Below are 127,433 nucleotides of genomic sequence, written 5' to 3'. Positions count from 1 at the left end.
CCTTGTAGGTTAATGTGGCTGAGATGTGCTGGCTGTTATGTAGAGAGCAACTCAAGGTCCGTTAGTTCAACATGAGCCTACTGAAAACTACTCAGGCCTGGTCTACACTCGGGGGGAGAGGGGTGAGCTAAGTTAGTCTAAGTTACACAACTTCAGCAATGAAAATAGTGTAGCTGAAGTCGACGTACTTAGAGCTACTTACCGCGGTGTCTTCACTGCGGAAGGTTGACTGCTGACTCTCCCACATCGACTCTACCTATGCTTCTTGCTCCGGTGGAGTACCGGAGTCAATGGGACAGCGCTCGGTGGTCGATTTATTGCGTCTTCACTAGACACAATAAATCAACCCCTGCTGGATCGATCGCTCCGGAGGTAAGTGTAGACATGCCCTCAGTAGCTCATGAAAAATACGTCTCACCATTAGAGACAGCTGCTCAGCCATTTCACCCCAGTATGTATGCTCCTTTCAGACTCAAGATAAGCATTCTAGACTTGGCCTTTACTCAGGGGAAACTCCCATAGACCTGAATGGGAGATTTGATGAAGGACTTAAGGAGTGGGCATCTTACTAGTAACTGAAGCTTCTGACCACTTAAGGCATCTTATTTGCTTCATTTAGCCATTACTTGGTTAAATATTGGCAAGCCAACAATGGTGTAGCATACCTGGCTACATCCCCTAATGACAAAGATTGTAGCCCTTGTCAGAGGGAGAGGTGTTCTAATGGAATGAGGTAGCTTGTGGCTGTAGCACTCCTGTAAGGGAGTGAACACCTTTCCTAGAGAGTGGGGGCCAGTATAGGAGGCATGACCTTTGCTTCCCTCATATCTCCATTTCTCCCCACTGCTCTTCAACCAAATCTGCTCCCCCTGTGTTCCACAGGAGCATGGTGTAAGTCAAGGGGGGATCAGTGCTCTGACTCTACCCTTCTCCCTCTCTGATAATGGCTGCCTTCTCTGTCTTAGCCCTACAGTCCGGGAGGCATGCTTCCTTTCCCAAACAGCAGTGCCAGTCTACCAAGCCTGGTGCCCTCCCAACCGTGAACTTCAGGTTGTTCTCTGACAGAGGAAGCTGTTAGAGAAGAACTAATACACAGGAAGAATAAATATTAACTTACTGTTCCTCGGAAAGAAATCTTCTCTAACATCTTTTCTCAAAGACTGAATGCCAAATCCGTGATCCACACGTGGGACCCAGGGGAAAAGGGATTTACATAGGAGAGTTGTGCAGGGGTCATGCAGGATGATGTCCTCCCCTTCAGCTAGGAAAGAGATTGTGAGGTATCTGTATATCTTGTCCACAGGTACAGCTATTGCCTATGAGCAGTGATAGTTTTAGTGCCCCTTTATGTGGGGTTTTGGCTTATGGAGCCTTTGAGGGATAACATTAGAGATCAAAACAGTGCTACCCAGGAGTGGCAGCCATGAAGCGGCTACAAGTGCAGGGAAACCTACCTCATTTCAGAGCACTATTTTGGGCCAAGTGCCTCCATTGCTGTGAAAGCAGAGCAACTGCAGCACTTCACCAAATAGCTGCTGCTCCACCTACTCTAGGTGATCCCCATTTAGAAAAGCACTTAATGTCCCATTAGCTTCAGTGAGACTTAAGCAATGCTTAAGTGCTTTGCTAAATTAGGTCATTTGCTTTCAGTTGTCTCATCATCATCACTGATCTGATATTAGATAGCAGTGGCCGGTTTAGACATGCTAAGTCTCATGACTGTGTGCAACGCACAGATCGATTTAAGTAATGCTTACGTTAACAGTAGATTTCGTGTTTCTGTGGGGCAAGGTATTAACCGTACTACTGTTATTCCCCATTCAAATTATAGGGAATACTTGCTCACAGTTCAAATACCTACTTAATGCTAAAAGGAAACTTTTCTGAGCTGTTCACTCTATGTGAACTGTATATAAATATTATGACCTAAAATTTGTACATATTTTAGCCAGGTAGAATAAAGCTACAGTAATAAGTGGTGGACTTGTTAGTTTTAGGGTGCTATCCACATCTTTAAGCACTAGATGTCTCTCTTACTTTATTTGTAATAGAGACAGACCATGGAGAGCTCTTCATTATAAGTGACTGTTTAGTGAAAAGGACAACATGCATGAATATACATACCCAAACAAATACAGGCATAATTAGATAATTTTTTGAGAAAGGAACGGTTAGAATGCAGACAAGTAAAACAAATTTTATGTGGCCTAGAAAAAGTTAGCCAAAGACAAAATGGTGGTACCAGAACAAATGCTCCTACAAAAGAGGTGAAGACTAACAAGAGACAATATATAACATTGTGTTTGCATTAACACACATGTAGGCACTGATCCTGCAGATAGTTATGCGTGTACTTTGCACACTGTGAGTAGTCCCAGCTAAGTGTATGATGTGTTGCATCCATGCAGTCCGTGACTAACACCACACAGTGAAGTTAAGCATGAGCATACATCTTTGCAGGACTGAGGCCTCAAAGACGTACTGGCACGTTACTATTTAAGTGATGCATAAAAGTAGTTATATAAACTTTTCTCTTGGTGGTGTATGGTTATCATTCACCTTCAGAATCAAACATACAGATATAACAACTTCAGATATGTAATTTCGTTTTTTTCCCCCTCTATATGTTAAATTTATATGGCTTTTCTTACATAGAAGTGATTTCATCTTTTATAGCCAGTTAGGGCTTAAAAATTTGGCTATCAAACCCTTTCTCTTTTCCTTCAGGGCCTCTGTTAGCATTATATAATCCAGAATTTATATGGTGCTTAAGGCCAGACTTGTTCAAGGTATTTTAGACACCTAAGGATCACTTAGTGCTTTTGAAATCTGACTTGAAGAAGTTCAATGCCGTGGTGTAGCTGTGATGGTCCAAAGATATTAGAGAGATAGGTGGGTGAGGTAATATCTGTTATTGGACCAATGTCTGGTGGTGAGAAAGACAAGCTTTTGAGCTTACTTAGAGTTCTTCTTCAAGTCTAGGAAACTTAAACCAGGTCTACACTATAGACTTCTATTTGTATAACTACATTGCTCAGGGGTGTGACAAATCCACAACGCTGAGATATGTAGTTAAAGTGACCTAACCCCCGTGTACACAGCGCTATGTCAGTGGGCGAGCTTCTCCTGTCAACATAGCTACCGCCTCTCGCGACGGTGGATTAACTGTGCTGAGTTCTCCCATCAGCGTAGAAGCGTTTTTACCGGGGTGAAAGTAAAATGAAGATCTTACCAGTACAGGGCCACTCTGCCTCCTGCCCCCAAAAGGGGCGTGGCCTCAGGCGGAAGGGGTGGGACTGGGGGTCAGCATCCCCCAGCCAGTCTGTCTGTGCTCCCTGAGCCGTGCCGCCCCATGGCTCCAGCGGCGATTTAAAGGGCCCAGGGCTCCGGTCGGCGCAGCCGCGGTAGCAGCAGAGGTGGCTGGAGCCCCAGGCCCTTTTAAACCGTGGCCCCGAGGCAGCTACTTCTTTTGCCCCTTCCCCCCTGTCAGCGGCTGGGAGGGTGGGGGGACAAAAGGGGCAGTGATATTAAAGCGCTGCTGCAGTAGCTTTTTAACATCGCTGCCCTTTTTTGTGCCCCCCAGCAAGGTCGTCGTTGCCCCTTTTGCGCCCCCCCCCCCCATGGCAACCCTGCAGGTAGAGACGCGGCAGGTGCGCAAAAGGGGCAGCGACGTTAAAGCGCTGCTGCAGCAGTGCTCTAAGCAGTGTTTTAAAGTCAGCGGTACGGCCAGTCCTGGCGGCTACCTTTTACCGGTACGCCGTACCAGCCCGTGCCCCCTTACTTTCACCCCTGGCTTTTCCTAAAGTGCTACAGCGGCGCATCTGCATCAGTGCAGACGCACGGATGCAGAGTTTTAAGTGTAGATCTGCCCTTAGTGTCACAGCTAAAGACAAGGTGGAACAGATTGCTTTGCATAAGTAGTTAATATATATTTCAAGGGACCATTCAAGGTGAAGTCCTCCAGTCAGAGGGAGAAAAGGAATGTGGGGGGAGAGAAGGCAGCTGAGGGTGGTTGTTAGTGGGTTATAAATTGTTGTAATAAGCCATAAATCCAGTGCCTCTCTTCAGTCCATGACTTTTAGTATATAGCAAAGTTATGAATTTCAGCTTTCAGGGCTCATCTTTTGAAAGTGTTGTGCAGGTTTTCTTCGAGGATGAGGTCAAACAGAGTGATCACTTTGTGAAAAAAAATTGTTCACCCAGAGGTGACGTGGTGTTTTTTGTCTTCTATCATTTTCCTGTATGAGTTCATTCGAGAGCGCAGAGATTTTTCCGGTTTCACCCAAATAGTTGCTATTGGGACATATCTGGATGAGATAGGCATGTGTAGGACCTCTGGATCTTGAAAAGTGTGTTATGGGGGTGTTGCTCATTGTAGCAATGGAGATATGTCACTTTGAGTTTGTGTGTTCTGGTGGGGAATTGCTTCTGATGAGCTTGGAGGGGTTGCAGGGTTGTTTGAAGACAAGAAGAGGGGATTCAGGAAAGATTTCTTCCAGGATGGGGTTCCCATAGAGTATGGGTTGTAGTTGTTTGATACCCCATATGGGGTGGTAGGTGACAACTAGGGGTTTTATTTCTAAATTGAAGCAGGTTTTGTTGGGGTATTAAGAGTGGCCCATTCCATGGTGCAATCTACTTCTCTAGTGGAAGTTTGGTGAAGGTGGCTTTGAGTGCGTTAAGGGTGTGTATCCCAGACTTTCTCCTTGGAGTATATTCTGTGGTATCTGAGTGCATGGCTATAGGTAACAGATTTCTTCTGTTTGGGGTGGTTACTGGATCTCTGAAGGAAGGTATGATGAACTGTGGGTTTCTTATATATGCGTGTTTATTGGGTTCCATTGCTGAAGCTGACTGTGGTTTCCAGGAAGTTTTTGCTGGCGTGCGAGTGTTCCAGAGAGAGTTTAATGGATGGGTGGGTGCTTGTTGAAACTGTGGTAGAAATCTGAGGGAGTTTGTCATCTGTCCAGAGGATGAAAATATCACTGATGTATCTCAGGTATATCATTAGTTTCATGGTGCATTTGTCCAGAAATTCTTCTTCAAGGGGACACATGATGAGGTTGGCATATTGGAGTCATCCTATGAGGCCATAGCTGTTCCCAATGGTTTGAACAAAGTGTTTGTTGTTGAATGTAAAATTCTTATGGGTGAGGATGAAATGGATGAGTTTTGGCGATGTGTTTGGTGTGGCTATCTGAGGATTGTCCATCATCTTGTAAATATTTGAAGCAGGCAGCTATGCCATTATTGTGAGGGATGGTGGTTCAAAGGAAACACTTCCAAAAGATGAGCCTGGGAGATTAAATTCTTAACTTTGCTAGACACTAAAAATCATGCACTAAACAGAGACACTGGATTTATGGCTTAATACAACAATCTATAACCCACTAACAACCCCTCAGAAAACACAGATTTCCTTCCTCCCCACCTTCCTTTCCTCCCTGTGACTGGAGGGTTGTTAACTGGACACTTCACCTTGAATGGTGCCTTCAAATATATGTTAACTACGTATGTTTAACAATCTGTTCCATCTTGTATTTAGCAGTGATACTATGAGGCCAGGTCTACACTATAGACCTATATCAGTGTAACTATGTTGCTCAGGGGTGTGAAACATCCATATCTACCTAATCCCTATGTAGACAGCACTAGGTCAACAGGAGTGCTTCTCCAACATAGCTACTGCCTCTTGGGGAGGTGGACTGACTATGCTGATGGGAGAAGCTCTCCTGTTGGCGTAGCAGCATCTTCACTCAAGCACTACAGCAGCACGCTATAGCACTATACATGAAGACAAGCCCTGACTAAGGGCATGTCTACACTGGCAATTTACAGCGCTGCAACTTTCTTGCTCAAGGGTGTGAAAAAACACCCCCCTGAGCGCAGCAAGTTTCAGCGCTGTAGAGCACCACTATAGACAGTGCACCAGCGCTGGGAGCTACGCCCCTCGTGGAGGTAGCTTTTTTTTTAAGAGCGCTGGGAGAGCTCTCTCCCTGTGCTGCGCCGCGACCTCACAAGCCACGTTAAAGTGCTGCCAGTGTAGACGAGACCTAAGTTTCCCAGACCTGAAGAAGAACTCTGTAGTAAGTTCTCTCTCACCAATAGCCCAATAAAACCTATCACCTCATCACCTTGTCTCTTTGTAGAAGTTTAATACATCAAAAGGTGAAGTTGGTTGCAAATATAGAACAGGCAATTTGTTGATCAGCTATGTGTTTGAGTTTGTTTTAACAGTAAGGATGTTAATGAGGCCATGATCTTGTCTTTTTTTAGCGTAGATCACCATGTTAAGTATGAAATGTCTCAGCATAAAATATCTCTATGTAAAATTCTAACAGTTATGAAAGTAATTAAAGAAACATCCCATTTAACAATTGAACACGTTTAACAATACAAAATGAGAAAAAAATAAACAACTAGCAACACGTAAATAAAATGAAGGTCAGCTCAAGAATTAAATTGCGGAGGGAATGTTGGATTTTCAATATAGATACAATCCTTCTGTCTTGGAGACCTTTGTTAGCTCTTGAATAGTTGCAGACCTCTGAACTTCAGTAATACTCAGGTTTCACCACATTCTTTAGTATCAAATGTATATTACATTTTTTTTTTAGGTTTGGATAACTTTAATTTTCATGCATTTCTGTAATTGCTAACTCTGGGTAGAATCAGAAGTGGAGAAATACAGTGAAAGGGGCTATTGCTGTGGCTTTCCTGACACAACCAGAAGTAGGAGTAGGGGTAAGTGTGTGAGAAGTTCAGTCTACGTGAGATTTCCAGCCCAATTTTGCAAAGTCAAGAAATTCATATTGGTCAGGTCAGACCCATAAAGTATGTGGTCATTCTGAATATTTGTCCACACATTTTGACTGTCACAAAATACATAAGTAGTAGGTGGAGGCAGTAGTATTTATATACTAAGATCAGCAAGGATCATTATGAACATATAGTCTGACCTCCTGCATAAGCAAGGCCACAGGTTTTCAAGCCCTACATCAAACCCATAACTTCTGTTTGAGCTATAGCATATTGTTATACCGGGGATTTGATGAAACCACATTGAAATTGGTGTGCAAAACAGCCGCCTTTCCGTCAGAATCAGTGTAATCAAGCTCCTTAATAGAATAGATTGCTGAAAGAATAGGCACCACCACCCAAAACAGAGGCATATACAAGGTCAGTTAGGAATCTGAGCTATTTGGGCAGAAGGGTTTGACTGGAGCTGAGTGCAAATATAGAGGGTTGGGTATTGTTTGAAGGAGCTGTGTGAGAGACAAGCAGCAGAAAACAACATGGAACTAGACAGAGAACGTAGTAAGGAATGAGTGACCCTGAGAAAAAAGCAGAGAGATTTTGAGGAGAGTGCTGGCTGGAAAGAGACTTAGGTGTTGTTCACAGTCCCATGTCCTGCTGTTTGATCCTTCCTGTGTCCTGGGAAACAGGAGTTTATGTACATTCCTTGTAATGAAACAAGATTGCATCAAAGAAACAGCTGCTTCAATCATCAATTTCTCCTCTTAAAGGAAAGAACCTGCAAGACTCCAAGTATTGGGTAACTGCTCCAGTCAAAAGCAGTACTAATAGCTCTTAAAAAGACATCCAGTCTTCATTTATAAACTTTAAATGATGGGAGAATCCACCATATCACTCCGTAAGTTGATTCAATGATTTATTTCTCTCACTATTAAAAAAAATTGTGCTTCATTTTTACTATAAATTTGTCTAGCTTTGGCTTCCAATCTTTGAATCTGTTCCTTTTTGTGTCGGATTACAGGGCCCTCTTCTATCAGAAAACTCTTTCCCATGTAGATACTAAGTTATAGACCAGGGGTCGGCAACCATTGGCATGTGGCCCATCAGGGTAATCTGCTGGCAGGTTGCAAGACATTTTGTTTACGTTGACCGTCCACAGGCACGGCCCCCGCAGCTCCCAGTGGCCGCAGTTTGCCATTCCCGGCCAATGGGACCTGCAGGAATTGTGCCTGCGGATGGTCAACGTAAACAAACTGTCTTGAGGCCTGCCAGCAGATTACCCTGATGGGCCACGTGCTGAAGGTTGCCAATCCCTGTTATAGACCATGATCAGGTTACCTCTTAACCTCCTCTTGGGTAAACTTAATAGATTGAGCATCTTTCATTTCTCACTGGAAGACCAGTGTACAGACCTGAAATCATTCCTATAGCTCTTCTGAATCCTTTCCAATTTTCCAATGTCCTTTTTCAAGTGTGAACACCAGAACCAGTGGCAGCATTTAGGGGAAACTGTTGGTGAGTTAATGTCTCTCCACAAGGTTTTTGCACTTGCTCAAAGTTCCATAGGCTCTGAAGCTGGGGGATGTGGGGAGGCACTGTCCGACCACTTTTAAGCAGTGTTTCCATACTAAGTCAGTGTGGCTGCTGCCAGAGCAGACTGGAGCATTGCTCTAGCTGCAAGGTTTCAATGCCATTGAAATTTGGCCAGGCCAGGACAAATGGATATTACAGACTGGCACACAGGGGGTGGAGCTCAGGGGAGTCTGCCAAAAATTTGACCCTGGTGGCACTGGCTCATGCACTGTGTGGGTAAGAGAAAGGGAAGATTCACCAGCCAAGGGAGATCTGGGATCCCTGGGCGGAGGAGGGGGAAGAATGAATGGGGACTGGAACAGGGTCTTTTATGTGGCCTAAGGTGGCCCAGAATTTGTCTTTCCTCCCCCGCAAGAAATATTTGAATTGGCACCACTGATGAGAACCGGGCACAGTATACTGATGCTGTATACAGAGATAATATTACCTCCCTATTCTTACTTGATCTTCCCTAGCTTATACATCCAAAGATCATGTTAGAGCTTTAGCCACAGCATCTCACAGGGAGCGCATGTTTGGCTGGTTATCCACCATGACTCCTATGTCATTTCCAGGCACTGATTTCTGAAATACTGTCCCCATCTGTCAGTGTGACCTACATTTTTTTGTTCCTATTGCGGTAGCTCTAAAAGGTCCCCGGTATAACTGGGGCCCCCATTATGCACTGTAGGAATAGCATAATTACTCCTGGGGGAATTCTGTGCATCTGCGGATGCGCAGAATTAATTTGTCTTGTCTTGCATAATTTTGTATTTTCCCACATAAAATACGTTTTGCCTAAGTGCTGAAGTTCTGCCTTTTGCCCACCAGAGGCCGCTGTGGTGCCAGAACAGCCAGCTGCATTCATGCCAGCTGTTCTAGTACCACAGCAGCCTCTGGTGGGCAAAAGGCAGAACTGCAGCACTTTCTTGGGCAAAATGTACTTTATGCAGGAAAATCCAAAATTCGATGTCCAGTGGAGCCAGGTTAGGACAGAGTGGGGCACACAGGGCTGCTGAGGGGTCACAGAATAGGGTTCAGAATGGCTAGTGAGGGGAAAGACTGGAGCATGGGCTCAGGAGCTAGTGGGGTGAGGGGACAGGGGCAGACGTGCCTGACTGAATGGAAGAAGCTTGGGGTCAGCCAGGGTCTGCATGGGGGAGGCTTCCAAACATCCTAACAATCCCCCACCCACCCATACTCAACACCCTCCAGGTTCACTCCTAGGCTTCTTCTCTTTCCCTCAGCTCTTCTGTTACCCCCAACTCCCCCAAGCCTTTGCACTGCTTCTGACAAGTGCAGGAAATACAGTTCTGTATTGTAATTTAAATGAATTACACAAAGTTCTGTATTAATATGCTTCATAAGGAATCTATTTGTCAAAAAAAATTACCAGAATCTTTTTTTTTTTTTTGGTCTGTGTTGTTACAGACGTACTTTCTGACAGATATTTTGAAATAAATTACCAAAACTGTAACTGGCATGATTATATTGTGTTATTTTGACAAAATGTGCGGAATTTTCAAAGATTGTGTGCAGAATTTTAAATTTTTGGTGCAGAATTCCCCCAGGAGTATATAATATAGTGGACCAATATGCATTGCAACACTTGTTTTCAATGGGAGACTGCAGAACTGTATGTCATTTTGTTCATTCAAGTGAAAAGCATTTTGTTCATTCAAGTGAAAAGCATGTGCACTCACTGGCTTTTCATCTTTACGCTTACCACTGTGTAAGCTGCACCTGAGAAGCCAACATGACACATAACTTACCCTGTATTAAGAAGCATGCCATGAAATTCTCTCACTTGTCCCCCAAGCTTTCTTTCTGTAGAATTCTCTCAGTGTGGTATTGTGAAACACTTACAAAAAACGATCAATTTTTTTATCTGTCACAGACAGAAAAAAGACTCTGCCTGGATTAGCATAATACATTTGTGGGATTTATGCAGGAGAGTCAAAAATCTAGTGTTCATAGACAGATTTGGATCTTGTCTTTGGATCTTTGGCATGGTGGAAAGATAGCAAAACTCAAAGCCAGACAGCTCCCTCTCGATTATCATGTTGTAGAAGGATTAGGTCTATTTGATAGCCCCCTCCTCTTGTTGGACTAAACTGTGTGTCCTGCTAGGTCAGTTCACACTCTCTGAGGTTAATTTGACTGACTTTCTCAAGGAATCCAGGGAAGCTATTTCTCAGCTGAGGTAGGTTCTTTAATTGAGCCTTCTTAATAAAACATAATCAAACTCTTGCAGATTCTTTCTTCCAACTCTGTGCATGCATAGCAGTCCTTTCCCCCCAAATTAGCTCTCGCACCAATAATTCCACTAACCAGATTTTCTGGCTCTTACCTCAGAGCCTCAGTAATACAGATCTTCCACCAATCTCCCTTTTTGAACATTTGGCATTTCTGAAGCAGTTCCTCTTAGCAATAACTTCAGTAGTGGGTCATCAGGGAACCACTTCTGGCCTCTCAACTTCCTCCAGGATGTTGCAGTTCCTCTCTCCCCACTAAACCCCTTCTTGTTGGCCTCTTTATATGAGGGTCAGCTAATTAAATTCCAATTCTTTCTTAGGTGCAGCAGGCCAGGCTAATTGAACAGTCAGGCCAGCTCTGGGCCACTGACCCAAAGAATGGTATCCTTTATACGTATCAAGTTAGAGACAGAAAAGATTTAGTGGATCTTGTACTTCAGGGATTTTCAACCTTTTTTCATTTGTGGATCCTAAAAAATTTTGAATGGAGGTGGAGACCCCTTTGGAAATCTTAGACATAGTCTGCAGACCCCCAGAGGTCCATGGATCACAGGTTGAAAACCACTGTTCTAGTTCAATTCACTGTCAATACAAGGAAATGTATCTGAGGGGACTCAAGTTATTCCTGCCAAAATCAATGAGACCTTAAACTTACTAAAGTGACGGCAGATAAACCAGTTTCATACGGTAACAGCAATAAATAAAAAGGCAAACAATTAGCTATAGCAGTGGGAATGCATGAATGAGAGAAAGAGAGCCGTGTGCACATTTTTAGGCTCTAGTTAAGTACACGAGCATGTGTTTAAGTGCTATGCTGAATCAAAGCTGTAAATTTTATGTGAAAAATGCAGAAAACATCCATAATTGAAGGTTCAGTTTTTAGAGGATGACAGATTATTGGCAGTATGTAGAGGATGCTGTCAGCGGCTCCAGTGATTAACTTGCTACATCTTTACAGATCCACAGTGCAGGTATGATCATTGAAATTGACCCCATAAACATAGGGTTAGAAGGGACTGCAAGGGTCATCTAGTCTAACCCCAATGATTTTTTGCCCCTTCTGTTTCCCCTTAGAATATCTGATTTATTGGTACTGTATTATACTCTCCTCTTATTTTTAAATGTTGGTAGAGACTGAGATGTTAATATTAATATGTATAAATAATTTATTGAACAATAACATATGCAAATGAATTAGATATGCTTCTCTATATAAAGACATTAATGACATTCTATTTTTTTTCCAATTAACTATACTAACTGTCCATTCCACTAAAATCTAGCTATTGTGATGAGGGGCAGGCAGGATCAGGGGAGAGTTCAGAAAGAATGTAATACAGTGGTCTCACTAATCACACTGTGTAATATTTGGTCTCTGAAAACTTACAGAGCAGTAGTCATGTGATATAATACAGTCATATGCAGTAATAGTTCATATACTATCAATACTAATGTTTTTTAAAAATATAGCTTTAAAATAGATATTTCAAAAGGGTACATCACAATCTTATTAAGTTAAAAATGAAACAAAAAAGCTGAAACGAAATCCTTGCACAACATAATAAAAGAATATTCCATCTTTAACTTCTGGTGGCACACTCAAGCTACACTGTTTAATTCATGTTGTCACCAGCACCACTGGATGGAATTATTTCTAGGTATTATATTGTTCATCTGGTGTTTTAATATAATTTGGTTTTAAAAGCATGATTACTTTCAGCAGTTAATTATAGTAAAGGAACACGGTCAAAGCTGGTGGCCGGTAGGCATTTTTTTTTAAACCTATGCTACTATGGTATATCAATTTCCCCCTGCTGTGGCTGTCTGCTCTGTATTTGATTAGATCTTATACTGAAGTGAAGGGAATCAATGATGTATTTGCAAAGAAAAGATGTAACATGTTTTGGCTTTTTTGTTACAAGGCTGCAACCAGAGCATTGTTTCAGAATAGTTCAGAGTTCCTTGTGTCCCCAAACTCCAAGTGAAATCAACTGGAGTTTTCAGTATGCAAGAATTGCAGAACTTCCCTCTGTTTGACACTGCTTTGCCTCCTTCTTCTCTATATAGCAGATATTTTTAAATGACAATAAATTGGTCAGGATTTGAGGTTTTTTTCACTTCTAAGGTAGATGATATTTTTAGCCTTCCAGCTTTGGCTGTGACTGTTCATTAGTCTTTGGAAAAGTAAATGTAAACTTAAAAAGGTTCTTATATATTTTGCTTTTACATTCCAATTTGACTTGATAAAGTTCTAAACTTTAAGATCAAACTGAGTTACAAGAAAATATGCCAGGAACAATTTACACTTCTCCTCCTAAATATATTAGCAATGAAATACAAAATAAATTTAAAAATACAGAAAAGCTAAGATAGCTGGGTTCTATTTATCACATGAATACGTGCCAAACAAAGCTTGGTCTTTTGCTAACGTTATCTTACTACATTTGTAATTCATGGTAAGCAAAGATCCTATTTCTGTAACAAGTACATTCTGACAATATATATTTTATGGAATAAATATACAGTATATTAAGTTATAGATTTCAGAATAATAGCTATAGTGGATACAAGCAATACCTATATTTAAAAATACGTTCTAGGATTCTCTAGCCTTACTACTAATAAAATTAAAGTAGATCTAAAACTGCCTCACTCTATTGATGCATAATAAAATATATGGAAACATCAAGAGTAAAAAGCCAATTGCTTTTACAACTGAATACTTATAAATATAGTAACTTGCTATTTTCAGGGAAAAAATTGAAAATTATTATAAACTGGAAGTCAGATTAAAACAACTCTACAATATATAGTAAAAAGAGGTTATGGAATGTGATGTGAGAGTTTGTTTTATGTTTGTGGCAAAATTTTGAACAGATGCAGTTTGGTTGATGGACTACAAGTTGTTCATTTCTGGAAATAACTGCAGAGAAAGACTTCACCCTCACTAGCAGCCGATCTTGGCCTCCTTAGATAAAATCCTCACTGACCTCAGTGAACCAATAGGCCAGAGTTTTGTTAGAATAAGGAGTGCAAGATTGGACCTTACAAAGATTTATTCAGAATCCCCAAACTTCTCTACATTTCATAGTGTTTACTTACCATACTGCTCATTAGGAATAAAGTCATAGAAATCTTGTATCTGAGACTGCACTGTACTGAAAAGCCTGATAAAGAAGGTACCAGGTGTGTTGTGGTTCTTACTAATTTATTCTTACACCACTTATTCATAACTTCTTGATAAATTCAGTTATTGTGTTCTCTCTGTTTTCTTGTAACTGTAGGTTGGAATACTGAAGCACAGCTCCAATTGCTTGGTTACTGAATTCTTGATCTAGATTTTATTCTTGAGAATAACCTAGAATTAAACAAACAAAAACATTTCTCAGAGCTAACAAAAAGAATTGTGGGATTGGATCACTCATATTTTCCTTCCTTTCTCCCCAACTAAGAATAACATCAATGAGCACTATAGTACTTTTAAAGATTGAGTTGGGGTGAGATTGTCTAAACTTTATTTAAAACCTTTGAAATTTTGCATTTTAATGTTTAATGGTTCCTGAAACAGTCCAGTTTAAGGTAGAAAAACACAATTTATTACACAAAACATAACCATTTATATCTGTAACATTAAGAGCAGAAAATAGGAATTTTGACTAAGACTCACAGAATAAGGATCCATCAAGCAAAATTCTGATCTCTCATGCAAAACCTCAGCAAAAGACTCTTGTTTAGGGGACCAAAGCAAGATACTAGCCTACAACTTGGAAGAGCTGGGTTCAAGTCCCTGCTTCACCAGATTTCAGAGTAGCAGCTGTGTTAGTCTGTATTCGCAAAAACTTCCTGGATGACATTGGACAAATCACTTAGCTTCTCAGTTCTCCATCTGGAAAGTGGGAGTGATAGAAGGAAGTGCTATCTCACAGGGGTGTTGTGAGGATACATTAAAGATTGTAAGGCACTCAGCTACTACAGTAATTTTGGCCATATAGGTACGCAAGCGGTGAATGGAATATTCCCTACCACAGTGGAGGTAGGATGTGCAGCTAAGCACCTTTCCACCACATTATGCAATGGAACCACAGTGGCTCTTGTGCATTTTGGCTTTTTGTAGCTGTGAAAGGGCTGGGAAAACTTCCCCTCGTATGCGCAGATGCTATTCAGCGTAGTAGTAAGGGATTGTTATATTAAGCTAAAACTGGTAGCAAAAAATTCTTACTTTTTACAAGAACTCTATTTTTTGGCTGATGGGAGTAAAATACAGTATGAGAGGGTGTCCAGAAAGAATACTAACTTACTGCTCAGACTCTTCCTTGTATTCCCTGCCAGACTTGTATGCCAGGCATTGATTTCTAGATTCAGACCTGGAAAAACAGCTCCACATCAAAATGTGGCAAATCCCCTACTTGCAAAGTGCATTTTTCTTGGGGTAGGGCACACTGAAGTCTACCAAGCGGTAAGCACTCTCCGCTCCCGTTGCGGCCAATGCCCAGCAGCTGGTAAGAGATGCTCAACCCTTCACAGGTTCGAGCCAAAAGCATGAGCAATGAATAGTCTCACCTACGACATATGATTTTGCTGTGTATTCTGCTGCTGTTGCTGCTGCTGAATTAGTAGTTGCTGCTGTTGCCGGCGTCGTGCTGTCCTCAGTTTTTCAAAACGAGCCTCCATCTCTTCCAGCACTTTGGGAGTGTAGCGCACGACCAACTTGACACTATCTTTAGCAGCCTTCAGGAGCTCCACGGCTTTTTCATGGTGCTCTCCTTCCACACTCTGCAAGCAAGGAGAACAGAGAGCGTTCTAAAGATGCTGGTTTTATCCAGAGTCCTGCCCTCTTCTAGTACTTGCTGTCACAGGAAGGATGTCAGTGGTTTAAGCTGTTTCCGTATTTTAGACTTTTCAAATGGTCATGGGGGGGGGTAAATGTAAATAGATGTATGCAAGGTTGATGGATTATCTCTCTTTGCATTTTAAATATGACGCTTGAATCATTTTTAGGTTGCATCTGAAATATGAAAATGAGCATAATTTCTGATTCATACAAAAACTGGGGGTGGGGAGAGTTTTGCAAATATACAAGCCAAAATAATGCAAAAACAACTGAATTTAAGAAAAGCATGTCAAACCTTTCCTGTGGCTACCAGATAAGAAAGTGGAATACAGTGAGTGTGAAAGCTTAACATAGGTGAGAACCGAGCAGGTTGGGCCTTTGGGAATGGCTCAATAGCCTTTCATTTGTAAGGCACTGAGACTGCATGGAGCTCAATGCAATATATAAGACCCTACTTAACTTCAAATATGTGAGCAAGCCCACTAACTTCAGAGATTTCTTGTGTTTAGACGTTAATGGGACTGCTCACATGCATAATTGCATCCTTTGCTGAATGGGAGTTAGTATCACAAGTGCAGACCCCTTCCCCTAGTGACTGTTTGGTAGCCTATGCGAAATGAGCTGGTGCTCTCCATCCAGATAGTACAGACAGGCATGTGTACTACAATGGGCACTTACTGCATCTTCAAGAGTAAACCAGGAGGCCAAGGGGTGAGTGATGAACCAGGACCTTACTTTTCATAATCCTCCTCATGCAAGTAGTCACTTTGAACTCTGTAAGTCTTGCTCACGTGAGTACAGAGTGATGCACATATTTAAATGTTTGCAAGATCATAAACTAGCCTACCCAAGAGGTCACATCCTCCCCCATCACAGGGTTTCAGAGCGCAGGCTCCAGTCCCACCCTGAATGTCTGCACTGCAGTTTTATAGCCCTGAAGTTCTAGACCCACAAGCCGAAGTCAGCTGCCCTGGGCTCTGACAGTGGGTACTTCAGGTTTTTTTTTATCAGTGTAGATATACCCTTGTTGCTAAGCCATATTTATGCAGGACTTAACTGTGTCTGAAAACAGAATTTGAATTTAGTTTTAAAAATACTGCAGTTCTAGCTAAACTCTGCAGTACCAGACTGGCTTTGAGCGTGGTGGTTTGTGTGTGCTGATATTGGAAAAAAATAAAAAGGCGTGTGGCCACAGTGGGGAGGAGGTGGCACAAGTGTAGGTGAGACAAGTTCATGGTTTGTGAAATCCAAACATTTAAAATATGGCATGCAAGTGAAAGAGAGCTTTCTGACTTTTTATGATGTATGAAGGTGGCTTTTTGGTTACTATTCAGTTGGGAATTTTACCCTGGTTTCCTGGAAGACCATAAGGGTAAGTGGAGAACTCTGATATCTATGAATTGAAACATAACTGAGAGAAGTGTGGGGCTTTTTGTTTGTTTTTTTTTTGTTATTCAGACTATTTAAAACTATTGTTTTTGTTAACACCCATTTAACTCAAATAGACAACAAACAATTCAGAGGAAAGCTCTTTTTGCTAAAGATTGAAGACCTCCTTCAATTAAGAGCCAAGAAACCACATCTCTGGATTCTGCAGAAAAAACAGGAGATGAGACATTACTTATATTTCTAAGCTTAAAAAAAAGTAGCAATTTTGTTGACGTTTTTTCTATATACAATTACCCACAAAAGGAGACTAACCCAATTTTCATCCCCTGACCCACCTACCACTGAAGTCAACTTTAAAAAGCAGCTTCCAGTGTCTCATTTCCCACTAGCTTCCTTGGAACGTAGGCTTGAGCAGAGTAAATCCTCTTTACTGACTGCTTCTCAACATGTAACTATCTATTCCTTTTCAATTTCCTATAATTCCCTATCTCTCTTTTCCCCAAACACCCCCTTCCTTCTCTTTCTTTCAGTTCTGAATTCTAGATTTCCAATCCTCACAAGAAGTGATATTCAGTCCTTGGAACAAGTGAGTGATAATGCCTATTTGTGAGAGAAAGCAAGGTCTTCTATCAATGAGGTTTGATATAGTCCCTCAAAAGTGGTACTTTATCTAACTTTATTTGTGGTAGAGTACAGAGGAAAAGACAGGAATGAGGGAGAAAACATACTAACAACTGAAAGATCTCAGGGCCCTGATTAAGGGCAAAATTCCCTTGTCCGATCAGTACATACCCTTTCTCACACTGCAAATGCAAGTCATTTTTTGAATCTGCTGTGAAATGAAACATACTCCCAAATGTGCTTAATTTCTGATTTGTATGCTTACATTGTTTTTAAATAGTAGGTCTTCAAAAGCAGAGGTGATTTCTCTGAAAGAGGTTTTTCATTTTTTCCCCACTAAATTGCTTGACTGAAGTACATTTCAGGAGTACAAATTGTTCCACAGATTAGGTGGAATAGTGGAATTCTATAATGACAGATGATTGTCATATACATTCCAACAAACAAAAGTGTCTCAGTGCAAAAACCCTACAACCAAGATCTTCATGTGGATTGTAGACCATTTTTAAATGAATGTTTTTTTTCATAAAAGAAAAGAAATCAAAGCTTTGCCACACAGTATCTTGAAGCAATTGTGTATCATGCTATTTAAAAGGAAACTATGCCCATATGCCACAAATCTCCAAAGAGAAGAAGCAGCACTAATAAAAGTCCAATATTGCAAGAATACATTGGCATCATTTTAGGAATGTCAGAAATTAGAAGAAAATTTTGCTTATTTTTGTCACTTCTAATAGATTGTGAATACTGTGTGAACAGGGCAGAACAAATATGAATTACTTCTGCTGTGGCACACTATGAGAGAGAACTTTCAAGGCAGAAGATGCCAAAAGCAGGCACATGACATGACTTGACTTCAATGAAACGTGTAACACAATCAATACTGTTTGTCCTCTAACCTCTTGCTGGCAGCAAACACAAGAGATACATCAACAACATATTTGGAAAATACTGTCGCAAGCAAGGAATAAACTTTTAGATTAACTGATGGGACATAAATATTTCAGAAATGTGAACATGCTTCAGAAAGCATTACATTTATATTCAAAGTTGGGGGAATGATAATTATCATTTCAGGTGCTAAAATGATGAGGTAGGCCCAGGGGTAAAAGTAACTTAAATGACTTATCGGTATGCAGGGCCCCGATATGGGCCCTGGGGCAGCTACCTCTTTTGCCCTCCCCCCGCCGCACCCATCAGCAGCCCTGCCGGTACAGTCGGCACTTTCTTGCTGGTATGCTATGCTATACCGTACCGTACCGGCTCACTTTCACCTCTGTAGGCCATTCTGTATTTGGCAGCCAGAGTGAGAAGGAACCTTCAACTAACTAACTAACCCCCTTCCATGTAGCTTCAGATGCATGACCATATGGTTTCTGAAGTACAGATTTTCTAAATCTCTTCCATAACCCTCCCACTGCAAGATCTTAAAATAGTATTAAAGTTATGTGACAGAGTACACTTTTTTTTTTTTAGTTGTTGTGATTATGATGATACAAATCTGCTGAACTTCCAGAGCTAAATGAAAGTAATTTGCAGAAAATAGAATTCCACTATAAATACTTGAAAAATTATTAGGTGAGAATATGTCTAATGCACAAAATGATCAGAGCTCAAATGGAAAACAATATATGAATAGGGTATTTTAAAATTTATTTGAAAGATAATTTGCATGTACAAACTAAAAATTTGCTTAGGAGTTTTGTGGTTTGATTTTTTTTCACAATCAATCTATTTTAATAAACCCATAGGATGTACTGAATTCCATCAGAGGAGAATGTACTCAGTGCTTACTGTGCTAGCTATATAATAAATCATTAATATGTGACATGGTCACATTGATCACTTTAAAGTGACTTCTGTTCTTGAAACTAACCACATGCAGCTCTGCATCCTTCTGCATATCACTTTCTTCCTAACGAATTATGGTCAATATGAATCGGCATCAGCGTTGGGCACCCATAGCAATTAACACTGTCTATATTTACTGAGCAGCATATATTTACTTCACTGCTGTTATTTATAATAGGCAGTAAAGCACATGGCAAGTAGCATATCTGAATTTGCATGCAATTATTTAAGTATAAAACATTTATTTTGTTTTTTTAAAGGGGATGGATGGCTACAGACAGTGCTGTACGCAATTGTGGTTGTGCCTGTGTAATGGACTCAACAAGATTGTGTACATCCACTTCTCAAACCACTTAAACGTGATCGCAATTCATAGCTGCTCATTTTTGGGACTTCACCCCGGTCCCCTCCCCATTTGTATAAAGTCCTCCAGCTTAACACCATCTTCTTCTAGTTAGTAATGAAGGGCTTGACCCTGCTCCCATTCAAGTCAATGGAAAAACTCCCATTGACTTGAATGGTGCAGGATAAAGACTTAAGCTTTCAATCAAAACAAGGAAGGTGAAACTACAAAAGGCAAAGTAAACGATTATGCTACTAAATATGGAACTTGATCCCATCACAGACCTGAGTTCAGGTATTATCAACCAAAGCTAATTTAAAGGTGAGTTCGGCTGCATTCAACACCATTACTGCACCTAGTTTTAATGCATCTGTGCCCGCCGTCACTCTTAAATTCATAAGAGTTTGGCCAGAAGAGACCATTAGATCATCTAGTCTGACCTCCTGTATACACAGGCAATTAAATATTACTCAGTGACCCCTGTGTCAAGCCTAATAACCTCTGTTTAACTAAAGCATAACGTGTTTGTATGCTGAGTGTTATCTGGGGGACTGCTCACTAACACCTCCTCTAATAAAGAATACCATATGCCAGTGCTGCTTGCTGAATAAAAGGTTGTGATACTATTTAACACCCAACTTGGCTTTCTCCCTCTTTGTTTAACAACCTAAGAACAGCAAAGAGAAAGATATTCAGAATACACATATAATTTTTTTTTAATCTTGTAGCATTGGCAGGTGCTATCAAGCAGAATAAAAGTAAAATACCTAATGTAGAGATAACAATAGGTAAAGGAATTGCTGATATTATACAGGAAAGCACTGTCATTACTATACCAAGGTGCGTATAATTATAGTCAAAAATCCCCTACTCAGTTGCAGACAAGGAAAAGGAATCTGATTACTGGGCAAGAGGCAAAGTGCGAGTAGTATTGCTATTTGAGGTCTGTAAGTACAGATGTTGGATGAGAATTAGTTCTTGTATATTTATGCCGTATCCCCTGCAATATCTGACTCACAGTAGCTATGCAATAAAAGCATAACCAGTTCCAAATATGGACAGCTACCTTTGTGTCCTGGCTGAGCCATCTGCGGGGCTTACTGCATACAATGTACTTTACTCCCCTGCACACTGATCGGGTATTTCTTTTAAACTTCTGGTGAGACAATTTAAGCGACACCAACCGCTCATGCTAGGATAAGTAATACATGTTCTGAACGCTCAGCCCTAGTTTTATGCTGATAATTATAAAGTTGGATAACCACCAACATATGAGCATAAGCAAGCTGCTGATATTTCATTTTCATCTCATGTACCACTGCTGATCCATCTGTTATACTGCACCTGCTGTATATTATTTGCTTTATCTCAGATGCAGGTGACCTGTTCATAGTGAACAATAGGTTAGCAAAACTTAGCTCTTTTTTTCTTCTAGTCTCAAGTTGTCTGTGAAAAGATCACTACTTCCTTATTTTTTTTTTGTTTTGAAACTATTCTAGAAATGTTTTGTGTGGGTATAATTCGCCTCTGGATGGCTTGTGAATTGTTAACAACAGGTATTGTTTCAAGTTTTCAACATTTATAATTCAAAATAGAGGGGTTTTTTCATTAGACATGGATCACAGATATGTTTGTCTCACCACTCCAGATGAGCATAACTCTTAGATTCATGTTTCTCGTGTGCATACTCGAAATGGTGAATTTGACATCTGTTTTCTGCAATATTAGCTTAATATTTGTTCCAGTGCACATTCCTGAAAGTAAACTTCTGTAGGCTGCTCACAAAGAGGTGAGAATATAGTCAAAGCAAATGAATTTTAAAATCTGACAGTTCACTATTTTTACTGCATTTGTCCAGCTGTAATTGAAATGCTTATAATTTAACTCTGTCATTGCATATTTCTCTTTTTAAGATCTCACTCCGTTCCTTCCAAATTTCAACAGCAACAGCAATAAAACAGCTATTTCCCTGCATTTTGTTCAAGGCGACAGAAATAGGCTTCAGGGTACTCAGCATGTGTTCAACATTTCTCTTAAGCCCAATGTTGAGAACTTTTGCTGTGACAGTGCCAGCTATTTTCTCATGATTTTGTTCACAAATTGTCGTCAGATTAGGCCAGTTCTTGATATAGTGCTCAAAACAGTCCACTACTGAGTTCCATCACATGTCTTGTGGGAGAGCTAGCTTGGTTCCTCCCACTTTTTTCAGAGCAGCTGCTGCAAAGTGGTTGTTCTGGAAGTATTTTGCAATTTCAACAACATTGGCCTTTATTTCTGGAACACTTAAGTCTTTGGCTAGGAGGTGCATCAAATGAGCACTGCAACGGTATGTTATTAGCTTGGGACTCTCTTCACTCTCTCTCCTTAATTTCTTCTCTTCTTGGATAAATTTGCAGCATTGTCTGTGACCGAGCTGCATACTAGACATTTGAATTTTTTTCACAGGCACTTCTTGTAAGTATTCTGCTGTGTGTGTCAATTTCCTGATATATCAATTGTTTCTGTAAGGAAGACATTCCCTTAACAGGATCGTTGTGGACATTGCTCCACCTATCAAGACGCAGGTTAACAATTTTACCCTCTAGACCTTTTGCACACTGCTCAATTTCTCTTTCATACACTTTATCCAGCAATTTGCCTGCTACATCTGCTCTGTTGCGTGGACTGTATCCTGGTCTTAATGACTGAATCATGTTAATGAAGTGTGGGTTCTAAGTCATACGGAAAGGAGACTTTGTTGCATAAACAAACTAGGCAATTTTTTCATCAATTACCTCTTTTTGTAGTTTGCTGGTCTTATCACAAACTTATCTATGGTTGTTTCTGGATTTTTTTTTTCTTTTTGCTACAGGTGATATACTGTGGCTATGTGACATACATGATGTGACTGAAACACTATCATTGGCAGATAACTCTGAAACTATAGAAAATGATGGTGATTTTGAAGGTGGATAGTCTTCAGAATCCTGTAGGTTGAGGATGGATTCTCCTGAACAAAGTAAGTCAATGCAGTTATTTCATTATTACCATACTGTTCATTTAGTATTATTCCATTGCATTCACTGACACTCAGTACCACTTCAAAGGTGAAACTGTAAAAGGAAGATATGCCTATTTATTTTTTTATCACAACTGCATCTAAAATGATTGTACCGTAGAGTAACAACTATATTTTTTTTTTTGCTCAAACATAAGAATTCAAGAATAGTCCAGAAGGAAGACAGGCAGTCCTTAAGAAAGAAGTATGAAATAAAAAAGTTTACCAACCTGAAGATCCTGCATGTTCAGACATGTTCCTTTCATCATCTTCAGAGCAGCTTCCGCCTGATAAGGAACACTTCTCATGATGTTGTTTCATTTGGGCAACCAGGCCTTGCATTTCTTTGTTGCACTGTTTGCATTTTGCACGCATGCCTGTCTTACCCACAGGTAGAGGAACTTCATTAAAATATTCCCAAACTGGGTCTCTTTTATGGCCTGCTGCCATGATAGGTTTTCCCTTCTAGTGAGAGAATGGTATGATAGATCTCAAATCAATGAAGGCTACACTTAGAAAGACCTCAAGACTTCTGGAATATGCTGCTCAAACAGTTTCACTTTTGTTTCTACTGTCGGTTCCTCTCTTCTCACATTTATCTCCAGACTTCTTCTCCTTGTCCAGATCTATTCTGCTGCCAACAATCTTCTATTCATTGAACTTTTTGAAACTTTGCTCTTTTAGAGAGAGGTAAGGGATTGACTCTATGTACACAAATTTGCAGAGGGGCAATAGAGTTGAGGTCTGTTATTTCTCACCTCCTATATATTTATGTATTTAAAAACATTTTTGCTGTTAACAAGCATGTTACCTATGGAGACACAAATCCAGAGTTCGAGAACTTCAAAACTAAACATCTCTGATGGTATCTTCTAGACTGAGCACTGAGACCCATTGGGTAGATAGAAAGACTAACCTAAATAATAGATACAGAAGCCCCTGGGACCCCATAAGATGGGGTCCCTATTCCATGAACTATTGGAACTCATTTACAAAACTTTTGTTAAACATTACATGAATATATTGTCTCCTACTAAAGAATTAGAATTTATAATCCCTATTCCATGATGAGACATTATAGTACAAAGATATATCTTAATTAAAACTATTTCTAGATAGGTTTTTTTTCCTCAAAAAGCATTTTATCAAAAAAATCCGATTTAAATAAAATCCGACTTTTTTAAAATATATTTTTAAAAAAACATTGATTTTTATCCACCCTGGTATTTACTGATATCAGCTTATTTTAGTGACAAAAATAACACACAGAACAACACAAATAAAAGAGAATGAGCTGGATTTTATTCTTCATTGTGAATCATCAACAAAATTGTTTACTTAGTTCCTTTTTAATTATAGTTATACAAAGCCACTGAAGCCCACAAGACTGCACAAATGACACAGAGGGCCTAATCTGGCCTGTAGGACTGTTACTGGCTATGAAATACAAGAAGAAAAAAGCTCAGTTTGACTCTCCAATTGACGCACTGGCAATGACTGAAGATATCTTTTTAACTTGTAAATTGCATGTATTTTATGCAGAAATCAAGACAATAAACAATGGAAATCCATAAGGACATTTTTAGAGTCACTTTTCAGAGCTGAGCCACACTGGAAGATGAAGCTCTAACAACCAATATTGTAACAAAGATATAGTGGCACAAAGTTGTTTAGTTCACCGCAAATGTACTATCTCTGGTCTTTTACTGCAGAGCTAATTTTCTTTATGGTATGCCAGCATTTTAAACCTTCATTTGGAAAAATAAAAACTCACATGAAAAAGGAAATCATTCTAAACTTTTCACATACCACTCCGTTAACAGAAAGCAGCTGGTCTCCTCGCTTGAGTCCTCCATGTCTTTCTGCCACCCCTCCAGGAATGATACGAGAAATATATATAGGAGAGTTTTGTTCCTTTCCTCCCATCACGTTAAAGCCAAGACCTTCATCAGTCTTTGGCAGCTCCACCACTCGAGGGTGTGAATGGCCTTCACTTGCTGCAAAAGCAGCAACTGTTGCCTGGAAGAAAAGACAGTTATTTGGTCATGTAATGAGATCACCGTTAAGCCCTGTTGTTTGTTTTGCAGAAAAAATTCGTTCATATGAAAATATTTTGAAATGCTATCAAAGATTTGAAAGCACTTTACAAACGTTAAGTCTCAAATCACTCCTTTGAAATAGCTGGGGAACCAGGCACTGAGAGAAGTTAAGTGACTTGCCCAATGTCACCCAGAAATAGATCCTAAAAGGCCGGATTGCTAGTCATCTATTCTAACTCTGTAACACATTACTTCTCTTTTTAAAGTTGCTTTGTCACTCACTTCTTTCCTTACTGTTGTGCAACACACCGATATAACCTTTTGCTGTACTTCTAATTTATGTAACTTGGATAAAGTTAATTGTTCCCTTCCCCCCCCGCCCCAATTTGTATGGGACTGATTATTTGGTTTATTCTTTGCCCCAAAAAAATCCTGAAGAAGGATATTTTCATTTCAACTATTTTATTAAATAGCCTCAATAAAATCCTCCTCTTGAAAGAAGCGCTGATAGATTAATAACTTTTATGACAGGGGCATGAGCTTTTATATTGTAACTGCACTTTATATAAACAGGTCTTGAAAAGTAATGCTAAATAATCTTCAGATTATGAAAATATAAAATGAATTAAAAAACTAAATGACTATTCTCACTATAGAAAAATTACAAATATGTAAGGTATTGTACATCTTGTATAAAGAAAAGAAAAACATTCTTTATTCAGTCTTCCACTAGCAATTGTCTCTTTTTTAATTGTAGACCCTGGTAAAGCATTAAGTAAACATTAAAAAATAATTATTTTTACTTTTCAGCATATCCTCAGATTTAAAATTACTGCAGTAATTCTACATTATGTTAATGCTTGTTCAGCATTCTAATAATGTTTATGCTTTAATTGAAGCTAGTAGATAATGTGAATATAATGGATCATTCTCAGTTATATGTACTTGCTCATGCAAACCTTGTCATCATGCGTACATTTAAATGTCAGACATGAATGCACTAGGAAAATGCAATGCAGACAGCCCAGAAATAACCAGGAAGTATTGCGATATTCAAACATTGCTCTGTAACCCTGCTGTTCTATATGAATAAGAAATGAGAATGGCAAACACTATTCAGAATTTTTCACCCTTTATTATACCATGTATCAATCATTTTTGTGTTTGCCTACGGTGTAAAAAAAAATCATAATCTAACATAATTTTCTACATTCAGTAGTAGAACCTTTACAAATCTACATTGTTCATTTGAAGTTTCAAGAAAAAGGTTAACTTGTAAGAAAAAGCCGAACTCAATATAACAAAAATAAAATAAAAAATCAAATGTAGGAAAATATGTTGTTTACTGTATGGTAGGCTAATTATTTTAAACGTACTGGTTACCATAGGGAACATTTCTCTGAGATACTGTAGGTGTCTTTTATACATATTTCTGATTTGTCTGTTTTTACTATTGTCGGTGGGGGGAGGTGTTTGCTTCTTTTCCCCTAGTGTAGATTTACAAGGGTGTAATCACATTAAAGCTAGTGAGATTTTGCCATTGACTTCCCTGGGGGAAGGATTAGGTCTTAATGAATTATTTTCCTGAAAAAATACCATGGCTTTCCTAGAATACACTTACTGCACGATATGTACATAACCTGTTTACCAAGTGGTAGGTAATCTTCTTTTACCATTTGGTGCACAGGGAGCTAATTCCATGATGAAGCCCTGTTGGAAGCAATTATTTTTTGTTCATGCACTGAAAACACAAAGCATATTACACATTGGGTACAATAGGGATTCTTCCATCGATACAGGGGAATTCACACATCGTTACCACTCACTTTTATCAGACTTACATACTTGGGCCCTGTTTTTCAGAAGTGATGGGCACCCACAGCTCCCATTGACTTGAATTGGAGTCTTCTGTGCTCAGCACCTCTGAAAATCCTACATGCATTGATTGGAGGCTAGACCACCTGCTACTTGGGATGAGCCCTATAGGAGAATTTGTCATGAAAATATTGATATTCCAGGTTTAATTCTACAGAATGAACCAGTAGATTTGCTTTTGCAAACTGATTTTTCAATAAACCACCAAATCCCATGATATCATTCTCTTTTCTTAAGCTACAGAAGCAGCACAAAGGTTAAATTTGCCATTAGGATTGTTACCTGGGAAGTAGCACTGGTTCTAGACTCTGGGCTGCCACTGATGTCTAAATTTTCTTACAGAGCACACACGAATACCTGAAACACACACGCACACAGTCAATTACTAGGTCACTTTGGTAACATGTACTTCAATAGTTGCACAGGTCTTACCTTTGCAGTGGCCCTGGCACGGAATTCTGGGCAGCCATTAACAGTTATGGTTTCATGCATATATTGATATACCTAAAATGTTCATGGAAACAAAGAGGAATTAATTATAGGAACAAAACCTTAATTTATTTTACCCTATCCAGGATACTCTTTCCATCATAAGATGGTTTCATTAAAGTTCCATTAGTACAATTAGAGAATCCTGTGTTTGTTGCCCTAGCTGTACATTTAGTTCCCTTGAAGACAATCTTTGCAATCCTCCCTCTAAGCCTCCCAAAACTGCTCTCTCCCCATCTATGGGTCCACAATTTTATAGAGCCAATCCCTATTCCACCAGTGGCCAGCTTCTGGCCATGTCTGCCTTGGACTGTCCCCATTGTCTCTGAAAGAAACTTGTTGAGTTTCTGTGACCTCTGAACCCCCTCAAGAATTGGGAAGTCAGGAGGCGGAAGTAAAACAAACAAACAAAAAAACCCCAATCCACTTTCCTCGTAGGGTCTGCGGAGGGAAGTCCAAATTAAATCTCAGGGAATTTAATTGTACAATGTGGGCATCATCGCTCAGTGCTACAGACCTTTGCTGTCTAAATTGGGGTGGTGTTGAATTTAATCTTCACTGTAACCTACTGGCATTAATCTGTCATGACAAATGGTGCGGAATAAGGGATGGCAATCTGGGCGGTAGGTTAGGAATGGTTAACATTGGGGATGGCCCTTTATGGATTGGGATCCTGTGTTGCCACAGAAGTTGTATAAGATGAAGAATCCCAATAGCTGTAACTTTCTGCACAATGTTCTCTTTCTTGCTCCCCTTTCTCTTGCCCCAACCCTCCCTTTTCATCCTTCCCACTTAAATCTTCTCTCTTAAAGAATAGGGAGATGGCATCTTCTCTCACGGCGTTATCCTGGGTCCCTCGGAATGGGTGCAGAGAGGAGGTGATGGAGTTCTGATACCCTACCCTGGTGATGAACACCCTTTTTATTTTATTTTTTTAAAAAAGCTAGATAGTCGGTGAGTGGCTGTTGGGAGTTGTAGATAAGCAGAGGCAGTAAAGGCTCAGGCAGCAACAGAAGAAACAGAGCCTGGGTGCCAGTTGCACTACCCCCTTCCCTCATGCCCCCGGTAGCTCAAACCACATGCACAACTCATCAGTGTGGGTTAGAGAGGATAGTCTGTTCTACCTAGGTAGCTGCCATCTTTAGGCAACAGATGTTGGGATTCACAGGCAGCCTGGCAGGACAGAACACTGCTAGGAAAAAAGTTGAATTGTGGAACATCCCACGTAATGCTTAACATCTGAAAGGTATGGTTAGAATCCCTGTGCTGGAAATGGCCCAACTTGATTATCATACACATTGTAAGGAGAGTGATCACTTTAGATAAGCTATTACCAGCAGGAGAGTGGGGTGTGGGGAGAGAAAACCTTTTGTAGTGGTAAACACCCATTTTTTCATGGTTTGTATGTATAAGAACATCTTCTGTATTTTCCACAGTATGCATCCGATGAAGTGAGCTGTAGCTCACGAAAGCTTATGCTCAAATAAATTGGTTAGTCTCTAAGGTGCCACAAGTACTCCTTTTCTTTTTTTGATAACCTTCTGTGTAATGTCTACAAGAAAATATTCATTAACCACATGTAACTCCTCTGTTAGCTGTTCTCTTACAAAGCCAGAGGTTTTGCCAGTTCTTGTAATTTGTCTTGAGCAAGAGTAATAAAATTCAAAAGGAGTGTCTTATTTCTGTGGAAACTTGGACAGACAATTAGTATCTCTTGTGGCTTGCCTGTTCTGAAAAAATCAGTTGGCCCCCTAAGTATTTCCAGCTGTACTGGGAAAGATCTACAGAATGCTCTTTCTGTATCTGATGTACAATTCAGTATTTTTCTATAGCATTGTTTATACAGTTTCATATTGCACAGATTAATTTGTATGTACAAATGTGGAGTAAATTTTACATTTAGAGTTACACTGTACCACACAGGTAGCATGTGCAGATGTGGTGGGAGAGAGAGGAAGAAGGATGCAATGGCTAAGTTTTGGGATGGAGCAGGATTCTTTTTGTTTGTTTGTTTTGGTTTTTTTAAATTTTTTTTTTTTTAATATGAGAGTTGAAGCTGCCCCAATGAAGAGGGGAGAATGCAATGTGCAGGTAGGTGGATATCAAGGGAATGGCAAAACAAGGGAAGGGGCTATCCAAAAGATAACTGAAATTTTTTATAGCATCCAAATGTGGTAGGCACTTTCCTACAGAGTGGAGAACTCTGATTATCACCAGCATAGAAATCATACTAGGGCTAAATTCTGAACAGTAGTGTCTAATGACAGATTAAGGGAACAGGATGAAACCTTTTGCCCATTTCTTGTTAGGGTGAAATTCTGACCCTGTTGAAAAGTACAAATGTACATTGACTTCAGTAAGGCCAAGATATCACCCTAAAACTTAAAAATAAATAAATAACAAATAATAACAGAGTACTGAGATCACTGACTCAGTAATCATTTTGAAACTTCCTTTTTTGTTTACATTGGGTGGAACAGGGGTTAAAACTACATAATTAGCATTGCTTTAGGTAGCTCAGTTTAGTGCTTCTAAATATTAAGCTGTAGGAATACAGTAGAACCTTAGAGTTACGAACACCTCGGGAATGGGGGTTGTTCGTAACTCTGAAATGTTCATAACTCTGAACAAAACATTATGGTTGTTCTTTCAAAAGTTTATAACTGAACATTGACTCAATATAGCTTTGAAACTTTATTATGCAAAAGAAAAATGTTGCTTCCCCGCTCCCCCCTTTTAAGTAGTTTACATTTAACACAGTACTGTACTGTATTTGCTTTTTTGTCTCTGCTGCTGCCTGTTCCAGTTCCAAATGAGGCATGTGGTTGACTGGTCAGTTCATAACTCTGAGGTTCTACTGTATAGGATTTACCATATCAGATCAAATTACTACCCCGCTTCAGGCATCCAGCGTCCAGTGTGTACTGTTGCTTCAAAACCAATAATGCACTGAGCCAATTACACAATGCTGTATGTTCTTCATACTCTCATATCTGTTTTATCTAGAAGCATGAGATCTGATTACCCTTACTATCATTGCTTGCACAGCTACAAATGTTGCAGACCACAAATTAACAATATTTGGCTGACTTAAAGATCTATGATGACAGTGAATCGTGTTGAGAATTAACCACAGCATTCTATCAAGCTAAATCCTGAGAAGTTATTTGCGACATTGATTATGTAGCTTGGAGAAGCCAAGGGGTGGTGGGTATTCTTATCAACGTGTATATGGCAGGTTGAGGCAGAGGTACATAGGTAACTTACGTGAATGCTGATGAGAGAACGAGGCTTTTAGAATGCATTGAGCCAATGTAATGTTTGTCTGTCTCTCTGTCTTTCTGCAATCAGTCATGCAAAAGCAAGAACTTCAAATCTTTCCATTCAATGAAAATTTTTTTAAATTAGCAAATTTAAGATGGTGTTCTCTAAAGAATTGTCAGTATCACCATGGTGACCATAACATCTCTAATATAGTTCTATTCGGACAGGAATTTCTCTTGTAATTTAAAACCCTTTCACTACAAGCAATTGATGCTATTACCCTTGAATATCAGCTTGATGCAACAAGCAAATCCAGTTACCCTACGTGATTGTCACATAATGCTTAATATAATTTGAGATTAAGAGAGATAAAATATACATCTAAATTACTTTCACATTATTAAGTTAAACAAAACAATAAAAGGATTAACTATACCTGTTCCAACAAGCCCTTGAGGCTTTTAGTATGTTACAGATTACTTGTTGTAACATCATATACAAAGCATATAGAGCTCCATAAATAACTATCAAATGTCTGTCGCCACAATATCTCTTTTATCTAAATTATCTCAGTATCACTTCAGACATTTAGATTGTATTATGCACAGAGAAATGGACATAAGCAATCCATTCTGTTGCCTATCCTATGTGTACAGATACACTAAAAATGTTCTTTGTTCTCAAGGTAAAGAAGATCATTTTTATTCTCAGAAGGGAACATGGCTTTTTTTTTTTTTTTTTTCAACACACATTATATGTCAAGGACCAGAAATAGTTTTAAAAATCTTATTGCCAATTCCAACATGAGCAATACATCCAATGAAAGATTTCTTAACAAACTGCAATTCTCATAAATACAACAGAATTTTTTAGAAGACTCACCAAAGATTTACTCAGCTAAAACATCACTCATGGCAAATCAAAGATGATGACAAAGGTACAGTACTATAATTACAAGTGTCTGAATTAATCTTTAGGGATATTTATTAAAGAGGTCTTTGAAAATGATGTCCTATGGTGCCCATGAAACACCAATCATCTCGAAAGACCATGTGGGATCCAGTTTAATGTGCCATGTCTTTTTTCTCATTTCAGTGGAAAAGCAAACAGACTATAATTGCTTTCATTTTAATCTTTTTTTCTCCAACAAAAATAATGTGAATATACAAACCAAGAAGAAGTCAAACGTTCAATTTAATTTAAAGATGTTTGCCAATCTAACTATCCATATAAAAAGAAAAATCCCTACGTTTTCCAAATAATATTGCAGGGTTATAGCCAAGAGGTTTTCCTTGCCACCAAAGTGAACTTTAAACTATAATAAAATATCATCAATAAGATGAAGCCCTGAGACATGAGGAAGTAGCATGAACATTACTAGATTGCAAAGTACTTGTGTGTATGGTTGGTGTAATGGTGGCCTGTTCCTTAAAGGGCCTGGGTCCTGGTCAGTTTTCAGACCTACTGGAAAGTGAGTGAGTGATTATAAAAGCCAGCAAGTGGCTCATTTGAGGGGGAAGGGCAGGGAGATGCTGCAGGAAGGGGCAGGGTCCTTCAGCAGCCCCTGTAGAAGGAAGGCAGGCTCCATGTGGTAAGTCCTGGGACTTGCGGCTGGCTAGTAAGCCCCAACTGACAGTCTCCGTTTTCCTTTTATGAGTTTGTGGACATTCAGACAATAAATGGAGCCCAAAGCCAAGGCCTACAGACTAATTTGGTATGGCTGATAATTCCCCAGGCTGGTGATGAAGCAAGTATCTTACAGCTAGTTTTTAAAAGTTTAAAGTGCCTAAAATTCTAGATGGATACTGGTAAATAAATAACTACTGAAGACCAGGATGTGTAAGAGCTTCACTGACTGGTACTGTCCACTGTAGTAGACGCACTACACGGAAACCTTCATTTTAACATGAAGGAAAGTAAAAATGGTTATTCTTTAACATTCATTGTGCTGTCTGTTTCAAGAAAAGCTTCTAAAGCCAGGTATTTACTGTGCAATATTTAGTTCTTAATCTAAAATACTGAAAATGAATGTCACTGAAGCTGCAAAGGCTGTTTTGGAGGCACAGGGTTGGAACGTTGGTTGGAAGGTCACTAGAGAATACAATTGTAGTAGCAACTGAGAGGATGGGAAAAGACCACAAAAGAAACTGGGGAAGCCATCCCCACAAGCAATTAATAAAGATGGAGCTGCAGGTGAACAACAAAGAGCTGCAATTGTAGGTTAAATGGTGACATTTCACCTTTTATTTGGGGAAAAAAAACGATTTCTAGGAAGAATGTCAACTCCCACATGTGAACGTTCATGAAGCAAAAATGTGATGTATGTAGGTATTTATTTTTTATTCATGCAGCTCTAATTTGTGGTATGGAGCCAGAAATACCCAGCTTTGTGTTCCACTTCCATATGCCACACACAGTACAACACTCTTATCGAGAAGCACTCGAGATAGCATGAATATAGTATTCAGCCACCATTGTACAGTTAGGAGCCTTAGCTATAATAAACTAGGTAGGAGCTTTAGCTATAATAAGCTAAAGCTGCTCCCTCACAGTACTTGGCAGAAACCCTGAGGGAGGGAAGTCCTAGCAATGCATGCTGTTCTTTGCGGTGAATCCCCATTGTGGCGCAGGAGCTTTAGCTGTCACAAAGAGGTGTACATTATAATAATAAGTACCTAGATCTTACATAGTGCTTTGGATCAGTAGATCTCATAGCATTTTACAAAGGAGGTCAGGATCATTATTCCCTGTTTTCAGACAGGGAAACCAAGGCACAGTCAGTAGATGTGACTTTCCCAAGGTCCTCAGCAGGCCAATGGCAGAGCCAGGAATAGAACATAGGTGGCCCCAGTCTCAGTCCAGTGCTCTGTCCACTAGGCCTCACAGCCTTCTGTTACATCACATTCTTTCCTCCTCTGGCCCACAAGCACTAGAGGATAGCTTGGTGACAGAAGCTACTGCACAAAGGCCCAAAACGGTGTAATGTGGACTGAGAATGCAGACTGGCCTACTGAAGTCCTGATGAAGCTGTGGGAAGACCCTTAGGAAGTGTAATGCAGTCAAAGCTCTGTTGCATGAGGGACACTATCAGAACCATTCTGTAATAGCCTGTGTGTGGCAGTGTGTTTACTGCTTGAGTCCTAGAAGTTACAATTTAAATAGAGACTTTGCTCAGTTAACCCCTTTAAAAGGCTTCTTTCTTCCAGTGGTGAAATGTTACTGATATGGGTTCCACCCTATTCATAGCAATAACAGCACATTCAGAGGACTTTAGATTGCTTCAGTCTGAAAAATGAAGGCCAAAAAAAAAAAAAAAAAGGCAAGAAACAGAAACAAAATTTTGGAGGGGAGAAAAAAAGATGTATTTATAGAATTAGAGGACAAACTAGGACAAATTATAAAGAAATTGAGAGTGGCAAACTACAGGCCCAGATGAAGTTCTTAAGGATTCTAAAGAAAGCAGCAAGCTATTTAAAATACATCTGTAAATATAAGAGTACTTGAGGACTACTAATGGATGGTCACTTATTTCTATAGTATCCAAACCATGTTAGGTGCTTTATAAACAGAAACACAAGATCCTTGCTCCATGGAGATCACAAACTAAAGAGAAACATAGAAATGAAGGATGGAGGATAGAATGCAACAAAAGCAAAGTGACTGAGCAGTGAGGTTTAGCACCTGTTTCATTGCTGCCAGGACTTGGTTTAGGTTTTACTAGACTTTGACTTTAATGCTTCAGTGAGGGGAAGTCCAGGGAGTTTTAGACCTTTTGAAAAAAAGTGTGTTTTAATGAGAGCTAGACATGCTAGACAGTGCTGGGGAAGAGTTTCAGATGCAGAGAGCACCAGGAGTTGAATGGGAGGAGGACAGAAATGAGGCACTTAGTTGTGGAGTGTTCACACATTCCTTCATGCCACAAAAACAGATGATGGCAGACCAGTAGGCAGGAGCTGAGCTGTACAGCACTATTTCTGTAGACTTTTCTCTCTTGCGTCCAAAAGAACATAAGAATGGCCATACTGGGTCAGACCAAAGGTCCATCCAGCCCAGTATCCTGTTTACTGACACTGGCCAATGCCAGGTGCCCCAGAGGGAGTGAACTTAACAGGTGATGATCAAGTGAGCTCTCTCCTGACAAGCAGAGGCTAGGGACACCATTCCTTACCCATCCTGGCTAATAGCCATTAATGGACTTAACCTCCATGAATTTATCCTGTTCTCTTTTAAACCCTTTTATAGTCCTAGCCTTCACAACCTCCTCAGGCAAGGAGTTCTGCAGGTTGACTGTGCGCTGCGTGAAGAAGAACTTCCTTCTATTTGTTTTAAACTTGTTACCCATTAATTTCATTTGGTGGCCCCTAGTTCTTATACTATGGGAACAAGTAAATATCTTTTCCTTATTTACTTTCTCCACACCACTCATGATTTTATATATCTATATCATATTCCCCCTTAGTCTCCTCTTTTCCAAGCTGAAAAGTCTTAGCCTCTTTAATCTCCCCTCATATGGGACCCGTTTCAAACCCCTAATCATTTTAGTTGCCCCTTTCTGAACCTTTTCTAATGCCAGTATATCTTTCTTGAGATGAGGGGACCACATCTATACGCAGTATTCAAGATGTGGGCGCACCATGGATTTATATAAGGGCCGTAAGATATTCTCCATCTTATTTGCTATCCCTTTTTTAATGATTCCTAACATCCCGTTTGCTTTTTTGACTGCCACTGCACACTGCGTGGACATCTTCAGAGAACTATCCACGATGACTCCAAGATCTTTCTCCTGATTGGTTGTAGCTAAATTAGCCCCAATCATATTGTATGTATAGTTGGGGTTATTTTTTCCAATGTGCATTACTTTACATTTATCCACATTAAATTTCATTTGTCATTTTGTTGCTCAATCACTTAGTTTTGTGAGATCTTTTTGAACTTCTTCACAGTCTGCTTTGTCCATATATGCTCTAGACACACTTTGAGTTGACTCCACAGCTTAAACTCTTTTATAGTGTTTTTTAATAGATTAGGTAGTTCTCAAGACCAACAATATTTGTGTAACACACAATTCAGTTTTTACCTCTCTGGATTGCGGTGAATGAAAAACATATCTCCAAGAAATGGAACAGGTAGGCCCTCAAGATTAATATGGTGTATACATGTCACTGCTCATATCCTGTGAAAATAATCTTTTCTACAGAGCTACATCAAAACGAACATTAAAACACAACAGCAAAATAGAGTACATATTTAACAACACTAACAGGTGATCTAAGAAAGAAGGTGATCTTGTCTACACTATTGAAATATTGGTCCCAATAAAATTAAATTGATTAGAACAGGATTCATAATACAGACTTTCTTCCTTGTTTGCAATTAAATGACATTCCTGTAGCAACTACAGCAATTGCTTGGATGGAAGAAGAGTAGTCATGTATTTTTACCTGACTAGTATAAGTGTTTTTTTCCCTTTTTGGGAAAAAAGTTAACGGCAACATCTCCTCCTCTTGCTCATCATTTTATCTCCTTGCGCTCTCTCTCTCTACCTGCCCCCCTTCTACCCTAGTCTTTTTTTCTACCATCTGTTCTTTAACCTCTCCACTTTCATATGCTTCCCTGCTGCTTAGTTCCCTATTTCTTTTGCTCCTATGTATGTGCTATTCGGCTATATGATCCTCTAACCCCTGGACATAACTATGATCCTCTAACCCCTGGACATAACAGTCTCTGGGTTGACTCTTGCTTCTCTCCTCTAGCTACTACCTGTGGCACCAGGCTCTTATGAAGGCAGCTAAGCTGCACTCCCTCCCCTTCCCCCATTATTGTTTTTTAGGCCTCTGGTCACCTCTTCATAATAAAGAGCCTTGCACGTCTCTAGGGGCAATTAGAAACAAAGACAGCAGATGCCATGTAACCAGATAGCTCTCCGTGGAAAACGAACAAGTGCTCCAAGGACTGTCATTGGTGGACCATGGACCACAGTATGGGTGCTGCTGAGTTAAGACTGTACATTTTTTTCTTTTATCTACTCTTACAAGTCTCCTGCTTGGGGACATGTTTTATGTTACAGGTTGTCTGACTGTCCTTGTGCCAGGCTTCTCTTCCCCAGGAACGTTTAGCCTATGAACACTCTCTTTTAATTTCTACTTTCAAGTAAGAAAAACAGGAATAGGTTATTGATTACAATTATTTCTGCACTTACACAAGAGTGCCAGTAAATGAGAATATGCAAAAGTAACAGCATCTGTTAAAGAAATGATTCAAGACACAAAAAAAGTCCTTTACAGAAGTCACCAACTCAATGAGCATAAAAGGTTATCTCTGCCAATTATAAATATTTATGTAGATATTTTAGATCATATGGAAAAATTAAGGACTCCATGCCAAAACCAAATCAGAGACTAATCTATAAAGTTAGCAAGTCACAGATAAGTTATTTTTATTTAAAGAAAAAGGAAGGTAGGAAAAGGACAGTTACTTGTTCCGTTACTGGCATTCTTTGAGATGTTGCTCATGTCTATTCCACAGTAGGTGTGCATGCACACCACATGCACCGGTGCTGGAAGTTTTTCCCTTAGGTACCTGTAGGGGGAGCACTGCTGCGACCCCTGGAGTGGAGCCTCTATAGCGCGCTATAAGGGGAGCCGCGTGCTCTCCCCACCCTCGGTTCCTTCTTGCTGGACCAACTCTGACAGAGGGGAAGGAGGGTGGGATGTGGAATAGACAAGAGCAACACATCTCGAAGAACACCAGTTACTGAACAGGTAACTGTCCTTTCTTCTTCAAGTGCTTGCTCATGTGTATTCCACAGTAGGTGATTGCAAGCTATGTCTGATGGAGGTGGGTAGGAGTTCACAGATTCCCTGGCTGAAGCACAGCTCTGCTGAAACCAGTGTCATCCCTGGCGTGGGAGACAATCGCGTAGTGTGAGGTGAACATGTGAACTGAGGACCAGGTAGCGGCTCTACAGATGTCTGGGATAGGGACATGGGCCACAAAGGCAGCTGACAAGGCCTGAGCCCTTGTCGAGTGCGCCCTCATGATAGGTGGTGAGGGAACCCCTGCTAGGTCGTAGCATGTGTAGATGCACTATGTAATCCACCGGGAAAGCCTCTGGGTGGAGGTCGGTTGACCCTTCATGTGCTTGGCTGAAGCAACAAATTGTTATGAAGACCCATGGAATGGCTTAGTCCGATCCAGATAAAAAGCCAGTGCCCTACGCACATCGAGTGTATGGAGGCGGCGTTCCTCATTAGAGGCATGAGGTTTGGGGCAGAGGACAGGCAGGAAGATGTCCTGGCTCATGTGGAAGGTGGAGATCACCTGAGGGAGGAATGCAGAGTGTGGGCAAAGCTGAACCTTGTCCTTGTGAAAGACTGTGGCGGGGGAGGGGGGGGTCGCAAGTCAGGGCCCTGAGTTCTGAAACCCGCCAGGCTGACGTGATAGCCACAAGGAAGGATGCCTTCCACGATAGGTGAGACCAGGAGCATGTGGCCAGGGGCTCGAACGGGGGCCCCGTGAGGCAGGATAACACCAAGTTTAGATCCCACTGAGGAACGGGGGAATCTAGCATATGGAAAGGACTGGTCTAGCCCCTTGAGGAAAGACCCGGTCATGGCATGGAAGAAAACCGAGCAGCCCTGGACCGGCAGATGGAACTCCGATATAGCCACCAGGTGCACCCTGATGGAGGAAGGTACCAGACCCTGAGTTCTAAGGTGAAGGAGGTACTCAAAGATAAGTTGGAGTGGGGCAGACCCTGGGGAAGTACTCCGCTCACCCGCCCACCTGGAGACCCTGGACCACTTCGCCAGGTAGGCTCGGAATGTGGATGGCTTCCTACTTTCTAGGAGGACACGCCTGACCCTTTCTGAACACCTTCTCTCCTCCGCATCTAGCCACTGAGCAGCCATGCTGTCAAATGGAGGGTGGCCAGGTTGGGGTGGAGGAGATGTCCCTGGTCCTGGGAGAGGAGGTCCAGGTGGAGTGGCAACGGCTGCAGAGGGGCCACCAGCAAGCCCAGGTGGGTCCCGTACCAATACTGCTGGGACCAAGCTGGGGCGATCAGGAGGACGCGTGCCTTGTCCATTTTCACTTTCTCCAGGACCTTGCCGAAGAGGGGGAATGGGGGAAAGGCGTAGAGGAGTTGACCCGACCATGACAGGAGGAACGCATCTGATATGGCGTTCCTCCCCACTCCCCCGTGGAACAGAACCAGTGGCAACGCTGGTTCTGTCAGGTTGCAAACAGGTCTACTTGGGGAGTGCCCCACACTCGGAAGAGCTGGTGAGTGACCTCCAAGTGGAGAGACCACTCATGTTGGGAGGAGAAAACCCTGCTCAAGTGATCGGCCTGTGTGTTGTTGACACCTGGCAGGTGGAAAGCCTTCAGGGAGATGTCGTGGGCTATACAAAACTCCCAGAGCCTGAGGGCTTCTTGGCAGAGGGCCAAGGACCTCACCCTGCCTTGCCTGTTGATGTAAAACATTGCGGGCGGTGTTGTCCGTGAGTACTCTGACCACCTTGCCACGCAGTTGTGAGCTGAACGCCACACAGGCTAAGCGTATTGCCCTGAGCTCCCTGACATTTATGTGAAGGGACAACTCCGAGACCGACCACATCCGTTGGGTCTGTGAGTTCCTTATGTGAGCCCCCCGAGCCCAAGTCTGACACATCGGACACTAGGTCTAGCAACGGGGTTGGATCCCGGAAGTGAATCCCCTGGAGCACATTGATTGGGCAGGACCACCATTGTAGCGAGGCGATCACCGGCGCCGGTACCGTGAGGACTTTGTCCAACCTGTCCCGGGCCTGGGAGAACTCTGAGGCCAGCCAGATTTGAAGGGGTCTCATCTGAAGTCTGGCGTGGCGGACCACGTACGTGCACACTGCCATGTGGCCCAGGAGCTGCAGTCATGCCCTGGCCGTGACCGAGGCTATGAGCCCTTAAGGGCTGGAACCTGCCCAGGGGAAGGGAGGCTGTGGCCTTGGAGGCATCTAGGAGAGTGCCTATGAATTCTGTGCGCTGCACCGGAACCAATGTTGAGTTGGCCTCGTTTACTAGGAGGCCTATGTTGGCACATGTAGCCAAGAGCAGCTCCACATGGTCCTGTACCTGAGACCGCGAGCTGCCCTTGAGAAGCCAATCGTTGAGGTAGGGAAATATCCGGACCCCTCGGCATCTGAGGTAGGCCGCCACGATCACTATACACTTTGTGAATACCCTGGGCACGGTGGACAGGCCAAATGGGAGGACCATAAACTGGTAGTGGTCCTGTCCCACCAAGAAACAAAGGAAGCGTCTGTGCCCCTCGAATATATGGACATGGAAGTATGCGTCCTGAAGGTCCAGGGCCGCATACCAATCGCCAGGTTCCAGAGAGGGTATGATACATGCCAGAGAGACTATGCCGAACCGGCATTTGGCCATGAACTGATTGAGGTCTCGCAAATCCAGGATAGGCCTGAGCCCCCGTTTTGCCTTCAGGATAAGGAAGTAACAGGAGTAAAACCCTTTTCCCTGGAACTCCCTTGGAAGTTTTGCCACAGCTCCCAAGCTGAGGAGCCGACGCACTTCCTGCTCTAGCAGGGGTACATGTGATGGGTCTCCCATGCCCATGCCGTCCCAGGGAGGGGGGTGGGAGGGTGGGGGTGAGACAAACTGTAGCATGTAGCCCTGGGAAATGGTGTTGAGGACCCAACGGTCCAATGTTATTCAGGACCATTCCGCAAGGAATGTGCACAAGCGGTTGCTGAAGGCAAACTTTATTGGTAGGAGGGTCCTCTCGGGAGGCACCCGGGTACCCTCCTGCAGTCAAAAACGCCTCTTGCCCTGCTGCTTGCCCCTTGAGGGCCCAGGCTGCGGGGCAGAGCGAGACTGCTTCTGAGGTCGCCTCTTCCGGGTCTTGGACCTCTTATAGGCTGGCTCATATCTTGGCTGGCGAGCCGGGGTGGGAGCCTGCAGCTTAGGCTTGTCCTTGGCAGGCGGGACGTAAAGCCCAAGGGTTTGCAGGGTAGTACGTGAGTCCTTCATGCCATGAAGTTTTACATCTGTTTGTTCCGTGAACAGGTCCTTGCCATAGAAGGGAAGATTCTGCATCACAGACTGTGCCTCCATGGAGAGCCCGGACAGCAGTAGCCCTGACGCCCTGCGCATGGACACTGCCGAGGCCATGGACTGAGCAGCTGTGTCAGCTGCATCCGATGCTGCCTGCAGAGCAGCCTTTGCGGCAGCGGCACCCTCCTCCACAAGCAGCTTAAATTCCTTCCTTTCATGCTCCAGAAGGGAGGGTTCAAATTTGGGCAGTGACCCCCACAAGTTAAACTCATAACGGCTGAGGTGGACTTGGTGGTTGGCCACCAGGAGCTGGAAACTGGACGACGAATAAAGCTTCCTACCAAACGAGTCCAGCCTTCTAGAGTCCTTATTCTTGGGTGTGGGTCCTGGTTGACCCTTTCTCTCCCTATGATTTACAGACTCCACCACTAGGGAGTTGGGGGCCGGGTGGGTATAGAGATACTCATGCCCTTTTGTGGGCACAAAATACTTGCACTCTGCCTTCTTTGATATTGGTGCAAGGGAGGCTGGCATTTGCCAGAGGGCATTGGAAATGTTAGCCACCCCTTCTTGCACTGATTGGGTACCGGTACCGAAGAGGAGAGGACATTGAAGAGCGAGTCTGAGGGTCCCTCCATCTCCTCAGCTTGGAGTTTGAGGCTCTACGCTACTCGCTTCAGTAGCTCCTGGTGAGCCCTGAAGTCCTCCTGCGGTGTGGAGGGGGGTGGGGCTGCAACCTTGTCATCTGGCATGAGGGAGGAGGCCTGTACGGAGCGCTGCACGTTGGCCAGCGCCGTGGGATACACCCCTTGGTCGGACTCCACATGCGGTGCTGGGAGTGGGGGGGTGGGATAGCTCAGTGGTTTGAGCATTGGCCTGCTAAACCTAGGGTTGTGAGTTCAATCCTTGAGGGGGCCATTTAGGGATCTGGGGCAAAAATTGGGGATTGGTCCTGCTTTGAGCAGGGGGTTGGACCAGATGACCTCCTGAGATCCCTTCCAACCCTTATATTCTATGATTTTATGATTCTATGACCAGCCAATCTATCCCTTGGAGGCCTGGATAATGAGGTGGAGGGAGCCTCCAACGCCCCTGCTACCAAACAAGCCCCTGGCTGGGCATGCACGGGGGCGGGGGGGGCAGGGGGTCCACTGGCACCCCTGGCCCTGCCATGGGGGCCCTTGCCACTGACCGTGCTGCAGCACCGGCGGCACCAGCTGTTCAGGTTGGCTGGGCTGGGACGTAGGGGTCCACTTGTGGGTCAAGGTTGTGGTTACCAACGACCTATCGGTACCATGGGAGCGGTACTATTGATGGTGCAGAGAACGACATCTGCCATGGGACCGAGACTCCGACGTTGAGGAACGGTGCTGCCTCAAACTACTACTTCTTGAGATGCTGCGACACCTAGATCTGTGATGACGTGGAGCTGGCGATCCCCACTGGGAGTCATGGGCACGGTGCCTCGAAGAGAGAGAGCTGGCACGCGAACGGCGACGGCACCCGCGTCGAGAGAGGCTACGGTAGCTCTGACAAGAAGGGGAGCGCCTACGATGCCTGTGCCTGTCCCGTTGATACTCTCTGTTCGGCGTGGAGCGGTGCCTGGAACTCCGATCTGACAGCACCTGACCAGACAACCTAGTGGGTGATGAAAGCGGAGGCCGGAGACTGTGCCCTGACAGGATGCTGAGCAGCGAGCGGGCCCGAGAGCAGTCCCCTGACTGGGATCTGGGTTGGGTTGGGGTCGACTGCCTAGAGCCCAGTGGTGGCTTGCCTCTAGAGTGGGGCCCGGGTGCTGGTGGTGCCCCGGGGACCTGCAGAGTCATAATTCTCGGGCCGCTTGCAGGGCTTCTGGCGTCGAAGGCATCCGGACATTCTGAGAGGCCTGAGTCAATGCAACTGGACTGCTCCGCTCGACAAGAGTCGGAGCTCTGGGGTGGGGGGTGGAACTGGGGCTGCCCGACACGGGTATAGCCTCTCCCCTTGCTTTCTCTCGATGCCACTGAGAAGACCGGACCTTTCTCTGTTTCTTAGACAGGGAGCGGTGCCGGCCACTGGAAGATGCCGGGGGATCACTGCGCACCGAAGACGAGGTGCCCGGTGCCGAATCCACTCGGCGCACTGGGGTTGGGACCAGTGCCGACTCCATGAGAAGGGCCCGAAGTCTAATGTCTCTTTCCTTTTTGGTTCTAGGTTTGAAGGACCTGCAGATCTTACAGCGGTCACTAATGTGGGATTGCCCCAAGCAGCGGAGACAGTCAGCGTGCGGGTCACTTCTGGGCATCGAACGCCTGCAAGAGTCGCATGATTTAAACCCTGGGGCATGGGGCATGCCCCGGCCCGAACACTAACTAACTGAACTGAAACTTGTTGAACTAACTGACAGAGGTACCACTAACAACGAATGACGAGTTCTGGGACGAGCTGCAGTGAAGCGAAGCTGGAGCAAGTAGTTCCGACGCACCCTCACTGACAGCAAGAAGGAACTGAGGGTGGGAGGAGAGCGCGGCTCCCCTTATAGCGCACTATAGAGGCGCCACTCCAGGGGTCGCAGCAGCGCTCCCCCTACGGGTACTGCTAAGGGAAAAACTTCCGCACCTGTGCATGTGGCGAGCACGCACACCTACTGTGGAATACCACATCAGCAAGCACTCGAAGAACTTATATGATGCCAAATGCAACTGTGGTTGTATAAATGTGGATTGAGGCAAGGGTGGATCCAGAGTTCTGTAGCTTTCTCCATACCCACTGATGCGATGTTTCCCTCCTCACTGTTCCTTCATCCCTCCCTCGGATTAGTCTAGCCTGGCACTTCCACCCTGCTAGTTAGGTAATGGTGTACTAGGTCAACGCGAGTAAACAGACTTGCCACAGATGGGCTACCTGTTGTGTCCCCCACTCCCACCACATGCAATTTCACATACTTCTGTTTTTCTTGTGTGCTAATTTTAGATGATCTCACGAGGTAAACAGGCTCAGGAGAGCTAAGTACTGGATAATAAAAGAATGATAATATGTTTTCTACCTCAGTTACAAATTATAATTAAGATACTGTAACACATCAGTTGAACACCTACGGTCCATAAACCCGTAGTATGGAGAGTTGTAGGTCATGGGTTCTGGCTCTTCCTCTTCTTCCTTTACAGCTGCCAAATAGAGTTAAAGTACAGCTATACAGATGTTATTTTCCAAATTGCTTTCCCATAGTGATAGTTACCACAGGGATGTTTTGCGGTCAAGAACTGGGATGGGGGATATTTTGCATGACTCAGAATAGGAGAGGGAGTATTGCATGGGGCAGTCTCTCTAAATGGTGGTTCCCACTGTGGAAGACTTTAAGAACCTCTGCTGCTAACAAATCTGTGCCCATCTAAAAACATCATGGCTGTCGCTATGTTGCATATCCTGTCCTCTTGGAACTTCGCTCCTTTTCCACAAGCACAATTCCCTATCATATGAGTAAATGGAGGACTGGTGTTAGGATTGCATGGCATGCAATGCGTGGTCAAATAATTCTGGATAGAACTAGAATTAGGCACTGAGATTTTGTGAGTGTCTGTATACATACAATACATGCACAGATGTACATTCATTGTATAAGATCAAAAGTATTTTCAATTTTGCAGTCTGAAGCACCTGACAAAAGACCTCTTTTTAAAACGGACAAAACAAACACACACCTGTGAGCAAAGTGAAATGAAAACTGCTGAAAAATGAAATTCCTGCGGGGAGACATTTGTGACATTATGAGTTTACAAGAAATAAAAAAAAGTATCTATATTACAGATGTTGTTTCCTGTAGCTACTGAACTTTGACAATTTACAGAAAAGCTGTATTTTTTTATTAGCTGGCACTGTAAGAATTAGCTATTTGTATGAGATCAAATAAATATAAGGTGGTCATTTAGGCTGCAAGCATTTTGAACATTTTGGTATGGTAATCTTTCATTAGTCTGTAAGTAGTTTTGTGTTTGCATCAGGAAATCTGTTAGCAGCTACCCTCAGAGACAAACATCTGCATCATTATCACAGCTGTCAGAACAATCCCCTACAGTGCAGCCACAGTGTGTCATTTTGCCTTATGCAGCACAGAGGATAACTTATTAAAAAGCCCAAACCTGCAAATGAACTAGATCTCATTTAACTTCCTGAGGCGATATGACAGTTTTAATTACAGAATGTATGAAAGAAATATATGAAAATGTAAAAGCTAACATTTGGAATATGAGGATATTTTATTAAAACATTTCTTTCAGGGGGGAAAAAAAGAAACTAGGTCAGTTTTACCAAAGTGAAAAATGCTCTGACTCTTGACACCTTATTAAACTATCCTTAGGCAGTGAAAAAAATCTGCTATGGGGTTGAAATATTCTCCAAAATAATTGAAGTTTAATCAGTGTAAGGGGAAAAGTTTTAATTTAAGATACCACACTTTCTATAGGATCCAGTTAGAGCCTAAAAATTTGTTTTGCTCCAAAAGATCTTTTTATCTTGTTGTTTTCTGTTGCTTTTTAAAAAATACTTGATAGATACTTGGATACCACGCTGACGGGGCCATATAAATACTTAGCTTAGTCTTTGAGTTATCAGATGACCTCTCCCATTAATTTTTATGAATACTATTGGTTGCTAAATTTCAGCTTTCATTTCAATCACCCGTTAGCTGCTAGTGCCCTTTTCCATCTGCCTTCACATCTCTTACTGTAGTTACATATGCTTTGTAAAACTGGAAGCTGTAATAAACAGATAGAATTGGTTGGATTAGCATCTTGCTCTAGTTTTGGGACTAGGTTTTCTGTATGCTGGTATGCGTGGGAAGGACGGGGACAAGGAGAGTCTTACCCCTCTTTCTGGGCTTTTGTGCAATGGCTGGACGCAGTCTTGGTCCTTGAATTTCTGCCATGTGAGGACTGTGACTGTCCTGTGCTGAAAGTCACAGTGAATGACCCCCAGGGCATAGGATGAAGTGGGGCCATGGTCTCACTCCCTTCTGTGTTGGCCACGAGAACATAACAGATGCACGTAGCATGCATGCTGTCATGTATTCCACAGTGTGTGCTCTGATATGTATTGGATGAGTCAGACAGAATGCTCCTGGTACTGCTGCTAGGGCAGGGCATCTCTGCATGCCCTCCCTTCCCTCCTGCAATGTGATTTCTTACTGAAAAAGCCAGATTAGTCAACTGAACTTAATTTACATTCTAATAAGATTAACAGAAATTAGACACTGAAAATACTTATTAGGTCATTTGGCGTATTTCCCTGTTCCCAAGACAGACTTCCAGGAAGCACTGAGCACTCCCCATTCCATTTGAAATAAAGGGGAGGTGTTGCTGTTCAGCACCTCGATAGAAAAGGCTCAAGATGTCTCAAGTTTGGGCACCCAAAATCAGTGGCATTTTTTGAAAATACTGGCCTCGGTGTATCTTTAGCGGCTTTTACGGCAATTTATAGTAGCTGGAAATGAGGAAGGGAGCAACCAGCTCCCAGAAGACTACTTATAATCCACAGACCATAATTTAGTAACCCCATCTCTCAACTCCTTGCCTATTCCGGTTTGGAGAATAACCCACACTTCCTTCACTTTATCAGTGAGTCTCTATGGGCTGCAGACCACAGCAGCTCTACACCAAACATAAAAAGCTTTCTCAGTGCCTCACCAAAAATCAGCAGCTGGCTAAAGCTGAGCACATCATCCTTTTATCTGAGTGCATTCCCAAGTGTTTGTTCTACCTGGCTGGAATGGAAGTGAGAGAGAGAGAATGAGACTATTTGTATCTATTTTTAGACACTTAGGAAGCAAACAGATAACATGGGGTTCCTAGAGGTAGACTTAGAATTAGGCAAGCTTTTTCCCCCTCCGACGGAGTAACCCAGAAGTATAGATTGAAAGACACTTCTCAAGAATTTCCTAAAAGACTTTGGTGGGTGGGAGTAGGGAACCGTTGGGGGCTGTAACAAGGCAGGAATGCAAGTCTGTAGTAAAACTGCACTGGTCCACTCCAGTGGACTGCCAGAATAAATATTTTTCTCATCAGTTCACCTGGCTGCAGATTTCTCCGATAATGAAGAAGCAGGCTTGAGATGAACTGCAGTAAAGGTTATTGTTATCCTCCAGAGTTTTATATAATCAAATATGATACTGTGACACTAAACAAAAATGATAATGTAGGGAAATCAAATAGGTTGCTGATTTGCGTATCCAATGTTGTATTAGAACAATCTTCCATGAAATAAGTAACTGCAGCAAACTCTGTACAGAATTAGCTAAATCAAATTAGGACAGTTTATTAGAATTCTAACAATTATGCAGCAGTAACCTAGCCAAACATTGACATGAGAGAAATACAGTATTATTTTACTATTGGGTGTTTGCAGGCTTTTTTGGAATATTGATTTTTTTTTTCTGGGGCACAGCTAAGCAAGCCAAGCACAAATGCAAGTAGTTATATAGCCAGCAGCCATCCTCAACAATTGATCTTTAATCAGTACTTCTCATTGGTTTCAATCAGAACTCTCCATTGAAGCCAAAGGGGAATACTCAGTAAAGATCAATGGTATGATATGGCCCCAGATTCTAGAGACACTGTATTTAGCTCTAAGCTGCTTTTTAAAAAGTGACAACAGCAGCTGTTTTAAATCTCCTCTAGTGAAGTCATGGGGATCTTGTAATTGCACAGAGGCTTAATAATGTCTCCTCTCAGATACTGCTTGTTCTGCTTGGTATATTCATATATAATTGCCATTAATGAGGGCCATCTGCCTAGTGACAAGGTAATCATTCCAAAAGTTCATTCAGGCAATACAGTGCTTTCAGGAAACAAAGTAAGGATACTTCACCTATGTTTGTAAGATGGTGACATGAAAGTACTCTTTCCTTCACAGCAGTACATTATTTGTCATTTGGTGTAATTTTGGGTTAAAGTTCCTGATAACTACAGGAAATGGAATGCATCTAACAAGGTGAACTTATACAAGAAACACGATCTCTGCTTATTTAAACCCCAAGTTATTCCAGTTTCTGAACTTTCTAAATACCTTATACATTATGGTGGGAATGGGGAAAGAGGCAGGTTGTTTAGTGAGATTTGACCAGTCATTCCCTGTCCTAATTTCTAAACATGCCCCTGACAAATACTCAAAATTCCTCATCACAGACACAACCCTTTTAACCAAAGGCGGGAGGATAAAACTCACAGTAGAGCCTCATAACACTAATCCTTAATCATTCAGAAGTCACTGCTAAACAAAATTAAATAATGCCCTTTCCCCGGAGGGACAAATACGATGTCTTGGTAGAATTATTACTTTTTTATCACTTATTTCCATATAGTATTTCATTGAAAATCTTAACACCAAACATCTCATGTCTACAAAGTATCATGCCCCCCACAGAACTATATACATTAATAAGGTCAGACAACTCTGAGTTTCACCCTTTGTAGCTCTTATCATTATGAGATACAACCATAAAAGGCTAGAGAGGTTAAAAGAGGCAAAATTCTGCTCTCGCTAGAGGCCTGATCCTGAACCTCTGGAAGTCCAGGGGGTTGTTATCATGGACTCCAATGGAAACAGGATCATACCTTTTTACATCGGTGCAACTTCACAGAAATCAGGAGAATTGTACAAGTTTAACTGAGAATATGGCCAGGATCTGACTCAATATTTCAAAACCAAATGTTGAAACTGCAGATTTAACATCCAATAAAAGCAATTTTAACACAAAGGTGCAAATGTAGCTCTAGTGTAAGCATGACAAAAAATCTCACTGAACTTGGCCCAAAGTCAAGCTTTAAACTGTTTCCAAGATCTGTTAGTTTGGAATGAAAACTACATTACCAGTTTTAAACTATCACATTTGCCCTCTCTTTACCTGTTAAACATATGAATTGAAATTACAATATGAACTGCCAAGAACACAACTTCACAAAGAATTTTGCAAGCATAGAGATTTCTTTAAGAGATTTAAAACCTTGTTTATACAAGATTTAAAAGTCAATTATATTCTGGGGGACAAGGTGGGTGAGTTAATATCTTTTATTGGACCAATTTATTCTGGTGAGAGAGACAAGCTTCTGCACTTACAAAGAGCTCTTCTTCAGTAAGAGCTCTGTGTAAGCTCGAAGTTTGTCTCTCACCAGCAAAAGTTGGTCCAATAATAGATGTTACCTCACCTCATCTTGTCTCTCTGATATCCTGGGACCAACACGGCTACAACACTGCATACGATTATGTTCTGCACAGCTGCATACTATATCTGGGACAATTCCATATTCAGTGCTGTAAGACTGTTCCTGCTAAATTAACAAGAATGTGTTCTGAGACTATTTTTAATCTACAGTTTTACTTGGTATATTTTATATAACCTGTAATTTAAATGATAAATTTTGTTTGCCTTATTCAGATGGGTAGCCTCCTTGGCCACCAGCTGACGTACTAAAGGGCCAATTCTTCCACTTTTACTCATGTTGAGTAGTGTAGTCCCTTAATTTCAAAGGGTAAAAAGAGCAGAACTGGACCTTAAATTTGGGGTTTCATACTGAAGTTAAAGGACAGTTCTATCCTGAAAATTCTATCATCTTCATCCATGGATCTTCTCCCTGTGTGTATTCAAAGTAATATTTTAGTGGCTTTATTTGAATACATTTGTACACACGTTGGCTCTGTAGGGTTACATAGAGAGAACAGGATTCTATTTCTGCTCATCCACCAGCTACAAAAATAACTAAAATTTTGCCTTTAGTGATTACGGGACAAAAAAGCAGTTACACCGGTGCAATGGAGAGCAGAATTTGAACACTGGGGTTGCTCAGCTGTTAGACCGTAGAATCTGGCCTGCAGAATCCTTTTTTTTTTTTTTTTTTAAAGGTGGGGTAAGCAATTCAGCAGGCAGAAAGCGTGCAACTGAACTTTCAGAATCTAGGGCTGGCAGTGAGAGAGAAATAATAGAGTCCTTGTAAACTGAGCAAAAGTTGATCTTGGAACCCTTCAAACACAGAAAAACCTGGGACGGTCTGATGATTTCTGGAACCACACTTTAAATTTCTAAATAAAGATCTTTCTTATAAGGAAGTTAAGGTGGAGGAAGTGTGAGTTGAGTCTAACAAACACCCCAAAAACATTGCACTGAGTATAGCTTTTTAAGAAGAAATCCCAAATATTAGAATGATAAACCCTGAATGCTAGAACTAAGGTGAATAGTTGAAGGAATCTAGCCAGATCCCTGCTGTCAGGCAATTCTTCGTTGCTCAGTATCACTGCACCTAACTTATACTACCCACCCAACCTTAGCGTTTCTCCCTGATGTTTGCGAAAACATGTGAAGTGTGAAAGTAACATTTTATTAAGGCACTGTAAGCCAGCTGGAGAAAATAATATATCCGCATGTAGGGCCGTGTGGGATTCTAGTGCTTAAATCACCAAGGCATGGAAATTATCATCCATTATTAATGAAGCACAATCACTCATACGTACCATATCCAGGAATAGTGACAGAATATGGGCTTGTAAGAAACCTTTTAAAGGTGGGGATAAACGTTTCTCACTGAATTATAACCTAACGTCCTGGTAATGAACCCCAGTTTCGATTATAATATAATATAACCAAAAATATTTCAAAAGCACCAGGGGCGAAATCCTGGCCCCATTAAGGTCAATGGGAGTTTTGCCACTGACTTCAACTTAGCCAGGATCTCACTTTACTAGTTTTATTAAGTTTTCTCCAGAAAGTACTCTAATACACAGATAAAAAGCGTATTTTAAATCAATGAAGTCTTTATATTGATCCTTCCTCAAAACAAATACTGTTCCACCAGATAATCCCATACAAAGTACTCAGCTATAGAGTCACCTTTCTTAAACCATGTCTGCTTCTCTCTTTTAAAAACTGTTGACAATCTTGCAAAAATAGCACCAGATGATGACCAGATATTTGGGTAGAAATGTTAATATAATAAAGCAATAAGACAAGCATATTTTAGATTTTCTGGTTTATAACTAGACAGACTTTTATTTAGTGTTCCCAATCCTATTGTACACGAGATTAATTTATGTAATAAATTGAACCATATCACTGATATAGGACATTACCAATCAAATTTTATTTTAAATAACATTCACAGAGAAAACTGGTCCCAGTGGTGCTGAATTTTATTATCATATATTTAGTTATTTGGTATGGTGGTCGTGAGGCACTGATATCTTAATAAATATAGTTGTTTAACCTACAGGTGAACAAAAATCTTCATTTCCAGAACCTTTTAATATGCAACTTCTTAAAGGACAACCTCATACTCCAGGAAAAATAAGGCTCTGTTGATATGTATTACCTTCCACTACTGAATACCAAAAGGCAATGGCAATGTATGTGCATTTTATTTATTAAGTTGTGCCACATCTTTTGCTGATGATTTGTTATTCTTTTGGTTCAGCAGTGTATTCTATCACTTTCTGTATATAGCTGTCTAAAATGTATTGATAATAAAGCTTTGCAAAGTGCTGATTTTTTTGGTTCACTAGCCATTCCAAAAAATTTCCCCCCCTCCTCCCCCAAAATAGCTTCAGTGAGAAAATTTCAGTTTCTGGTCAACTGAAGCAGAAAAAAAATTTCATGTGAAACTAAATATTATTTTGTCTCACCCAAAACAAAACACTTCATTTTGTTTCTGAGCTTTCTTAAACATTTTATTTTTTCATTAAATTGAAATAAATTTCAAAAGAAAACATTACTTTGAATCAAAATTGAAATGATGTGTTTAAAAATGTCAAAACAAAACTTTGATTTTTTTCAGGTTTTTTTTTACTGAAACAATTTGGCAAATTTGACACAACATCATAAAATGTTTCAGTTGACCCAAACCCACATTTTCCAATGGGAAAGAAATGTCAGCTGAAATATTTTGCCTTGCTCTAATAGCCAGACTAGGCGTTAATTTCATTTACAATTCTACATAATTTCATTTCTTTTTTTGCCTTGCCCCAATTATAATCAAACCATAAATGTACATTATCTTATATTTTCATATCTAAGTTCTTTTCAGCAGATGAACTGTCTCATTCTGCCTTGCAGTCTAACACCTCACCTTTTTGCTTGTTCCTCAGCAACCAGGAGAGTAGAGCATAATGACAGTTTTGATCTAAAGTAATAATAGAAAAGGTGCGTGCCTTAAGAATTGGGTTGTTGTATGATGGGCAGGACTGGAGAAGAACCTAGCTTTTTCCAGGCAACAAGGTAGTAACCGTATACCTTTCTCTGTATCTAGAGAACTTGAACTGTGTTAACCAAATAAATCTTACACAGAATTTTTAATATGATTAGTCCAAAATGAGTTTGTCTGGCCATTATAAAAAATTATGGACTAGACTTCATGGTAGGCCTAAGGGAGCTTAGCTGTGGAAACCATGTACCATGCCAATGGACTGAAAATTGGTGCTTCCATTTTCAAAAGGAATTAAAACATAATTATGTATTTCAAATCGCCATTCATTATTTCCAGAGCCAATAAAAATGTCTTGCCAATTTGAGACAAATACCTCCAAGTGGTACTAATATTCAGCTAAGTGAGCATGCCAGTTAATTATTTTCTGTTAGCTCTTTTTACATTAATTACCGATTCTTGACATGGTATCTTATAACCTTACAACCGTCTTATAAAACCCTGTAATTTAAATCAAATTCATAATTAACAACTACAATCAAGGTCATTTTTAAAATAAAATGATCATCCCTAACAGAGACTAATTACCTAACCTGCATTCTTCCCAATAATCTATTTCCTGGCACATGTTTTAATATCCCAACCCCTGAGCAGTTTCAATTGGCCACTGTTTTTCAAGATCTTCTTTCCAGAAAAATGTTTTCTTCTCCAACCTCAACCCCAAAGTGGAACTTTCTCCACTAAATAATGCTTGTCTAAGATACATGATGAATTTTTTCTGGCTGGGGCTGCACTGGGTCTCTGCAGGTATCCTGAGCTTCCCTCTGGGGGAAGGAAGACAGTGCCTGGTGTATCTCTAGCCAGCTCCACACCTTCTGCCTTCAGGCCCTGCCCTCCTTTATAGTGCAGGTAGCCCGGCACGGAGTGTGCTGGCACCACTTCCTCCACCCCGATACAAACAACAGTTCTCTTATCTCCACCTGAGAGGTCTCTTGAAACCTCTTTGAGTTACCAGTCTTTTACAAGAACCTCCTCAGGACCTGGACTCTAGCTTCAGCGACCAGGTCTATAGCAGCCTCTGAGAGGAAGGGTTCTCCAAGTGCTATATAACCCCCATCTATGTGCACAGATGGTGGAGTCCCCCTTGGCGCACCAAAGGTTGAGCCTGGCTGGCAACATCAGAATCTGAGACATCCTGGCCTATGGTCAGAGGGACTGGTGGACTCTGCGGTGTTCAGCCAGTTCATGAGGCTGCCCACCCTGCATGACCCCATTGTGTACCTTTTTTTCACAGTGATATTAAAGAAGAGAGAGAAAAAATAAATGTCATTTATGACAGTTGGCACAATTGACCTGACCACTTATTTGGAGTTGGTCAACTGTTGTGTAAATAAATAATTATAAATATCCTAAAGTGAATATTATTTACTTACTAGTGTAAAACTGTAAAAGAAAAATCAGTTTAGTACAGGATGGTTTTACCCAATAGCCCATAAAAGTACTTTCTATGCCTTATAGATGATCCTGTCAAGTTCTACTTAGATATTTTTAGTTCACTGAACTGATAGTGCATTACAGTCTAGGCCATTTCCCAGCTTCCTATGCTCCATACCTCTTCAAAAAGCTACATGTTTATTGCTTTTGAGAATATTTTCTGCTGATGAATATAAATGTGCTAGGTTTCATTGGTGGTATTGTAGAGATAGCAAAGCTCCCCTTCATAACTTGAGTGCCAAACTGTGCTATATTTAAAAAATAAATAAATAAATCTTCAATGCTTCCTGTCAATTAAGGAAACATTTAGCTAGTTAAATGAAAAGACTAGCCAGGATATCAGCATCTCAGAATAGAGAGTGCCATTATTTACAGTCTTGGAACAGTATTGCCCTAAAAAGTCTTTAAAACTGTGGGCTATTTAAGTGGCACTCTGTTTCTTGCAATGTAGAATATATTCAATAAAATACGGGTGTGTTGCACGTTGCCGATAAACTAATGTACCTTCCCTTTTCTCTTCCTTCCAGCCATTCATGAAAAAAAAAAATCACAATCAATGCACTTCTGCTGCCTCAATACCAAAGAGTGCAATCCTGCTATTATTGAAGTATATGATAGAACTCACATTGATGTCACTGAAGGAGGATTAGTGTTAGGCATTAAATAGATGAGAGGCTTGCCGGGTGCAAGCTGTAAACTGTTGACTCCATAAGAATATTTCCAATCACTTCAGTCAGGCATACAAATAATGTTTAGTTTAGTAGGAAAATAATCCTAAAGATTTAGGAATCCTATTGAACTGATTAGCTTCATTTGTATCTTCTGTCCAAGAAATTGTAAAGTGAAAGAAAAGCATTATCATTTACATATATGAAATTTGGTTCACATTCCCCATGGTATGCTTATGAAAGAGGGTTCCAGAAAGGAACCGACTCTGTAAAAGAAAAATTCTAAAGCAGCCTTAACTATGGTCTCACTACTGTGAGCCCAGAACATATTTCACTGCTTTAGAGACATCCTAACTGTGTCTCTGTGGATATGTTGGAGGACAAGGAGAGATGAGAGTGCAAGGAGCTCCTTCTCCCTCTGTGTACCTGTGTGGGAGGCAGCCATAATTTATCATTGACTGCTGGAGAGTGCAAGGAGGGACTTTTCGCACAGATGGCAGCGTAATGATCCCAGTCCTCAGCATTGGCAAGTGGCTACAACTTTCTAACACACACAGCATGACCTCACGTCTCTCTACAGGCCTGAGCCAATGCCCACTGAGGTCCCCTGAAGGGGTCCCCTTAACATCAGTGGATTTTGGATTAGCCCCACATTGCCTCTGGAGGCATTATGACTTCAAATCACATATCCTTTGCTGTGGTGGACAAGGCGCTCCTGTTCCCTCAACATTTATAGGAATAAGGCTACGCTAAGAAATGACTTTCATTTCCGTACCTCTCTGATAGCTGTACAAAACTCACTCTGCAGTACTTTCTTTAGGGATTGCAGCTTGTGTACTGGTACTTCTCCGGACTCTTGTAGTTTCTCCAATAATTCAATTGCTCTTGCAACATCTGAATGGGTAAAAATAGGAATAAAGCTCAGAAAAGCAGAGATTTGACATGTAAGAATGATTAATGTTCCAAATAAGTGGTACAGTGACAATGAGCAATATTTTCATGCACAATCGGCTTTAGCAATGCTTAATTTATTTGTTTTTCTGTTTATAAGTCTTTTCTGCAGGTAAACCACTTGAAATGTACACATTACCTTAAACTAATATATGTGTAGACACTGCTGTTCAGAAATCTGAGTCCTTCAGTACTGACATTACATGCATATTTATCAATTACAAGTACTCTTTTCTAAAAACACAGATACCAGTGTAAGCAGATAATATACAATAGCATGCTTAAAACAGTTAGAAATACATAACTGCTTCCTTCTGCATTAAAGAGAACAGCACCAAAGAGGTGCTTTCAAAGAGTCTAATTTAAAATAAGTCCTTATATAAGTCCATCTGGCATGATAATGGATAAGGAAAGAATTTAATCTTTTCTTTGTACAAACCTGGAACTATACACTAATATTTTCTTCAAGAATTGTTTTTCCTGTTGCTAGAAGAAGGCTTCTCTAGTGATTAGAGCACTTGCCCAGGGCTCTGAAGAGCCAAGTTCAATTCCCTGCTCTGCCATGTACTTCCTGGATGACTGTGGGAAAGTCACTCAGTCTGTCTGCCTTGGTTCCTCATCTGTAAAATGGGGATAAAAGCACTTCCCTACCTCACAAGGATGTTGTGAGGATAAATATATTAAAGATTGTGAGATGTTCAAATAATGTGGTGATGGGGGCCATATAAGCATGATAGGTAGTGATTTGTTCCATGTATTACTTGATGGAGGCTATCCACTGGTCAAGTGAGGGAGCTGAGTCAGTCCACTTAGTTAAAATACACTTCTTTGCAAGAATTAACTGAAACAAGCAGCTGAGCTGAAAGGGGTGGATCCTAACCAGTGGCAGCAATTGTGGAAGCTGTAGCATAGGCAGGGCTCAGACATTTTTACTACCATGTCATGTAAGCCTACGTTACAACTTCTGCTGCAGGAGCTGCATTGGAGGTGAATTACAGCTACAAAACTTGCTGAAGTAGATGAAGCCTGGCAACATTGTAATGATGTCTTGATTGTGTGGTCATTCCCATTGCCTCTAATGTAGACTTATTTTCATTTCTACCCATGACATCACTAGCCAATTATACCAGAAAAAATATCATAGTGTAGTCATATAGTGACTCAGGGAATATACAATACTACATGCATGCAATATATTTGAGGCATTTTAAATGTGATTTAGCTGCGTTTAAAAATAAAATCTTTATAATGAATGGAAATTACCTTAAATAACCCTGCTTCCCCATGATAAAGATTGTAGTGTTTGTGACTGGGAGATTACACTAATTGAAACAATTCTTAGAATCCTCATCTTGCAGTTCAGCTCTTCTGAGCAGCTGTCCTATCTGGCACAGACATGAGAAGCTATTTAGAAATGGGGAAAGGATGGCTTCAGATGCGTGGTTTAAAGTATATTTTTAAATATTCATAATAATAGTTAAAAATGTAAAGAACTAATAGCAAAAGTATCTTTCTAACAATGAAATACCTCCAAAAATGGGTATTTACCAGATTCATAATTTTGACATTTCCCATTCAAACTGAGAGGTTCACAGTTAGTTCATTTTTAGACTTCCAGTCCTTGTCCCCAGCTTCAGCTGCTCTGCGCAGACAGTACAAAGCAGATGAAGGGCTGCATCTGAGAATTGCCCAATACTCTACTAGCAGAGCAGTTCTGATTGGACCTCTGCAGTTGCCATAGCTTAGAAAAGCCCTTCAGCTGCTTTAAATTAAAAGGGGTTTTGGTTTTGGGGTTTGTTTTTTTTACCCTGGTTAGCTCAGTTTAGAGCTTCCTTCCTAGCTCTCCTCCCAAACTATACTGAGCAGAAGCACAGTGCAGCTGCTGGCTGGTCCACCACTATTTTATTCTCACCTAGCTGTTCTACCTCTATTTCTGTGGATTCTCTGCTTCTCCCCATGTTCACTATGGTCCTGATCCAAAACCTATTAAATTCAGTGGAAAGACTCCTACTGACATCAGTGTTCTTTGGCACCCTGATTCGCGAAAGTAACCCTATTCTTAAAGCATATGCTTAATTAACTCTAGCCATGTCATTGTCCTGTTGAAATCAATGGGTTTTAAGTATATGCTTAAAGATAAGCATGTGCTTAAGTGCCTTCCTGAATTGGTGCCTGGATCATTCACAGTATGATTAATTGCATTTAGAAGTAGGACAAGTTTGCATTTAGTATTGCGATATATTGCAAAGAGAGAAACATAGTAGTACAAATGATAAATTCATGCTCTCTGATGTGAAATCAACAGGAGGTGAGTGCATAAATTCCTAGGCAAAACTGAGTGCCAAGTTGTCATTTGCTGAAGTGAGCATCTCCCATTTTCTGATAGAGTAGTTGCACATGAAAAAACAAAAATTCAGGCAGCACCCATAATAAAGCACTAATAAAGCAAAGCTTGTGATTGTTCTTAAACTAAACAACGAAAACTACCAACAGTAGTAACTTTACCAGTTGATGATATGTTGCATATTATTTGTCTTATCGTAGCACCTAGGAGTCCCAGTCATGGGCCACGACTCCATTATGTATATTGTGGGAGGCATGACTTTTCACTATCTTGCTTACCATAACAAAAGTTATGAGTACTTTACTTTCTCCGTGCTTTACGAGGTGTATATAATAGAGTATGTGTATGTAGATGGTGCTCCTGTGCGGGTTTTCAAACCATAGCCACTATACATGTTTTTTTTGAGTCAGACCTTCACCTTGCAGGTACTTACAGTTATGTTTGTAGTAATAAAGAATCCAGATGCAAATTAGAAAGACAGTATAAGCTTTCTTAAGAAATGTAATTCAACTGCAGGAGCAGGAGAGCTAGGGCTTTATTCTCCCACAGTGAGATAGGCTAGGAATATTTCTTACAAGGTATTGACTTTGCTGGGAGTTACACAGGCTCTGCGGTGAGAGAATAGGACCCCAGACTCTAATCTAAGCTGCAGAGAACAAGTTCAGAGTGATCTTCACAGACGCCCAGTCATATAACCATCTCTATCAAGGATATTAAGTTATAAGCATTACTTTATCAGAACAAAATTGTCCATTGCTGATCAGTGATCCTGAAGGCAGGATACTTCCTGCCTAGCAATTTCTCAGAATTGTAAACCCTGCCACTGAAACCCAAAGTAAACCTTTCTGCTGATAACACATATACTTTTATTTCAATATTTTATTTCTCATACTTTAAAACTCAAGATGTTCACTAGTTGAGCAAATGCATTTTTTAACTATATAAGCAGTATTGCACACTATTTGTTTTTCTAAAATGAAAGTCTAAGAAATACATATACAGGTATATACTTATTTCAAAAGATTAAACTCAAAGTCTTAGATGCTGTCGTAAGTTACAGTAAAAGTTGGGGTTTTGGGACGCTGAAAACAGTAAATTGTTTACCCTTTGGCCCCAGGAGTTGGAAGATTTCCCAAGACTAGCAGCAAGTAAATAAATGATACTATTTAATTTATTGTTTCTGATACCAGAAAGTAATATAGCACTGGGAGTTTCCATTTGCAGGTAACATAAGGAAATCCCAGTGCTCAGAAAATATAATGAGACTATCAAGGTGCCTATTACAAAGACACTTTTTTAAAAATTATATAACTTTCCATGTTCCCAAATTCACCCAATACTGCAAAATAGATGTAGTGATCCAAGCTGTTGCTTTGATGTATTATCTCTCTATCATATTTCTTAACAATGTGCTTCCCTTCCCTTATCACTGCTGGGCCCAGTGCTCGGACTCCATTTGGTAGTGACTTTAGGGATAATGTTCATGGCAGAAGAATATATGAAGCAATAAATAGCTTTGGAGGAGGATTAAATCCCAAAGTGAAAATGAGGAATGTGCTCATGGCCATATGTTTGTTCCAAGCAGACACCTCTGTCATGAGCGTTATTCTTGTTTCACAAGACAAAACAAGTTTCAACACACACCATAAAACACACAGTTTCAACACACACTGTAAAATATAGGCATGAAGGTAAAATATTACCTCATGAGGGTTTGAAACGTTGTACTGCTTTCCAGTGATATGCCTGTTGAGGTGAGGCTTGGGTAAATAGCTACTCTAAAGCAGGTTCAACAAGCGTAAAATTCATCCCTGCATAAGGGCTTAAGTGGAGCATCAGCTTTGTGCTGGCCCTCTGGACAGGGAGAATTTCACCCAACATGGAATAACTGCTTTAGGGCGGAGTTAAAATATGAATAATTGTTCCAAGGAGTGAGGAAAAAGAAGTGATGTGACTGGCAGCTATGAAGATTTCAAAGTCACTTGTGAGAAGTTAAAATATGGGGTGAAATCCTGCCCCTATTGAACTTAATGAAAACACTCCTCTTGCTTTCAACAGGGCCAGGATTTCCCTTTGGGGTTCTTTTCTTGACCAAAATCCTCCTTTTGCTATGTAATTAAGGAATTAGTTCTGTTTGTTATGAAGAATGGGCAAGAAAGTCTTCTTATAATGTTTTCTCATCTATTAGTAGAAAGTGTAAATTAATGAATTAATTAAAAATCCATTGAAATTGTGAAACTATTTTACAAACAGTTTAAAGCTACATTTATATTATATAATAAAGGAAATTAAACTCAATCTTTCCTCTTTACTATTTCTAATTCATCCCTTTCATCAGTCAAGGAAACAGATTATTTTGTTTAAACAAAAGCCTTCCAATAATAATCCCTTTGATCACAATTTTATTTGATTGAAATTTAGACTGCAATCAAATTAGCATGGATTTATCTTCTTCCACTCACTGATCTTCCATTGAGATCAATGGGAATTTTGTTTGAAGACTGGGGGTGAATGATTACTTGATATTTTATGTTGAATATACCAGAAAAGGAACATCTGCTTATTCTTTCCCTTTTGGACCTAATGCTCATCTTAGATTTTTATTTTTACCAACACCTCTTTATACTTCTCTCTTCTATTTAAGCAATGATCTCTACTCTTCCCCCCATTCTATTTAACATTCTGTTCACTTCTCCGCTCTTCTCATCATTGAACTCACATGCAGCACTTGAGGAAATAATGTTTCAGCATGGTGGGTCACATTATCAGTGAAACACAGATAATGGTGAGGTGGCTGCAGATGGAACACATTATATCAACAGTGTGCATCGAAAAGGAACATTGTTTTCAGAAAAATTCTCATCTCATGTAATATTTTTATATTTTTTCATTGGAATGCAGTTTCGTTTGCATTCCTGGGGACCATAAGCAGGCTATTATGTTACTGTACAGAGGTAAAGAAAGAGGGAGAAATCACTAAAACATGGAGCTAGTATGATTTCATACTGTGATTAAAAACTGGAACATTACCATGCAGTATTAAATGAAGCAGAATTGTGTAGACATAGCCACGTAGAATAATACAGTTGTAAAGGCAGGTCATCTTGCTTGTTTATCACTGTCCTTCAGTCCCTATGTTTAGTCTCACTTCTTTCAAATGGTATTATTATATGTCATTCTCCCTTGCTGTCTCTTTATTCAAAACTGATGTCATTAAACACAATTTATATAGATCTGCCTGAAATTAATCTGTTTATTTTAAACATAAATATTATTTCCAATATTTTGCATTTCAGATAACTGTAGCCCCAAAACAACAACCAAACGCAGATACTATGAGAAATAAGGATCCTAGGTACTCCAACACTGATAGACATGTCACAGTTCTGTTACCAGTTTGTAAGGTAAAGTCTAGCTTTCATTGGAGTCTGTATAATAGCTGTAACTGATGGCAGAATTTGGCAAGGTTTGTCTTAATTCTAACTCAGGAGATCCAGGAAATCCAGCAATTCATAGAAATGCCAGGATATTTGATTTCAGCATTCTGAATCATTTTGTGTTCACGAGTCACTATAACTGTCAGTGTTTAGTGATACAAAATTTCAGTAACTTTTGGAATGCAAGATACTTAGATCCACTATGTACACCGGAGGTAAGAGCTGTACTACATTAATTAATGTCTGGTCTTCCACTCCTGTGCTTATCTGGAGATCGTACTGTTATAATCTGCAGCCCCCTGAACAATTTTTAACCATTGGCATAACAGACTCTTTTTGACTAGTAATGACAGTGTTCTGTGAAGTTAGTTTTGGTTCAAGCAGTAATTGCTTACATAGGCAATATATGGCTGTTTTTTCACCAGCTGGTCTGGAATCATCTTGCTGGACTGATCGCAATAAGGAAATATAAAAATTTCTTGTAGACTAAAAAGGTTTTGGATAGTAGACTTCCCACCTTTCTGAGACACATTTTATCCTTCTACTGCCACACTCCAGCTATGAAAAAGTTAATTGAAGGTGAAAGTGTATTATTTATCAGAAAGAGGAAATATATACTATAAACACAAAATGCCATCCGGGATGTCATTGCAATTAATAGTAAGAATACACAGTTTGTCTCTGACATTTCACAAAACAGTTATTTAAAAAGCTCATCAGGGCAGAGTAGAAATATACCCAGGGCAGTGTAAACGGGAGAGTTTCAGCTAATATGTCGTTTGAAAATCTGAGGAGACTTGGGCATGTCATTCTTCCTCATTCAAGTGTGTCTAAAGATTTTATCTAGGCAGAAGGTGAAGAGTCTCAATGAAATAAATCTTTGTACAACTTCACAGTTCATCTGGATCTCCTACTCTTCTAATTAAGTGTAGTTATTTCTGTAATATTCAGTTTTGGATGAATTTCAGTGCATACTTCTGAAAATCCTCGGCATTAGTAGAATACTGATGGCACTTGCTACTTTGTATTCCATTACACTTCCTTCTATGATGTCATACACCAGACAGCCCAATTTGCTTTCATTCTTTGGTGTAGTTCCTTACTTACTCACAGAACAGTGTTCTCTCCTGTTCCAGTAATTCTCTTTAATTTACTGATTAAAATGGAGAGTTTAGAAGAATTGAGAAAGTGGGGAGTCTTTTTGTGCCATTTTTGTTTGTTTTTTAAGTTGTACAAAATTTCATGCTAACTAGTCATCTGAGGCCTGGTCTACACTACGAGTTTATGTCGGATTTAGCAGCATTAAATTCGAATTAACCCTGTACCAGTCCACACAACGAAGCCATTTTTTTGACATAAAGGGCTCTTAAAACCAATTTCTGTACTCCTCCCCAACAAGGGGATTAGTGCTGAAATCGACATTGCGGTTTCGAATTAGGGTTAGTGTGGACGCAATTCGAAGGTATTGGCCTCCAGGAGCTATCCCACAGTGCACCATTGTGACCACTCTGGACAGCACTCTGAACTCGGATGCACTGGCCAGGTGTACAGGAAAAGCCTCGGGAACTTTTGAATCTCATTTCCTGTTTGGCCACGTGAGCTCATCAGCACAGGTGACCATGCAGAGCTCATCAGCACAGGTGACCCTGCAGTCCCAGAATCGAAAAAGAGCTCCAGCATGGACCGAACTGGAGGTACTGGATCTGATCGCTGTATGGGGAGAGGAATCCGTGCTATCAGAACTACGTTCCAAAAGACGAAATGCCAAAACGTTTCAAAAAATCTCAGAGACTATATCAGGGACGCAACACAGTGCCGCGTGAAACTTAAGGAGCTCAGCCAAGAGTACCAGAAAACCAAAGAATCAAACGGATGCTCCGGGACAGAGCCCCAGACATGCCGCTTCTACGCTGAGCTGCATGCGATTCTAGGGGGGGCCGCCACCACTACCCCACCCCTGTCTGTGGACTCCGAGGATGGGATACTCTCCGCCATGGCTGAGGATTTTGCAGATGGGGAAGATGAGGAGGAGGACGAGCTTGGGGAGAGCCCACAGCACACCATTCTCCCCAACAGCCAGGATCTTTTTATCACCTGACTGAAATACCCTCCCAACCCACCAAAGCCAGAGAAGGGACTTCTGGTGAGTGTACCTTTTTAAATATAATACATGTTATAAAAGCAAGCGTTTTTTAATGATTAAGTAGCCCTGAGGACTTGGGATGCATTCGTGGCCAGTACTGCTACTGGAAAAGTCTGTTAACGTGTCTGGGGATGGAGCGGAAATCTTCCAGGGACATCTCCATGAAGCTCTCCTGGAGGTACTCTAAAAGCCTTTGCAGAAGGTTTCTGGGGAGAGCAGCCTTATTCCATCCTCCATCGTAGGACACTTTACCACGCCATGCTAGTAGCAAGTAATCTGGTATCATTGCATGACAAAGCCTGGCAGCGTATGGTCCCGGTGTTTGCTGGCATTCAAGCAACATCCGTTCTTTATCTCTCTGTGTTATCCTCAGGAGAGTGATATCGTTCATGGTAACCTGGTTGAAATAGGGGAATTTGATTAAGGGGACATTCAGAGGTGGCCGTTCCTACTGGGCTGTTTGCCTGTGGCTGAAAATAAATCCTCCCCGCAGTTAGCCATGCGTTGGGGGCGGGGGGGGGAGGCCATTGGCGCTGAGCTGTTCGCGTTTGGCTAGCAGGGATCTTCCCTGATACCAGCCAGGCGGAGGGGGGAGGGGAAAAGTGATCATCCCAGAGAATTGGATGGGGGGAGGGGGTTAGTTTGGTTTCTGCTGCTGCACGTTAACAGGAAAACTGCAGCAGTAAATGGCCAACTCAATGGGCTTTGCTTGGTATGGGAAAGGAGGAGGCTGCTGTTATGAAGGTTGCAGAGGCCGAAAGACTATGGCTTACCATGGCTGCCTGCAAGCCGAATTCTGTTGCCCTGCCCTGCGTGTGTGATCTCTAACACCAAAGCCGCAGGCACTCAATATAAGATGCAAAATGTGACATTGTACCAAAATCACATGTGCTATGTAATGTGAATAGTGTTGTTCACCGTGAAAGAGTATAGCCATTGTTCTGTAAAATATATCTTTTTAAATACTTCACTCCCTTTTTTTCCTCCAGCAGCTGCAATTTTTCAAGACTCCCTCCTCCATCCCAGAGGCTATCTCAGATAAGGCGGCAAAAAAAACGCACATGCGATGACATGTTCTCTGAGCTCATGCAGTTGTCCGGCACTGAGAGAGCTGTATGGAGGGACACAGTAGCAGAGAACAGGACGGTGGCCGATGAACATGAGGAGAGGTGGCAGGAGGAAGATCAGAGGAGGCATGAGGAAACGCTGGGGACTATTGCGGGATCAAACGGACATGTTCCGGCATCTGGTGGAGGTTCATGAACGGCAGCAGGATCACAGACTGCCGCTGCAGCCCCTGCTTAACCGTCCTCCCTCCTCCCCAAGTTCCATAGCCTCCTCACCCAGACGCCCAAGAACGTGGGGTGGGAGGCTCCAGGCACCCAACCATGTCACCCCAATGGACAGCCCAAGCAACAGAAGGCTGGCATTCAACAAGTTTTAAAGTGGCCTTCTCCTTCCCTCCTACCCTCCTCCCACACCCCACCCGGGCTACCTTGTGAGTTATCTCCCTATTTTTATAATCAATTAATAAAGAATACATGTTTTTAAAATGATAGTGACTTTATTTCCTTTGCAAGCAAGCTGTGATTGAAGGCGGGAGGGTGGGTGGCTTACAGGGAATTAGAATCAACCAAGGGGGCGGGTTTTCATCAAGGAGAAACAAACAGAAGTGCCACACAGTACCCCAGCCAGTCATGAAACTGGTTTTCAAAGCTTCTCTGATGTGCACCGCTTCCTGCTGTGTTCTTCTAACTGCCCTGGTGTCTGGCTGCGCGTATTCAGCGGCCAGGCAATTTGCATCAACCTCCCACCCCGCCATAAACATCTCCCCCTTACTCTCACAGAGATTGTGGAGCACACAACAAGCAGCAATAACAATGGGAATATTGGTTTCACTGAGGTCTGAGTGAGTCAGTAAACTGCGCCAGCGACCCTTTAAACATCCAAATGCACACTCTACCACCATTCTGCACTTGCTCAGCCTATAGTTGAACAGCTCCTTACTACTGTTCAGGGTGCCTGTGTACGGCTTCATGAGCCAGGGCATTAAGGGGTAGGCTGGGTCCCCAGGGATAACTATTGGCATTTCAACATCCCCAACAATTATTTTCTGGTCTGGGAAGTAAATCTCTTCCTGCAGCCATTTAAACAGACCAGAGTTCCTGAAGACGTGAGTGTCATGAACCTTTCCCAGCCATCCCACGTTGATGTTGGTGAAACGTCCCTTGTGATCCACCAGTGCTTGCAGCACCAATGAAAAGTACCCCTTGCGGTTTATGTACTGGCTGCCCTGGTGGTCCAGTCCCAAGATAGGGATATGCGTTCCGTCTATAGCCCCACCACAGTTAGGGAATCCCATTACAGCAAAGCTATCTAGTGTGACCTGCACATTTCCCAGAGTCACTACCTTTGATAGCAGCAGCTCAGTGATTGCATTGGCTACTTGCATCACAGCAACCCCCACAGTAGATTTGCCCACTCCAAATTGATTCCCGACTGACCAGTAGCTGTCTGGCATTGCAAGCTTCCACAGGGCTATTGCCACTCACTTGTGAACTGTGAGGGCTGGTCTCATCTTGGTATTCTTGCGCTTCACGGCAGGGGAAAGCAAGTCACAAAGTTCTATGAAAGTGCCCTTACGCATGCAAAAGTTTCGGAGCCACTGGGAATCATCCTAGACCTGCAACACTATGCAGTCCCACCACTCTGTGCTTGTTTCCCAGGCCCAGAATTGGCGTTCCATGGCATGAGCCTGCCCCATTAACACCATGATCTCCAAATTGCGGGGGAACACGGTTTTAGAGAAAAGTGTGTTCATGTCCTCATCACTGCGCTGCCGTTGCCTCCTCGCCTGGTTTTTCAGGTGCTGGTTCTGCATATACTGCATGCTAATGCACGAGGAGTTTACAATGGTCATAACTGCTGTGGTGAGCTGAACAGGCTCCATGCTTGCTGTGCTACGGCGTCTGCTCCTGCTTGGGTAAACTAGGGAAAAGGGCGCGAAATGATTGTTTGCCGTTGCTCTGGTGGAGGGAGGGGCAACTGACAACATGGCTTACAGGGAATTAAAATCAACAAAGGGGATGCCTTTGCAAGAAACAGAATGGCCCCCTCAAGGATAGAACTCAAAACCTCAAGGATAGAACTCAAAACTGGGTTTAGCAGGCTGTTGATTTCACGGAGGGAGGGAGGAGAAAATGAATACAAAACAAATCTGGTCTATTTCTTGTTTTGATCCACTTCATCTATCTTTATACATCTTGCTGGCAGCAGACCGTGCAGTACCACCACTAGCCATCGTCATCACCTGGGTGCTTGGCAGAAGACGGTGCAGTATGACTGATGGCCATCGTCTTCTGCTGGCTGCAGATTAAAAGACAGTGCACTGCCGGTAGGACTGAATCGCCATGAGATGAAACTTAAAAGGGAAATGACCTGGCTGAGTCACTCCCATGTTTGCCCAGGCACCCCTGACCTCATCGTGGTCGGTTAAAAGAGCACCCTGGACTACGTCAATGACGGCTACCAGTCATACTGCACTTTCTGCTGCCAAAAGACAATAAACTGTTGCTGTGTAGCAATGCAGTACCGCGTCTGCCAGCACCCAGGAGACATACGGTGATGGTTAGCTGAGCGGGTTCCATGCTTGCCGTGCTATGGCGTCTGCACAGGTAACTCAAGAAAAAAGACGCAAATGTACCCAGAACTACCCGCGACAATGTTTTAGCCCCATCAAGCACTTGGATTTCTACCCAGAATTCAAATGGGTGGCAGAGACTGCGGGAACTGTGGGATAGATACCCACAGTGCAACGCTCCAGAAGTCGACAGTTGCCTTGGTACTGTGGACACACTCTGCCGACTACGTGCACTTAGAGCATTTGTGTGGGGACACACACAATCGACTGTATAAAAACGCTTTCTACAAAACCGACTTCTGTAAATTCAACCTAATTTCGTAGTATAGACAAGGCCTGAGAGGTATACCTCACTATCGTAAATTGGGCATAATGGTGTGCAAGGAGCAGCAATTTAATCAGTTAAAATCCAGTAATGTTATCCAGGCCTTTATGGTACATTTTTATACTGCATCTATAATATATAAGCATATCTTTGAAGTCTTCTCAAAATAACTATAATTAAAAACAATGTTAATGTTCTATTATTTTGGTTTAAATAAATGATCTGGTAATCATTACAGGTCTAATTCAAGAGCACTTTTATATTCCAACAACTGAATATTGCTACAGCTACTCAAACATAAGAAAGAATGAATCATATAAAACTTCTACTGTTCAGATAAATACCAAATCACTCATGCATATCTTTTTCAAGTGGTCTAGGTAAACGGCCACTGGCCCCAACATACATGACAATACCCATATGTGACAAGAACTTCATTATTAGCAGGTAGGACATCACTTTTAAAAATTAAAGGTATGTCTACACTGCATGCTCCCCTAGTATGGGTATAAACAGCAGTGTAGACACTGAGACACTGCTTAGGTGAGTAGCATAACCCTGAACCCTGTGGGTATGTGTGACATTTTGAGTATAATGCAGATCAATAAGGGGTTCTGTTGCTGCCTGTCTTGTAGCTTTGGGTGCCTTAATTCTATGCTGCTATGGCTCAGAGTCCTGACACCAGCTCACAAGCACAAAAGTCTCATCCTCACTTCCACCAGCCTAGTTACTCCTTTCAGGGTGATCCCAACATAAAAACATAAGAATGCCCATACTGGATGAGACCAGTAGTCCATCTAGCCCAGTATCCAGTTCTTCCAACAGTGGCCAATGCCAGATGTTTCAAAGGGAATGAACAGAACATGGCATTATCAAGTGATCCATTCCGTTATCCAGTCCCAGCATCTGGCAATCAGAGGCTTAAAGAGACAGAGTGTGGGGTTGCATCCATGACCATCTTGGCTAATACCACTGATCGACCTATCCTCCATGAACTTATCTAATTCTTTTTTGAACCCCCCTATAATTTTGGCCTTTAAAACATCTCAGAGCAATGAGTTTCACAGGTTGACTGTGCATTGTGTGAAGTACTTTCTTTTGTTTGTTTTAAACCAGCTGCCTATTAATTTTCACTGGTTTTTGTGTTAAGAGATGGGGTAAAAAACACTTCCTTATTCACTTTCTCCACATCATTCATTTTATAGACCTCTATCATATCCCCCCCTTAGTTGTCTCTTTTCCAAGCTGAACAGTCCTAGTGTTTTTAATCTCTCCTCATATGGAAGCTATTCCATATCCTTAATCATTTTTGTTCCCCTTCTCTGTACTTTTTTCCATTTCAAATATATCTTTTTTGAAAGGGGCAGAGGGAACTGCATGCAGTATTCAAGGTGTGGGTGCACCATGGATTTATAAAGTGGCATTACGATATTTACTGTCTTATTATCTATCCCTTTCCTAATGGTTCCTAACATTGTTAGCTTTTTTTGACTGCTGCTTCAAGGGTTGCCAAGCCTCCAGGATTGTCCTGGAGTCTCCAGGAATTAAAGATTAATTTTTAATTAAAGATTGTGCTGTGATGAAACCTCCAGGAATATGTTCACCCAAAACTGGCAACCCTAGCTGCTGCACATTGAGCAGATATTTTCAGAGAACTATCCACAATGACTCCAAGATCTCTTTCTTGAGTGGTAACAGCTAATTTAGACCCCATCATTTTATATGTATAGTTTTCTATGTAAATCTCCCCAAATTCTTAACTACAAGACACTCAGACCTTTCCCCTCTGGTTCGTCACCCCAAACGTGAAAACTGCCCCCAGTTATCAGTTTCACTTTGGCGCACACACCATAAAGCTTGCACATTGGAGACCTGCACTGGATAAAAATAAACAAAAAGTTTGTTTAAAAGAAAAATCACAAATTCAGAGAAGAAATAGTAAGAAAAAACAAACACAAGTTACAGAAAATAAACACAAAGACGCAACTTCAGGCTTAACACTTATATATTGGGTAAATTCTCTTTCCTTATACAAGTTACCTATTGTGTTTGAACAGGGTTTCAGTGTGTCCTGTCATAGATGGGATAAAGCATTTCAGGGACAGTGTCCTGTTTAGAGGCTGCCCATCAGTTTCTATAAAGCCTTCACTTCAAAGCCCTTCTTTTTTAAGGATTTGCATGGTTTTTGTCCCCCCACCCCCTTCTGTCGACTATGATGATTCATCGTTATTTATAATGGGGAAAATTCCCTCTTGACTTGGTAGCTGGGGTGTCTCAGGGTCTTCCCATTAACTGTAATTATTTATCTTTTCCTGGGTTGAAACATGGATCATTACTTGCATGTGGTTTTGTGTAAACTCCTAGCTTGGAATGCACTCCTCCCTGCAGTGAGGTATATTTGAAATTGTAGCTTAAGTCATAGGCATAGTATTCTATATAGATCGGGGTGGGCAAACTTTTTGGCCCGAGGGCCACATCGGGTTGCGAAACTGTATTGAGGGCCAGATAGGGAACGCTGTGCCCCCCAAACAACCTGGCCCCCGCCCCCTATTGCCCCTTCCCATTTCCCACCCGCTGACTGTTCCCCTCAGAACCCCCGACCTCCAACCCCTCTGCTCCTTGTCCCCTGACTGCCCCAACCTATCCACTCCCCCACAGGCCCCCTGGGACTCCCTCGCCCTATTCAACCGTCCCCTGTTCCCCGACCCCTGACTGCCCCAGAACCTCCGCCCCATCCAACTACCCCCTGCTCCCTGACTATCCCCTGGGACTCCCTACCCAACCCCTCACCGCCGCGTGCGTGTGCCGCCACCCCCTTACCATTTTGCTCAGAGAAGCAGGAGCTCGCAGCCCCTCTGCCCGTGCCGCGGTGTGGCTGTGGGGAAGGGGGGACAGTGGGGGAGGGTCCGGGGGTGAGCCTCCCCAGCCAGGAGCTCAGTTTGCCCACTTCTGATATAGATAAATACATAACCACAGTCTGTATACATATCTCGTAATGGCCATCAAGTTCAAAACATTACATGCTTTCATAAAAGACCTTACTCCACATACTTTTATACACAACATTGTATACAACCAGCTGATTCAAATGCTCTTTGGGGTTAAGAGCCCCTTTTCTCCCCGGGGGGGGGAGGGGTCTGGACCCTGATTGTCACAGTATATACCCTACACCAGTCATTCTCAACCAGGGGACTGGGGCCCTCGAGCAGGTCTCAAGGGGGCCTCCAAGCGGAGCCAGCATTAGACTCACTGAAGCCCCACTGCATGGGGCTGAAGCCCAGATCCCTGAGCCCTGCCACCTGCGGCTGAAGCTGAAGCCTAAGCAATGTAACTTTGTCGGGGCCCCTATGGCATGGGGCCCCAGGCAATTGCCCTGCTTGCTACCCCCTAATGCCAGCCCTGGCTTTTATATGCAGAACAGCAGTTATTGTAGTACAGGTGGGCTGTGGAATTTTTATATCATGAGGGGGGTCAGAAAGAAAAAGATTGAGAACCTCTGCCCTACGCAGCTCTCTACACACCCAAGCAGTGCCTCCCCCAGTGTCCCACTGCCTTCCTACTGCTAGAGTCTTTCCCTGCTGCAGGGGGAAGCTCTTGCAATGGGGAAAGACTCTGGCAGCAGGGGAAAAGCAGGGAAAGGTTCCGGCAGCTCCCTGAAATGCAGAAAGGCTCCAGAGCCTTTCTGTGCTATAGGCAGCTGCCGAAGTCTTTCACTGACATGTGTAGCAACGCACTGTGCTGTGAGAGCAGCCAGTTTTTCACTGCAGCGTGTAGCTACACACCTTATACTCCGTTGCAAGTGATTTGCATTGTAGACATACCCTGAAGCTGCTTAAAATAAATAATTTTAAGCAAGCAGTTTAGCAAATGTTTAAGTCTCTCCTTTCCTAATGTGTGAAAAATTCCAACCATGCAATAGAGTTGGATGTGCTGTATCTGTCTCACTTGGCCTATTATAGTGGTAAATGAACTTGTGTGTTGGTGGACTTCCTATGTGCTTTCTATCAGAGCCGAGGTCAAGCTCCTTCTGCTGGATGCTCATCAGGCTGCTGTGTTTGGATCCATACACTGGATCCTGCAGGTTTCTAAGCCAGTAATTTAAGCACACCCTCCCCAGAACTCCAGCCTCATGGGTACTGCTGTTTTGCAGTTCAACCTTTTTGGAGTCATGTGACAGTTACAATATTGCTAATCTCAAGAGATCAGCACTCATGAGCTGAACCCCAAATATAATGAGATTTTTTTTAAAGTCTATATTGTGGATTTTGGTCTGTCTTTTGATTTTGAATTCCCCCTGCCCGGGCCCAGCATGTGACATTAATGTTGCTCACTCTCCCAGATGTGTTAGTAAGGTGATTGTGGGCTCCCATTGCAGAAGCTCTAACCCTAACATCTGCCTCTTCCCAGGCTGGGTGCTGCAGTGTTTCATTTGCAAAGAGTAAAGCTGAATGCACGTTAAGTTGAACAAGTGAAACTTTGTTAAACCATGTGTTCTGCTCTGTCTTTGTGGTTGAGTCTCTCTCCACATTCTCTGTTTTCCTGGTGTCCCATCAATAACAGTCCCTCCAGGGAAGAAACATGGGCCTCTGACTCCAGTTCAACTGACCATGATACTCCTTCATTATTTTACAAACATTTTAACATACAATGTTGATATAAACAAATAATTGACACCCAAACTCCTGCTCCGTGTCCCTTCTGCCCTCCAACAGAGCCAAGTTGGAGTCTCATTTTAACCACAGATTCAGCTAGTTACATATTTCTTTGAGACAGCTTGGTCTCCTCAACAAGTGACCACACCAGGAATAACTGATCTCCATCTCCCTGTCACCATAATCTGGCAAACTCTCTCTGAGGAGTTGCCTCCCTCCCCGTGGGGTTGGCTTCTGGATGGTTCTCTGTGTCTCCATTCTGTGATGATCTCTGTAGTTTCTGGCTGGGTGTTGTCTGCTGGCTCGTGTCTCCTGTTCCTTCAGATCACTTGTCCCTCTTGTGTAATCACCTTCTATGATCTGGTTGCCACTGCACCCCTCATTACTCCTTTAGTGTCTCTCTAATGGCTGGATCCTCACAGAAGTACCTATCTCCAGGGCCGACAGATCCCATGCTCCAGCACCTGCTTTCTCTGACTGCTGGCCATCTCCTTTGCAGTTTCTCCATCCTTCTGGCTGCAACAGGTCCCCCTTCATTGGTGAAATGGTTTTGATCCTTTGTACCGTCACTGCCTGCACTGGACAGTTTTGGCACCCCGTGATGGCATATTCCTGCATGCCAAGATGCTAACAAAGGGTCTGAACTAGAGGTCTGCTTGGGCCTAATTTTAAAGCCTGGCCCAACCCCCTGGATAGATACATTGAGGGCACTGATGTACATTTCTGCCCCTGTACTTCATGAGCAGGGGTATGGAGGCAAGAGTGTGACCTGGAAGGGCTGGAGCAGCCACTATGGCATCTGGGATTGGGCTGTGGAGTAGGAACCGAGCAAGTGGGGCCTCTTCCCCTCCTGACTGCAGAGCATCCTCTGAGCCAGCAGGTGTCAATACTAGGTCCGGTTGGGGGGCACTTGGCAGCAGCTCAGCACAGAGGGAGCTGGGAATACTGCACCCATGACTGCGCAGGGAAGTGTGGGGATCAGAGCTGCTGGGAGCCTGGGGTACAGCTGGAGATAGGAAATGTCAAGAGCTGGGAAGCGGGGCTGTCTGGACCATAGAGCCCCCTGCAGAGAATAGGAGCCAGGCACAGGTAGGAGGAGATGGGGACAGGATAGGCTCTGTGGGGAGTCTGCCCCTATCTTTCTCCCATCTCCCTCTGCTTCAACCCCATCACCCAGTATACACCTCCCCCATTGTGAATAACATAGTTGGCAAACTGAGTGATAAAAGACTATTCAATCCGAGCCAAGCCCCGATGTGTGCTATACAAATCACACCTGACCCAAACCCATCACTTGTAGTTGGGTCCCATCTGGTTCGGGTTGGGGTGGATGATATTATCAAAGAGGTGGGATGTGGACTGAGGCTAGGGAGTAAGAGGCATCCACGGGGAACACGCATCATTCTCCCACTGGTCCTATGAAGATTTCCCAGGAACAGCAATGGGCCCAAAGGCTTTTACCCCTGTTTTGCAGGAAATATGCCTCAAGAGTTATCTTTTTTCTGATTTGACCTTTAAGACCATGGGATGAGTGGGGCAGGGAACTTAAAACAGCTGTATAAACCTGAGAAACTCAAGTGAATAAACTGACTTTATATTTAAATATAGTTTTATAATTTGGAGCTCATAAAACTGAGGAAATAGTAAACTGCTGTGCCAGTTTCCCTGCAGTCCTTGTAATTCAGCTGGTTTCTGACCTGGAGTGCCATTTGCTATTGTACTTTAGAGTCTGTCTTAAGCAGAGTCTGCACTGGAAACTGGACAAAACCACACTAGAGACTAGGCTGAAGTCAACAAACGGAGTCACTTTCATGTGGTAGCTGAGCAGGATTTTAATCCAGATAAAAGGCTGGTGCATTAACCCACCCATAACTCTCTGCTTGCTTAATAAAACAAAAATTGCCTTATGAAATTTGAACCTATGGTGAAACCCATTAAAACCCGTGGAGGAATTAAAGAAAACTAGAGCAGTGCGGGGGGGGGGGGGGTCTAGGGGTGTGTGTGTGTGTGGAGAGAGAACATGTCTGTACCAAGACAAGCAGTAAGAAGAAAAGCATTATTTCTAATTGTGATGTATCTTTCTTTCAGCGGAATTCCACTCCATTACCCACCTAACCTGCTAAGTAAAAGTGATAACAAGTGATACGTCCTGCCTCTAGATCACAAAAAAGTAGCACATACAGTATAACTGTGCATGTTGCCACACTGGTATTCAATAGTGTGTTTTTTAGCTATTGTCAGACAGATTTTTCTTGGTGAATGGGGAAAAAGGAAGGAAATGAACCACCAACAGGTGTTTCACAAAGGGAGGTGAGATTAGTTCACAGATACTAATTCTCCTTCACAACAGGCTCTGTGTTTGAGCTAGAGCCACTACTCTTGGTTTCTTCTCTGCTGGTGTGTCATTATTAGAGTCTCCTGCTGTCTGCTCCTTAGTTCTTATCTCTTCAACTAATCTTGATCTTTTATTGTTCATACCAGAAAAGGGAGGAAGAGATGGCAGTGGGCCAACAGTGGACATAAACAGCTTCACATTATTTCTAGCATTATGATTTTAATTTCTTCACTGGCTGTTCCATAAGCCTCCTCCCCATAGAGGCAGCAGAGATCAGATGACTTTATTATGTATGACAAATGATGCAATAAGTCATTACGCATGAATACATAATGGCACTGTTTCTCTGTTGGAAGAAGTAATGAGAAACTTTGTTAAACTTCTGTTTTTCTGAAGTCACCTTTTTTCATTTTAGTTGACTCCAGCGCTGAACTTTGTAGACTAATTTCCTGTGGCAGCTGACTAGGGAGATACAACTTCAGAGAGAAACACAATTTTCAGAAAGTATATATGAGAAATATTGTAATGGCAAGATTAGTGTAATGGAAGCAACATTCCTTGTTAACATACCCCAGTGTAACTAGACATTGCAGGCAGTTCTAGTATACTAGTGATTGACATGGCCAAATATACCACTTTTTTACTTTTAATTTCCAAGCCTATGACTTTCCAAACAACAAAAATGAATGGAACTAGGGTTCTTTGTGCATTAGTACGATCATAGGATAGAGCGATGACTTTCCGGAATTGCTCCTGCAAGCTGAAAACAAACTTTGAAATGGAAAGCTCCCTTGCTGTTGTACAGATAATATAGGTAATGTCAGTATAAACTACAGCTGTGTGGTTTGCTTGATTCTGATAGATTTTGGAAGTGGAAGTGTGGGAGTACAATTTATTTCAAGTTGTAGCCTGATTTAACAGGACATCATTTATGAGATGTGGAAAAAACAAAACCTGAGACATTGTGGCATGGTTTCATTGTTAGGAAGCAAAAGGTGAGGTATACACTATGAACTCCATAGCCATTGCTATTATGATACAAAACTGGCAGCATGGCAGGAAATGGTGATGGGGCAGGGATGCACAACTTACTCTCTTCCCAACTACTATTCTTTGTAGGATCATAGATTTTTAAGGCCAGATCACCTAGTCTGACCTCCTGCAAACCACAGGCCATAAAATTCCATCCAGTTACTCCTGTATTCCTCCAAATAACTTGTTTGACTACAGCACATTTTCAATTTGTTTTGAAAGCATGAATAGATGATGGATTTCAGACGGTTAAGACTGCTGCCAAAGGACTAATATACGCCCCAAACAGCTATCTGATTTTTGCATGTGGACGTCTGTGCCAGTGCTGGAGCTCATTGATTGCAGAGGACACCATACAGGCCAATGTGCAGGACTGATACCTTAAAATATAAATAACGTTTCTTCTTCGTTTTTTTTTACATGATATGATTGAGGAAGATAATGAAAGAGTCAGGGTCCTGAAGGATAAATGCTTACCCTGAGGGATTTATCAAAAGGAGCTTCCACAGTAAAGGTGAAGCAACTTTGATTCAGCAGAAATAAAGAGAATGCCCATTTGAGAAATGCTGGTCCATATACAATACTCTGTGTTTGTGTATGACATTTTAAAAAATCTTATTCTCTGAGCTACTCCTTCCCAACCCACACCCACTCTGATGATGATACTGCATGCCATTTACATTGTTGTGAGTAATTTTTGTGTACTGTCAACAGTTATTTAACTCTTTGGATTTGTTGCCTGATATGCTCATGAAAACTTAATTTTTCCATCTTTTAAATAATTAAGAACATTCCATTTGTTTTGGAGCATTCCTTCCCCAGCCTCTTCTGGCCATTCAGTTTCTGGATGACAATTTATCCCCTTTATTTAGTATTATCACATAAAGGGGCACAGGGTAACACTTTATGAGAAGCAATTTCCACTTCTTGGTTACTTGGTAGCATTATTCCTGGGTAGTTGTTTTGTCTCACTATTTGTTAGAGACTCAATTCAGGAAAGCTTTTTGGCATGTATTTAAATCCATCCCTGTTTAGGACAGCACTTAATTATGTGCTTAATTTAAAGCACATGTTTGGGATTTCAGCACATGCTTAAAGTGCTTTTCTGAATAAGTATTCTTTCCTGAATTGGTTCTTATGATCTTCTTATCCACAGTCTGAATCTCTAGCAAATGTCTGACTACAATTCTAGGTAAAAGAAGATTAAATCAGCTCAGATTAACTTTCTTTGTAAATGTTTGTGTATTTTAAAGTACGTTAGTATTTTAAAAGTACCAAATATGTTTGAAGTCTCTCATGCAACACAAATTATCTGTACTTTAAAGAAGATAGATAAATTTAGGAATTGCCACTTAAGTGGGGTCAAAACACTATCTGCTTTCACTTGTTTTTTCTCTTGACTTTTCATCAACAATTAATGATGGTTCTATGTAATGACTTAAATTGGTGGCTTCACATTTTATTAATATTTCAAATCGTTGCCTTTTTATCTGCCAAGAGCATCTTTACATTTGACTAGCATAGATCAACTAAAAGTGTGTATCTTTGTGTACTTGCATAAGTATCATAACTGTTAAAGAGAGCTATGCTTATATGTATTTTTGTGATGGTTAATTAAAAGAACATATCTGCACAAAGCCAAAGACTTTATTATCCGTCACATTTATTATTTCCACTGATTATTTCATTAGAGGAGTGCCCAGCCCAGTAGCACACATAAGCTGAAAAGAGAAGACATATATTCAAACAAATACTTTACTTGATATTTCATTAAGTACCTGATCCTGCCCTCTTTACTCAGGCAAAAGACCCACTAACTTCAGAGTGAATGAGGCATGTAGGATACTAGGATTGGGCATAGGGATTTGTCTATAAAACACATTGTCAAAAGGGAAGGAATATATAATATAGCCTGCCTTGTATTTCCTAAGCATTAGCACACAAATCCTGTAATCCCTGTTGTATGTGATGGACTCCTGTACCTGCTCAGAGCCCCAGTGGGGATTAGGGATGAAAATAACATTTTAAAAAAGTAAATGTTTAAACGACTAAAATTTTACTGGTTAAATGTTTAACTGTTAGGCTCTACTGCCACCCTGTGCACCCAGGGTCCCAGCTGCCAGCAGGCCCCCCGTGCCTGGGGTCCCAGCCGCCACCACACGCAGGGGGCTCTGCTGCTGCCGCGCGCAAAGCCCTGGGCATGGGGGCCACCAGCAACCAGGACCCCAGCCAGCAGCTGGGATGGGGTGGGGGGAAGGGGATCAGCAGCCAGGAGCTCGGGGGCATGGCAGCTGGGACCCATGGTGCAGGGCCGGCAGCAGGGTCCCGCAGCAGAGTTTAAATGTTAACCAGAATATCTTACCAATAAGACTGATGCTTATTGGTTAATCGGTTAACCGGTTAACATTTTACATCCCTATTGAGGATCAATAAGTTTCAGGATCCAGAACAATGTAACAAATGAGGAGTAGAATACATTATTGGTAGCCTAAATTCTGTTCAGATTCAGGATCTTCCAGCATAAACTCAAATACAGATGCTCCCCGACTTACGCAATCATTCCGTTCCGGAACGCCTTGCGTAACTCGAGTTTTGCATAAGTCGGAAATGTATTCCTGACCATTATGCAAAAAAAAAAACCAACAAAAAACCCCCCTCCTATTTCTAGCTTACGGAGCTTTTTCCGTAAGTGCGGATATGCATAAGTCGGGTCTTGCGTAAACCGGGGAGTGTCTGTAAACTAAAATTATGTCTAGGTATTATTATTGAATTGCTACAGTACCAACAGTGTGTTAGGTGTTTACAGACCAGGAGTAAGGCAAAATCCTTGCAGTAATAAGTGCTTGCTGTGAGCACTGTCCATCTTGTTTTGGCAATCGTATCCCTAACGTGCTCAACAAACATTTCCTTAACATGAACAAAGCCACTGAAGAACAATGTGGCATGACTAATCTTGTGTTCAAAAATTACACTTGACTGGGGATTTAAGATATCCCTTTCCAAGTCACAGAAGTGACTTACACCAAATTCCACCAAAACTCTGTGTGTTCGTCGAGTGTTACATATAGACACACATTTATGAAGGACTTCATATTTAAGGCCACATTGTGCCTGGATGCAAGTCTGATGCACAAGGACAAAGTTGAGAGAAGGAGCTGTTGCTCCTTTCTGGTCATTGTACAGTGGCCAGGCCCATTTACAACCCCTGAGGTATCAGGGATTGCTCTCTCCTAGAGGCCTCAGGGCAGAAGCCACCTCAACGAGGACAGGAAAGAGAGAGAAGGAAGCAGGACCATGATCCAGTGAAACTGGTGGACTGCAGATTGGAACACAGACTCCTCAGGCAGACCCAGTCCCTTTCAGAGTTCCCCTGGGGAAGTGGATCTCCATACCTACCCACAATTCAGGGCTGTGCCTAACAGATGCAGTTGAGTTCCTCATGTGCATTTAACTTTTTAAAATAGTAACATTATTTTGACATTTCTTATAAAAATCCAAGCTCCCATATTAAAGGTATAAATATAGGAGCCATAAGACTTTAGGAAGCATTACTAAACTATGTGCATAATTAAAGAAATTTGTTATCAATGCTGCATGAACACTTCAGTTGCATAGATCTGTAAAAAGCATACTCATTCATAATCCAAAATGCACTAAACCAAGCGGCTTACCCTAAATCCATCTCTTCAGAAAGACATCCAGTAAAAAAAAAATCAAACACAGTGACACAAAACAAATTATTTCAGTCTGTGACTATGTCTTTCTGTTCCAGTACTACATAATCAAATACAGACCAAGCCCTCTGATTTTTTTTATCTTAATGGAATGAGTGATTTTTATTTTTAATATATCATTATTTTGTATATCATCACCATAAAGGATATCCAGCTGCAAATTTGTGGCACTTAAAGTATTTTCATTGCTCTCAGATGCTACAATGACGGGTGCTATAAAATCTCTGAGATGGACAGATATATTTGATAGATATTAGGTGATACTCATGCCTGTGCAGAGGGACAGTACAATCACTCCAACCCTATTCTGAGGGCTTAAGTGAGATTTAAGTGATGCTGGGTCTCTGTAGTAGGGTCAAGCTCCTACCTTATGAATTAGACTTTGTATTAATTATATTATTTTCAGAACAAATATACATTATAGTAAGACTTACAGTCCAGAATAATGGCATGTTTCCAATTTCCATGAAAATTATATCAATGATATGTACTTACCACACACGGATGTGTGTGAGGTGGGGGGAACCAAACCCACTTAAGTAGGCTATCAAAAGAGAAGGATGAACAGAAAAATAACATAGAGAAGGATGTACACAGACCTATAAAAGAATGGTGTTCTATCTGGCTGGAATGGAGGTTTATTTTATAACTATCAACAGAACACTGCCATAGCTGCTTATATTAGAAGCTCTAATACTAATTTCCGATCTTTTCTTATTTCTCTTTATCTTATCTTAATCTTTATCTCTTCTAAATAGAGTGCTGTATAGGACAACTTTCCCAATGTGTTTTGGCACATCCATTTCATTTGAAAGTTATTTGTTTGAATTAACAGAGAATAAATGGAGTTCAGTTATGCAGTGTAGCTTAACAGCAAGAGGTCTTTCCAGTTTCCTAGCATAGATCTGAGAGCAGTAGAAATTAGGCTGTCAATAAGTTTAGGTTATTTTAAGGTTATGTTCACATATATTAATGCCTGAATGATTTTAAATTAAATCCATCCCAGACTGTTCCCCATTGACCTACTGCACAGCCAGCAGTTATGACCCTGGGTGAAGCTTCATAAACAACTGTGGTATCAGTTCTTTCTGTGCAAAGAATTCAGCAGTCTTTCCTTCAATCTGCAAGCACTTAAGGAAGTGTTCACCCCAAGGATGTGAATACTAACTATATGCAAATAAAAAAGTAATCAGGATATGGGGCGGAAGGATAGATGTAGACATCGGCTAGTGGGACCCACTCCCTGGAAATATATTTTCCATGACAATCTAGCTCTTAACCATGAGTCAGTTCAAAACAATTTAAATATCTAATTGACTAGAAATCAAGATGGTCTCTTGAAAAGCGATCTTTCCTAACTTGCCATTTGCTTGTCCTGTGCAAAACCCACAATGAAAAAAATCAGGGAACATGCTGGTGCAATGTTCTGAGTAAACAGTGGCCACAGCAGACTAAGTTCAGCTTCAGAGTGAAGAGTACAAATAACATTTCAAATAAGTTAAGCTTTTTGAAAAATAGTATTTTAAAATGTTCAGTAAAGTATAAAGGTTCAGATAAAGTGAAAGGTGAAAATCCATCTTCTATTATTGACAGATACAATGATGTCTGCCTATAAGTGAGGGACCCCATGTGCAGACTCATGAGCTTGGTACATGAGAAACATAGGAACTGAAATCTCAGACAATACAATGGCCCTGACAAGAAATATTTGAGAGAGAGAGTAATAAAATGCCCACATATTTTAGCTTAAAATGAAGGTTGTTTAAATTAATTTTCTCTCAATGCAATCAATAAACATTAACTTTCAGACCAATGTCTTTTTACATCTCTTGAAAGTTTCCCTGGGATGGAAAAACGGTTTCCATCCCACTTCTATGGCCAGTGAGGATGACTGATAGAATGACATAAGTGGTACTGAGTTGGGGATGTAAGGTTGGTTCAGTAGGGAGAGGGGAAGTGTTTAATCTGAGGGGCATATGGTTTGGGGGGCATAGGCTTCTTGGGTAACTGGTAGAGGAAGTATGGTGGGGCGAGTGACATGAGGATGCTGAGACATCTGGGTCTTGGAAAACCCATCCTCTGACAAGCAGGATTTCTCTATGTTGGGAAGTCCTTACATATGTTCTATGAGGATACTCTACCACAGGGAAACTCTGGTCTGTAACAGACAGGCCCAGACACTCAGGCTGGCCCCAGAGAAAGAAGATGGGGGTGGGAGAGTTCAGTCTGGTCCTCCCCCACCAGCAGACAATTGGAGAAAAAGAGGTGAATGCCACCCTAAAGACTCTAAGGATACATGAGAAGTCCTAAGTAGAAGTTTATTTGGAAGGTGCAATTGCCTTATGGGGATCCATGGGCATGGAGCTGGGGAGCCCATGCATTTTAGAGACAAGCCTTAGGGATCCCTAGCAAAGAGGGCTTTACTGGTGAGCTCAGTGGAAGTCTGGTGGAGGCATGGGGAGGGGGCATTGGGTGGATCTGCACTGTAGCAGGAGGCATGGTGGAGCAGGAAAAGAACCATGGAAGCAGCAGGTCTCTGGTAGAAGAGGTCATGGGAAAACAGGGTTCTTTTGGGAAGGCCTGGGTTTGAGGTGATCATGACAGGGAGTGGAGGCAGGTGGAGAGTAGGGCTCTGCAAGTAGGGGACGTTAGGTCATAGTGTCACAGGGCTGTAGCCGTGAGGCACTGGGGAGTAAGTCTGCTCCCCAACCCCACATCTCAGTAGCACATTCTTACAGTCCAGACTAAAGAAAGATTGCAGAATGATCAAACTTTAAAAGATTAAATTTTAACTGTTGCCCTTAGCCCCCTTCATGGTTATCTCCAAACAGTGCTACTCCCATGTTCTCTGTGTCTCCCAACCCTCAACCTCTGACTCTCTGTAAGTCACTACAGAATCACAGGGCTAGAAGGGACCGCCAGGGTTATCTAGTTTAACCCCATGCCAAGATTCATCATTTATTATATCTAAACCATCCAAGACAGATGGCTATCCAGTCTCTTTTTGAAAACCTCTAGTGAAGGAGCTTCTACAATTTCCCTAGACGGTTTGTTTCATTGTCCTACTGTTCTTACAATTAGGAAGTTATTCCTGAGATTTAATCTAAATCTGTGATGCTATAGTTTGAACCCATTGCCTCTTGTCCTGCCCTCTCTGGCAAAAGAGAACAATTTTTCTCCATCTTTTTTATGACAGGTTTTCAGGTATCTGAAGATAGCTATCATGTGCCCCCATAATTTCCTCTTTTCCAAACTAAACATATCCAGTTCCTTCAGCCTTTACTCATATGGCTTTCATTCCATCCCTTTGATCATCTTTGTTGCTCTCCTCTGGATCCTTTCCAGTTTCTTTACATCCTTTCTATACAGCGCTGACCAAAATTTGACACAGTACTCTAGCTGAGGCTTAACCAGCAGCAAATAGAGCGGTACTATCACCTCTTGTGACTTGCATGCTATGCTTCTGTTAATGCAATCCAAAACTGCATTTGCTATTTTTGCAAAAGCATTGCATTGTTGACTCATGTTGAGGTTGTGATCCACCACAACTCCCAGATCCTTCTCTGCAGTGATGCTGCCAAGCCAGTTATCCCCCATTCTGTATTTGTGCATTTGGTTTTTCTTCCCTAAGTTTAGCACCTTACATTTGTCTTTGTTGAATTTCATTTTGTTGTCTATAGCCCAGTTCTCCAATTTATCAAGATACCTTTGCATTTTAGGTCTATCCTCCAAAGTGTTTACCACTTCCCATAGCTTTGTGTCATCCGCAAATTTAATCAATATGCTCTCTGTTCCTACATCCAGGTAATTAATAAAGGTGTTAAATAACACTGGACCCAGAACAGATCCCTATGGACCCCACTTGAGACCTCCTTCTAATCTGACATCATTCCATTAATATTACTCTTTGTTTGCGGCTATTTAACAAACTATGTATCCACTTAAGGGTAGTTCTACTGAGTCCACATTTCTCCAGCCTACTTATGAGAATGTCATGTGGGACTCTGTCAAAAGCCTTGCAAATTCCAGGTATATTATGTCCACTGCATTCCGTTATGCATCACAGGCTTTTTCCCCTCCCAAATCTCTTGAACGCTTGTAACCCCGCCCCCAACTTCAGCCTCCCCTATAGCAGTGGCTCTCAACCTTTCCAGACTACTGTACCCCTTTCAGGAGTCTGATTTGTCTTGTGTACCCCCAAGTTTCACCTCATTTAAAAACTACTTGCTTACAAAATCAGACATAAAAATACAAAACTGTCACTGCACTCTATTATTGAAAAATAGCTTATGTTCTCATTTTCATATAATTATAAAATAAATCAACTGGAATATAAATATTTTACTTACATTTCAGTGTATAGTATATAGAGCAGTACAGTAACTCCTCACTTAAAGTCGTCCCAGTTAACGTTGTTTCGTTGTTACATTGCTGATCAATTAGGGAACATGCTTGTTTAAAGTTGTGCAATGCTCCCTTCTAACGTCGTTTGGCAGCCGCCTGCTTTTTCCACTGCTTGCAGGAAGAGCAGCCCATTGCAGCTAGCTGGTGGGGGCTTGGAACCAGGGTGGACCAGCAGCCCCACTATCAGCTCCCCACTCCCCTAAGTTCCCTGTGCAGCAGCCGCCCAGCAGGCTATCAATTGCCGGTAGTCCAGCTGTCCCTCCCCCCACTGCCATGTGCTGCTCCTGCCCTCTGCCTTGGAGCTGCTCCCAGGAGCCTCCTGCTTGCTGTGCGGAGGGGGCTAATGTCAGGGTGTCCCGTTCCCCCTTGCTCCTGCAGCCTGCTTACCCCATCTCCATAGAGCAGGGGACACACACGACAGGGCTCAGGATGGAGGGAGCTTCCTGGCAGCAGCTGTGGTCTCAGCTTGCTAATTAACTTAACAAGGCAGTGTACTTAAGAGTGGGTCAGCGTACTTAAAGGGGAAATGGGCATTTCTCTCTCTCTCTCTCTCTCTCTCTCTCTCTCACACACACACACACACACAGTGTGTATGTCGCTGTCTGCCATACTGTCTCCCCTCCCTCCATTCCTGCTGCCTTGTAGAGTGTGAGGCTACATTAACAATAAGTTAACCCTTGAGGGTTCAGCCAATTGCTAGTTCATCATTTAGCAGTAAGGCATTCCCTGGGAAATATCCCACCCTCTGACTTCACCACCTCAACCAAGCTTCACAATCATCATTGCTGTGTCCAGTATTAAATTATTTGTTTAAAACTTATACTGTGTGTGTGTGTGTGTGTGTGTGTGTGTGTGTATATAGTCTTTTGTCTGGCAAAAAAAAATTTCCCTGGAACCTAACCCCCCCCATTTACCTTAATTCTTATGCGGAAATTGGATTAGCTTAACATCGTTTCGCTTAAAGTCGCATTTTTCAGGAACATAACTAATGAGGCGTTACTGTATAAACAAGTCATTATCTGTATGATATTTTAGTTTGTATTGACATTGCTGGTGCTTGTTATGTAGCTTGTTGTAAAACTAGGCAAATATCTAGATGAGGTGACGTACCCCCTGGAAGACCTCTGAGTACTCCCCAGAGATAGACGTTGAGAACCACTGCTCTGTAGAAACCCACACAGCTGCACCTGTCCTAGTAGCTGAATCACATCACATTCCCACCCCAGGACATACGCTGTCTCCCTCCCAGCCCTGTACAGTCCTCAGATTAAAGGGAGATGTCTGTGAGATGAAACTGTGATTAAAATTTCCATTATATTGGAAAGTTGCTCTACATATTAGAGTCCTGCAGACACAGATGGTTGTGCAGGTAGAGAGAGACATGCTGACAGGAATTAAGGAAGTTAATTCTAATCAGGCTTCCAATCATGCACACAAAAATGACAGTTACCTTTAAATGTTGTTTTATTTTAACTTACATATTTCTCATTTATCTGTGATGGGGTTTGAAAAACAAAACTGCATATAAAGTTTGTTATGATGACACATTCCAGGACAGTAATGAAGGTTTTACATCTGTATATTATTCACATAGGGCTAGATTTCACCATTTAGACACTACCCAGAGGAGGGGGCAGTGCAGAGGCACACTGCCCCCATGGACCCCACCATGATAATTCCCTCACCACGATCACTTGAACTACTACATGCCTTCAAGGAATGCACTTTACTCTCCTTGCTGCACTGACTTCTCTGTGGGAGAGCATGGAGTCAGTGCAGGTCTATGGTATTTTCTAGAGTGGACTGTGTCTTGACCTTAGCAGGGCTGAGGCAGACTCAGGAGGAGCCCAGCTCTTTCTATTTTGATAAAAGCAAAGGGAGAGCTTCTCTTTCTTGATCTGAGAAATCCTGCTGCCCCAGAGATTCCCCTCTTCCCTGGCTGGTAAGGGGAGAACTCAAGTGAAAACACCTGGAGGCATTGGGCCTAGGTGAGATGTCTCTGGGGCTCTCAGCCTTCTCAACAACTGGAGCAGCAGCACCCCCTGAAAGGCGACTGCGTCCCACTGAAGAAGTTGCCTTCTTTTGGACATGAACACGTTGGATATATTTTTTTTCCTTGTTGCATGCAATCACCTTGTGCTGATGCAACTCTGCATCTCAACTACATTAACAGTGTGTCCTCTTAGGAGTCACTGGGATTGATGAATTCCTTCTCCTATTTTCATCTACTTTAGCCACCAGGTGAGAGGAGGGCATTTTGGCCCTCAACTTGCACCTCTGTGAAAGTGCCAGGCACACCCTGGCCCATATCTAGTGGAATCTTACTTATGACTATTGAGAGAGAGAGTGTTTAAAAAAAACATAGTTTCAATAATGAACAGAAATGCTATGGGATCATAATATTGAAATACTAATAATTCTCTTTGAAAAGCCATGCATTTTAATGGATTGCCATCTGTTCAACCCTTTACCGAGAAATAGATTTGTCCTGCTTAATGCAAACAATATTGGGATGAAACTACACATTACACAGTAGATTTCTAAGCACTTTGGACAAACACGTATTCTCCTTCTTTCTGCATGCCAGTACTTTATTTCAGTAATAAATTCATTTTGTTCTTTCTTTTGTCTGAATATCTTATTAAAACAACCCACCTAATGCACAGTAAAGTTGTGATGGGACCACAACAGCTGCTATGCCCTCAATTAGGTTCCAGCAAAGTAACCCTAGTGTCCTCTAAATTAAAATCTCAAACTGAGTTCATCAGGTTTCCTTTCCATTGAATTTACAGCAGGAAGCTCTGTGCCTTTTGTTTCGAGTCCATCTTAATCTTCTAGAAAGAGTATTTTTAAAACCAAGGCACTGGCCTAAATCATTCTCTACAAAGTAAAGGATTTACAAATTGCTCAGCGGCTCAGACACACAGGATGCAGATTAAAAAAAATTGTCCTAACACTTAAGAGTCCTATCCAGGGAGCTTGTTTGATCTCATAACGAAGAAAAAGCCAAACAAATAATAAATCAAGTTATTTTCCCCTCTGTAATAACCAAATATTTCTGGGGTACCTTATTAGGATTACAAATGTACTTTCAATGGTATCAGTTTAGAAATCGTTTCTTATTGTCGCCTAATCAGGTTGGGTGGGAGATCTAATTTTACAGCCTTGTGGCAGAAGTTTAAATTTAGCATAGTCTCAAGCTTTCTGCACCCCCTCTTTATCTCTTTTGTAATGGACTGTACAAAGAGAAGGATAAAAAGGTGCTGTTGTCACAGTCTCGAGGGTGGAAAAAAATTATCAGTGTTGTCGTCAATGCCAGGGGCAACTAGGCGTCTTCAGGAATATAGCTGTCTTCTATATGGAAGCAGTATTAATTATAGCAAATATGGCAAATTGCAGCTCCCTCCCATTCTCCTTTACCCCCCCAAATTCAGATTTTTCGCATGGCTGACTTTCCTTTGCTTATGTCTGAGCCCTTTTCTTAGAGGAGTTAGCTATGGGGAAAGTGAAGCTACCACAAAGCTAATAACTAGAAATGCATCTATATGCCAAGCAGCAACTCTGCCACTATACTTGAGATGCCAGTATAGGGACATACTCAAAATCAATGCACTAGAGATGCTAGTAGGGCAAGATGCTGTACCAGATAGCAAGTTAGCAGAGAAAAGCGAGTGCAGAAAAGATGCAAAGCAAGATCGTAGAGCTACATAGAGAGATTAATACACTACATAGAGAGTGCAATACACTAGCCAGCACTACCCTAGATTTGTAATATACAATCCCCTTCCCCCTGGTACTGTGGGGATCCACGCTCCGGCTATCTCCTCAGGATGCCAGCCCTACCCCAGCCTCCAAAACGCTTCTCCCCCTCGAAGAAAGTTTGGTCTCTTTGCTTTCCTCCCTCCCTCCCCTTTCACCTTACAGCCACCTGCAGTCCGAACTGCCATGGGGGGCAGCGTCCCCCCAAGTCCCGCAGCCTGCCCACTGCCCTGTTCTCCGGCAACAGGCTCCAAGCATGCAGGTGCAGCTTCAGCAGCCAGCGCAGGTATGGCCAGGGGGCTCCTGCGGCTTTGGGGGCCCCTCCCCAGGACCAGGGTGGGATACAGGCAGGGGCTACTCCGCGGCAGCCAGAAGCAGCAGGATGTGCCGGGGATGCGTCTCCAGGGGACACCAGCCTCTTCTCTGCAGCCTACTGTGGTGACTCCCCGCACCCAGGGGCGCCTGAAGTCCCTGCCTGAGCCGCTGCCCTGGAGCGGGCTAGGGGCGACAGCAGCTGCGCTTACCTCTGTCCAGTGTGAGCGGCTGGACCGCTGTCAGCGTCGCCATGTCTGCGGCTGCAGCCGGAGTGACGCTGGGCTCCAGGAGCGGCGTGCAGGGAGACGAGGCGGAGGAGGAGACAGGGAGGGCGCTGAGGAGGTGGGTGGCGCTGGGGAGGAGGCTCAGGCGGGGAAGGGACAGGGGCGAGCAGTTGGCCGGGGATGCTGCTCTGTGGCGCGGAGGAGCGCTAGCCACATGCAGGCAGGCGGGGCTAACTCCGCGCTGGCCGGGCGCCAGGGATGTGCGTGTGCCGCCGCTGGCTCCCCCGGGCGCCCTGCCTGTGGCTTCCAGATGCGCGCAGCGCCGCCTGGCGTGGGCCGCGTCCTCTGGCCGGCCTGGGGCTCTCCCGCGCGGGCCGGTGCCTGCGGGGAGCCCACCGGGACCTTCCCTAGCCTTATCATAGAATAGCAGGGTTGGAAGGGCCCTCAGGAGGTCATCTAGTCCAACCCGCTGCTCAAAGCAGGACCAGTCCCCAGGTTTTGCCCCAGATCCCTAAATGGCCCCCTCAAGGATTGAACTCACATGAGCAGGCCAATGCTCAAACCACTGAGCTATCATTGCACAGCCTGGGCATGGGGAGCCGGGCGGGAAACACCGACTTGCCGGAGATGTGGCAATGGCGGGGGAGGGGGAGCCAGGTTCCAGCCCCCGGGAGGGAAGAAACGCGAACTGCAGCCAGGGCTAGGGGGTGGGGGAGGCGGCAGCGGCTTCCAGCTGCTGCCCGAAATGTAGCCTTCCTCTTCTGCCACCCTCTGACGTCAGCAACGAAGTGTGTGTGTGTGTGTGGGGGGGGGGGGGGTGCTGTTAGGCAAGGACTCTGCAGCTGGTTGCCCTGCGTCTGTGGGGGGAGGCCAAGGGGTGGGGAGAGTGTGACTGGGTGTGAACTTGGTGTGTCTGCAAAAAGAAAAGGAGGACTTGTGGCACCTTAGAGACTAATCAGTTTATTTGAGCATAAGCTTTCGTGAGCTACAGCTCACTTCATCGGATGCGAATACAGACTAACAGGGCTTTTCTTTTTGCGAATACAGACTAACACGGCTGCTACTCTGAAACCGTTCGTGTGTCTGGTTTGTTTAAAAAAGCGGATCGTCCTACCCTCTGTCCCCCAGAGAAGGAGTAGATAGGTTGCTACAGAGGCAGGGAAGGGGTGTATTTTTTTTTAACGGGTACTTTTGTGGCTCCAGCACCATCCTTATCTATAAAATGGGGAACTAAGGCACAGAGAATAACATGGTGAAGGTCATATGGAGGTTGTTCACAAAGCCAGGAAAAAAGCAAGGTCTCCTGAGTCCTAGTCCAGTGCTCTACACACAAGCCTATCCTTAGTTTGGCTGCACAGGCATTTTCATTCTCAGTGGTCACTTTCAGCAAGTTATCCTTTTGCAGTTTTTACCCACTGGACTGAAGTTTGCCAGGTTAGATGTCAGTCCCGGAGTACACATTTTTGTAACCTTTGAATAAAAAGGGTTCAGCCATTCTAATCCAATATAAAAAATGTTTGGCAACTTTTTTTTTTTTAAATCACCTTTATGCCTCAGTGGCTTGAGGTAGATGTTGGCATTTGGCAGCGAGAGTGTCCCCAAGTCATAGATGTGCCTTTTGGTCATCTGAGGATGTTTGGTTGAGATTTGTGAAAGTTGGAAAGATTTGTAAAGAGGACCGTGCAGGCTCATGGATATTTCTATTGTGATCGCTTAATGGCTTCCTAACAGTTCTGTCCATGCATATACTGGGTAAACCAAAGGGAGTCCAGCCACCTTCCTTCGGAGGAGTGAAGGTGTATATGGGTGATGACAGAGAGCCAAAGTACTGCTGCAGCCTGACCTATGAAAGATGAGGTAGAGAAAGGTTTGCATGAAATGAGACAAGGCTCTTCTGTGCAATATGTGCATTTTGCTGTTTTCCGGTACATACTTAAACATAGTGGAATTTCTGTTCCTACATTTTCCCTTTAAAATATATAGGAAATGCTATACAAAAGAAATTGCATTACAACAAAGTTACAGTTGCAAAGTAAAGTGTTGTGAGCTCAAGCATGAAAAACTGAATCCACAATTAGAGCAATAAAGAAACTATTACTGGAATATTTTTACCACCATTTGGTGTGTTTTATAATTAGGTGAGTGTAGGAGAATAAATTTAAGACACATTTTCTCCTCAGAAAGATGAGTTAAAAACTAAAAGTCCTCTTCTGAGTAGTAAACACAGTAGTTAAATCAGTTTGGCTGTGTTGACAAGAAAATGTTTTAATTGGCTAAAATGCTGAAATTTAAAAATCAGTTACTGGCAGGCAGTCAATTATCTTAACCTAAATTAACATAAGGTTTTTTATTATGTAGACTGTATGTATTTGCATAGCAGCTGGATTGACATAAAGTGTAACATCTCCTTTTAAGCAGTCACATTATTATATATGGGATTCATAGTCTTAAATTGAAAAGAATGTACACATTTGGAGCTATAACAGCCTAATGTGACAACTCTCAAACTGTTATGACACTTTTAAAAAACCTATTATGGGAAGTATGTTTAAATAATATTAAAAGCACACTGCCAAGCTAATTAAGCAATCAAGTTGTTTTTCTTGTAGGTTTTCAGAATTCTTCAGACTCTTTTTTAAACTGACAAATTAAAAACAGACATTTTTTAAACAAAAAACAAATATAACATTACGTGGCCTGTTTATAAATGTGTAATAGACATGCCACATGGATAAGTTATTAAGATCCAGCTCTTCAAATAAATAGTAGTAGTCCTCAGGTTTAAGAGCAACCATATTAGGGGAGATTTCAAAGTAACAGCCGTGTTAGTCTGTATTCGCAAAAAGAAAAGGAGTACTTGTGGCACCTTAGAGACTAACCAATTTATTTGAGCATAAGCTTTCGTGAGCTACAGCTCACTTCATCGGATGCATACTGTGGAAAATACAGAAGATCACTTTAGATAAGCTGTTACCAGCAGGAGAGTGGGGTGGGGGGAGAGAAAACCTTTTGTAGTGATAAACACCCATTTTTCCATGGTCTGTGTGTAGAAAAAACATCTTCTGTATTTTTCACAGTATGCATCCGATGAAGTGAGCTGTAGCTCACGAAAGCTTATGCGCAAATAAATTGGTTAGTCTCTAAGGTGCCACAAGTACTCCTTTTCTTTTTGCATATTAGGGGAGAGGTGCTTTCTATAGGAAAAATCAGTAGGCCAACTTTGCGCCTGGTTGAATGCCCTTTTATGTCTGTTGCTGGATGAACAGGTCAGATGTCCCATGCCATGCAGGATTAAGCTTGATCAGTACTTGAATGGAGATGTCCACAGATCTTGGCTTTCCCGTAGGGAGTGTTGTTGCTGAGGCACTAGATGACATCCTCACCTTTAGATTTAGTGTCCTATTTCTGAACAAACTTTGCTTTGGGCTGTTACATTCTGCCTACCTAAATTTCCCATGTAGTTTCAGTTGGCTATTGTACTCTTCATTTCATGCCATGTTCTGTAATATTACCATGTGTTCCATCCCAAGAATTTCAACTATGGATAAATTGATTGTTTCACAATATAACGGAGGCTTTAATCTCCTCTTCTCCTTTTTATAAAACAAAGAAAATGTTCTGCGTGCTTCCAGTGCTCTCAAACGGTAACAACTTGACAGCTCTGGAGACTGAAATTCACTGTTTATTTACAACAGGGTCAGCTGTAGTGGTGGCTTCTCTTCATTGGAGCCTCATCATGCTAGCACTAGGCTCTGCATGGAACTCCTATTAGCTTCAGTGGAAGTTCTGTGAACACAGGGGTTTGCAAGATCAGGTGTGGAGTTTGTAAAATGAATCCTTTGGGATTAAAAGCGCATTATCTGCCTGTGCTTTACATTTTCTTGCTGATATTGGTTTCAGTCACAACCCACCATAGTATTTCAATGAAAATATAAGCAAAGATGCTAGCACAATTATCATGAAGGGCCTGTTAATTTCTTTCTTCTTTATAACCTGGTCATTAAAATTTGCTTTGGAATGAATTCTGGTATATAGTGTGAGTAGGGGAAAGGGCCCTCTTTCTCTTTATTTAATCAGTCAGAGCAATTCCTTGGTGTTTCTATAAAGGACTTGGAATTTGGATATCCGATGGTTTATGGCGCAATTTGCTTATTAGGCAGAGAATTGCGTCCTTCTTCCAGCGGGATTTTTTTAGGATTCTAAAACAACAAGATACAACTTGGTGCTTTTGGTAATAATTATACACCATATATTATATTACCAGCATGTGCAGCGCATTCTGCTCCAGGACAGCCATCCACTGTTAAGCAATATTTCAGATGGATTGGGAACTGGGGAGGTAGTGCTCGACAGCTGCGCTGGTGCTACAATTGTTACAATCTGGGGCCACTTTTATGTTCTAATATTGCAAAACATATGACATAGTTTCAAAAAACTGTTCTTCTAAAAGCTCCAAACCAGCTTCAACTTAACAAATGGTGCTTTTTTAATGCTGAATTCCCACTGGCTACAGTGAGAATAGGACTGAGCTCTTGTGCTCTGGGAGCTTTACTGTTGACTTCAGTTCAGGTGTGGGAGCAAGCCCTTAATCCATAATGTTATATTGTCAACTTTGGATATGTTGTATATCAGCTGAAATACTGACATTTTTGAAAGTAGTTATGTTGAATTAGTTATTTTTATGACTGTTTCGAGCATAGGGTGTACAATTTGTGCACACAGTCTATACCACGTTACTTTTAAAAATATTAAAACTACAGTTGACTCAGGAACTGAAGAGAAAAAGTCAAATGAAAAAGAGTCCCATTCAACTACAACACATGAAGGCAGACAACTAAATACTGACAGATTTTATAAGTGCTTGTATACCAATACAAGAAGTCTAAATTACTAAGATGGGTGAATTTGAGTGCCTGGTATTAAGTGAAGACATTGATATAATAGGCATCACAGAAACTTGGCGGAACGATGATAATCGACGGGACCTGGTAATAGCAGCGTACAAAATATATAGGAATGACAAAGTAGGTTGTGCTAGTGAGGGAGTGGCCCTATATGTGAAAGAAAGCACAGAGACAAATATAGTAAAAATCTTGAATGACTCAAACTGTACTATAGAATCTTTATGGATAGAAATTTCATGCTTGAATAATAAGAGGATAGCAGTAGAAATATACACCAACCACCTGACTAGGATGGTTGATGGTGATTGTGAAATGCTCAGGGAGATTAGAGAGGCTACAAAACCAGAAAACCCAATAATAATGTGGCGATCTCTCAACTATGCCCATATTGACTGTGTATGTATAAGGACGGGATGTGGAGATAAAATTTCTAGAAACCATAAATGATTGCTTCTTGGATCAGTTAGTCCTTGAACTCACAAGGGGAGAGGCAATTCTTGATTTAGTCCTAAGTGGAACACAGGATCTGGTCCAATAGGTGAATATAGCGGAACCCCTCAGAAATAGCAACCGTAATGTAATTAAAAATTTAACATCCTTATAGGGGGAAAATACCAAAGAAACCCACCATGGTAGCATTTAACTTAAAAAAGGGGAACTATACAAAAATGAGTAAGATAGTTAAACAGAAATTAAAAGGAATGGTCACATGAGTGAAATACCTGCAAGCTGCATGGAAACTATTTAAAACACCATAATAGAGGCTCAAAATAAACATATATCCCAAATGAAATAAAACCAGTAAGAAGAGCAAAAAAATGCCACCATGACTAAACAACACAGTAAAAGAGGTTGTTTAGAGGCAAAAAGGCATCCTTTATAAATTAGAAGTCAAATCCTAGTGAGGAAAATAGAAAGGAGCATAAACTTTGGTAAGTCAAGTGTAAAAGTATAATTAGGCAGGCCAAAAAAGAATTTGAAGAGCAACTAGCAAAAGACACAAAAGCTAACAGCAAATTTTTTTTAAGTACATCAGAAGCCTGCCAAACAATCAGTGAGGCCTCTGGACAATCGAGGTGCTAAAGGAGCACTCAAGGAAGCCATTGATGTTGAATTCTTTTCATCAGTCTTCACTGCAGACGATGTGAGGAAAATTCCCACACGTGGGCCATTCTTTTTATGTGACAAATCTGACGCCCTGTGCCAGACTGAGGTGTTAGTAGGGGAGGTTTTAGAACAAATTGATAAATTAAGGTACCAGGACCAGGATGGTGTTCACTCAAGAGTTCTGAAGTAACTCAGATATGAAATTGCAGAACTGCTAACTGAGGAATGTCACCTGTCACTTAAATCAGTCTCTGTACCAGATGACTGGAGGATACTTAATGTAATGCTGATTTTTTAAAAAAGATCCAGAGGCAATCCTGGCAACTACAAGCTGGTAAGCCTAACTTCTCTACTCAGCAAATTGGTTGAAACTATAATAAAGAACAGAATTATGAGACACATAGATGAATATGATACTTAGGGGAAGAATCAATATGACTTTTGTAAAGGGAAATCATGCTTCATCAATCTATTAGAATTCTTGAGGTTGTCAAGAAGCGTGTGGGCGAGGGTGATCCAGTGGATATTGTGTACTTGGACTTTCAGAAAGCCTTTGACAAGGTCTCTCACCAAAGGTTCTTAAGCAAAGTAAGCAGTCATGGGATAAGAGGGAAGGTCCTCTCATGGATCAGTAACTGGTTAACAGATAGGAGACAAAGGGTAGGAATAAATAGTCAAGTTTTCAGAATGGAAAGAGGTAAATAGTGGAGTCCCCAAGGATCTGTATTGGGACAAGTGATGTTCAACATATTTATAAATGATCTGGAAAAGGAAGTTAATAAGGAGGTAGCAAAGTTTGCAAATGATACAAAATTATGCAAGATAGTAAAATCCAAAGAAGGATGGCGAATAGTGGCAAAAGAATCTTACAAAACTCGGTGACTGGGCAACAAAAGGGCAGATGAAATTCAATGTTGATAAGGGCAAAATAATGCACATTGGAAAAAATAATCTCAACTATACATACAAATGATGCATCTAAATTATCTGTTACCACTCAAAAAAGAGATTTTTGGAGTGATTGTGGATAGTTCTTTGAAAACATCTGATCAATGTGTTGTGCTAGTCAAAAAAAGTTAACAGAATGTTTGGAATCTTTAATAAAGGGATAGATAATAAGACAGCAAATATCATAATGCCACTACATAAATTCATGGTACACCCATACCTTGAATACTGCAAGCAGCTACAGTCACCCCATCTCAACAAAGATATATTAGAATTGGAAAAGCTACAGAGAAGGGCAACAAAAATGATTAGGAGTATGGAACAGCTTCCACATGAGGAGAGAAGTTGGGACTATTCCCTGGTCTGTTCATTCCTTCTGAAGCATCTGGCTCTGGCCACTGTCAGAAGACCAAATACTGGACTAGATGGATCATTGGTCTGCCCAGTGTGGCCACTCTTATGCACTCTTATGCTACCATTAATTAAATTGTTGTATCATAATTTGTGAGCTACAAAAGACATTGCTCCCTATTGGCCTTGTATTTACTGCATCTATATACAGATGGGGCGAAGGGGGAGGGAAAACAGGTTATGTGGCTATTAGTAACTTGCAGGGTGCCTGTTCAAATGGGTAGAAACCTGATTTCAAGAAGTTACTGTAGTTGATTCTAATTTTAGTGTATACTATGAATTCTTTTTTTCCTGATCAGTAAAAATGAGAATATGATCAAATTGCTATTGTAATCTTGAATGCTTTTGTAGTTTTTGATTGGGATGTGAGCAAAGGCGAGCAGTTTGCAAAGCCTGATTTGATTACAGACCCAGATGTAGAAGTAGGCTGTCAGTATTAACTGAAATCATCAAATACATAATGAATTCACACAAATAACTTAGTTTCCTAGTTTGAGTTTTAAAAAACAGCAACAAAGCAATGATGTGATTGAACTCAAATTTAGCAGTGTATTTGTCCTAGCCCTAATTTCTATAAATTAAGAAAAAAGTTTATTTTAGTTTTCAAAAGATGGCTTATGATGGTACTGAGACTGTTCTGTGTTTTCCAGCCATATGCTCACAAATATTAAAGCACTGAAGGAGATCAGAATGTCAGATCTACTAATGAGGTTTGTTCTGAGTAATACTTTGTCTTCACAGGGAAAGAGAACCAAGAGGGAATGTATTTGAGTTATCTTGCTCTTGAGAAACAGTTCAATGGTCACTGCTGTATTACAGGCCTACATCATTTCAGTGCTAACCTGTGTGCCAGTGTGAGCAATCAAATGACATCTGGCCACTACAGCGCAGATCAGGTTCCTTATTTGCCAAAGTATTCTATTTCCTCATGTGTCCTAATGGCAAGATCGTTCTTTAAAGTATTCTAGAAGAAGTGTGCGTATGAGTTCCAGATCTGTAAGGATACTCATGGGTGCAATCATTTGGGGAACTCATTTGTCTGGAGGCAGAGTTTGGAGTCTTACTTTTTATGGGCCTGAGAGTCTTTTAGACTCCGATCCTACAAACACCTAGGCACATACTAACTTTATGCACACGGTATTCCCTCTGACCTCCGCGGAGCTACTCCTGTGAGTAAAAGGCACATGCGTACATGTTTTCAAGATTAATGTCTGAATTAGTTCATTATCTAATTAAAATTATATGAAAAGACCAGGGCTGTCAAACAATTAAAAAAATAATCCTGATTAATCATGAGATAAAAAAAATCACGATTAATCATAGTTTTAATTGCACTGTTAATAATAGAATACCATTTATTTAAATATTTTGGATGTTTTCTAAATTTTCAAATGTATTGATTTCAATTACAATACAGAATACAAAGTGTACAGTGCTCAATTTATATTATTATTTTTGATTACTAATATTTACACTAAAAAAGATAAACAAAAGAAATAGTATTTTTCAGTTCACCTCATACAAATACTGTAGTGCAATCTCTTTTTTGTGAAAGTGTAACTTATATTTACGGGAGACAATGCTGCCCGCTTCTTATTTACAATGTCATGTGAAAGTGAGAATCGTATGAAACTGTTGTAGCTGGCGTTGCAAGGTATTTACCTGCCAGATATGCTAAACATATGCCCCTACATGCTTTGACCACCATTCCAGAGGACATGCTTCCATTCTGCTGCGGGGTTCTGCTCAATAACGATCCAAAGCAGTGCAGGCTGACTCGTGTTCATTTTCATAATCTGAGTCAGATGCCACCAACAGAAGGTTGATTTTTTTTTTTGGTGGTTCAAGTTCTGTAGTTTCTGAATCGGAGTGTTGCACTTTTAAGAAGTCTGACAGCATATTCCACACCTCATCCCTCTCTGATGTTGGAAGGCACTTCAGATTCTTAAACTTTGGGTTGAGTGCTGTAGCTATTTTTAGAAATCACATATTGGTATATTCTTTGCATTTTGTCAGATCTGCAATGAAAGTGTTCTTAAACTGAACAACATATGCTGGGTCAGCATCCGAGACTGTCAAAATATGAAATATATGGCAGAATGTGGGTAAAACCATGGAGCAGGAGACATACAATTCTCCCCCAAGGAGTTCAGCCACAAATTCAATTAACACCTTTTTTTAAACGAGTGTCATCAGCTTCGCCTGTTCTCACTTTCAGGTGACATTGTAAATAAGAAGCGGGCAGCATTATCTCCCGTAAATGCAAACTGTAAAAATGTTTGTCTTAGCAATTGTCTGAACAAGAAGTAGGCCTGAGTGGACTTGTAGGCTCTAAAGTTTTACATTATTTTGTTTTAGAGTGCAGTTATGTAACAACAACAAAAAATCTACATTTGTAAGTTGCACTTTCACAGTAAAGAGATTGCACTACAGTACTTGTATGAGGTGAATTGAAAAACACTATTTCCTTTGTTTATCTTTTTTACAATGCAAATATTTGTAATAAAAATAATAATATAAATTGAGCACTGTACTTGTATTTTGTATTGTAATTGAAATCAATATATTTGAAAATGAAGAGAACATCCAAAAATATTTATAATAAATTTAAATTGGTGTTCTATTATTAACAGTGCAACTAAAACTGTGATTAATCATGACTAATTTTTGTAACTGAGTTAATTTGTAAAAAGTTAATCGCATGAGTTAACTGCGATTAATTGACAGTCCTGGAAAAAAACATAATATTCTCATTGTCTAGGCCTTCTGAGAAGCCTGCAATGACCAGCTTTACAAGTAATTTTTCTGATAACTTATTTTTACATTTTAAAAGAACATTTTCTCTTGGCATTAAATTAACAACACTCTCCAGCACCTGCTGTCATCCATCTGCTCAGGGCCCTCAGATGACACCATTCTGGTAAATCTGCTCTGCACTCATATTCAAAGCCATCAAATTTGCCTTCAAGTTGACCCATATTCTGTTCCAGGGTAGAGAACAAATTCTCAATTTTCTTTCTGCTCTAATGATGTCAACAGTTTTTCTCTGTTGAAGGCTTTTCCTAAACAGATCTAAACATTGCTGGGAGTCAGACTTGTTCATACAGCTCTTCTGAAGGTGTTTGATTTTCACCTGCCATTGTTGGGGTTGATGAAGAGCTGGGCTCACTGACACAGCAGTCTGATCATATTAACAACTGTAATCAAATACTGAGCCTCCAAGTTTATCTCTGCTGCTGTTGTAGATGAAAATACCCCAATTTGTTAACTATTGAAATGGACCTTGAATATGCAGAGACTTCCCTCTCCAATAGGTTAACACATTATATATTGAACTGTATTCTGCTCTGTTTGAGTGTACAAGGGGGAAAGGGAGCAAGAAGTTTCCTTCCCTTGTACCCCTCTATGGGACAAAGCCCCCTAGGGAAGTGCAGCCTCTGCTTCCTGCTATCTGCCTCTGTGGGTACTCCTTTTCTGGCTGGTCACAATGAGGAGTATAAGTCACTTGTTATCCCATGTCGGGTGGAGCTGCCAGTGCAGTGTTGGCTTCCCCGGAATTGGCAGGGGGAATAATGGCTGAGTGGTACCTCTTCCATCAGAAGGCACAGCTCTAAATTCACAAGCAGGCCCTCATTCTTACATTTTCCAAGTGATTTCTGTGATATTTTCATGCAGTTTCTATTGATGTTGAATCAGTTGCTTAAACTTTCCGCCACACCTGAAAACTCTTTATAAGTTTCCTCCAAATACACAGGAGACTCCCACAGACCTATTTGCATTTAAGTTTTGCCGATTCAATTACTGTCATTTGCTTCCCTTAGCTTCTTGCCATGCTGCTTTGCTGCATTCTCCAATTATCAAGTGAATTCACAGGCAGAAGAAAAATCTTTTGAATAGGAAACAGCCATCTGGCCAAATGTACCCAATCTTTTTAGTTTAACCTACCTTCATCTTCCTAATTTTCATACTATACACTTCAGTCCCACTGGAGAGCTAAATGCCCTTCCTGCTCACCTGAATTAAATGGAGTAAAGCTCAGGCCCTTATTTACAATATATTTGTATATCTTTGTCTATCAGGCTGAAGGATGTCTTTGTATCATTCATTGTACGATATATACATATGTAATGAACAGGAGATGTCCTAAAACCAAAATGTGGAGTTCTCCCTATGTAATCCCTTTCCAACTTTCCATCAGCAGTTAGCCTTTTCCATCATTTCCATTGGCAGTTTCCATCAGCAGTTAACCTTTTTCTCCTAATATTAGCTGTTTGGGTACCACACATCATATCTGGTGGACAAAACACAGTTGCCACAATGCACTTGCAGGATGCTTTCACATTCCCCAGCTGCATACCAGCCAATGTACCTGGAGGATGTACAGAGTCCATTCCAAGCTGCCGCAGAGGCAAGCTGTATATGCTCAGAATTGCTGACTTCCCAGTTATGTTAGTTACTGGCTACTTAGTTCTAGTTTAGCACAAAAGGGTTAAAATCAACTTTTTAACTAAAGAATAGCACTCGCTCTGTGCTGGAGAAATGAAATTCTAATGGAACTGCATTGTGACAAAAGCAGAAATGTTTCTGCTGCTTAAACAAGATAAATACTAAATAAGTATATTATGGTTTGTTTCAAATGGTGATTGTTTCCCCTCTAGCACAGATGGCTAAACTGGATTACATTTTAACGCTGCTCATTTCACATAAGATTGCCATCATAAAATACCTAGTTTTGAACCGACCCTATTCAGCAGATATATTCTCCTGTCGTTTGTAGTACTTTGTTTCACTTTTTAAGGATCTAAACTTGGATATCTAAGATGTTTACCTTTGAAAGAGTCTACTATCTTTTAGGGATTTGTAACAGACAGAAGCCCGGCTAAGTTAAAGGCACTGGTCTCTAGGGTGGGAGAAAAAAGAGTTAAGTGGCAGTGCTCAGAATAATCATCAGAGGCTCCTTAGCTTCTCAAGGTATGTCTACTGATCAAAATAAAACCTGCAGCTGGCCTGTGCTAGCTGACTTGGGCTCATGGGGCTTTTGCTGCACCGCTGTTTCATTGCTGTGTAGAGTTCAGCATTCTGGCTGGAGCCCAGGCTCTGGGACCCTCCCACCCTGCAGGGTCCTAGAGCCCAGGCTCCAGCATGAGCCTGAATGTCTACACAGCAATGAAACAGCCCCACAGCAGCCCAAGCCCCGTGAGCCCGAGTCAGCTAGCACAGGCCAGCTGCGGGCCCCTAGTTGCTGTGTAGACATACCCTTAGAAATGCAGCCTGGAGGGTGAAGAGGCAGGATGTTCTAATTAAAGTCTAGATTAGTCTAGATTAAAAATGAAGGCTTCGAATAAAACAACTCATTTTTGTAATTTATTTATTTGCGACAAAATTAATGTCATTTGCCTCACTGTATTAAGTCTGACTGTTTATCATTGTAACACTTTATCTGCTACTGCTAACTGTATAATTCTGTGATGTTTTTTTCCAATTTCCTTGGTGGCCATTACATTATTTCTCAAGGAACATAAGTGAAGCAAGTACAAATAAAATTCTGCATTCCATGCACCTATTGGGCCAGATACTGTAGCCCTTATTGGTTATATGCACAATCCTATTGCTACTTATTGCTGTCTCTTTTACCGATTTCAATGGACTATTTGTGAGAGAGCTGCAAGTTTGTTCTATAAAGAGGATTTTTGTTGTTAATTACTAAGGGAAAAGTGCTGTCTAGCAATGTATGTGTGGCATTTAGCATTCAAATCCCAAGAAAGTAGGTCTAGAAACACTTTTCAGTTATAATTATCAGGATTAAAATAGCAAAACTGCCGTGCAATTTGAACAGAAATGTTAACATTAAGTGAACTGCACATGCACTTTCCAAGTGAGTTATACTGAGAAGTGTTAGCAGGTAAAAAGTAAGAATCCAATTCTGCAGGATGCTGAGCACTTCCGACTCCTTCTGAAGTTGAGTGGGCATTGAGAACGCTCAGCATTTTATAGGACTGAATCCCAGAGTTTCGAACCAACATCATGTAAAGTCACTTTTTTTTTCTGGGGGAAAATACAGATTGGTGCAATGTGGTTAAAGTAAACACTAAAGCAATTATTTTACAGGCTAGCTAGTTGAAATATTATTTATCAAGAAATTAATCCTATCTTTTAATCCTAACATTGCAGGTACTCTCTAGGAAGTGAGGACATGTTTTATTTATTTATTATTACCTTCAACAGATTATAGAGCTGATGTTGCCCCTGTTATTACTAATGCCTTAGGCTATTAAAGTCTCAGGAATGGGAAAAGAACTGAGGAAATACAAAAGAATTGGGGAAAAGAGGATGTGTTTGTAATACCAATGGTTTGGTAAATATAGAAACTATTGTGACTAGCTGTTCAAAACTGCATGGCTTTTTAGCAATCTCAGGGCTTGATCCTGGGAGGGGCTGAGTAGCATTGCAGGTGTTCAGAATCTCCCTGGATGGGGCCCTAATCACCAGCTGTGAAGCATTCTAAAGACACTGCTTCATTTTTTAGCAGCACAAAAGCAAAATATCCCTGGTACTAACAGGCACTTTTAGTTTTGCCTCATTGAGAGTTAGAAACGTTATGAAAAGAATAATTATTTCTTTCATACCTATGTCAATAAAAATACAATTTGGCAATAACTGGGGCCATTTGAGTCAAGCATCAATTGATCTTAAAATGGGAATCAAAATATTTCCCACCAATGGAGTGTGTGATTTCAGGATGCAGCTGTCACTAAACTGTATTCACTGGTGGCTTATTTTAAAGCATAAAGAACAGCATAACAAAGAGTGAACAAATTTTTAGAAGGTTAACACTTAGAAGAGGAAAGGCTTTTCTGTTTTGGTTTTATTTATTTTTACTATAAAGGCATATCATAATATGCACTGCTACAGACTAGGGACCGAATGGCTAGGCAGCAGTTCTGCAGAAAAGGACCTAGGGGTTACAGTGGACGAGAAGCTGGATATGAGTCAACAGTGTGCCCTTATTGCCAAGAAGGCTAATGGCATTTTGGGCTGTATAAGTTGGGTCATTGCCAGCAGACTGAGGGATGTGATCGTTCCCCTCTATTCGACATTGGTGAGGTCTCACTTGTTGTACTGTGTCCAGTTCTGGGCCCCACACTACAAGAAGGATGTGGAAAAATTGGAAAACGTCCAGCGAAGGGCAACAAAAATTATTAGGGGCCTGGAACACATGACTTATGAGGAGAGGCTGAGGGAACTGGGATTGTTTAGTCTGCGGAAGAGAAGAATGAGGGGGGATTTGATAGCTGCTTTCAACTACCTGAAAGGGGGTTCCAAAGAGGATGGATCTAGACTGTTCTCAGTGGTAGCAGATGACAGAACAAGGAGTAATGGTCTCAAGTTGCAGTGGGGAAGGTTTAGGTTGGATATTAGGAAAAACTTTTTCACTAGGAGGGTTGTGAAGCACTGGAATGCGTTACCTAGGGAGGTGGTGGAATCTCCTTCCTTTGAGGTTTTTAAGGTCAGGTTTGACAAAGCCCTGGCTCGGATGATTTAGTTGGGGATTGGTCCTGCTTTGAACAGGGGATTGGACTAGATGATCTCCTGAGGTCCCTTCCAACCCTGATATTCTATGATTCTGTGAATATGAATGCGGCCATTTCAGGGAGTGGGATTATCTGACATGCAAAGCTAGCCTTGTGATTTAGACCATGTACAGAATATAAATATCATACAGCCACAGAGAGCAGGTGGCCAGAGATTTGAGTAATGATGAACATCAGCCTGCTGTTTTGGACTGGTCAGCATCTGGGCCAGACGGCATCTTTACACTTGTCTGTGCTTTTCTGCAATTTTGGGTCTAATACAACTCTCAAGATTCATAAAAAAAACCCAATAAAAGTATGGCTTCAAAAATGCACAGGAGGGTAAGGACATAGCCTTCCTATATAACTGTGTAAACAGAGCAGCTTTTTAAAAAATTACACCACCAGCAAATCCAGAAGGGGAGGAAAAATCCCAAATTATTTAGGACTCTGGGACTTAAACTGGCTCTCTTGGATGTCATCCTCATTTATGACAAGCCAGGCCTATCTGTCTTCTTATTCCACCACTATAGTACTGGAGTGTGTCCCAATGACACAGGCCCATTTGTGCCAAATGGCAAAGAATTCACTATTCATTATAAGCAACTCCTGTCTCAGACCTGACAAACTCACTACACCCAATAAACCAGTGTCATGGTATTTAGCCAGAAAGGATAGCATGTGAGGTCTCTACTGAAAGCTTGAAACTTATGAATACTTCTTGAGAGATGTTGTGACCCAAAGCATCCCGTATTCATACTCTACACTCTACTGCAGTAATATTTGTGCAAAATATGACTTGTGTGGTACCATATGAAAGCTAATAACATGAAGGTTATTAATATCATTGTAAAATGCATGTGTTAACGTTATATGTGAAGTTATGACTTCCCTCTGTATGATGTTACTAGGACATGTTTAAGACAAGACAGCCTGCCCTAGGTAAAGATGATAAACGGGTCTGTCCTAGACAAAGGAATGAGGTTTTACCTCAGTTTACATATTAGCAGTAAACAAAGCTATTGAGCTAAACCAGCGGGGGTGTTATCCTGCTTCTGAACTTGAGAGGCAGAGAACCAACATGGCTCCTGCACTCCAGAGAGACACAGGAGACTATTATATGGCCCATTACTGTAGAATCTCAGTGCTTCATAATCTAATATGTTTTTGTTCACAGCACCCCTGTGAGGTTGGGAACTGCAGTCATCCCTTTTCTGTACGGATGAGGAATTGAGGCACAGAGAGATTAAGTGACTGGCACAGGAAGTCTGTTGTGGGGCAGGGAATTGAACCTGGGTCTCCTTAGTCTCTGAAGCGTGACTGGCAGGGGTGCAGGATAATGGCAGTTAACAGATGGAATGGGCTAAAATTGTTGGAGTGAGGCCAGTCTCCCAGTCTTAAAAACTCTCTGGTTCATGACTGAATTAAGAACTGGACTATTTGCCATGGGTGTCATCAGTGAGGAAAAAGCACTTCTTTTTAACTATAATTTATAGCCCATAAATTATGGTGTAGTGAATTTGCTACCTCTATTGCACAATAGTAGGATCTCATTACCTCCTTCATGACACTGCCATAGATTTGTAGAAGTTCTTTGTGTCTGAGCCTGTCTGTTTCAGACTGTGTTTTCCACTGCTGATGTGTTGGGGTTTTCTTCTTTTCTGCTTTTTCTGTTGCAAGTTGTCGGACAACCATGGGAATCCATGTGTGGAATGGGTTAGAAGGGGACACATTTTGGTGATAGGTGTCTATAGCGTGAGTTGGGGAGCAATTGGAATGTTTCCCTGATTTATAGTCTCCTTAGTGTCATGATTGGGGAGCTTTTTGTTTGTTTTGTTGTTGTTTTATTAGTGTCTTGGAATTTGGCAGGATCCAAGAATTTTCTGGGGAAATGGTGGTGGTCATGTACGGGGAGACTTTGGCAAACCAGTAAAGTGCCTGAAACCACTATGGCTTATTGCTAAAAGCAGCCAAGTCAGCAGGCTTAGCTTAACCAAGGCAGGAGGGGAGGGGGGTCTTTGGGTGCCACAGAGAGGGCAGCTTGACCCTGCGTCCTTCCTGATAAGAATTGTGTTGAAGTGGCTGAGACATGCATTTTAGAAGAGCAGGATGTGCCCCAGGAATGTCTATTGGGGCCTCAAGGCTGCAAACTCTGGAAAAACCCACACCTGGTTAATCAATAATCAGAAGGAACCTTTTGCTGGACCACTGAAACGGCTTGTAACAAGTTTTCTTTAAGGGACATGTCTAATGTATAAGTAAGGGGGGAAAAGTGTGAGGTAGTTGGACTCTTTTTGGACTCTCCCTCTGGATACATCTTGCAGTCCCCACCGGCAGACGGAAGATTTGGCCACCGGAAGCCTGCCGCTGTGCCACTCGAGAGCCACACTCAGCTTTGGTAATTATCAAGGGTTGGGGGTGTTTTACTAACCTCTTGTGGATGTGTGTAAGTGCTTGAGACTAAGTAAAGTTTAGCTTTAAGTGAAAGCACTTTTGCATTGTCCTGTTTGTGCTAGCCATCTATCGGTTGGATGGCCATGTCTCCCCTGATTTATTTCCTGACACCACCTCGCACAGAGTAAATGTTACCAAGAGCTTTGGGTTGAAAGAACCCTGGGTAACAGTAATTGTTTCTCATGTTGCCTTATCTTCTGTCACTGTAGGAGAGCTGGCCTTTCTGCCTCTCGCCTCACAGCCTGCTCCAAAGAACAATACCTGCGGGAGAGGGAAGGAGAGCTGACTGCAGGGAGAGAGGGCTACTTTGTCTCCTCTGGGGAAAAGCCAGATAAAAGATGAAGATTGTGCATAGAGTATCTCTTCTGAAATGACCTAAAATCTTCTAAAATGCAGGATGTTTCAAAATTTTCCAGGGAAAGGATGTCTGCCACTCCACCCAATTTTAATTTGCTCTTGTATCAACACAGCTTCTCCATCCTAATCAATTATAAGTGATTGCAAAGGGCTTTGTCACACTTGCACTGCTTATGACACTGCGCCTCCCCCCTCATTATTTAAATATGTTATTTTCATTTTTCATAGCCATTCAAACTGAAGCCATATGTTTCTTCTTTTTAACTCCAGGATGCTACAATTCCTCCCCTTTTCCTCAACCATTTGCCCTTCTAAAGTCTCACTCTCCTTCTACTCCCCCAGTCAGAAACTGAGTCCCTAAACAATAGAATTTTCCCAGCTCCTGATCACAAGTTTTCCCATGTTGATACCCTGCCATCTTATGTGTGGAGAGATTCCCCTTGAAGCATAAAGCCATCCATCCTCTCAGTCTGACCTCCCCCCCCCGGCCCCATGATCCCGCCCATCCATCTATCTACAGATGTAGTTTCCACCTTTCCTCTTATTACCTAACACACAGGTAACACACAGAGAATTGGACTCTCCCATTGCAACCTGCCCATCCATCCATGTACTTCTGTGAGGTAGTCATCCTCTTCCCTGCCAACCACACAAATGTCTCACTTTGGCCTAAGACAAGCTCCAAGTCTGTTTTCCACTCAGTGCCAAGCACCCCAGTCATTGGTATGCTCCAGTAGATTTTGGCACTTGAAGTCACAGTAGAAGAGGAATTGTTTTGCTAAGGAATCTGTGCTAGTCCCAGTCCCTTCTCCAGTCTGCTGTAATTAACAGGTCCAATGTTCTCTGAGCTAACTAGTAATGGGGAGGGCAATCAGATATACCCATAGTGCAGTATGCAGCGACAGAAATACTACTCAGAGCTACATTCCTATTCTTCAGATGAAATTCATCCTTGGTGCAAATCTGTTGGCTTCCAGAGAGTTGCACTGCGGATAAATTAAGCTATCTGTCTTTTGGTTATTGAGGTGCAGTCTAGGAGTATGGCACTACATGTCCCAAATCCTTTAGTAATTGCTCTGCACTGATGCAGTGACACATGATTACCCTTTCATTGGCTGAGGATGACATAATGAGTAGAAGTGGCCAAATTATTAATTTCATGCAATTTATACATCAAATTTAGTCCCTTTTCCTGTTTGTAAATTGTTTCTCAGGAGATCAGTTTTATGAATTTCGTAGCAACGTGGATACTTAAAAAATAAAGCAACATAATTCAAGTGAAGAAAGCCTTTGTCGTCACTGTGTCAAGGTGAGGGAATCTAATAGGTGGATACCTTTTATCCATATCTGCCAAGCCTGGCTACTCAGGCTGTGGGGAGAAAGGGGAGGGTTTGCTGCAGAAGGCAATTTAATACTAAAAACAGTAAATGATGAATTATGCTCAATGAGCCAGATCTTCAGGAGGTGTAAACTGGTGTAACTCCACCGATGGGAGTGATACTGATTTTTAGTCGGCCAGACCCTGAACTGATCTATCTAAAGACTCTGGTCCTGATTCTCATTTAGGCTTTACACTGCTCTGGCACTTTAAATGGGACTTACAGGTAATGAGTTACAAAATGAGTTACACCTATCAAGGGACATAAAACGAAATAAGAAGAGGTTCTATAAACACATAGGCACAAGAGACAGACAAAGGAAAGTTTAGGTCCACTACTTAGCAGGGAAGGAGCGCTAATAATGGATGATACTAAGAGGGCTGAATTGTTTAATATCTATTTTGCTTCAGTCTTCACTAAAAAGGTAAATTGTGACCAGAGGCTTAAAACAATTAATTTTAACAACAAGGGGAAGAAACACAGCCCAGAATAGGGAAATAACAGGTTAAAGAATATTTAGATAAGTTAGATGTATTCAAGTCAGCAAGCCTGATGAAATTTACCTTAGGGTACTTCAGGAACTAGCTGAAGCAATCTTGGAACCATTAGCAATTATCTTTGAGAACTTGTGGAGGATGGTTGAGAGCCCAGAAGGTTGCAGAAGGGCAAATATAGTACCAATTAATTTTTTTTTAAAAGGGGACCTAGGGAATTATAGACCAGTCAACATAACTTTGATACTTGGAAGGATATTAGAACAGGAAACAAGCAGTTTGTAAGCACTTAGAATATAATAGATTATAAGTAATAGCCAACATGGATTTAACAAGAACAAATCATGCCGCACACACCAACCTAGTTTCCTTCTTTGACAGGTTTACTGGCGTAGTGGGGGAAGCAGTAGGCATAATATATCTAGATTTTTCATAAGGCTTTTGACATAGTCCCACATTACACTCTCATAAAGCAAACTAGGGAAATAGGGTCTTGATTAAATTACTATAAGGAGGGTGCACAACTGGTTGAAAAACCATACTCAGAGTAGTTATCAATGGTTCACTGTCAAACTGGGAAGATGTATTTAATGGGGTCCCACAGAGGTCTGTCTTGGGTCTAGTATTCTTTAATATTTTCATGAATGACCTGAATAATGGAGTGGAGAATATGCTTATAAAAAGTGTGGATGAGACTAAGCTGGGAGGGGTTGCAAGCACTTTGGAAAACAGATTTAGAATTCAAAATGAGCTTGATAAATTGGAGAATTGGTCTGAAACCAACAAGTGTAATGTACTACACTTACAAAAGAAGAATCAAATGCACAACTACAAAATGGGGAATAATTAGCTATGCAGTAGTACTGCTGAAAAGGATCTGGGAGTTATAATGGATAACAAATTGAATATGAGTCAACAATGTGATGCTGTTGCAAAAAAGGCTAATATAATTCTAGGATGTTTTAACAGGAGTGTAATATGTCAGGCATGGGAGGAAATTGTCCTGCTCTACTCGGTACTGGTGAGGTCTGAGCTGGAGTACCATGTCCAGTTTTGGGAGCCACACGTTAAGAAAGATGTGGACAAACTGGAGAGGCCAGAGGAGAGCAACAAAAATGATAAACAGTTTGGAAAATCTGACCTATGAGGAAAAGTTAAGAAAACTGGGCACGTTTAGTCTTGAGAAAAGAAGACTGAAGGGACACCAGATAACACCCTTAACATATGTGAAGACTGTTACAAAGAGGACAGTGCTCAATTGTTCTCCATGTCCACTGAAGATAGGGCAAGATGTAATGGGCTTAATCTACAGCAAGGAAAATTTAGGTCAGATATTAGGAAAAACTTTCTGTCTATAATGATAGTTTAGCACTGCAATAGGCTTCCAAGAAAGGTTGTGGAATCCCATCATTAGCGGTTTTTAAGAACAGTTTAGACAAACACCCATCAGGAATTGTCCCTTTGTGCGGGTGCTAGGATATGGACTAGATGATCTCTTGGGGTATGCTTGTACTGCAATGTAAGTCCATGCTTGAGCCCAGGCTCAAGGCTACCCCAGCTCCTTGCGTTTACACTGCAATTGCACTAACCCATGGTTTGGAACCACGGTCCCAGGACCCTGCAGGGCTGGAGGGTCTGAGCTCAAGTCAAGCCAGGACCCAGGGTCTGAGCCCTATTGCTTTGCACTGTAACTGCACCCCACTTGACTCAGGTCCCACGAGTCAACTGGAAGTATCCTACAATTCCATGGGACAACTTCTTTAGTCCTCTCTATCCCAACAATCTGCAATCCATTCTACTGAAAACAGAAGCCACCCTCCCTTGGCAAACGGCAGCAGCTCAGGTCAGCATCAATCCATCATTCTGTTCTGATCACCAATCTGCAAGCATGCTGTCAGAAAAACCTGCTGGGTTTGCAGTGGAGAGCAAGCAATCAAGTCTTTTGCAAAGCTACTTCCTGGTCATGTGCAGGGCAGGCAGTAAAGTTTTCCCACAGTGCACCACGTTCCTAGGGCTAGAGAGGCCACATTTTGGTGGGGGGTGCACTAAAGACTCTGGGATATGCTTACTTTGACTTGGGTCTGCACACTGCAGTGTGGATGCCAGAGCCCTAGGATTGAGTAGGGGCTGGAAAATTCTTAACCTTGGGTTAGAGTACAATGTAGATGCTCAAGCCCAGGATTCCCTAACATGGGTCAGCTGACTTGAGTGCCACTAACCCTGATCTTACATTGCAGTGTAGACATACTCTCAGTGTTCCTTCCAGCCCTACATTTCTATAAGTCTATGATTTACATCCACATTAAGGCCCATTTACACTGCCAGAATTAGTATAAAGATGTAAATTGCCTTAGAATAAATGAAAACCATGCCCCCTTTCATGTTTTCTTAAAAATGTCCTCCCGCTCATCAGTTTCCAGATGAGAATTCTCAACCTGGGTTTCTTTGATTCCCTGCCACACACTCTCTCCCAGAAAGGTTCAAAGCTGATTCCATGTCCCACAGTTTCGCAGGGTATAGCAAAATTGTTTCTACATTCAGTAGAAAGGATTGTTTTACAGTAAAAGCCCTTTTTTACAAACTAATTGGGGATTAAGGATTGAACATCTCAGAATTACAATAGATACGGTGCCTGAGTTGCAGTAGGGTGCACTGCATCCTTCAAACAACTGCAAAGCAGTGAATGCAGGCCAGTGCACGGAAGGCATCAGAATGTGAAAGAATGGGACACTTGTTGGTCATAAGATTGGTGGTTGCAAAATCAAGGTTCCAGTGTATGTAATTCTTTTCTATTTAATTATATATTTGTACCACTATCAAAAAAGAATAATAGCTTAGAACCATTTTGTTTGATATTTTTAATGTGATCACGTGTAAAATCCTGTCTTAGTTATGGATATCTGCTAATGAGATTTAGAGTGCCGCCCTTTTCTGCGTATCTAAATCTCTTGCATAGAGGAATAACTGGGCCTCTTGGGTTCTGTCTACACTGCATTGTAAACCCAGATCTGTGGGACCCAGACTAGTAGACTCAGTGTTTCCAAGCTCACACTGCATTGTAAACCTGGGCTTACAATTGCTGGACGTGGGTCTCACAGCCATTCTAACACATCCATACTACACTACGCAGAACTTCTGACTCAGGTCCGAGGCTTGAGCTGCATCCACTCTGCAAAACGACAGGGCTTGGACACAAGTCACAGTGGGACTCAGGCTTTGACCCACCCCACTAGCAGGGTCCAAGGACCTGGGTCCTGAGTGCTTGCTGACCCATGTCAGACTGATTTGGACAAAAGGGGGCTTGGGCTCAAATCTGAGTCCGAGCCTGGGCAGTGTAGACATACCCTGATGTGATAAATTTCATAATATAAGCTGGAGTCTCTTTGGGATCTAAATCAAAAGCATCAAACTGTAGTTTTTCTATGAATGTGATCTAGTCAGTGCTTTCTTTCCGAGGTAAGCAAAATATACAAACTTTCAGGGGCTGAGCTTGGCTTTCTCATGGTTCCACTCTTCTTTCAGGGGCCATAACATTTTTGACTTCCTGTTAATAGTAAGAATTCGCCCTTTCTTAGCCTTGTGATTTTATTTTTCCCTGCTTGGTGGTTTCAGCCCAGCTTTCAGTAAGACAAACTGTAGAGTTCAAATTATTCTCTTCAATTTGTTCTCAGTGGTGGAAATGGAGGATTTCAATGTATATAGCTTATCACTTGTCATGACAATTGAGTGGTTTATAGGTTCCTCCAAATTATGACAAACTGTGAAGTTCTCATCCTTTGTACATAAACAAAATGTCACAATTTTGTTCCAAGAAATGGTACTACATCATGCAATGAAGTTTTGTTTATCATTCCTATCCATGCCATAGCATTATACTTATGTTCTTATGTTTTTTAATCCCAAGTGTATCAGGTTGTCAACTCTTGGTTTTTTTGATTTGTTTCTCTAGGTGTTTTTTTTCCCCTTGTCAAAAGATTATCTGCAATTAGTTGAATTTTAAAGATTAAGGAACCCATGGCAGAGAGCTTCTGGATGATGCATCTGCTTAAGCTTGAATCCAGCCCTATCCCTACCTTTTCCTAACATATTTAATTTCTACTGCTGAAAAATTAGGAGTTTTATTAGAAATATAATCAAAACAAAATAACAAACATATGGAGATAGTTTTCTGATTGATTACAGGCAATTAAGAGGACAAAAACAAAAGTAATCTTACACATTCTAAAAATCAATATAACTAAACTGACAAGTAAATTATCATAGTCAAACATATTAATTCTTTATTCCTATAAACAAATCTCAGCAAAAGAAACAAAATAACAGCTGAAAACCACAGACAGCAAGATACAAGATATAATTATACATGCAATATTTGCATGGTTCTAAGCTGAAATACATGCAACTCTTTTATATTCAGTTCTAAAAATATTTGCCTTAGGAAACTGGACAGTGGAGTGGGCTACTAATGGAATATAATTTCTCACCTCTGCGCCATCAGTTCCTGTCCAAACCAGGTTGGAAGTGTCCAAAAGTTGTTAGCAACTCATGATTGGTCAGAAGCTTGTAGCTCTTGAGCAAGGAAGATGGTAGAACCAGCATCCTTTGCTAGCACTTCACAGAAAAGGCTACTGCTTTCTGTGTACCCAAGAGGAATACATGTTGTACTTGTTTGTTTACACCTTTATCCTCCAACTCCTGCCTTGGTGCACAGCAAGGAATGAAGCATTGTTTCATGGAATAGTGCATGTGTGAGAAGAGGCTATATGTAGACTCAAGTATGGTTATGTATTAGGCATGGTCCTCTGCACTGAATGGAAAAATGTCCCATGCCTCTTGCATGCCTGCTTCTCTACTTTCAAGAACACCAGGCAAAAAATGAGAAAGGTGTGGCTGGAGAAAGGACATGTTTGAGGAGGCTTGGTCATCAGTGGAGGATGAATAAAATCCTTTATGAAATTTTGAAATCCAGTATGAAAAACATCATGAGAAAATAGAAATAAAGAAAAAAAGGAGAGTCAGGAAAAATGTTACGTGTGTGTGTGTGTGTGTGTGTGTGTGTCTTGCAAGATCAAAGGATAGAAACATAAAGTTACTTTTCAAGATAAGAAAGTTGTTGCAAGGACCATAGACACCTGTCAGGTGACTTCACAGTGGCAGTGTAAAGGTGACTGACTACACTAAAAAATATAATGATGAATTATTCAGCAAAGACTTTAAAAGAATTTTCCAAGGGTAACAAAGAACAAACGGAGAAAATAACGAATTAGCTGTTACCACTCAAGAAAGAGATCTTGGAGTCATTGTGGATAGTTCTCTGAAAACATCCGATCAGTGTGGAGTGGCAGTAAAAAAAAGCTAAAAGAATGTTAGGAACCATTAGGAAAGGGATAAGAAGACAAATATCATAATGCCACTATATAAACCCATGGTACGTCCACACCTTGCATACTGCATGCAATTCTGGTACTCTTATCTCAACAAAGATATATTAGAATTGGAAAAGGTACAGAGAAGGACAACAAAAATGATTAAGGGTATGGAACAGCTTCCATATGAGGAGAGATTCAAAAGACTGGGACTTTTCAGCTTGGAAAAAAGATGTCTAAGGGGGGATATGATAGAGGTCTATAAAATCATGACTGGTGTGGAGAAAGTGAACAAGGTAGCGTTATTTACTCCTTCATATAACATAAGAACCAAGGTTACCCAATGAAATTAATAGTCAGCAGGTTTAAAACAAACACAAGGAGCAGTCAATCTGTGGAAATCATTGCCAGGGAATGTTGTGAATCCCAAAACTGACAGAGTTCAAAAAAGACCTAGATGGGTTCATGGAGGATAGGTCCATCAGTGGCTATTAGCAAAGATGGCCAGGGATACAGTCCCATGCTCTGGCTGTCCCTAGCCTCTGACTGGGCTGGGAATGGACGATGGGGGACGTATCACTTAGTGATTGCCAGTTCTGTTCATTCTTTCTGAAGCACATGGCATTGGCCCCTGTTGGAAGACAGGATACTGTGCTAGATGGACCATTGGCCTCACCCAGTATGGCCATTCTTATGTTCAATTCCTGTGTTGCTATTAATGAGTGATGGGAAGGAACCTGTGAACTGTATTAGGTGGATCCCTGCACCTGTGCAGAACCCACAAAGAGTTAACAGGACTCTGTGTGATTTCAGGAGAGCACTTGTGGTTTTAGGGCCTAATCAGTTCTCACTGAAATTGAAAGTTCTGGGAATTGGTTGGGTCCTTAAGTGAAGTTCACACCCAGGCAGAACTAAAACCTTATTACCTGGAACTTAAGGGAGGCAGAGGGCTTTGCATAGATGCTCTGTACCAGGTGAATATCATGTTTAAAGCATCCAATTGTTTCACAACTGTTTTTTATCTAATTAAACAATATTTTCTTGTAGTTTTGCATTTTGCGTGTTTGCTTCACAAATTTTAAATGAGACATTTTCCCAGTCATAGGAGCAGATGCAGAGGGTGGAGGGAGAGTTCAGCACCCGTTGACTACTTTCATCTCCTTGAGTGAGTCCTGGAGTGCTGAGCATATTTGAAAATCTGGCCCATAATTCCTAGGCAGCAGGCAACCTGTAAGATGCAGATTCACTAGAAAATTACAATTAGCAGGGATCAATGGCCTGCAGTTTCTCTTTCTGCTTAAAGTATCTTCCAACCTAAGCAACCAAATGGAGGTCTCAGCAGTAGAGCTTGTGTTGGCCAAAATAAGATTAAAATGTTGCAATCCTGATTTTAGAATATATGAGGCAACTGCTCTGACACTGACAGGGAGTCTTCAACAGGCCTTGTGGCATTGGGCACCGAGGGAGGAGTATTGATGTTTTTGCCAAACACTGCAAAAAATTTAAAAAGTGATGTACTGAAGACTTTTAGAGGAAAAGGTCAATCTGAACAAGGTCTACAGTCAATAACAGTAGCTAAAAATTATCTGCTTAAGTGCCATTTGATTTAACATGTAGAGCAGCGATTCTCAAACTGTGGGTTGAGACCCCAGAGTGGGTCACAACCTTGTTTTAATGGGGTTTCCAGGGCTGGCTTAGACTTGCTGGGGGATGAGGCCAAAGCCCGAGCCCCACCACCTGAGGCTCAAGCCTGAGGGCTTCAGCCATGGGTAGCGGGGCTCAGGATTTGACTTCAGCTCTGGGCAGCAGGGCTCAGGTTACAGGCCCTCTGCCTAGGGCTGAAGCCCTCAGGCTTTGGCTTTGCGCCCCCTGCCTGGGGCGGTGGAGCTCGGGAGGGTTCAGGCTTCAGTCCCCCCTCCTGGGGTCGCATAGTAATGTTTGTTGTCAGAACGGGGGTCACAGTGCAATGAAGTTTGAGAACCCCTGAATAATAGAGAGTTTCAAAGGGCATTTATATGTCATTTACATAGGAGAATAATGGTAGGGGGGAAATACATGATGTCTGGTGCAGTATTACTTTCTTTTGAACCAAGTTAAAACCAGAAATAAAGTCAGGAGAGGAGGATGAACTTGTCACATCATAATATTTATAATAAAAAGTATATTCTTAACACAGCCATCTAATTAATTGATTTGTCATCTAACCTTTAACTATAACTAGAAGATGGTGTATTTCGCTCAAGTCATCATGGTGCCTAGTAGTCAGTGACACACCAAGCAGTCATTGTGAGATAATTTTGCTGCACTGTGCATACTGAATGAGACATCTATCAATCTTTGTTATTAAAGAGATTTACATATCTAGTCCATCATGCATGATGCTAGAATTCACTCCTTTGTGCAGAGGAAATGTAAATCTCATCAAACCTTTTCTGAACAATTTTTTCAAGGCTCTTGCTTACCTGTGATTCTCTGGGCTGCTGTATAAGAAGCTCAGTTTGATCCCAGAGTCTGCCTTTCACTCCCTTGATTAGCAGAGCCTGAGAGCACTACCAAGCTGGCACATTTAGACCAAGTCCTGCCCTTTAACTGGCAATCTCTGTTTTTAATTGCATTTTTTAAATATGCAAACTGTAAAGAGCAAGACATTTGACAGGTTATACAATGTTTATCCATGTAGATGATTTCAGTCCAAATGAAAAATGTGTCATGACATTGTAGATTTTCATAGCAGAGTTCACCATAAAGATCCCTCTTCCGTATTTCATAAAGTGAGGTAAACTGCAAAACTGCAGGGTGGGAGGATTCCAGAGCTTGGGCTCCAGCCCAAGAACAGAAGTCTACACAGCAATGAAAGAGCCCATATCCTGAGTCAGCTGGCATGGGCCAGCAGCAGGTTTTTCTTTGCCGTGTAGACATATCCTATGAGCACAGGGTGGCTGTGTCACAAGCACCGTAGTACGTAGCCCATACAAAATTTAGAACCCTAATACTACCAAACATTAAAACTGCCTCCTTAAATATGAGGTGAATATTAAGCATGGTCTTAGTGAGTGCTGTATGACTGACAGATTAGTTCAGAGAAATAGGGAGCCTTTAAAAATGGCAATCTATTTGTATTAGTCTAGAAATACAAAATAATACTAAGCAGTTTGTCAGACAGACCAGTTTGTCAGAAGTGGTCTTCATGTCTAGTGTGGGCTTTGGTACTGCTTTATGGGATGAGCACAACACCCAGTGGTTAACAGCAGTGATGTTGATCAGCACCAGCCTGAAATACCCTGAGAGTGAAATTGGCATAGTAAGAAAAATAAAAAAAAATAACCACGTTGTGCTCTTTCAAAGACCTTCATTGATGGGCCATAATTTAATAATCCAGATTCCTGATCTGTGTCAATATGTACAATATATCTGTTAAACACTATGAATAAATGGACCCCTGCATAAATATATTCCTCTTTGTTGCAGATCCAAGGATAATTTGGTGAATCCTGGATAATGTAAAATGAAGCATTTCTAAGCCAAAGATCATAGTTAATATTTACTTAATAGAGCAACACTGAGCAGTAAAAGGAAAATATATAATCATGCAAGTAAAGCTGCTCTTTTGTTCTGGAGTGACAGATTCCATGACTTTCAAGTCATGATTTTGATTCATAATCATGATTTCTGATATTTTGGGATTTCCCTGTTTGGGTGGGTGGGTGGCTGGGAAGGTGAACAACTGAATCTAATTGAGAACACAGAGCCACCAATTTAAAATATAAGCAGTACAGGAGGCTAACAGCCAGCAGGAGCTCATTAAAAACGCTGCTTTGCCACTACTGCGCCCCCCTTCCCCCCAAACAAAACAAACCACCACATTAAATTTATCTGGGTTGATGAGGGATTTTTCCTTCACCAAGTTTAAAAACAACAAAATCATGTGGAGAGTATGATTGACTACACAACAACTGCCTATAACAATGTAATTACTCATGTGTGGCTCTTTTTTGTTATTCTCTTGCTCAGGTTTCAGAGTAGCAGCCGTGTTACTCTGTATTCGCAAAAAGAAAAGGAGTACTTGTGGCACCTTAGAGACTAACCAATTTATTTGAGCATAAGCTTTCGTGAGCTACAGCTCACTTCATCGGATGCTCAGGTTATTCTTACTGAATGCTAGATTCTGGCACCCTTACTCAGGTTGAATAGTACCTTCCTCCCCGATTTCAGGTTGAACTCCATGATAAAATCACAGCCCTAATCATGGACCATGTAAAAACAATAGAGAAAGAAAACACACAGGCAAAAAGAACAATGTGAGTTTCCATTTGGAGAGTTTCCTTATCCTTCCATCTGGGGAGCATGGTGTTTGCTCCCTGTGACACACTGTACCTCAGAATCATCATCATGTTCCCATTATGCCTCTGGTGTTTAGGGCAGTGATGAAGCTCCTCCACTTCTGTCTGTTTCTGGCAAGTCTTTTAATGGTTCCCCAGCTGTGCCCCAGGTTTTTCAGCTCGGCTTCCACAGCTCTTCGCCATGTTGTTTTCAGGCAGCCTTGTTTTCGCTTGCCTTCAGATGTCCATCTTATTGCTACTCTGGTGATGGATTCAGTTTCCCTCCAAAGCACATGGCTGATCCATCTCCAATGTCTCCTGGCAGTGATGGTGCTCATATCCTCTTGGCTGCACTGTGTCAAGAGATCTTGGTTTCAGATTGTTCTGGGCCAAAAGATACGGAGCATTTTTCTGACCAGGTTGTATGGATTGAAAATAGTCATGTCATACTTTCTCATTCCCCAGAATTCTGCACTATAAAGTAATGTTGAAAGTACACAGCTCTGATAAATCTTGAGTTTGGTTTGGTTTTGTATGTTGATGATGTCCAGACTGTATTTAAGCTCCTGAAGGTGTTCCTGGCTTTATTGATTTTGTTCTGGATGTCTTGGCTTATTCTACCATCCTGGCTGATGGTGCTGCCAAGTATGTGAATATTTCTACATTGATAAGAACATAATCCTCTATCTGTACAGGTGATGGTCATGATATCTGTCTTATTGCAGTTGATTTTCAGTCCAATTTGCTGGCTGAATGCATTGAGTCAAGTTGTTTTTTCTTGTATATGGTGTTGGGAATGTGATAGGAGAGCAAGATCATCTGTGAAGTCCAGGTTTTCAAGAGATGAGAAGGGTGTCCATTTAATGCTTTTTGGCATGTCTTCTGTTTTATGCTGCATTACACAGTTGATGGCAATGCTGATGAGGATTGCAGACATGACACACCCCTGACGTACTCCTATTTTAATTTCAAAACTGAGCTCACTGTGATCAACACTGCATGTAATGTTGAAATAAAAGCTTTTGATGATGTTGATTATACAGAAAGGGATTCCATATGCCCACAGAATGTGCCATGGACTGGTCCTGTGAATGCTATGAAAAGCCTTCTCAAAGTCTTTGAAATTTATGTAGAGTTGCTGTTGCCATTCTAAGCATTCTTCTGTTATGTTTCATAGAGTGAAGATCTGAGTCTGTGCATCCACACCCTTTCTGAAAACAAGCTTGCTCTTTTCTGAGAACTCTATCGACTGCCTCTGATATATGCTGGACTATGATCTTACACAATACTTTGCTTGGCACAGATAAAAGTGTGATACCAGGCCAGTTATTACAATCACTGAGAGTTCCTTTCTTTGGTATCTTCACTATAATCCCAATGGTCCACTCATCTGGCACTTTTTCCCTTTCCCAGACTGATGTAAATAGAGGGGCCAGGATAGATGCTGTTAACTCAAGATTTACCTTGAACAATTCTGCATTCAAGTTATCCTTGCCAGGAGCTTTCCCATATTTTAAGGGTTTGATGGCTTGAATGATTTCTTCCTTAGTTGGGGTGTCTGTGTTGATATCAAGATCTTCTTCTGCCTCCTGGATGTTTGTTTCCTCTTTAGGTGGCTCCCTGTTCAGCAATTCTTTGAAATGCTCTGTCCAGCGCATTTCTTGTTCTTTTTTGGTTGTTAGTAGGTGGCCTTGTTTGTCCCTGATGAGTGTTTGTTGGTGTCTGCCATTTACCACTGATAAGCCATGTCATTTTGTAGATGGTTCCTTGTTCACCACGAGCTGCTGCATCCTCTGCTTGTTTTGCCAGATTATCAATATAATGTTGTGTGTCCGCTCTCACAAGGCGTTTGACTCCCGGTGTGCCTTGCTATATTGCTCATGGTATTTGTCCCTTAGCTTCTGGGATTTTGTGTCTAAAACCTTTCCCTTTGGAGCTTGTCTGGTTTCTATGGCATTCCATGTGCTGGGTGTAATCCACTCCTTCCTTCTTTTCTGCCTGTAGCCTAGACAGGCTTCACTGCTCTGTTTATAAATTACTGTTACTTTGTCCACTTCTTGTTGATCTCCTCATCTGTATTCCCCTCCTCTTCATCAAGGTCTGCAAGTGCTTGAAACCTATTCTTTACCTGCAGAATGAAGACTCTGTATTTCAGGGGACTTTAGCTTATCAATGTCATAATGTCTATGTCCCTTTTTTGGTGGATCCACACTTCTCAGTTTTGGCTTGATGGAGGCTGTCACAAGTTGGTGGTCGCTGCCAACATCTGCACCCCTTCTCACTTTCCCATCTGTCAGTGAGCGTCGCCATTTGATATTGATCATGATATGGTCAACCTGGTTCTTATCTCTGCCATTTGGAAAACACCATGTCAGCTTGTGAATTTCACGATGTTGAAATAGGGTTCTGCCGATTACTAGGTCATTCATATTACAGAAATCAACAAGCCTCTCTCCATTTTCATTCATGGTGCCACACCCATGTCTTCCGCAGAATGGCTCCCTGTAATCCCCATATTCATCATTCACATATGGTTGTGATATTTCATACAAAGCATGCCATGTAAAGTAGTATATGACAGGTCATGATCTGCTGAAACCCGTTGTTCTATCTAAATATGTATATCATTAGTGTGTATAAAGTTATGAGATTTTGCTGTATGATTGTTACTAAAATATACTGTAAGTTTGCTAGTGACATACAAAGGACCCACACTCAAGAGGGTGCTCCATGACCATTAATCAGCAGACGAGTTGTGATCAAGGGATTTACAATTCAATGACAGTTGCCCAAGTCCACACAATAAGGGTTTAGTCGATCACTGTGACTCAGCAATGCCCACCAAGATATGTCTGGCCAAGTGTCTTCTAGGCACATGGACTTAGGGTATAAAATAAGGAACAGTCGCAGCATGTCTTGGCTTTTCTCCTCCCCCACCTATGCTGGAAGTTGCAGGAATGCTGAGAAGATGACAGCTTCACTTGAGGAGACTGGTCCAGGCTTAAGGGGAAGCCTGTGTATTAAGAACTGTAACATCCAGTGGGGTGAGAAAATTGCTGATCTAAATACCGCCTAGTTTAAAAAGGTTTAAGATTTAGATTGTGTGTTTTTCTTTTATTTTCTTTGGTAATTTTTCTTTTTTGCCTACCCTTATAATGATTAAAAATCGATCTTTCTGTAGTTAATAAATCTGTTTTATACTTTACGTAAAACAGTGTGTTTTGGTTGAAGTGCTTGGAAAATCTAAGCTCAGTTACAAAGGCTTCTCTCCATATTGAGGGAGGGGCATACTGGGTAATAAACTTACACTGGTGAGGCTTCTGGCCAGGGCAAGACGGTACAGCTCTGGGGTGCAAGGCTGGGGATCTGGGAGGAATTGGCTGGAGCCTCCCTATTGTTAGTTCATGAGTGGCTGAGAGAAGCATTCATGTAACTCAGTTGGGTGTGTTCCTACCTGTGGATGTCTGTGTAAGTGCAGTACCTGCCAGAGGTTGGCAGCTTGTCACATCATCACAGTCTGAGAGGGAGCCCAGGTTGGTGGGACAGAGCGCTCAGCGGTACCCCAGTTCCAGGCTGCACACCAGGGACCCTGTCACACTCCCCTCTCTCCACTTGTCTTCCATCTTGTGCAAATGAGAAGGCATTCACACACACACACACACACACACACACACCACCTCAATCCCATTGATCTCTCTAGATAAGAGTTCAGTGCCCTTGATGTGTTTGGTGAAATGCTACGAGTTTCCTGCCCACCCAGTCCCCATGCAAACATGCACGCCACAGGAACCATGCAGCTGTGCTGCCCTGCTACAGCTGGTCTCATATCCCCCTGTGTGTGGGGTAAGCCTCCTTGCCTAGCAGTCAGAGTCTGTGGCAGGAGCCCTATCTAGTGGTTAGACTCTGTGGCAGAAGCCCTGCTTGGAGGTATGGAGGTAGGAGAACCTGGGTCCTTCCATCACCGGGTTCTTGAACACCATATTGCATTCCCCTTCCTAAAATGGATACAAATCCAAGTCATTCCATCTGTCTTTAGCACCAGGACATTGGAACTCCACCACCTGCTGTGAGATTCCTCTACCACCCCCAGGCTCAACATAACCTGTAGCTACTGCTGTATGATGTATTGCCTGGGCAGGGGATGGTGGCTTTCATGGACCTTGCTCCAGGGCTCTCTTGTAGTGACAAATCAGCCATGGTTCTGACCCTGTTGGGCCAGATGCAGACTTTCCCCCAGGGGAATTGTGTCTGAGTCCTGGGATAATGGAGCCTGGGGGATTGGGGAAGTGGGGAAGGGTGCTATGAACACGCTGTCACAGTCCCACCAGGCCTTAAGAAGGTTTATGTGATAAATCTGGGTCTCCTTCCTCTTCCTGGGTTGTCAAATCTCATAATCCACTGCTCCGACCCAGCATACCTCAAAGGGCCCTCGGCATCTAGCCACTAACTTTGACTCCGAGCCAGGCAGTAGCAGCAGTACTCTGTCATTGGGGTGGAATTCACATAGATGGGAACCATTTTCATAGGCTTGCTTGTGACATTCTTGGGCCCTTAAGACGTTTTCCTTTCCTTTCCTGTTATCTTCAGGTCCTCTGATAGCTGGAGAACATACTGTACTACCGTGATGCCTCTGGGCTCTTGTTCCTCTAGGTTTCCCACACTAGGTCTAGCATGCTCTGGAGTTGCTTCCCATACAACAACTTGAAGGGGGAGAACCCTGTCGAGGCCTGGGAAACCTTGCACACTACAGATAGGAGGGTCAGTAACACGCAATTCCAGTGGTGAGGGTCTTCAGCCATGAACTTTCTTAGCATCCCCTTAGGGTCCCATTGAAGGGTTTGACTAGCTCATCTAGTTAGGGTGGTAGCCAGAGGTTTTCAGAGGTTTGATTTTCAGCAGCTCACACAAATTCTTCATCAGTTGTGACATGGAGTTCATCCTCTGTTCTGTTATTATTTCCTTGGGGATCCCCACCCTCATGAAGATCTTCATGGCTTCCATAGCTATGGTCGCTGCTTTGGTTGTAGGAAGAGGAATTGCCTTAGGGGTACTGCATTGCATAATTTACAATCATCAGTGTGTGTTGGTGCTCTTCTCTAGGAGCCCTATCAAATCCATACCTATTCTTTCAAAGGGGGTGTCTACTATCAGTATGGGTATTGGGGGAAGGGGACCTTGGATTGTTCTTGGTCCTTTCAGCTGACCCACGAGGCAGGACATGCAGTAATCCCTTCTTATGGATGCCTGGCTAATAGAACTGGCAGGTAATTCTCTCCAGGATTTTCTCCCTCCCCAGGTGGCTGGCACATGGTACTGAGTGTTCAAGCTGGAATAATTCCTTCCAAAAGGGCTGGGGTACCAGGAGTTTGGCCTGGATTTTGTTGATCTGGGGGTACCCCATACCAGCCAGTAGAGGCACTCCTCTCCCAGCTCAAAGCGTGACCACTGTCTTACCCTCTGTGGGTTGACTACCTCCCCTTGACAGCAGCCAGCTGTTCATATCCCCAGCTCAAGGTGGGATCTCTCTTCTCTTCCCATATGAAATCCTTGTGCTGGGTCAACCATTCTGTACCCATGGGGCTTTGAGTTCGTTGGTTCTGCTGGTCTTTCAGGGGCCCTTCTGCAAGCTGTGAAGTCCCCTCCCCCAGATCTTCTTGCACACCTGTGTCAGCCAGTTCCATGGACCCAGCTTCTTCTCTGGTCTCAGAGGCCTAGTCATCCGCCCTGGCCAGGTCTTTCTTGCACACTCGCAAGAGTTTGCCAAAGAACTTCCAGTCATGGCCCAAGACCATGGGATAGGCAAGAGAAGCCACCACTCCCACAAGGAGAGTCTCTGTTTACTTCTCTACTGTCAGCTGAATTTCCTTTGTGGGATACAGGCACATGTCCTCATGTATATACCGTAGGAAGATCAGGATGGATGGCATCCCATAACCTTATATTGCTTTGCAGTGGCTAGCCAGTCTCAGTTCTTGTGCTTCTTGAGCACAACAATGATAGAAATCTAACACTAGGTTACATTGTCATTTTCTCACCAGATGTGGATATTCCTACTCCAACGTGCATGCTCACAGAGGAATTCTAGCTGAATCATCCAGAATGCTTGCAGAGATTTCCATTGCTATGTGGCCCGCATGTATCCCTCATTGCTACCAATGTGGGCTGTGGGATATAAGACACAAAACAACACTCTAGCAAAAAGCTGAAAGAGCAATGAACTACAGCTTAAATAATTTAAGTTTTTCAGAGACTGATAAATAGTTGATTTATTAGTAAATCTTGCAGTGTCTCAGAAGCACCTCTGATCTGGTATGGAGTTTCTATGATAGTCCAAAGTTCTATCAAAAGTGTGAATTTAAAATGGATAGAGTTAGTGGATCATTGGCACATCACTAATTCTGCTCTAAGAATCTGGAGTGCTGCAAACCTTTGCTTAGCTGCCTCTTTTGCAACTGGATGACAAGGACACATCCAAAAGACAAATTGGATGAGAAATAACCAGACGGCTCTAGAAAATAGCATCAAAACAGAGTTTCAAATGAGGTCCACATGCTCACTCACAGTGATCAAATGAAAGCAGCTTTTATGCAGCATAAGTGACTCAAAAGCCAGTGAAAAGTAAGAAAATATAGACCGACAGCATTTTCTGATGGCACCTCAGGCATTTTACAGTATTGCATGAAACCAATAAAAATAATTGTAGGAAAAACCAAAGTTGTAAATTCTATTCTTAAAAGCAGCCAAAGCATCCTAGATATCTGATGCACAAGAGCAAAATATTGTGCATTCAACAGTAGAAGCATGCTAGCTAAATGATAAAGCACTAGAGATGATATTCTTGCCCAAGGATGTTAAAAAATGAAGCCAAACTTAAGTGTTGAATCATTTAAGGTAAATTTACATGTTACTAAGTAACAAGGTATGAGAGCTCTTCTATATGCATTCAGTATGATATGATGAGACAGGTGTGACAAAGTCAGATCGCACAGCTGTAAGAGGGTGGACCTGTTGGGTTCTGGGAAGTGGGCTGGCGTAAGCCCGCCCACGGCTAAAGGACCCTCCCCCAGCCTATGGGATGGATCCACTGAGCCCAGGACACAAATAAGTATGGGGGACAACAGAAAAAATAACAAGGACAGGTGTAAGGGTCAAAGGGTCAAAAATAGGGAATCTGAAGGGGACACCAAGCAGAGAACCCTGGACAGCACCCACTGCTCCTTGAAGGTGTCAAGGGAGCTAGCAGCTGCCGCTCAGAGGAACTCTGCCCGGATATGTAAGAAAGTGGAGGAAGGCAGGTATGTCAGCCTAGAATGTTAAAGGCCCTTTTCCCTGTGATCTGAAAAGAGGTCACCTCAGAGCAACTAGGGACACCTGAGTCCAATTAAGGGCTGCCTGTGACCTTCAAAAATCCCTCTTCTAACAAGAGAGGACAAGCTGCAGCAGGGCTTGCGGTAGCAGGGAGAAAAGTCTTCTTTTTCTGGGTGAAAGGCTGCTCTCCTCCATATAGGGGAAGCAATTGAGCTAACTGCCTGTTTGGGGAAGGACTGGCACCCTGGAGCCAGCAGCATAACAAGGCAACAGCCCCAGAGAGGGGACAGGGAAAGGTGTTTCCTTTTGGTGTTATGAATTGGTTTCTTTGGTGTGGCTGAAGAGTGCTGCTTGGGTCTATGCTGAGGCCCACCTTTTAAACAGTGAAAAATAAATCCTGAGTGAGGAAAAAAATCTCTCTGGAATGGAACTGATTTACTCCCAGCCAACCCTCCTCCACTCAGTGCCAGAGGGGGAAGCGCTGTGTCTGGTGAGGTGAAGGAGGTGCCTTGCCACATAGTTTAGTTCTCATTAATAAAATTCTGGCTACAGACTTCTGCAGAAGCTAGAGGCAATTTAGAGAGAACGCAAAAGACCAGTCAACAATGAATTATAATAACTCAGTATAGCAGAGGCCAAACATGGACAAGAGTGAGTCTGCATATTAAGCAATGGTTGCAGTCTGAAAGTTTTCCAAAGATCACAACAGGAAGCTTTGCTGGTAGCAACACAATTCTGAAATTGCCACACCTTTTCAACCACCCCTCATTGAGGACATCCCTCATTTTAATGCATTCCACACACATTTGGTGCCCCAAAATGAAAAGTCATGAAACTGAAGTATATAGAATGTTATTCACCCTAAAGGAATGACTCCCATAGCATTTTAAGTTTCCTGTATAAATAATTCATTCTGGGCCATTCTCACATATTGGGTATGTCTACACAGCAAATAAAAGCCCATGGCTGGCCCATACCAGCAGACTCAGGCTGTGGGGCTGTTTCATTGCTATATAGACATCTGAACCCTGAAGTCTAAACAGCAATGAAACAGCCCTGCCGCCTGAGCCCCGTGAGCCTGGGTCAGTTGGCACGGGCCAGCTGCGTGTTTTTCTTTGCTGCATAGACATACCCAGGATTACTCTGCCACTGTGCTCCAAACTGGACTTGGAGGGATCACCTCTATTGACGAGGTTCAGTATCCACATTCCCATCTAATTCTTGGACTCTTATCCACAGTGAAGCTTCTTTGTGGTGTGATCCCCGAGGAATCAGTGTGAAACCAGAAACCAGATTATAACAGCCATCAAGATTATAACAATTTTCAGGCTCTGGGCTGGATTCAAACTAGTATCCTAATTCATGCAGCCCCTGGGAGCGACTGGGTTGTGGAAACCTGACTCGTATTATTGAACACTTAATTTACAAGAAAATCTCAGTCGAAGTCAGTGAGGTTATTTGCAGGAGTGAGTGCTCAGTGACTTGAGTAAGGGTTCCATAATGGAAGTCTTAGGAAGCTACAGAGAGTATACACTCTCCCCAGCTGTCTTCTGACTGCCTATATTTTCCTCCTTTTCTCTTTGCCTCAACTCCATCACCTATTTTCCTTTCTTGACAGAACAGAAGGGCCCTAATAGAGTTATAAAATCTTGTAGGTTTACATCATGAGAAGCAGACTCTGAGTACTTTAAAAGAAGATTTTATGGTAATTGCAGATGCTTGACATTGAAATACTGATCTTTGGGAAGAAAGGGTTTCATTATCTTTTAATTTCAAGATGAATAAATGTCATTTTTTAGTCAATGTCTTTTTTCAGCACTCTTGATAACATTTCCACAGCATATTGCCTTCTGGGAAAGGACTGAGATTCTCTTTCACAGATATTATTCTGTTTGAAATTTCTGTTTTAAGAGAATGAATATGAATTTAAGCGTGTTTTTAACATAAACTTGCTCTCCTTAGCAGTCTGCTAGGATAACCTCCTAGCAGTTTGATACTGTAAAAATCTGAGCCTTTAACATGGTCCTTATCATTGCATATAATATTTAAGAAATTCAAATATTTGAATTATTAGTAGGCTAATCTGACAGAATATTCAAATATCAGAATATTCATGTAACACTGAACTTATTGTGTTTTTGATGGAAAGAACTCTAATGTCTGGAGTACCAGAACATTATTATGGACTGAAGAGAAAGTCTGTACAAATCCCACTCACCCTGCATCTTATACAAATAGTCCCTCCACCTTGTGCTTGAATCACATGTAAATGAGGATAATAGCAGACTCTAGATTCTTAGAGTAATGAGTAGATTTGGAAGGTCAACACAGAAAGGATTCAAAGATTATGACTTTTACATTTTGTGAAGTAGAGTTCCAATCCTTGTTTTTACAAACAATGTTATGGTAAGTCTAATAACTGAAAAGTGAAAAACTAGTAGTTGAAATAGTAATCATTTATATTTTGGCATTGATTCTCAGAAGAATAATGCCACCTTTAAATAGCGTCTCTTTCCCTAGCAGACACTATAGTCTGACATGACTATATTGATTTCTAAGACAAAACTGGGTCCTTTTTTCCCACTATGTGAAAATACTATTGAATATTTTTAGGTAAATCTAAACAGTATGAGGCCTTATCTGACCATTTCTGCACAAAGGGCTTTGAAAGCCCTCTGCAGTGACACTAATGAGGGGAAATTAGGATCTCAGGTCTATTCCAGGTTGTTCAGAAAAGTGATGTGTGCATGCTTTTTAAAATCACTTACATTAATAAAGGTGAGAACTAGATATATTCTTAATGATTGAGTCTGGTTGATAATAATCTTGCAATTATATGGTACTCAAAGTCATAAACAATAAGAAGAGGCACATAACCACTGTGTACATTGCAACATTTCCAAAAATGTACAATATAGCAGATATATAGATTTGAGTATTTTTGTTTGGAGAAAACAAAACTACTTGTAGTGTCACAGATGTAAATGGCATTTTGATCAACAGATGAAGATGGCGTCTCTGCCCTGAAGAACTCACAATAATAGATCACCTGGAATGATTCAGATATCCTGCCTCCAGTTCTGTTCCTGTGACACCAAAGAGGCTCCTCAACTGTCAATTTGTAAAATTCACCCAAACTGTTTCCCTTTCCACGATGTTCCATCAGTCCCATGTGTCCTTTCACCCAATTCTCATGACTTCTTCCCACAATTTCCTTTTCATTGAAAAAACTACGATAGCATTTTATTTGAGGATCATTGCTTTCTAATTGTCTACAATACAACTTCTTCCCTGGTCAGAGGTACTTCAGTCCAGAGCATATTCCATACTAAATTGCATGAAATTTCAAGGCAGTAGTTTCCAGGGCAAAGCTGCTGTATCTGCCGGACTCCTTAGAAACGTATCCAGGATGGGGTTGGAGGAGTGCTATGGGCTGGTCACAGAGAGGGAGTTGTGAGCTGTTGAGGGATGATATAGAAGACGGGCCTAAACTAGGGTCATGGGAAAAGAAGGAAGCTTGAATAATGGAAACAATGAAAGAGGTTTTCTTATCTCAGCAGAGCTAAACCTTATGAGCCAAATTTTCAAAGGGGAGCCTCTAAATTTCTGCCTGTAACTTTTCACCTCCAGTTTTCTGAGCACAAAGAGTTTAGCTGAACAGATATTGTGACCAGGGACCTCTTGGAGCTAACTGGCAGAGGGCTTTGCAGGGGTTCACAGGGTCAGATATATGCATAATAGTTCCCCAAAAGGTGGCATGTAAGGACTCTACTGAGAGCCAGTAGCCAGCTGTTCATCATAATCATTGTGAAATGTATGTA

General features: G+C 41.8%; 1 protein-coding gene across 1 annotated transcript; it reads right to left on the bottom strand.

Moving 5' to 3' along the window:
* Positions 1-12,707: 12,707 nt before the first annotated feature.
* LIN7A (lin-7 homolog A, crumbs cell polarity complex component) lies at positions 12,708-88,620 on the bottom strand. Its single transcript, XM_007059030.4, has 7 exons — positions 88,539-88,620; positions 86,980-87,375; positions 54,475-54,593; positions 27,002-27,073; positions 24,465-24,674; positions 15,144-15,356; positions 12,708-13,941 (listed from the first exon to the last, which is right to left on the bottom strand). The coding sequence occupies exons 1-6, from the start codon at positions 88,618-88,620 to the stop codon at positions 15,144-15,146; spliced, it is 1,092 nt and encodes a 363-aa protein (XP_007059092.3). The 3' UTR covers positions 12,708-13,941.
* Between the last annotated feature and the right edge of the window lie 38,813 nt (positions 88,621-127,433).

Source organism: Chelonia mydas, chromosome 1 (assembly GCF_015237465.2).
Source record: "Chelonia mydas isolate rCheMyd1 chromosome 1, rCheMyd1.pri.v2, whole genome shotgun sequence".
NCBI classification, from domain to species: domain Eukaryota; kingdom Metazoa; phylum Chordata; order Testudines; family Cheloniidae; genus Chelonia; species Chelonia mydas.
This window is presented reverse-complemented; position numbering and strand designations above follow the sequence as displayed.

Coding starts and splice junctions, on each gene's coding strand:
- LIN7A (XM_007059030.4), bottom strand. CDS start 88,620: ATGACCAAAAGGCACATCTATGACTTGGGGACACTCTCGCTGCCAAAT. Junction 54,594..86,979: donor GCCGCTCACACTGGACAGAG/GTAAGCGCAGCT, acceptor TTACCCATTCAG/ATGTTGCAAGAGCAATTGAA. Junction 24,675..27,001: donor GTGCCAGGGCCACTGCAAAG/GTAAGACCTGTG, acceptor CTTTTCTTCCAG/GCAACAGTTGCTGCTTTTGC.